A 101135-nucleotide genomic window follows, 5' to 3' on the forward strand; every position below is an offset into this window, starting at 1 on the left:
TCCTCTTTTGATACCTCTCTCCACCCACTTCCCAAAAGTACAACGTGAGGGTGGACTCTCTGCCTCTCTCTGGCGGGGGGTGCAGTACCGTGGAGAAATCCGCAGACTTTGCTTTAACAACAACGGTTCAAATCCGGACACCATTCTTTTTTATCGTGTGGCCTATTACAAGCGCGTTAATCTGGACCTCAAGTTTCCTTATCCGTAAATCGGAACAGGAATTCCTACTTCTTAGGATTGTCAGGTGCGTTACAAGAGATCAAGCTGCCCTGAGCTGCAGTGAGCGGCTGGCGGATAAACGGGGAGGTTCGGGGGTCTTTAGGCACCAGGCCCTGGGCATCACCAGTGGGCTCGAGTCCCTAATGAGCGGTTCCTAGGCGGCCTGGCCACGTGTGGGGCCCCGGCTCCAGCCGGTCACGGCCCTTCCCTAAGCCTTTCCTGCCCACGAATCAAATGAAGCCGGCCTCTCTCCGATTTCTGGTTGGTGGTGCCTTTAAGGTGGTAGCCCACACATCCATTCACCGACGCCGGGCCGTGGGGCAGCACCCCGGATCTCCACTCCCGGCTCGCACCCGGGATCAAGCTCCGTCTCCCTGAAGGTCTCCAGTCCGAGCCAGAGAAGTAAAGTTCTTAGACCACCGCAGCACCGCCCCCGACTAGAGGGAAGGAGCAGGAACTACAGCAAAGTGATAAAACTTCACCTCCTCGCCCCCCTCCAAGATGGAAGGTCCGTGGCTTCACGCTGCTCCCGATGTCCCCTCCCCATTGGCTACTTGGGAACTGGGTTTTCCAATAAGGCTTAAGCTTATTGGTTAAACTGGGACGGTTGCTAAAGCGATTGGCGCAGCCGGCATTGGAGGGCGGCTCGAAATGCTTTCAAACGCGAATTAAGTTTGAGGGAGAGAAGGAAAGCGGAGGAAAGGGAAAGTTTGAGGTGGAGGCGGGACCAAGGAAATGACAGCTCTCATTGGTTAATTAGAAGCTGAGGGGAGGCTCTTGAATTCTCCTTCCTCATGATTAGTCCCAATTCAGGAAAAGAGGGCGGGTACTTAGGAAAAGCGGCAGAAGCGCCTTCTTCGATTGGTCAAGCCTGGCTGGAGGTGGAGCGCTCGCGGCGGCTCATTGGTGCGGGTGGTGAGGGGGGCGGGGCTCTGAGCCGGAGGTTTTGTTGTGAGGGTCGGTTGTCAAGCAGCGGCCAATCAGGGCAGGGGATGGAGGCAAGTGGGGGTCGCGCCTGGAGAGGAGCCTCGGCCTCCGGAGCCTCAGCTGCAGGTGGAGTGGGCGAGGGGGCGAGGAGGAAAGGGGGCCTATGGGCCTTGGACCGGGCCACTCCAGGCCGGGCCGAGCCGCGCCGTGGCGGAGAGAGCTCCGGGCGGGGGGAAATTGGAGCCCGTGCCCCGCAAGCCGAGAGGAGTGGGAGGATTTGGCGAGGCCGTGGGACCAGCCCCAGCCTCGGGACGGGAGGGACTGGCGGGACGGGCTTGGGGGCCGGAGGAGAAAACCCGGGAGGCCGGAAGCGGAGCTGGGGGTCTGCAGGAGGATGGGCGGTGAATAGGGACACTGGAAGCAGGAGAGTGAATGAATGGGGGGATACTGATAGCAGAGTGGGGAGGGAAATAAAGGGGGTCTGGCGAGGCAGGGGTCAAGTTAGGGAGCCCAGGAGACAGGATATGCACGGATGGGGGACACAGGCAGCAAGGAGAAAGGGAACAAACGGCGGACTAGAGAGGCAGAACTGGGGAATCCAGGAGAGAGGGGACGGACAGGAGAGGGTTCATGGGAAAGAGGCTTGGAAGAAAAGGGTAGAAGGCTTCATGAGGTGGCCTTTTAGAGTTGAGGAGTCATACCGACTCATGCCCAGACTGGAGACCTAGTTCCCAGTCTGTCCTTGGGAATTGCCAGGGCCAGGAGTAGTTTCCTTGCCACGAACGGAGGGATTGGACCCTCGGGGCCCTCTTTGAGATTCTACCCAGAGAAGACTTAAATGCCTGTCTCTGGAGTGCCTCTCTTGGGCCCATAAGCTTAGCCTCTGACTCCACCCCCTTGCCATAGCGTCAGACACAGCAGTCATTCCCAGAGATCTGTCTGAACTGCGGACATGTGGTCTTCCCCGCCCCACTGCGGCTGCTGCACTTCAGGCGGCCAGCCTCCTGGAACAGAGCCTCCTCCCATCCCATCATCCCGGCATCTGGGAGGACCTTTTTTCCCTGGGTCCCAAGTCACCCTGCCTGAGGTGCCTCCTCCAGATTCTCAAACCCGATTGGCAGTGCAGCTCCTGGCTCTGGTGGCTTTGGTGGGTGTCTCTTTGTCAAGTGGCCTTGGTGATCCAGGGAGCTGCAGCTGTAGTTCTGCAAGCCCAGAGTTTGGCGAACTCATACCAAGTGTTTTCTAACAAGCCATCGTTTCTGTCTGTGTTCCAGCCCAGGGTTGAGCTGAGATGGCTCAAGCCTGACATTCCACAATCCAGGATCCTGGCGGGCACACACAGGCTGCTGCTGTGGCTGCTGTGAATGATTTAAAACCAGGAGCAATCCGGAGCTGAGAGTCGAGGCATTCCCTCTGCCTGGATGTGTGGGAACTCCTTGCCAACTTGATTGGCGGATCCTGGGGGGGATCCACCCCCACCCCTGGAGGAAAGCACAGTCTATTTTGTGGGCAGAGCTTCAGGTGCAGCCGGTTGAAGGATGGCCACCCCCGTGGTCACCAAGACGGCCTGGAAGTTGCGTGAGTGATTTTCTCTCTTTTTTTTCTTGCTCACCCCGTGTATTCTGTTAGCTGCTTGTTGCTGGAGAGCCAGAACCCCCAGCTTTGTCTCCTGTTCTTGGCACAGAGAGAGACTCCCAGCTTTGCAGTAAGATACACCAGGAGGCAAATCATGACTTTGGCCCTTCTTAGCTGGGTGACACTGGGCAGGTGACTTAACCTCTCTGAGGCTTAACTTCCTGTCTGTGTAGTGAGATGATCACACCTACATTCCAGAGTTGCTGTGAGACCCAAGCGAGGTGATGAACATAAAAGCAGCTCTCAGCGCAGTTAGGCTGACAGGCGGGATTAGAGAAACGCCAAGAGGTGTTCTTGGCATTTGCAGACATCTCACGAGTCGGGCTTCCCCCATGAGGTGGGGCATCTTGGAATGGGGGTGGGGGTGAGAGGGGAGGCTGAGGGATGCTGGCAAAAGGGTCTGGAATGTGACTGAGCAGCATCACCCATCTTCACGTTATTCTCCACTAGCAGTTCTAAACGTTTTGATCTTTGTACCTCTTTATACTCTTAAAAATTGTTGAAGACCCTGACGGCTTTTTGTTTATGGGAGTTATCCATATTTACACGTTAGGAATTAACACCCAGACATTTTAAAACACAAGCATATACAGTCAAACATGCCATTTGTGATGATGTCATCACATGTCTTCCCCCCCAAAATCCCATGTATGCTTGTGAGCAAACGAGAGGGTAAAAGTCACGTACATCTCGGTGTTATTCTGAAAATAGTTTTCTCTTGGACCCCTGGAAAGGATCTTGAGGATCCAAAGGTCCCTCTGACCTATAATAACTGGTTGGCATAGATTTGCTGTGCCCACACTGGTCACCTTTGGCTATGAGCTCTCCCTGAGCTGTTTTCGGAAGCTGTGCAAGGCTCCTCTGAGCTGTTTTCGGAAGCTTGCAAGGCTCCTCTGAGCTGTTTTCAGAACCTGGGCAAAGCTCTTTGCTGGATCTTAGTGTCCTCATGTGTAAAATGAGAAGTTTGGGCAGTTTCAAATTGTTCTTAGCCCTAGGGTTCTGGGAGAACCCTGTTATGGACTCCCAAGGAGAGTACAGTTTGGACAGAGTGGCTCTGTAATTTTGGGGCTTATATATTCCCTCATAGCTGGTCTTTCCTGAGCATAGAATCAGGCACTGAGGAGACAGTCCAGAGGGGGGGTGTGGCGTGCAAAATAGATGAGGTCCCTGTGCAACGGGGCTCAGAGCCTGAGGAGAGCAACAGGCAGGAATCAAATAACCACACCCCTCCATTTCTCCTTCTCTGATTCCAAGCTGAGACCTGTGCTTCAAGTCCATTAACTAGATAATGGTCAGGGTAGGGGAGTGCTGTAGGCTGCCTAAATAGCACGTACAAGGGCCCTGGGGCAGGAAGCTCGGTATGTTGGAAGGGCTCAAAGAAGGCTGCCGCACAGCAGTGGAGAGAGTGTGTCACATGAGGCTGTTGGGGCCTTTGGGGGCACTTGTCCACGGGACCCCAGCCCTTCCGAGGCCCTGGCTTTATCTTAAAGGCAAGATCAAGCCATCAAAGTGTTCAAACAAGAGGTAATATGATCAGGCATGTCGGTTCTGCTGACAAGTTCATGTGCATAGCAGCCGCCACGAGTATAAGCTGTCTGAAGACCCCAAAGCCAAATGATCCCTGCTCCTTGTGGCTTTAGAGTCCAGCAAAGATCAGAAGGTGCTAGGCCAGTTTGGGTCATTGAAACCCAATTCTCTGCACCTTCCATTTAGGATGCAAATCCTCAGCACCTCTGTCAGAATGCAGTGTCCCCGGCTCTAGCCGGGACGTGGGGCCCAGGTTGTGCCAACTGAGCTTGAGAAACTGGCACAGGCCTGGGCCAGAGGGTGGAGCAGCAGCCATCAGCCTGGCCTGCCAAGAGATGCTGTGAGGAATTTTATTTGTTTGCACTAAAATTCGGTACCCAGGCCTGGGCCATTGGTGGTTGCTGTCCTTCAGGCCAGAGGGAGAGTTCTTAGGCCAGTGCCCCGTGCCGAAGCCTCCTCTGCCTGGTGCCCATGGTGTACCTCCCTCTCCTGCTGGTCCCCGGCTCCTCCAGGGGCTCCCATCAGGCCAGAGACCCTGGTCAGGCTGCTTAGAGGGGAGTGAGCTGAGCCCCTCTAGAAAGACCCAACCTCCACATCCTTCTTACCCCAACATCTGTGGTTCTTCGAGAGGGATGCCATGTCCCAGGACCCATCTGATCAGGCTATAGCATAAACACAGGAACCTTCTCACTGTCGTTCCCCACATTCTCCCCAGTGCTGGGCCTGGAGCAGCCGCCCAGGAAACATTTATATATGAATTAAGGGGCAGTAGTCCTGAGGCCCAGAGAGGGGTGGCAGTGTGCCCAAGAAAGCCCGGTGAGGTGGAGCCCAGCCAGAGGTTTCCCTGGGAAGGGTGAGAGCCAAGGTAGACACCCAGGCCTTTAGGTAGGTCACAAGTGGAGGGCAGTGCATGCAGGGAGTGTTTTCAGAGAAGGGGAGAAGGCCCAAGGTTTGGGAACTGAGTGCTCAGGGAGAAGGTGGGTGCTCTCTTTCTGGGTTGGGAAGTCACTAGGTCCCAACAGAAGCTCTTGAACGGACAAGAGTCTGTGGCCAAAGCCCCAGAACACCCCAGGGATCTGTCCCTACAGTGTCTAGAGGACAGAACTGCCCGTAGTTGAGATGCAGATTAGGGAGGGACTCAGCTCCCTTGAGTCCAGTGATGGGGTTCCCGAGGCCTCCGCTGACACTTGGGCCTCTGCTGGGGCTGGACTCAGCCTGTGCAGGGCTTTGGCCGGGCGGGGCCCTGGGGTGGCACATCATCTGTGACAGTGAGCCTGGGGTCTGGTCCTCAGGGCAGTTTTGATGACATCCCCTCTGAGCCACACTTCCTGACAAGCAGCCTTCCTAGGCCCCATTTCCCACCCGCCCTGTGGTGCGAAGCCAGTGCCACAGAGACCCCCAGGCAGGGTGGAGGCCGGAGTGCAGGAGAGGCCCTCTATGCAACGACTGCAAGCCCTTTTCCTCAGCGTCACCCAAGCCGGCCTCCCGGTTGCCTCAGGGCGTCGGCATTTTGGGGTTTTCCCTATGCTGGTGTGGGGAGACCTGTCCTCTGTCTTCCTCATTCCCAGGAGGAAGTCACTTAGGGCCTGGCTTCGAGGCCTGGGCTGCCTCTTAGCTCCTTGCTCGTGTTTGTTCCCTTTGGAGCACTGATAAGACCCTCTGTGGTTTACGTTTGCTTCCCCCCTGCAGCTTCAGCAGTCCTGGCTAGGGGCCCTCATGGCTGCCCACCGGGGCCATACCTCCCACTCTGTCTGGTCAGCCCTCACTCCCACCCCTCACACCCGGGCCTCCCACCCTCAGGCAGCCCACCCGCCTATGGCTGCCGGGGCCCCCAGTGCCCACTCTCTGTGCCTTAGCCTTGCTAACAACCACTGAGCACGGCTTAACAGAATGTTCTCAGGGAATCCTCAGCAACTCAATGAACCAAGCACTGTTATTACCTCCATTTACCAGAGGAGGAACCCAGCCCTCAGAGAGGGTAAGTGACTACTCTAAGGCCACACAGCCTACAGTAGCAGAGCTCAGACCAGAACCTGGTCCATGATTCTGAAGCTGCGGGCTGAAGCCCTGGGTGAGCTCACTTGGAGATAGCTTGTCTAGAGTTGACCTGAATGGTCCAAGTATGTTCTCCAAAGTGGGTTTATGTGTATAGCAAGCAGCCCCAGAGAGATGCTTAGGTGGTATGTGGGTCAATATTTTTTCTTTTAATAATTGTTTTTGTTTTGTATTATAGATTAGGTATAATGAACATATCAATCTCGTGACTTTATGAATTTTACCGCTTAATTGTCTTTATTTAGAAAGAGCTAAATACAAAAGGCAAGTCATTTTTTTAAGTTGAGCATGGTAAACATAAAAATACTATCAGTTTATATGCAGAAAAAGGAGAAAACCGTCAGGCTGGAGTGTGGGACAGGAATGCCTAAGGTTGAGAAATAGTCACTTCTGCCTCAGGTGCAAGGCCTGTCCTAGCAGCCAGGCCTCGGCTCATGGCAGGGTGTCTCCAAAGGGGAGCTGTAGTGGGCAGAGCCCTCCGCCTGAGCTTCACGTGCCGGGACCAGGGGCCGCCTTCTCTGAATGCCTTTTCCTCCTGTCCTTTCTCGTGTAGAGGAGATTGTTGCCCACGCCAGCAATGTGTCCTCACTGGTACTGGGCAAAGCCTCCGGGCGGCTGCTGGCTACTGGTGGAGATGACTGCCGTGTCAACCTGTGGTCCATCAACAAACCCAACTGCATCATGGTGAGCCTCGCTAGCCTGCGGGAAACAGGACAAAAGCCCAGGGAGGGGACGGGCTTGGGGAGCAGGGTGGGGTCGGGCCTTGGGGAGCAGGTGGCTTTGCAGGCTCTGTCAGGTCTAGGGCACCCAGAGGCTAGGGGGACACAGCACGACATCAGTGCCCACCTCCCCGGCCCGCAGCCATCTGCTCAAGGGAGGCCCAGGACAACCCCGGATGGCTGGGACAGTAGCTAGCCCTCAGGAATGGGGAAGTCCCCTGCTGGTGGACAGAATTCCGGGGAGCCTATGTGAGAAAGCTAAAACAAGCCCATGGGCTCAAGATTGAGGTTTGCCCACTGGCCCATCTGCCCACCTGTCAGCTGCGCTTGGAGGTTACTTTGAATCATTCCCTGTCTCCTTCCACAAAAAAGATTTGAGGGCACCAGGTTGAAGCTGATTAGCGAGCTGGTTCTTTAATAACACTTTCTCCCTGTCACACAATGAATTCATTGCCCCAAACTGCCTCCAAAACAGGAAAACATAAAGGAGGAAAATACAAAAATGAATTACATCTATTTCCATCATCCAAAGACCACTACACTTGGTATTTTGGTCTATGCCCTTCTGGGTGCTGATACAGATACATATACAGGCATACACATACACACGTGCAAACGTGCACACATGCGCATCATGGCAATATATAACCATATATTTTTGGAGCACTATCTTATTCCTCTGCAGCCTGGAAAGATAACAGTCTTTATTGTTTGCGAGCATTTTCCGGTGTCAACAAATATCCTTCCACAGCGTGATTTTTTTTTTTTTTTAATTTTTTTTTTTTTAACGTTTATTTATTTTTGGGACAGAGAGAGACAGAGCATGAACTGGGGAGGGGCAGAGAGAGAGGGAGACACAGAATCGGAAGCAGGCTCCAGGCTCTGAGCCATCAGCCCAGAGCCTGACGTGGGGCTCGAACTCACAGACCATGAGATTGTGACCTGAGCTGAAGTCGGACGCTTAACCGACTGAGCCACCCAGGCGCCCCCACAGCGTGATTTTTAATGACTTCCTGGTATTCCATTGTAGGGATGAGCCGGAATTAGCTTAGCCATTGCCCTGTTCCCGGCCTAAAGGTTATTTCCAGTGCTGTGGCTCTGCTCAGCCACAGAGGGGAACATCCTCATCTACCTCAATCTTTGAACAGATCTGCGATGGTTGCATTATCTGAGGGTGTGCACTTTTTAAAAAGCTTTCGAAACATATTGCCAAATTGCCCTCCAGAAATCAATTTATATTCTTGCCAGAAGAATGGGGACATGCCCTCCCCACCCCACCCCCCCACGACCTTGCCAGCGCAGGGTATTAACATTCTTATGATTCTTGGCCACGTGAAGATAAAGATAAGGGATAGGAAGTGATTTTTTTTTTTTTTTTTTTTAGTAGAAACTTAATCACCTCAGTATTTCTGTGAGATGCAGCCAAGAACTGAGATCCAAGCTGAATCAGGGCCAGGGTAAAGAACAGAATTGAAATTGCTTTGTTTCGCTTCACTTTATTCTTGGGATTCAAGTGTATCCTACCCCCACCCCCAAAATGCCCAAGCAACACATACTGATTGAAAACGAATCAATAAAGACCAACCAAAATGAACGTGAGGTGACCCCATGCTCACGTCCCCTGCCAGACGGCGGGGAACCCCCTTCTTACGCTGGGGTCAGCCTGCAGGCCTCCCCCATGTCTCCCCTGCTTACACACTGCATGCCAGGCCTCTCAGCTCCTCACGCCCGCCACCTTCTTGCTCACCTTCGGATTCAGGCCCATGCTACGCCCCCTATAGACGGTCCACTTTTACCTGTTTGTGTGTTTCTGAGTATGTGTGAGCTTCGTATAGTTCAGTATCCAAATGATCCAGGGTAAGCAGTGAAAGGTCTTCTTTCCTCCCCCGATTCCCACTTTCTTCCCTACGGACCACCACAGCACAGTTTCTGATTAGTTTATATCCTTCCAGAATTTTTCCCCTTCTTGTTTTTGTTTTTGTTTTTGTTTTTGTTTTTTTAATATACAGACAGTATTCTGTATACACCGTTCACCTTTTCTCACCTGAAGTGTCATGAAGATGAGTCTTTATTATAATTCGGGCGGTTCCCTCATTCATTTTTATGGCCAAGTAATAAGTTTTCTGTTGCATGGAGGACCACAGCTTAGCTGACCAGTTTCCTCCGATGGGCACTTATATGGCTTCTAGTCTTTTGTGTAAAAGATTCCCTGCGGTGAACGACCTTGTGTCTATTTTGTTTGCCATGTGTTTGAGCGCGTGCAGAGGAGGCCCCCAGAGGTAGGGTTGTGGCATGCAGGGAATGTGCATTTCTAAGTGTGGACACATTTTGCCCACTGGCCCCCCAAGGAGTTTCTACTCATTTATACTCCTACTGGTGACGTCTGTGAGTCACACAGGCTGCTTGTGACTGTCTGGCCTTTGGGTAGTTCTGCTGGGGAGCAGTTTCCCCTGCCATCTCCACCCCTCCCTCGGAACATCGTCTTAGCAGACAATGATGGAGTCACCACTGTGCCTCGAGGTGGCCAGTGCTGGGCGGGGAGTGACAGATGCCATGGACTTCACATTCCAGCCTTCTCTCCAGAAAGCTGGAAATGCCAGCACCTCCCACCCCTCTAAGGGGCTGGGCTGGGACCTGGCTTAGCCCTGCCCCAGCCCTGCCCCAGCCCTGCCCCGCTTTGGCCTGCGCTGAGTTGGATGAGAGTTTTTAACAGTAGAGTCACTGCCAAGCTCTCTGGGTTCCACCAGCCCCTGCCTGGGAGTGTGGCCGGGTTTTCCGCCAGGGGCAACCCCCGGGGATCCAGGCATTCCAGAGGGGTGAGGTGTGTGCCATTGACCAGCCGGGCCTCGGTTCTGTCAGGGTTTCTCCTCCTGAGGAGCATGGCCGGGCAGGGTGGGAATGGAAGCAGAGCCCAGGTGGAAGCAGAGCTTAGTGGTTTGGACTCAGGGCTGGAGGGTCAGTGGCTCCCCTGTAAGGGGCCCAGGGCCATTTGGGCAAACGATGTCCTCATCTGGGGCACACCGGGCAGCGGGAGGGGTTTGGAGCGTGACCGGGCTCTGGCTCCCTTTGGGCCCTGGAGGCCGAGGCCCAGAGAAGTGGCTGCCCAGCCTGCGTGCGGGAGAGCCTCCCTGCTGAGCCACCTCTTGCTGATGTCCTTCCTGGGGAGCCAGACACTGGGGCAGCAGCGGGGGCTTCTCCACACAGTGCCCTGAAGCTGCTACCCTCTCTCCACAGAGCCTGACAGGTCACACGTCCCCAGTGGAGAGCGTCCGCCTCAACACCCCGGAGGAGCTCATTGTGGCCGGCTCCCAGTCGGGCTCCATCCGCGTCTGGGACCTAGAAGCTGCCAAAAGTAGGCATCTGCGCTTGCTTTCCCCACATGTACGCCTGCAGTCGTGTTGTCTCAGGCTCTGCTATGAGCTGCTTCCTCCGGGAAGCCTGTCCTGACTCTGTTGGGTGCTTCCCTCCTGGAAACCTGACCGTACCGGGTGGCGACTGCCCGCCCCCGTGAGCCCGGCAGCAGCGATGTCACTGCTGCCTCTGGGTGCTGACGCCCAGGAGGCGCCCAGGAGATGTCCTGGACACCTGTGGATGGGCGGGTGGGTGTCGGTGTGGATTCAGAACCTGGGAGAACATCAGGGGCTACGCGAGACACATGAACAAGTGTGGGGGCCCGTGGGGGGGCCCGGGGTGCGTGCGCCGTGACGTGGGGGCGCCGCCTCTCAGCTCTGGGCAACCGTTGCCTGCAGGAATGGGGCCTAGGGCGGGTAGGTCTTCTGTCTCCTTGTGCTCTGTTTGTATGGACTTGGTTTTCATCTTTATAGAAGTTGTACAGAGCTTAAAAAGCCAAATGCCGGCCATTCTCCAAATAATCATGACGGAAATGAGAAGCCTTCACCTCACTCCTTCCCATCCTCCAGGGGCCTCAACCTTCTGTCCTCCTGCCTCGTGTCTCGCTACCTCCGCTTTTCTGAGGAACATGGTATCGTGGCAACTCCCGTCCCTTCTGTGCGTCTCTTGCTGCCTTCCTCCCACGGAAGTCAAGGAGTTAGCTCTGTGACGGGAGCCTGGCTGCGCCAGAGTCCACATTTGCCATCTTCCTTGGTTTTCTGCCTCTTTTTGCTGGAGCACGTTCTTTCATAGCTCACGGAGAGAGTGTGCGTGACGGGTTCAGTTTTAGAGACCATCCACGGCTGAAAATGACTTTATTCTACCCTCATCCTTGTTTATTTATTTTTTAGAGTTTGTAGAACTCTAGATCGGAAATAGTTTTCCCTCAGAACTTTGAAGGTGCGGCGACATCGCATGTTAGGCTCCCGTTCCGTGGCTGTTGGGAGACGCGTGCCATTGCCTGGGTCCCGTATCTGCTCGCAGGCACTTTGTCCCGGTGTCCTGAGGTTTTGCAGTGGTGACCCTTGGTCCTATGCTAAATCCTTGCTGGGATCTTTCAGTGTGTAAACTTGCGCCTTTGCTTCCGGGCCACGTGGGGCGTCTTGCCTTCCCTCAAAGTGGGGGCTGCCACATGGCAGCCTGGGCCCAGTGTTGCCAGCTGTACAGACTTTTTATTTATTTTTTTTGCCTTTTTTTTTTTTTTTAACGTTTATTCATTTTTTTTTGAGACAGAGAGAGACAGAGCATGAATGGGGGAAGGTCAGAGAGAGAGGGAGACACAGAATCTGAAACAGGCCCCAGGCTCCGAGCTGTCAGCACAGAGCCCGACGCGGGGCTCGAACTCACGGACCGCGAGATGATGACCTGAGCCGAAGTCAGACGCTTAACCGACTGAGCCACCCAGGCACCCCGCCGTACAGACTTTTTAAAGAGAAGCTGGGAATCTGGAACTTTCAGTGGAATCCCCCCCCGTTTCTGACAGCTAGTTCAGTATTTTTGCAGAACACTATGGAGGCCAACAGTGAGAGGTCCAAGTAAAACCTGTTTGCTCGCTGCTTTTTGCCAGTATCCAGCCTGGACCTTCCAGCATGTTGGGCGGAGGCCCTCCGGTACCTGAAGGACAGGAGAGGAAACTGTGGCAGGGGTCTTGCTGAGGTTGCTTTTTCCAGAAGAGAGCCCCCTTGCCTGGTTGAGACCCAGAGGTCTTTCTGGGCCTGTCCTGCGGTGTGTGCTCGACCTCTGCTGTAGGACAGCAGCCATCAGCCACGCGTGCCCAGTGGCCAGGTTCTCTGTGCTCAAGAATAGCGGTCTTCTTACGTAGATGGTCCTCAAGAGAGATGTCGCCCCTGGGCCTTTTGGGTGATGCTTGCCCGCCCGGTGATGGGCTGCATGTGCAAGACAAAGCCCCTGAGATAACAAACCGGGGCTGCGAGCTTAGTGTCTCCACGTGCGTTCCCGCTGCCCGGCCACACGCGGGAGCCAGGCAGGGCATGCTGTGCTTGGGTGTTGCTGGACTCCGGGGCCCGGGGAGGAGCAAGCTCCGGCTGGCTGGGCTCCAGCTGAGAAAGCAGAACGGCTCGGGCAGAAGGCAGTGTGCCTGGGAAGTCTCTACCTGGATCGGAATCCCAGTGGACAGCACCGGCCATTCACCATCCACTGAGGAGCAAGGGACAACAGGGAGGAGCCAAGGGTGCCACGCTTTCTCAGCCGTGACTACTTCACACGTGAGGGAAATGTGAGGAGCTGGAGGCAGGCAAAGAATGAAGACCGACGACCCGTGGGATTCCCGGGCCCTGGGCTCTCAGTGTTTGCTACTCTACAGGGAGCTCATTACAAACACATGGCCCAGACCTCACTCCCAGAGAACCCGATTCAGTAGTGGCGTGGGCCCAAATCTGGCTCTCAGTACGCTTCCAGATGATTCTGACGCAGAGCCCCCTCATTTGACACATGGGTGAAGCAGGGCCCAAGGAGGGGTGGCTGGGGTGGCAGAACTCGGGACTCAAATCCTGGCATCAAGACTCCCGTCCTAGTGCCCTTCACCCTGCCACTCGGGGGGTTCGATGCTGGGACGGAAACCTGCCGTCAGCAGCCTTGGCGGGAAGAGCTAAGACCTCAGGCCGACCTCCACCCCTCCCATCACAGCTTAAGTGAAAACAACGGGCCAGTTGGCGTCCCAGGTGCACAGGGGCTTCTAAAAGGGCTGCCTGACTGTCACGTGGGTTGCCTCGAAAGGCAGCCCATCACTGGAGGGTTTAGGCAGAGGTCGAACGGCTACTCAGCTAGGATGCCTTGGAGGTCCTCACACCGGGCAGACGGATCCAGGACGCCCCTCCACTCCGCAACTCCGGGATCCTGTGACCGAGCCCTGCAGTAACAGGACTTCCAGGGGCCCTCCCGGGACAGAAGAGCAAGGGCAGAAGTCACGCCAGAAGAATGTGGTCCTGCCTGCTTTCCACAGCGCAGCCAGAGGGCAAGGGTGGGTCGGCCCAGCCATCCCACAGGAAGGTAGCCTGCGTTTTGCGAATCTGGCCCACACAGGGGTGGAACCGGCCACATTCTCTCGGGGCAGGGCTGGAGTTTGGAAGCCTTGCCGTGGGGTGCAAAGCAAGTGGGCTGGGAGGTGGGTGTGGCCTGGAGCAGGGGCCAGCACCCGTCTGTACCCTCCAGCCCCGGATTTGGCCAGCAAAACAGCCCCTGAGCCCCCCGTGGCATGTGACTGCTCCGGAGAGTGGGGAGAGGCGGCCGCTCAGGTTTCGGTGGTTGAATTAGATAGGCAACAGATGTGGTGGTTGAATTAGTCAACAGATGTGTGCCTCGTCACACTCTGGAGGAGCTAAAAATGGGTCGGTCCCAGCTTGGCGCCTGACAGGGCCTGCTGCAGAGTGGCAGCGAGTAGGATGGGTGGATGTGGTGGGCAGGGGGCGGAGGGCTGCACTTTGACCTCAAGGCGGATAAAGACCGGAGCAGCTCATTTGATCCTGCCCTTAGGTGCACCTGGCTCTGTGTTAGGAGCCATAGACGAATGAGCGCCCTTGACTCAGGTAAAGGGTCACGAGGTGAAGCATGCTTCTCAGGACACCGATGCCTGCTTTAAATTCTGGCTCTGCGCCCTGCTGACCGGCCTCAGGCAGGCTGCTTCACCCTCTGAGCCTTAGGTCCTCACCCACCTCCTGTTGGTGTTTGGGGGCAGTGCTAATGTGCTGATGTCATTCAGGCTGTTCTCCACACACCAGAAGTGCTCAGCAGATGTCCTGGGGACGAGGGAAGCGCCCAAATGGTCATGGGCACTGAGGAGTCATCACTGGCGTCAGAAGACAGAGAACCAGGATATGTGCTCTGAGGCCGGAGGATGGGCGAAGGTTCCATTGGGGGGACAGAGGAAGCAGCTTTCGTGCAGAAAGGAATTACAAGAATAACTGTAGCTGGCATCATCGAGCACTTACTGCGTGCAGGCCCGTGCTAAGCACCTTATGTCTACTTTCTTAACTCTGATCATGACCATTACGAGGCTCAGATGGGGGTAAGGGATTGCCCAGGGTCACGTAGCAAGCAAGGAGCAGAGCCAGGCTGCTCCCTTTTCTGTCTGGCTCCAGAGTCCTGCACCTGGACCTTGAGGGAAGGAGGCAATCATACACTAGAGTTTCTTTAATTGACCTAGTACTTGGAGCTCAACTCTCTTGTCCCTAAAGCATTATGTTTGGAGTCTGCTTGAACACCTCCAATGGAGAACTCATTACCTCACAAGGCAACCTTTTCACCTTGGCTCAACCTAAGGATGGCTGGATTCCACACCCCTTGGCCCCTACACTTATGGGATGATCAGTTTCATTCAGGTGGTGAAATGATAAATCTTTTAACAAGCAAGACACTTGAGGCCAGAGACAAGAAGCAAATCTGAGTCGTGCCCGAAATACTCTGAGATAGAAGCACAAGGTTTGCCTGAGGGTCGAGCTGGGCCTGGCCACCGAGCTGCCTGCAAATGCTTGACGGATGGGAGCCGTTCCCCATGGCAGCAGTCATGTGCGTTCCCCATGGCAGCAGTCATGTCCTCCTTGTGTTCTCAGTTCACGTGGCACCCGTCCCATCCTCACAGCCACCCTCCAGCCGGTGTAAGGACCACAGCCACTCCAGGCATGCCCTCCAACTGCCCTCGTTGGGGCCTTTGCCCCCCTTTTCCCTCTGCCTGATATCCTCCCTCATCCTCCACCCACTAATGTCCTATTCAAATACCACCTCCTCCAAAAAGCCTTCCTGGATTTCTCTTTTCAACCAAGCAGCTTTTCCCCCAGCATGGACCTCTCCTGCACCCCTCTTCTGCCTCAGCTGTGGCGGGAAGGGCCCAGGAGAGCGTAAGTGAACCGAGTGCAATAGTTGTCTGGCTCTGCTGACTCTAGGGCAGCGTCCTTGTGAGCACACACTGGGACGAGCCCAGGGGCGTGAGCTACAGGGAGCGTGCACTACATTTCCTGGGGGCTTAGGTAATGACAGAAGTGGCTTCATCTATCAGGGGGAAAATAGGAAAATCAGTCGGCATGGTAGGACTCTGGTTGATCTGTCTCCTATTTTTAAAATCGCTGTTTGGGTTTGCTGTGTGGTTACCATGGAGGCACACACACAAGTGAACGTGGCAGCCCTTCCCCCACTGGGTGTCTCGTTCGCCTCATGCCCCATCTCTGCTCTCTTCCTTGACAGTTCTTCGCACACTTATGGGACACAAAGCCAACATCTGCAGCCTGGATTTCCACCCGTATGGCGAGTTTGTAGCCTCAGGTTCCCAGGACACGAACATCAAGGTGCGACACTGTTCTGTGCCCTGTGTCTCCCGCTGGGCCAGCAGTGGGCCCTGGGCTGTGTGTCATACCTGAGGACGACACAGGTAGCTTTTGGCTCTGTGGGGGGTGCGTCTTCCCTCTGGTAGTGTCTGCAACTTCCAAGGAAGAGGGATGTGGAAACATGTGCCAGACATTCTCAGAATGCCCAGCTTTGGGGCACCTGGGTGGCTTGGGCAGCTGAGCATCCGACTTTGGCTCAGGTCATGATCTCATGGTTCGTGGGTCTGAGCCCCACGTTGGGCTCACTGATGTCAGCATAGAGCCTGCTTCGGATCCTCTGTCCCCTCTATCCCCATGCCCCTCCTACTAGCGCTCTCTCTCTCTCTCTCTCTCAAAAAGAAATAAAAATTAAAATGTAAGATTTTCAGCAAAAAAAAAAAAAAAAACAAAACCTCACCTTTAGTGAACAGTTTCCAGAACCCTGTCATTTTGGGGTATAATGACCTGGGGGTGCCTAGAACCCCTCTCTGCTCATGGCCGCACACCGTCCTCTGAGCTGGGCACCAGGACTGAGCTTGGCCCCTCGAGGCCAAGCCCACCTTGGTAATGACCTGTCCTGACTCTGCCCCTCTGCTCGTCTCCCCACAGCTCTGGGACATCAGGAGGAAAGGTTGTGTCTTCCGATACAGGGTAAGGGGGGCGCCCTTTGTCAGTCATTCCGCGAGCACCATGCAGGCGTGGAGCATGGGGTAGTGCCCAGACCCTGGCACGGGGGGTGGGGTGGGGGCGGAATTCTGTCCCATATGGGTGACGATGTGGGAAATGAGGGTCCAAGTGAGAAACGTGAATCTAGAGCGGAGCAGGAGTGCTGTGGGCGGTCCATCTGGGTCCCCCGCTTTCCATGACTCCTCCCAGAGCCATATTTACCAAACTGCTCCGTACTCTGGCTTTGTAGGCAGATGACAGGTGTCATTAGGTGAAAAGCATTCCTGTTCATATGGGTTTGGAAGCACCGAGTTTAGTAAGTAATTTTGGACGTTTTTAGACCCTTGACATTAAGAGGGGACACGTACCTCTGCAAAAAGAGGCATGAGATATGTTGCTTTCCAAACTAATATGAATGACCGATAAATCTGGATTTCCTGGAGCATCCTGCAGGACCGGAAGTCATGAGTGCATGAGAAGTGTCCCTCTGTGACACCCTCCGTGACCCCTCCCTCACAGGCCTGCTCGTCAAGGGCGAGGTGGAGCGGGATGGTGAGGAGGGAGGCCCGCTGGGCCTAGGCCCCTACGGTGAGCTCAGCGCTCTGTCCTCTCCTCAGGGACACAGCCAGGCTGTGCGGTGTCTGCGGTTCAGCCCCGACGGGAAGTGGTTGGCATCGGCCGCAGATGACCACACAGTGAAGGTAGCTCCTGGCCTGACCTGGGCCTGGGGCGGGCTGAGGTCTGCTGATCACTCTTGGCCTGGGTCCTCCGCCATCCCCCCCACCCCCAGTCGGGCTCGAATATCCCAAGCCTGTCCAGAGCGGAAGGCGGCTCATGGATAAAGAGCCGGGGTGGGAATAGAGGGAGAGCGGGCAGACGAGGTCCCAGGCCGGGTCCTGACCTCCCTCCTGCCCTGCCCCAGCTCTGGGATCTGACTGCTGGCAAGATGATGTCCGAGTTTCCTGGTCACACGGGACCTGTCAACGTGGTGGAGTTTCACCCCAATGAGTACCTCCTGGCTTCTGGCAGCTCTGACAGGTGAGGAGGAGCAAGGCCTGTGACCCATGACTGCCACCTCTCATCTCTGTCCTCTGTGTGTGTTTCTCTGTCCCAGTCCATCTTTGTCCCGAGGTGTCCTATGCCGGTGATGCTCTGTAGACCGAACTGACTTCTGGCCGTGCCAGGGTGGGGTCCTGGTCCCATCTCACCCCCAGCCCTGGTTCCCGGGCCCCAGTGTCCTGGGCCGTCATGGCATGTCCAGATCTAAAGCCCATGCTCACCTCCCACCTACCAAGGCCCCTCGCCTGCCTGTGTAGGGTCAACCCCTGGCCCTAGGCCTTGCTCTTGGTGGCCACAACCCAGAGGGATGGGCGTTTGCAGAGAACCGGGCTTTCCAGGCCCCGGGCCCGTATGCAGGCTGGCACGGGGCCGCCGGCTCCCCGGCACAGCCTGGCTGCCTTTGCAGGACCATCCGGTTCTGGGATCTGGAGAAGTTCCAGGTGGTGAGCTGCATCGAAGGAGAGCCAGGGCCTGTCAGGTGCGCAGGCAGCTGGGTGGCGGGTCTGGGCCCTCCTCCGGGGCCATGGGATGTGGGTATGGGTGGGCCTTTCCCGTCCCCGCTTCTGCTCCCTCTGTCCGGGGCTCCCCACAGCCTTCCTGGACTTGTTGGGACCCACGGCCCACTCTCGCCTGGCCCAGGAGCGTCCTCTTCAACCCCGATGGCTGCTGCCTGTACAGTGGCTGCCAGGACTCTCTGCGCGTCTATGGCTGGGAGCCCGAGCGCTGTTTTGACGTGGTCCTGGTCAGCTGGGGCAAGGTGGCCGACCTGGCTGTCTGCAACGACCAGCTGGTGAGAGAGCCACCCACCGCCTCCCCCTCAGGCCCTCACGTCCCCCCCCAGCCCTGCTGGGGTCCTGCCCTCCCGTACCCCAGCTCTGCCACTTCCTGCAGATAGGTGTGGCCTTCTCCCAGAGCAACGTCTCCTCTTATGTGGTGGACCTGACGCGGGTCACCAGGACAGGCACCGTGGCCCAGGACCTTGTGCAGGACAGCCGGCCCCTGGCGCAACAGTCAACCCACCCTAGTGCCCCGCTTCGGCGCATCTATGAGCGGCCCAGCACGGCCTGCAGCAAGCCGCAGAGGTAGGGTGCTCAGTCCCCAGAGGGCTCAGGAGGCGGGCCGGCACTGAGAAGGCTTTGGGGGACCGGCCCCAGCTGGCCGGGCCGGCCTCCTATCGGCTCGGCCCCGCCCCACAGGGTGAAGCAGAACTCGGAGAGCGAGCGCCGTAGCCCTAGCAGCGAGGATGACCGGGACGAGCGGGAGTCTCGGGCCGAGATCCAGAACGCCGAGGAGTACAATGAGATCTTCCAGCCCAAGAACAGCATCAGTGAGGCCCGGCCCCCGGCCCCTGCCCAGCCCGGGGCCCCCATCTGTGCATGGAGGCCAACGGTGCTTTATGGGGGACGGTGTGGATGTCGCTGTGCTTCCGAGGCTTGATTCCCAGCTTACACCTGGAACCCAGGCTCTGTCCCAGGTCTTCAAGGCCCCAGCAGAGGCCCCGCGGTCACTCATTGCCCCAGCCCATCCCGAGCAAGGGAAGGCCCCATAGGGGCAAATAGATGGGAGGGCACAGGCCTGGGGTTTCCTGGGACCAGGAACGGGGTCACAGGTCTGCAGCTGTGTGTGCGCCTGGGGACCACCTTCTATCCCCTGGGTCCCAGGCCAGCCCGGCTCTGAGGGCTCAGGCAGGAGCCCCAGGCTGGCCATTATCAGTCCCCAGCCCTCCTTGCCTCTGCAGGTCGGACACCACCCCGAAGAAGTGAGCCCTTCCCAGCACCCCCGGAGGACGGTGAGTCGGGCGGCGGAGCTTGGCCTCCCAGGGTCACCAGCTCCCCAGGCCTCATCTGCCGTGGCACCATCTCCAGTTTTTCTGGGCTCACCCAAAAGCACCTGCTGTGTGCCGGCCCCCTGCTAGGCCCTGGTGATGGAGCATGAGCAAGGCGGGCAGGTGCTCCCCCCAAGAGCCCACACCCTAGGGAGGAGGACAGACGGCAGACAGCCACACTGCTAGGTCTGCGGATGGGACGTGCTGTGGAGGCAGGGGTGTGGTGTGCTGAGGGAGGGCCCCTGTGGGCCGGTGGAGAAGAGAGAGCCAGGAAAAGCAGCAGGTGGGAGGGAGGTGGGAGGGGGGCGGGTCTTGGGGTCTGGGAGCCGGAGGCCAGCCCCCACATTCCTCCCCTCCTCCACCTGGCTTCCTCTTCAAGGGGCCATTTCATCATTCGCCCTCAAGGTGGTATTTCCTGTGCTTCCCACTCACCATCTACTCACTGCATGTCCCCCCCCCCCCCCACTCCATTCCCAGTGAGGTGACAGGATGGCCACTCCTGGGAACTCCCTGGGTCCCATCCACACACCGTACCTGATGCCTGCTTTCTGCCAGACCTGTGGTGGAGTGGGTGGAAAGGGAGGGGACAGGTCTGACCCCAACCCTCAGGCCTTCCCAGGAGCCTCCCACACCTAACCCACCCCCCCACCCCCATCCCAACCCCTCACTGCTGATGTCTCCTTCCTCAGCTGCCCCACTGGTTCCTGCCCATCTCCCCCAGTTAACAGGCGCCACCCAGAGGTCCACCACAAGGCCTGCCTTCTTCCCGCCCGTCCCTCTGGCCTGACCTGACCCAGAGACCTTTCTCTTTTCCTCCAGACACGGCCACAGCCAAGGAGGTGGCAAAGCCCAGCCCACCCATGGACTCGCAGTTCCCGGTGCCAAATGTATGTCTAGGTGTAGAGGGTGCAGTGTGGGGCTGGGAGAGGGGCTGAGGTCCCCAGCGAAGGTCGGGGCCTCCCGTGCCGGGGTGGGCAGACAGGGAGGCCTCAGGCTGGCTACCCGCTGAGCTCTGGACCCTACCAGCTCGAGGTCCTGCCCCGGCCCCCGGTCGTCACTCCCACTCCCGCACCCAAGGCCGAGCCTGCCATCATCCCTGCCACCCGGAATGAGCCCATTGGGCTGAAGGCCTCTGACTTCCTGCCCGTGAGTGGGGGTCCAACCTGAGGGCGGGAAGGAGGCCCATGGGCAAGGGCGGAGCTTCACTGCCAGCACATGGGCACCCGTCCCACACAGGCCGTGAAGATCCCCCAGCAGGCGGAGCTGGTCGACGAGGACGCCATGTCGCAGATCCGCAAAGGCCACGACACCATGTGCGTGGTACTCACCAGCCGCCATAAGAACCTGGACACCGTGCGGGCCGTGTGGACCACGGGTGACATCAAGGCAAGCACCACCTTTCCCCCAGGCGTTGGGCTGGCCGAGAAGAAGGCTGCGCAAGGCGGGGCAGTGGGGCTGGGTGGCCCCTGTCACCACACTGGCTGACTTCATGTCCCATTCTGCCACCATCGTCATCACAAGCTGCCATTTGTCGAACACCTCTTGTGGGCCTCACGGTCATCACTTTAGGTGCAGTCTTGTTAACACCCCACGACAAAGTCCATCACACCACACCCAGGCAGGGGCCGCTGTGTCCCTGGTCCCCTCTGACAGGTGCTCTCTTTACACAGACGTCGGTGGACTCAGCCGTGGCTATCAATGACCTGTCGGTGGTCGTGGACCTCCTCAACATTGTCAACCAGAAAGCGTAAGTCGCTGTGGTGGACGGGGCTGGCGGAGGGGGCCGGGCCGGGTGCTAAGGGCCCACGTCCCCCGCCCTCTCCCCAGCTCCCTGTGGAAGCTGGACCTGTGCACCACGGTCTTGCCGCAGATCGAGAAGCTTCTGCAGAGCAAATATGAGAGGTAGGCGTGGGGAAGCCACAACTGCCTCACGGCATGGATGGGAGGGGCAAGAGGCTCCTTCGGGGACGACGGGAAGGACCCCAGGGCTGGTGCCTGTGTGAAGCGGCTTTGCAGCTCTACCGTCCCCGCCAAGTCGGGAGAGGCCACGCTGAGAACAAGCGTGTGCTGTCCCTGTTCCTCCGTCTACCCCTCTGTCTTTGTGGACCTTGCTCTCTGTTTATCTTTCTGTCTGTGGCTCCGTCATTCATCTGCCTCTGAAGCTATGTCCAGACTGGCTGCACCTCCCTGAAGCTGATCCTGCAGCGGTTTCTGCCCCTGATCACTGACATCCTGGCGGCCCCACCATCTGTGGGTGTGGACATCAGCCGGGAGGAGAGGTGAGGGGCCCAGCCGTGTGTCGGCATTGGGATGTCGGGGTCCACGGGCCTGGGGGCCCAGCCTGCTCAGCGACGGCCTTGCTATAGGCAGCCTATAGAGGAGGTTGTGCCTGGAACAGTGGCTCGGCCGTGTTACCCCCGTGGGATGGGGGTGGCTGCAGACCGGGCTCCGTGGCCTGCTCTGCCCTGAGCCCGGGCGTGGCCCGGATGAGTCCTGCGTCCTGGCCTGCCTCCAAGAGGAGGGCGGGAGTGGTCTGACAGGAGAGGCCCTGGCACTTCAAGCGCTACCTCTCTGCCCACAGGCTACACAAGTGCCGGCTCTGCTACAAGCAGCTGAAGAGCATCAGTGGCCTCGTCAAGAGCAAGTCGGCTCTGAGTGGCCGCCACGGCAGTGCCTTCCGCGAGCTGCACCTACTCATGGCCAGTTTGGACTGAGGAGCTCTTGGGTCTGGCCTCAGCCCCCACTCCTGTTCCCTGTGCACTCCTGGGCCCGTGAGCCTCTGCCTGGCCTCTGCTGCAGCCCTGCGGCCATCCTGGAGGTGGTGGCGCTGGCCCACTGGCCACCTGCACAGCCCTGAGCTCTCAGACAACTTCTCCCCAGCAGTGGTTGCCCAGCTTTGCCAACTCCCGCTTCTTGGGGCAGCAGAGAGCGCCCTGGGGCTGCTGCTGTAATTTATAAGGCGGATTTTATTAAATTTGTAACTATTCCCTGGTTGGTTTGCCTGGAGGGGCATTCTCTGGCCACGTGGCTCTCTCAGGCCCAGGGCTGCCTGCCCGGCCCCTCACGGAGGAGACAGCTCCCCCTCCTGGAGGCAGTGCACCAGGCAGAGTGGCCAGCAGGGGGCAGCAGAGTGCCAGGCCTGCAGGAAGGGGCAAGTTCAGACCTATGGTGGAGGGGGCAGCAGCTCCCCCCTTTCATGGCTCAGGGAAACAGGCAAGGGGTCGCCCCCACTGGCCCATCCCTTTGTCTCAGCCACACCCCCAGCTGTCCTGTGGGTGCCTCCAGGGCCAGCCGACAGCTGTAAACTTCAGGGTGCCAGGACCCCAGCCTCACAGGTTGGCTGCCACAGAGCCCACCTCCCTCCCCAAACCACTCCCCCTTCTCTGAGAGGCCTCCAGGGACAGGACTGGAAGGGCAGCTGCCCTGTCCTCCAATGAGGGCTCTGAACTGTGTTCACTCCCTGCAGGACCCCCCAGCACTGATCCCTTGTGCTCCTTGGCAGCAGCTGGTAGATTCACCCCAGTTGGAGAGGGGGCCCCACTGAGCCCCTGTGCAGTCCCCCTCGAGGCCAAGACCAGGTACAGGCTGACAACCCCCATGGCGGGGGGTGGGAGTGGGGAGTTACTGAGCTTGTGGTTGGGGTCCGGTAGCACTGGGAGGAGGGTGGCACCCACCTACAGCTAGTCCACTTAAGGGGCAAGGCCAGGACCGAGGGGAGCCAGGCTAGCCCAGCCCTACCGGCTGTGGCTCTCAAGCCTTTGAAGAGCCATGGTTTCCCATCTTCTAGGACGGAAGCGATAACATGTGTGGGTGGGCCAGTTGTGACAAGGGTGGCCAGGGGGCACTGGACCTACTCGGTCATGGCCTTCGGGAGAGGCCAGGAGGGCTGTGGGTGACCAGCTAGCAGCGTGGAGCCAAAGGCTCATCCCCATAATCTGACCAGGGCCTCACGAGACCAACTGAGACCACACTTGTGTAAAAAAGTTTTTATTTTAAGTAAAAATGGCTAAGCTTCCAAAAGTTCTTAAATAGGATTTCAAAGGGGGGAAGATGTCAAGAGGCCAGTGAGCAAGGAGAGAGCCTGGTACCAGGCAGATGAGGGGAGCAGCAGAATCCCCGCCCACTGGCCTCCTGCCAGCCATAAATACAGGCCGGCCCTCGGCGGGGAGGGCCGTGCCCCTATGTACACCTAGAACACTATGTACATGTCCAGCACAGGGCCCGCGTGTGGCCAGGGCTTCCCCAGGATGCCCACCAAACTGCCCGGGTGTCATGGTTCCTGTGCCCCCCCGGGGGCTCCTCAGCGCACCCACTAGAGACGGGCCCGGCAGGCGGGGGAGAGTCAGACCAGGCTGGGCGAGAGGACCACCTTCCCGCATACTCCTGCCCTCCCCGTGAGGGCCCCCTGATGGCCCGGGCCTGCCAGGCAGAGTGGTCCATCCCTACCCTTCCGGCCTGTGCCACTTGAACCCACAGCCACGGACGAGAGACACCGTTTCCTTCTGAGCATGTTTCTCATCTCTGAGTGGAGACGGGGTGGAAGAGGTGCCTCGACCCTGGCCTTTGCCTCCTAGGCTCCCAGTGCTACAGCAGGAGCGGGCCAGCAAGGCCTCACGACCCAGTCCCCGGTCTGGTAGGGTGGACACATCCATCACACAGGCACCGGCCTTGACTTCCCTGCAGGAGGGGGAGGAGGGGTTCGTCAGCCTCTGTGCATAAGGGCAGGAGGGAGCCGGGCAGAAGCGCACAAACAGCAGGCAGCAGGACAGACCCAGCCCTGAGCAGCCATCTCCCCGGCACAGCCCTGCAACCCAAGATGGCCAGGCAGGTGGGCAGGTAGGCCCGGGCCACTGGCCCCACACTCACCTGGAGACTCTGCAGCCCCAGCCGTCAGGCTGAAATCAAAGCAACAGGCGTCTCACTGGTGGGCTTGCCTTGGGCCAGGACTCCCCAGGATCCTGCTGCCCCTACCTCTTTGCACTGTAGCACCTGCCAGGCCCTTCTGTGAGTGGGGCCAGGCAGGGGGCTGGAGCTCTGCATTCCAGTCCTACAGCCGGGCTCACTCCTCACCCGGGACACGGGCTGGGCCCTGCCCCCCACCCTCCCTAGGAGCCAAGGCCCAGAACAGGGGGTTCCTGGCCTGCTTTGGAAGGTGTGTATTGCTGGAGCCCTGCCTGGGAGAACTGGGTCCTGGGCCTCGAGTCAGCAGCCCCGCTAGGAGCCCGAAGGGCTGCTTCCTCCTTACACTATTCCCTCTCCAGGGAGCCTGTGCTTTCCCATCTGTGAAATGGATCTAGCACGGTCTGCCCTGACTACTTCCCAGGGCTAGAAAAGGTGGTAAAACAGGTTCTGGATGAGTTTTATAAACTTAACCAAAAAGGAAGACAAAAAGTCCATTCAGGCAAGGGCAGTCCAGTGGCTATCCGCCTGTAGGGGAGGCTCACCCACCCACCCTGGCCCACTCCCTAAAGGCTCACCCGAGGGCTGCAGCTTCCTCCGGATGGAGCCTGGGCGGCTGGTGGTCCCGGAGCTGGGGGCTGAGTGTGCTCGTGCCGAGGGCTGTGGGGTCTGGCAAGCCGGCTCCCACTGTGGGCAGGGGTGAGCAGGTGGGCGGGGGCCGTGGTCCTGGCTCCCCGCCTCCACCGTGCTCAGTTAGTGCAAGAATTACATGAGATAATACATGCAAAGAAGAAAATGAGTTATAACTGAGCACCTGTGTGCCAACCTGCAACCGGCCCCCTGCCCCCCCGCCCCGGCAACCAGCTGGGGACCTCCCCAGGTTATCTCTGAGGTCAAGGCGAAATATTCAGACCAAGACTCCCAGGTTCAAGTTCTAGGTCCACCCCCTTCTGGCATCTTCCCCTCTCCCGCCGCTCTAGGCCGTCTCCCATCCCAGATCCTCCTTCCTGCCCCTGACCTGGCCATGCCAGCCCAAGATGGGCCCGTGGCAGTCCCCATACCTCCAAGTGCTCCTGGCTGGACCAGGACCCGAGCTCTGCCCTGCGGGACCCAGGGCCCAGCTCCACAGAGCGCACCCTCTCTGCAAACTTCAGGGAGTACAGCGTCTCGCTGGTGTTCTTCTCCACGGGGGACACCTAGGGGACACGAGAGCTCACTCTCCACCCAGGCCAACAGGCCTCCCTGACAGAACTGGAGGGGGCGGCATGCTCACTGACTGAAGCTGCAGAGGACAAGGGTGTCCCTTCCCTGCACAGCCTGATGTACGGGGGCCACAGGGGGAGGGGGTCCCTGGTCACGGTGCTGGCCAAGCCCGACACACGAAGGGCCACCCTGCCTGGCCAGCCGAGGCCCTCACCTGCACCACCATGAGGGTCTTGCTGTCTCCACTGAGCGAGTCCTGCAGCAGGTAGGTGAGTTTGGAGTTGCGGAAGGGCACGTGGCCCTGGCGGGAGCGCAGGGCGGCGATGACGTCCCCCAGGGCTGACAGCGACTTGTTGATGTGCTGCGCCTCCCGCAGGCGGCTGCCCTCAGCCCCTGACTTGCCCACACGCTCCGAGCCGGCCAGGTCCACCAGGTTCAGCTTCCCTGTGGGGAGGGTGCCGGGCAGGTCGAGGCCGCCCCAGTGGGGGCAGGTGCCCGGGGTCTTCGGCCAGGCCGCCCGGCGCCCTCACTCACCCGTGGTGCGGAGGCCCGTGCTGCAGTCCACCCCGCGCACCGTCACGATGAGCAGGGCGTGTGAGCGGGAGCTGTGCTCGTTCAGGTTGGTGAACTCGGTCGTGCGGTTGGTGTGGCCAAACTCAAACACCTGGCAGGGAGCAGGGAGGGCGGAGGCACAGGGTTTGGAGTGAGGTCTTCGCAATCACCCTGTCTCCGAGGAGGCTCACCCTACGCACTTTACAGAGGAGGAAACCTGCGGACAGGCTGCATATGTCCTGCTCCCGCCCGGCCCCACTTAACGCGTGGGGGCCTCCCCGGCACTTCCCCGCCTCCAGGTGCCCCGGCCTTGCACCTTGTTGATGTCCTCCACGCTCTGCACCCGGAACTCTGTCAGCCCCGGCACGTACAGCTGCCCGCTGCCGTCTGGGCACAGCCGGATCTCCAGCTTCTCCTGGGGCTCCTGCCCCAGCAAGTCCCTGCGGGGACAGACGACACGGTCACTCCCTTCTCCCGCTTCTGCCTCTGCTTGCACTGTACCCCGCTCCCCCATCACCTGGGATGTTCCCCCACCCCATCACACCCTGAGGAAGCCTTCCTTAACCATAGGGCTAAGCCCCTCTCTCCTCCAGCTCCTCCCCTGCACTCAGTCTGCTGAGGGGCAGAGGCCAAATGTTCCCCCCAGTCTTGTAGTGGCACTACTCCCGCCCCCACGATGCACGGAGCTCTTGTGGGCAGGGCCCCCCAAGTCCCTCACTCTCACTTATCACCACCTGGTGCAGCCTGCAGGGAGACTGGGTAGACTCGGCAGGAAAAGCAGCACCTGGGTCTGGTCTAGGGGTCCCGGGGGGACTGAGAGCAAGGCCTTCTCCCTGCCGCCTCCGGTGTGGGGCGGGGGCCGGGGACCACCCGATCCCTGGGCTGATCCGGACACGTAGCCCCGACTCCGACATTCGTCACACACAGCTCTGCATGGCCCCGCGGACCACAAAGCCACTGGGCGGGCCGTGCCCCGCGCCAGAACCGCCCACCTGAGGACCTCGTTGTAGATCTCGGCAGCGCTGACGGTGATGGTGTAGTCCCAGTCGGACGCCTTCTCCTGCACCTCGGAGAAGAGCAGCTGCAGGGCCCGCTGGTTGATGCCTGGGTTCTCAGGGGTCCCCTGGGGGCAGAAGCAGGGCCCCAGTGAGCCAGGCCTCTCCCCACCACAAGGGGGGGCCGTGCAGATGCCCATGTGGTGTCTATGGCGACCCCTCACGGGCCAGCCTCCCTGTCCGTGCCTAGTGGTCCGCCCCAAAACGCCCTCCACTAGCTGCAAGCAACTTCATCGCCTTGGGCCTCAGTTTCCCCACCTTTCCACGGCACTGCCCTGCCAGGACCAGCCTGAGACGTAAAGCAGAGGACTGAGTGAAGCACCCGGCGCGGCCCTGCACAAGGGGCCGCTGAACACCAGGTGCACACCTGGTCCTGGGGGACCACCTGGGAGGGGGCGCTGGGAACCTATGATCTCCGTGCCACCGCCTAGAGGGTGGCTCACATCAGGGAAGCCACGAGCTGGGCTCTGTGGGTGGCAGAAGGGGGGCACAAGCAGAGGCACGTGTGCCCTGAGGCCGGATGGGCTGGCCGGCCCTTCTAGAAAGAAATCTGGAGTCTTCACCTGAGCGGTCACCTCCCCTTAAGTAGCCCACCCACACCCCTTCCCGTCTGCTGCTCAGGCCTCCTTGCCAGGCCTCAGTACCCCTAGCATGCTCCAGCCTCGCGGCCTCAGCCCTGCTGTTCCTGGTCCCTGAATGCTCTTCCCCACACACCCCCATGGCTGGCTCCAATGCCGCCTCCTGGGGAGATGGCTTTATCTTCCCCACCAACACCTGATCTGATCCCTCCCTCACTGCTGATTCCTCATAGTCAGCTGTAAGTTTTCTCCCTGGCACCTGCCAGGACACAGCTCGATGTGCTGTGAGCACTGAAGCCTCCCCACTGGTGGGCTGGCTCCTGGGAACAGACACTCTGTGGCCAAACTGCCCAGCGCCCAGAACGGCACCTGATATACATGGGCCTTGGCAGGCACTGCTGGAGATGTTCCTGGGCGTCACCCCAACTCTGAGCACCCAAGATAGGGTTAGGAGCCTCCCCAAACCCCTCGCTCCCCCATCTTGCTTGGCCTGGCCCCCACTAACCAGTCTTCACGAATCCCAGAACGAGGGCAACAGTGGGGCCCAGACTGGAAGGAAAGAGCCATGATGACAGCCTGTCACCTAAAGGTGCCTGTCTAGCCTTCTCACCCCCCTCCTCAGACACTGGGACACCTGTCCTCACCCCTTCCCAGAGAACCACACAGCACCCTCTCAAGAGCCAGGCACATGCTAACAAACCAAAGAAACCCCCAAGGGCCGCCTTCCATTTTTACCTCTGGTTGAGATTCTTCCTCCCCTCAAAGCTCCCATCTCCCACTGCCCTTCCCGGAGGGGGCTTGGCCCCAGCAGCAGAGACTGCCCTCCTCCATCTCCATACCCCAGGGCCCAGCATAGGGCAGCCATACGGCAGGAGCCCAATAAATGCACATGGGTGAAACAAAGGTCCATCCGGGGAGATGCAGAGGTGGTCTGCCCTGGGCTCTAACCTCAGGCAGAGACCCCTCTGGTGCCAGAGCTTGTGGGCATTACACCTGCCCCTCCAGAACCACAGGGGTCCATCCCAAGTCCACCTGAGCAAGGTGCCCCTCTCTTCAGGCCTGGTGCCCCAGGCTAACACAGATAACCACCAGCTCTGCTCCTGTACCAAACAAAACCCGCAGACACAAGAGCAGCGACGGGGTGAGGTCCTCACCGAGCCCCTGCCCCGCGCAGCGGGTACCCACCTCCATCGTGTAGGTCTTGCCGGCACCCGTCTGGCCATAGGCAAAGATGCAGACGTTGAAGCCGTCAATACAGGAGGTGATCAGGGCTTGTACCTCCTGGAACACCTGGGGAGGTGACATGGGATGGAGATTGCAAGCCCCCCCTGGGTCACCCACCATTTCCAAGTCCAGCCACCTCCCCTGACCATTCTCTCCTTCAGTAACAGTACAACGCATATTGTTACTGGCGAGTGGCTCGCTGTGGAAGAATTTCTGACTAATAAGTCACTTACAATAGGCATCAGTCGAGCTGCCAAGACTGAAGGGAAGACAGGGCAGTGCCTGCTGCCCAGCCCTGGAGCTCAGGGGCCCCCACCTCTACTTCTCTGGTACCAAAGGAGTGCTCAGTGAGTTGAAGGCAGAGGGCAGCGTGTGCCCGGCACCCACAGCCTGCCTGTACACCAGCAGACAGGGCGGGGCAAAGGTAAAGCCCAGCACAGGGACAGAAGGGCACAGGCAAGACAGGCCTGGCTGGTCAGCTGGGGCAGAGATGAGAAAAGAAGGATGCTGAGACCACATGGCTCTCACAGGCCAAGGGTTCCACAGTGGGGCCCAGGAGCAGCGGGGTAGTCCCTAGGCAGACCAACATAAGTGCACCCGGCTGGAGAAGCAACGCCCGCCAGGGTCCTGTGGCTGGGCGGGGCCACGTAGGTGCCACAGGCTGTGCATGAATCTCCCTCCCTGCAGAGGCTTCAATCTTAGCTTCCCACCCTCTTCTCTCCTCCAGTGGAGGGAGCAAGGCATCCCAGCGCCCCACGCCTCCCCATCGTGTCCTCCCCACTCTTCTACTTCTTTCGGTCCATGCTCCCATCATCTCTCCCTGTATGTCCCCCCACCCTCCACTGCTCTGTCCCTTTCCCCACAGGGCCACACTCACGTCCTGCTGTGAGGCCCGCGGGGAGAAGACCTTGTCCAGCTCAAAGGACACAGGCTTTCCTTTGTGCAGTAGGTGGATGATGGAGTCATCGTCAGCATCGAAGGTCACAGCATTGGTCGCTTCGGGTCCTTCTCCGTCCTCTTTGGTGACTGGCCTGACACGAGCAATCACCCGGATATTCCCTGGTTTGTGTGGGGGAGGAGAGAAGGGTACAGGCTGGGTCAAGATCAGACTGCCTCTACACTGGCATCCTCTGGTGTCCTGAGCAACCCAGCGGCTCAGGAACCTGCTGCCTTCTAAGCAAGGCCCCCCCAAGGAAAGGTAGCCCACAAAGCTGTGATCACTCACACTATCATGAATTCAAGTATCAGTACCCTTTCTTCCTGGGCAAGCCAACTGAGAGTGGGAGCTTCACACTGGGGACAGGGAGGAAAGGTCAGTTGTGGGGCTCAAGCCCTGCGCCCAATCTGGGTGGGATACCAAATGGACGCTCTCTGTGTGTCTGGACTTCAGTTTCCTCTATACGATAGGGCTTGGGTTCCAGTAAGCCAAGAGACTTATTCTGTCATTCTAAAAGGACACCATGGATGCCAGGACAGGGCCTGGGAATCAGGCAGATAGAACCAGGCAACAAGGCAGCCCTGGGGTGTGTGGGCACATAGATCTGATCGCTTCAAGCCCTTCAGTGGGATCTCAGTGGAATGAAGAACAAACTCCCCACTACAGCCAGAATCTTCACCTTCACCTGTACACTCCACCTCACCATCCAGGTCCAAGGTCTGGCTGCACCTCCTCCGGGAAGCCCCCTGACACGCTCGACTGTCAGACACTAAGGGGCTCTGAGAGCCCCTCCCCAGCCCCGGTAACAGGGGCAGTGTTGAGGTTCTCTGGGTGATTAATGATCACTGCTGCCCCAGCTGAAGCGAGCACCGTGAGGCCAGCGACAGCATCTATGTGGGCTCGCAGCCATGTCTCAGTGTCTGGAACAGCACCTGGCACACAGCAAGCACTCCCTAGACCTTTGTGTAGCAAACAGGTACCCTCAAGCTTGGCCAGGCCGTTGGTCAGAACAAGCGGCATACCAGCCACCCCCACCCAGTGCCTCAACAGCCCACCTGGCCCCTCGGGGCCCAGGGGTCACCTGCCATGGGCACTGGGGTGAGGGCTTCAGAGTTGGACGGATCCAAGTCCAGATCCAGGGCAGACCGTTTACTAGCCATGCGGGTTTGAGCAAGCTCCCCGACTTCTCTGGGTTTCCAGATCTACAAAGACGGAGCTACAGCAGCCCCTCGGTGGCAGGGCACAGCTCCAAGGAGTGGTGCTGGGCTGGGGGGAAGGGCAGCATCACCTCCGAGCCAGCTTGGGACCCCTGTGCCAGGGCCCCCCAGCACCCCCGGCGGTCACCTTTCAGCCGCACGAGCTCATTGTGGCACTTCTTGCGCAGCTGCAGCTCCCGGCGGTACTTGCGCAGGAGCTCCTGGTTGTTGCTGTTGACCTCCTCGATGGCTTGGCCGATCTGGTGGGGGGTGCGCAGCGCTGTCACGGGCTGGCTCCACCGACCCGGCTTACCACGCTGCCTGCCACCTCCCCACCGCCACCCCAGCAGCTGCTCACTGCCTCCCGCCCTGGGCTGAGTACTTGATGTCTGCTGTCACAGGCCAACTCTTTCCAGTAGCCCCTGTGGGAATGTACTGCTGCCAGGCCCATTTTACAGAGGAATAAACTGAGTCCCAACAAGGCTTATTGCTCTGCTGATGAGCAAACAGCAGGACTCAGCCCTCACTTCACAGCACTAGCACTTGACTACAACAAGATTCAGCTGGACCCAAACTCCAGCTCCACCCTCAAGTAGCTGGGGGGACCTAAGGCAACCATCTCAGTCGTCGAGCCTCTTTTTTCTCCTCTGTAAACTGGGGAGAACACCATCTAATTCGCGGATCTGTAGGACTTGGTAGGTACGGACCTCCACGTTACACTTCACGAGGGAAAGGACCAAAATGCAGACCGCGCATGCAAATGTTGCCCTTCGTTGGGTAAAAAGGGAAGTGTGTACATGCACGCAAATACATCAACAGGCTTCATCGTGCTCAGAACGCTCGGGGGGTAAATTCTGACAGACATCTGCCTCTGGGGAGCAGGCCAGGGTGGCAGAGAGAGGCCCTTCCTTTCCTTCTGATGCTCTTCTGCATAGTTTGAACTTTCTACCACGTCCATGTATTATTGACATAATTTTTTTCACAGAAAGAGAACTATTTTCTATTCCCAAAATATATCAGTCTCTCTACCCTGCAGGACTGTTGTACAGATTCAAGGAGCTGACAGCTATAAAAGGCTTAGCACGTAGGAGGCACTTAAGAGACGCTGGCTATTCTCATACTGTACAAGTATAGCTTAAAAAAAATCAAAACTAACAGATGTAAGAATATGTGCAGCATGTTTGAGATATAAGAATACATGTAATATGTTTGGTTTAAAGCATCACAATAAGGCAAATACCCAAATACCTGCCCCTGACCAGTGTGTTTTTCAAACAGGGTCTGGGGGTGGCAGTGTGTGGGTGAGGCAGGGGGGCTACTGTCCGGGGGGCTTCACCGCATTTTGGAACGGAGCCCTGGGCTCCAGGGCCTCTCCCAGCCTCCCCCGTCCCCTCAGCCATGAGCTGCACTCACCTCGGCCTTGACGCTCTTGAGAGCCTCCTGCAGGAGCAAGGGGAAGCCACGCACCTGCCGCTTGAGCCCATTGTAGTCGTTGGTGAGGGTCCGCAGCGCTGGCTGCAGCGTCAGCAGGTTGGTCCGGACACCTATGGGGACACAGAGGTATAAGGTAGACAGGGGGAGGGACTACGGCACGGGGCAGGCCAGGGCCCGGCCAGCCGGCTCACCTGCCAGGTTCTCGTGCACAGCCTTCATCTCCACCTGGGCTCTGGCAAAGGCCTCCTCGATGGCCCGGTTCTTGTCCTCCTCCAGGGACTGCATCTCCTCCAGCATCTGCCCGTGTGCCCGCTCCAGCTCTGACTCGTACATGGCGATCTGATGGCCAAGACCAGAAGCTCAATGTGTGTTGAGGGGGGAGAAGCTCAGGGGGGGGGAGGGAGAGCCAGAAAGAAGCCCCTCACCTACCCCACAGCCCACGCGAGCAAACACTGACCCCTACATGTACACATAGACACACACACAGACACATACACAGACACACACACAGAAGGGTAGATGGCCATCTCGCTCCTCGAAAGGTCTGGGAGCTCCGTGCAGCTACTTCCTTGCATTACCCCCGGCACCAGCCTGGGTCCTGGCACATAACAGGTGCACAAGCTACAGGCCCCAGAAGGGCAGGGGAGAGCACTTGTTATACAGTAGTGACCAGGGTTCCTTTCTAAGAACGTGTGCGCTAGACCCTGTGTGAGGAACCTTTAATGATTATGTCCCTGAGCCCCACTGGGAGGGGAGTTCTGCGATCCCATCATTTTACAGATGAGGAAACAGACACAAACAAAACTTGGCCTTGGTCACGCAGCCAGCAGGGAGAGAAGGGACCGGAACCCAGGCGCGTCGGACCCCGGAGCGCTGACCCGCCATACTGTGTTGAAGGCCCGCCTCTAGCTTTCCAGCCGGGCGTGCGCATGCTCTCCCACAGCTACGAGCGCCCCCGCAGCCCACGCACCTGCGCCCGGAGCTGCGCGGTCAGCTGGTGCGAGCTCTGCAGCTGCTGCTCCATCTCCTTCAGCACCTGCCTCTGCATGGCCACCTGCTCCTGCAGGTGCTGGTTCCGGGCCTGGGACTCGCTGAGGGCCTGCTTGGTCTTGGACGACTCCACTTCCACGGTCTTGATGACATACTGTGAGGGGAAGGAGGGACGGGCGCGTGGCGGCGCGCAGGTGCCTCGACCTCACCCGGGGGCCCTGAGACGCAGCTGGCCTTGGGAAGGGACCTTCAGGGACATCCCGCCAAGAGCCCCCAGAAAAAACTAGAGAGGCCTCGAGGTACTGGCTTCCCAGGATGCTGCAAGGGCCTCCTGGAATGCTCTCATCTAATTAGCCCACCAAGAGCCTGGCTGTGGCCCCAGCCTGGGCACAGGACAGACAAGAAGGGCAAAGATGAAGGTAGAACCTCGCGGTGCGTCACATCCATGCCTGGCACGCACGGGCACCTCAAGCCTCAGTCGCCAGATGCCCGCTACGCGCCTGGCCCTGGACAGCAAGAAGAGGAAGGGGCAAGACTAAGGGCAGACCTGCAATGATTCCTTCAACCACCTGCCCCTCCTCATTCACCAAGACGCTTAAGCCCCTCCTCCGGGAGGCCCCGCCCTGGGCGCGGGATGGAGAGGGCGCTCCCAAGGCCCTGCACGTGGCCACGGCTCACCTTGATTGGCGGCGACTGGGCCCGCAGGCTGGCGATGGTCTCGTGGCTGTCCCGGAGGCGCCGGCTCAGCCGCTCCTCCTCCTGCGCCTTCTCGGCCAGGCAGTCCTTGAGCCGCAGCTCGACCTCCGCCAGCCGGTCGGTCTTCTGCTGCACCTCCAGGTTCAGCTCCGAAAGCATGCCCTTGTTCTCCACCACCTCCAGCTGCAGCTGTGACAGCTTGTCCCGGAGCTGGGCGCTCTCCTGCAGGCAGGCGGTGGCAAGCGACGCCGGGACCCAGGGAAGGACAGACGAGCGGGCAGGGGTCACTGTGAGGAACTGGGTCACCGTTGGGGACTGAGCCCTCTGGGACCCGGTGGGGCCGGGGCCAGCCCGCTCACCTGGCTGTGCTCGCAGCCCGTGCAGGGGGCCACCGGCTTGGCCCGCAGCTCCTGCAGCTCTGCCTCGAAGCGCCGCATCTCCTGCCTCAGCCGTTCATTCTCCACCATCAGCAGGTCCCGGTGCTTCTCCAAGTCCGTGCCTCCCTGTAGACGGCCGGAGCACAGGGGACGCATGTGAGGTGGAGAGGGTTACCAGGGCAGGGGAGAGAGGAGTCAGGTGGGGAGAAGGAGAGGGAAAGAGAAAGGCGGGAGAGGGAGGGAAGAGAGCAGGAGCTCCAGGGGGAAATGAGAAGACAGGAGGAAAGGGGAGCTGGAGGGACGGACTTCACCCCGCCCCGTTCATTCTATTTTCCTGAGTGTGAAAGTAACAAGAAAGTCGTATTTATACACAGAGATCACACTCCTATTTTACATCAGCAAACGAGAATTAACCTCCCACCCTTTGGGGGTCACATGACCTCTGAGGACCTAGTGAGTGGAGACAAGTATTCAGGGAGCGTCTCCCAGGCAGGATGGCAGTCTGATGGGCACACGGGCAGCCCCGGCTTGGGCTGGACGTGAGGGCCCTGGAGAGATGGGGTCGCACATCCCATCTGGAAGGGTCAGTCTGCATGAGACCCGGCCAACCCCCGCCTCCCCCGCCCACCTTAGGATGGCAGTGTTGAGCCTCACCAGCTCTGATCGAAGGCGGCTCACTTCCTGGGCTTGGCTAATGAGCTTCTCCTTCAGGTTTTCCACCTGCCAGCACAAAGCCACAGTCACGGTCACGGTGAGCCTTGTTCCTCACCTCCAGCCCACACCCAGGCCTGATCTCTCAGCCCCAGCCCTCCCTGTGTTCAAGCATCAGGCCACACCTGGGACTCCAGGTGACACACACCTGCCCCGTCCCAATAGCCTTCAGCACCCTCTCCCACTTCAAGACCCAGGTAGCCTGGGCTCTCAGGAAAGTCTGGGGAGCAAGCAAAGCAGAGGTGACCCGTGTACCACCAAGCCCACGCCAGAGGCAGCTCCCTGGGAGACTCAGAAGGCTGACCTCAGGACGCCTGCCTTGCATCGGCCCCTGCGTCTACTTAGGTATTTGTAATTATTTATATATATATATATATATATATATATATATATATATATATTCCTTAAAAAGGCTTCCAAATTGTATAAACTCTAGGCTCTACAAAACCTGGATCAGTCCTTGCCCAAGTCCTAAATTTTTCCACTTCAAGTGGTTCCTGGTGAATCTGCCTGTGGAGACAGGTCTGTCAGTGACCAGGGCACATCTCAGACCTGTGTCCACCCCAGCTCCCAGCCTGTCTTGCTGGAGAGCCATGGCCAGCAGAGGCTATTAGAAAGAGGAGGGGTGCACGCTCTGTGAGGAGGCAAGGGTGGCCTGGCTCAGCCAGAGCCCAGGGCGGGTGCAAGCACGATGCCAGTTCCGAGAGTGCACATCCCAGGATGGCGACCCTCCCCTAGAGCTGTCCCCCTGCTGGCCATGCTCCTCGCAGGCCCCAAACCCTGGTTCTCTATCAGCCCACCTGCAGGAACCTCTCGGGAGATAACCGCAAATGCAGCCAATGACTTTGGCACCAGCATTCATTAGAGCATGTTTGGCGGTTTTCTTGCAGAACATTCTATGAGGACCATACCCTACCATACCTCACCTTGAGAAGGCACAGTGAGAGTCAGACTCACTCGGTGGGGGCTTAGGAGAGGTGGGTTTTACACAAGCGGACCACGAAGCACTAGGTTCTTATTACTAAGCGACAGGTGACAAAGTCCCCTGCCTGCAGGGGCCAGCCAGGGCCAGGTAAGGCAGGTGAGGGGCAGTGCAGGATTGGACACCAGCTATCCACCCCTAGGAGGCAGCCACAATGCACTCCCTGCAGGCCGCGGCCAGAGACATGCAGGCCCATGTCTCCAAACGTCTGACCTTTCAAGACAGGCCAAATGTTGGGATTTGGGGGTATGTCAAATCTCCCCACTTTACATGGCTGAGATGTCATCAACAGTGTGTGAGTAGCATGGGCAGCATGCAGACCAGGCCTGTGCCACCTCCGATGCCCCCTTTTGCTGAGACCCTGGTGGAAGGAGCACTCAGATCCCCCGGCCTTAGAGGGGAGTGAGGGACACCTCACAGAAGGCAGCCTTTCATTCCTTGGTGGTGAAATCGGGACTAGCGTGAATCCCCAGCATTAAGGGAATGGTTACCCAAGTTATGGCGTATGTACACGCAGACTAGTGCGTAGTCGTCACGGTTAGGGTTAGCAGAAGTTTTAAGTGACTTGGAGAAAGGCTCCCGAACATAGTTAAGTCAAAAGTCCGAAAACAAAATTGCGATGTAACACCAAGAAGCAGAAGTCTCTGGACTGTAGAATTCTGCCAAATTCTTTATGCTTTTCAGTAACTTGTAAGCCTCAAAGAATACGTACTCCTCTCATACACACTCCCCCCATCCTGATATAGGTGGGTCTACCTCCTTTTGAAAGGTTGAGTCCCCCCACCCCCCCTTCCTTCCCTCAGAAAGCACCCCAGGAAGATCCACTTGCACTGAACAGGTGCCTCAGACAGGCTGCTTCCTCAGCACCGGGCTGGGTGTGCTGGGACCTCGCCACCAGCACTCAGCCCCAGATGCAGCGAGAATGGGGTTTTCCAAGTGCTTACTTGCGGGCTCAGGACGCCTGCCTGCCACCTGCCTGTAGCCCAGGCTCCTGCTCCTTTCTTGCATCACAATCAGAACTCTGGGCACTCCTAGGCTCTACCTGGAATTTCTGAGGGGTGCCCCAAAAGGAGGTGGCTACAAAATGGGGCAGGCTAGGGGTGAGGGTGAGGGGTTGAGGAAGAGGCTATAAAAGACTCCCTTTGTCAGAGATGTCAGACAGTCATCTCCTGGCTTGTCTCGGACAGCGGGGGACATGGCCCACCAACACAGCAGTGTGGCCTGTCAGGCACCAGTCACCGCCGTGGTGCATGGTGACCGTGCCCCGGCAGGCCAGCTGCATTTGGGGCTGAGAAGTCAGGATGTGTGCTGCTCAGGAGTGGGGCCACTGCCCTCTACCCAGAGGGGTCTATTTCAGGAGCGGTGAGAGCAGAGAGCGGGGTGCTGAGGGTGAACCGGACCAGCGAGGAAGGCCTTCCACAGGAGAGAGCCCCCAGAGGCATCCTGTCCACACCCGCCCGGGCTCTGAGTCAGCGATCGTGCTGGCATCTATCCGCAAAGAGGGGAGGGACCTTCTCTATTACTCATCACAAGCCCCGACCCCGGCAGGTGACCAGCACGCAGTAGACACCCAATGAACACTAGAAGTGACAGCAGACAAGCGGCATGCACACTCCTGAGGGCAAAGAGCCAGGCCGAAGGGGAAGGAGGTCCCCGGCAGGCTGCTGTGATGGTGCCCAGGAGGGTATGATGTCAACCCCAGGGCTGACCAAGGGACCAGGCTAGATTTGTGCAGCGTCCCTTCCCAGGCCCAGGCTCCTTGTCAGCCGGAGAAACTGGGTCATGGGCCTGGTGCACAGGGCCTCAGTGGGAGCGGGGAGCCGGGGCCCATCTGACACAAACCCACATTTCCATCTCTCAGCAGAAGTGGGTCCGGTAGAGGGTGGGGCTGCCCTGCGCAGGTCTGTGTTCTCAGCTGTCTGCTCCCATCAGTGGAGACAACCTGCTGATTACCTCCCCACCTCCCACCAAGCCTGGCTCTTGATCACCAGCTGTCTGTCCTCTGAGGAAAAGAGGGCTCTCCCAGTGGCGAGACCAAGGCGTTGCTGAGCTGAAAAGGCAATAGGTCCCGGGACCCAGAACACCCTGAGGAAACAGAGGCCAGAGGGGCGGCCCCCAGAAGCACCCCATCCCGTCACCAACACACTCCCCCTCTCAGGACATATGGCTACATGACTGACTGTGCCCATCTGGCCCCATCCACCCTGCCCTGCCCACTGCCAAGTTTTCACATTCAAGTCCTTCTGCGAGGGGCAGTCGGGCACAGGGGTTCTCAGGCCTGACTGCCCAGCTTTCTAATATAGACATCACCCTACTCGCCGGATAACCTTGGAAAAGTCTCAACTTCACCATGCCTCTTGCTTTCCTCATCAGGACAGTGAGGCTACCCCTACAAGGATGTCCTGGGCATTAAGTGAGATTAAATGAGATAACGTAAGTAAAGCGCTTAGGACAGACCCCAGCACACAGCGAGTTCTATTGTTAGAATAAAGGCCCGTGAGAGCAGAGATATCTGTCTGTCGTGTGGGTGCCGAATTCCCAGTGCCTAGGACAGTGCCTGACACATAGCAGGTGCTCTGTAAACACATGTAGGAAGAATGAGTGCACAAGGGGCTGGGTAGAGCAGGGTCTGTGAGTGAGGCTGTCAGGCAGGGTGGGGCCAGGAGGGGTGCTAGAGGCTGGGGCACCACTGGGCACCAGCAGGAGGACACTCACTTCTGCCAAAGGAAGGAGCTGCTACAAGGCTCCAGGCATGTGGGTGCCACGTGGGACTGTCGGGCCAGAGGTGCCACGTCTTCCAAAATATTCTGACAAAATAGGAATTCCAGATCTTTATGTGAACTTATCTAAGGTTTAAAAATAGGCAACTGGCTCTGGAAAACAGTGTGGAGGTTCCTCAAAAAATTAAAACTAGAATTACCCTACGACCCAGCAATAGCATTACTAGGAATTTATCCAAAGGATACAGGAGTGCTGATTCCTAGGGGCACATGTACTCCAATGTTTACAGCAGCACCATCAACAATAGCCAAAGTATGGGAAGGGCCCAAATGTCCATCAACCAATAAATAGATAAAAAAAGATGTGGTGTGTGTGTGTATACACACACAATGGAATACTACTTGGCAACAAGAAAGAATGAAATCCTGCCATTTGCAACAACGTGGATGGAACTAGAGGGTATATGCTGAGTGAAATAGTCAGAGAAAGATACATGTTTTCACTCATATGTGTAATTTGAGAAACTTTACAGAAGACCATGGGGGAAGGGAAGGGGAAAAAATAGTTTCAAACAGAGAGGTAGGCAACATAAGAGACTCTTAAATACAGAGAACAAACTGAGGGTTGATAGGGGGGTGGGGGGGATAATGGGTGATGGGCATTGAGGAGGACACTTGTTGAGATGAGCAATGAGTGTTGTATGTAAGCGATGAATTATGGGAATCTACTCCCAAAGCCAAGGGCATACTGTATACACTGCACGTTAGCTAACTTGACAATAAATTATATTTTAAAAAATTAAATAAATAAAATAAAAATAAAAATTGGCAACGAATCTGATCAATAAAAAAGGAGGCCAATTAGAACTAATAAACTCAGCAAAGTCACAGGATACAAAATCATTACGTAAAAATCTGTTGTGCTTCTACACAATATCAATGGACAATCCAAAAAAGGAAATTTAGAAAACAATTCCATTTACAATTGCATCAGAAAGAATAAAATACTTAGGAATAAACTTAATCAAGAAGGCAAAAGATCTGTACATTGAAAACTATAAAATATTGCTCAATAAATTAAAGAAGGCACTGATAAATGAAAAGACATCCCAGGTTATGGATTGACATATTGCTAAGATATCAATACTACCGAAGGCGTCCTCCAGATTTAATGCAATCCACATCAAAATTCCAATGGCATTTTTTGCAGAAATAGAAAAATCCACCCTAAAATTCATATGAAATCTCAAAGAACCCCAAATAGCCAAAACATACTTGCAAAAGAAGAGAAAGTGAGAGGTCGCACACTTCCTGATTTCAAAAGTTACTACAAAGCTACAGCAATGAAAACAATAAAGTACTGGCATAAAGATCATACAGATCAACGGACTAGAATAGAGAACCCAGAAACAAACCCTCACATGTGTGGTCAATTGATTTTTGACATGGGTGCCAAGACCATTCCAGGGGGAAAGGACAGTCTTTTCAACAAATAGTGCCAGGAAAACTGGACATCCACATGCAAAAGAATGAGATTGGACCCTTGCCTTACACCACAGACAAAATTAACTCAGAATAGATCAAAGACCTAAATGTGAAAACCAAAACTATAAACACAGGGGAAAACCTTCATGGCACTGGATTTGGCAGTGCTTTCTTAGATCGGACACCAACAGCACAGGCAACAAAAGACAAGATAGATAAATTGAGCTTCATCAAAATAAATAAAACCTTTTGTGTATCAAAAGATACCATCCACAGAGTAGAAAGGTGCTCTGTGGAATGGAAAAAAATATCTGTGAATTGTATACTGATAAGGGGTTAATATGCAGAATATAGAGAGAACCCCTACAACTCCATCCCAAAAACCCCAATTCAAGACAGGCAAAGGACTTGAATGGACATTTCTCCAAGGAAGATATACACATGGCCAATAAGCACATGAAAAGATGCTCAATATCACTAATCATTAGGGAAATGCAAATCAAAGCCACAGTAAGATACCACTTCAACCCATTATGATGGCTATTAGTTAAAAAAAAATAACCCTCAGAAAATAACAAATACTGATGAAAATCTGGAGAAATTAGAACCTTTGTCCCACTGCTGGTGGGAATGTCAAACAGTGTACCTGCTGTGGAAAACAGTCTGGTGGATTTCTCAAAAAATTTTAACTGGAACTACCATATGATCTAGCCATTCCACTTATGGGTATTTGCCCAAAAGGAATTAAAAGCAGGGTCTCAAAGAGATATTTGCACACCCATGTTCATAGCAGCATTATTCACAATAGGTACAATGTGGTAGCAAACCAAGTGTCCACTGATGAATGAAAGGATAAGCAAAGTGTGGTATATCCATACAATGGAATATTATTCTGCCTTAAAAACAGGAAATCCTGCCATTTGCAATAACATGGATGAACCTGGAAAGCATTATGCTAAGGGAAATGAGCCAGTCACCAAAAGACAAATACTGTGATCCACTTATATTAAGTACCAGGAAGAGCTACATTCATAGAGACAGGAAGTAGAATGGTGGGTGCCAGGGGCTGGAGGAGGGGGGAGGGGGAAGTTAGTATTTAATGGGAACAGTTTCAGGTTTGCAACATGAATAACAATGTGAATATACTTAATACCAGTGAACTATACACTTAAAAATGGTTAAGATGGGAGGGGGAGCCAAGATGGCGGAACAGCATGGAAGTTTTTTGTGTGTCTTGCATCCATGAAATACAGCCAGACCAACGCTACACCATCCTGCACACCTAAAAAAATGATCTGAGGATTAACACAACAATCTGCACAACCTAAACCACAAAATTCAGCAGGTACCTGGCACAGAGAGGTGAACTTGGGGAGAGAGAAGCCGTGGAGGGCAGGGAGCCGCTTTTGCACACAGAGAGAGGATGGAGGCGGGGGAGGAGAATATGGGAAAAGCACCCTCCAAAAGCAGCTAAAGAGAAAGTAGAAAAGTGGAAACAGCCACAGGGACTGAACTAAGAGAGAAAAGAGAAAGAAGAGGGTTTAAATTCCATTAAGACTATAACAGGGGGAGCGCGGAGTCTGAAACTCCGCAGCTCGATACCTGGTGGTGCTCTGGTGGGAAGGGCGAGTCCCCAGGAGCAGAGTGGGGTCCGGGAGGTTCTCGGGCCACACAGGGAAAAGCGGTTCCACTGCTGGAAGGACATTTGGTAGAGACTGTGAGGCCACCTGGTCCCAGCAGACCCCAGAGAACAACCACATCGCTGGTGCTGGAACAAGGTCATTATGGGTGAAGACTGGTGCCAGATGTGTGTTGTGATTTTCCATAATCCCTGAAACACTGCTGCTACACTATCTCGCAAACTTTTTCTGGGGAGGGCTGGCACCTGGCCACACTGTCTGGGCACCAGCAGCAGGCACGGTCCCGCAAACATTCCTGGGTGTGGCCGGCACCTGGCCATTGCTCGGTGAGACCTTCTGCAGAGGGAAGAAGCAGGTCAAAGCCACAGTCCCTCAGAAGAAAGAGGACGAGAAAAACAGCCACATCTGAGACAAAACTCAGGAGAGGGTGCTGCCTGGGGCTTGGTCACAGACTGTGAAAAAGCGGGATGGGGGGCGTGGAGGGAAGCTGAAGACAAAGTACAGGTGCACGATTGCTGATCTGGGAGAACAGAGTTCCGATACTAGAGAATGGGTAGCTGGCTGACGCCATTTTCACCGTTCCCGCGCATGAGCATACGCACCTACAAGCGCCACCACAATCCACCCCAGTAAACTAAGCAGAGCCATCTAGTGAAGAACAGAGCCATTACACTAAGCCCCGCCCAAATGGGCCAACCTCGCTCTTCAGGAACACAAGTCTCTCCACCTGCTTAGTTTACGAACTATAAAGTGCTTCATAGTTTGACCTCCAGATGAAAATGAAGTAATTGCAGTGGCATTTCAGTCTGTTACCGGTCCATCTATTCAATTTTCTTTCTTTTTCTTTTTTCTCTTTTCCCTTTCTTTTTCTTGAATACAGAAAGAGAAAAAAATCATTTTTATTTTCAATTTTTATTAAAAATATTTTTCTTTCATTTTTTTCTACTATATTTTTTACTTTTGTGTAAATTTTTTCAAATTCTATTTTACTTCCATCATTTCATTTTAGTCTACTTCAGTGTATTCAGTTTTTCAAATTTTCAAACAATTTCCTTTTTACCCCCTTTTTTCTCTAATCTATCAAGCCACTTTCAACACCCAGACCAAAACACACCTAGGAGCTAGCATCATTTATTTGATTTTGTGTGTGTGTGTTTAATTTTTTAATTTTAATATTTTTTTAATTTTAATTTTTTCTAACTCATTAATTCCTTTTCTCCCTTCAAAGTGACAAAATGAAGAAATTCACCCCAAAAGAAAGAGCAGGAAGAAACGACAGCCAAGGACTTAACCAACACAGATACAAACAAGATGTCTGAACCAGAATTTAGAATCACAATAATAAGAATACTAGCTAGAGTCAAAAATAGATTAGAATACCTTTCTGCGGAGAGAAAAGAAGTAAAAGCTAGTCAGGATGAAATAAAAAATGCTATAACTGAGCTGCAATCTTGAATGGAGGCCACTGAGGCAAGGATGGATGAGACACAACAGAGAAGTACCAATACAGAGGACAAAATTATAGAGAATAATGAAGTAGAAAAAAAGAGGGAGATTAAAGCACGATTTAAGAATTAGAGAAATCAGTGACTCATTAAAAAGGAACAACATCAGAATCATAGGGGTCCCAGAAGAGGAGGAGAGAGAAATAGGGGTTGAAGCGTTATGTGGATAAATCATAGCGGAAAACTTTCCTAACCCGGGGAAAGACACAGTCATCAAAATCCAGGAAGCACAGAGGACTCCCATTAGATTCAACAAAAGCCGACCATCAATCAACAAGGCATATCATAGTCAAATTCACAAAATACTCAAGCAAGGAAAGAATCATGAAAGCAGCAAGGGGAAAAAAGTCCTTAACCTACAACGGAAGACAGATCAGGTTTGCAGCAGACCTATCCACAGAAACTTGGCAGGCCAGAAAAGAGTGGCAGGATATATTCAATGTGCTGAATCAGAAAAATATGCAGCCAAGAATTCTTTACCCAGCAAGGCTGTCATTCAAAATAGAGGAGAGTGAAAAAGTTTTCCAGACAAACAAAAATTAAAGGAGTTTGTGACCACTAAACCAGCCATGCAGAAAATTTTAAGGGGGACTCTCTGAGGGGAGAAAAGATGAAAAAAACAACAACAAATAAATAAAGACCAAAAGCAACAAAGACTAGAAAGGACCAGAGAACACCACCAGAAACTCCAACTTGACAAGCAACATAATGACAATAAATTCATATCTTCCAGTACTCACTCTAAACATCAATGGACTAAATGCTCCAATCAAAAGACATAGGGTAACAGAATGGATAAGAAAACAAGATCCATCTATATGCTGTTTACAAGAGACCCACTTTAGACCTAAAGACACCTTCAGATTGAAAGTAAGGGGATGGAGAACCATCTATCATGCTAATGGTCACCAAAAGAAAGCCAGAGTAGCCATACTTATATCAGACAATCTAGACTTTAAAATAAAGACTGTACCAAGAGATGCAGAAGGGCATTATATCATAATCAAGGGGTCTATCCACCAAGAAGACCCAACAATTGTAAACATTTATGTTACAAATGTGGGATAGCCTAAATATATAAATCAATTAATCACAAACATAAAGAAACTCATTGATAGTAACACCATAATAGTAGGGGACTTCAACACCCCACTCACAGTAATGGACAGATCATCTAATCAAAAAATCAACAAGGAAACAATGGCTTTGAATGACACACTGGACCAGATGGACTTAACAGATATATTCAGAACATTTCATCCTAAAGCAGCAGAATATACATTCTTCTCCAGTGCCCATGGAACATTCTCCAGAATAGACCACATACTAGGAAACAAAACAGCCCTCAACAAGTACAAAAAGATCGAGATATTTTCAGACCACAGCGCTATGAAACTCGAAATCAACCACAGGAAAAAATTTGGAATGGTAACAAATACTTGGAGACTAAAGAACATCCTATTAAAGAATGAATGGGCTAACCAAGAAGTTAAAGAGGAAATTAACAAGTTCATGGAAGCCAATGAAAATGATTATACCACAACCCAAAACCTCTGGGACGCAGGAAAGGCAGTCATAAGAGGAAAGTATATAGCAATCCAGGCATTCCTAAAGAAGGAAGAAAGATCTCAGGTACACAACCTAACCTTACGCCTTAAAGAAGTGGAAAAAGAACAGCAAATAAAACCCTAAACCAGCAGAAGACAGGAAATAATAAAGATTAGAGCAGAAATTAATACTATCAAAACCAAAAAACAAATAGTAGAACAAATCAATGAAACCAGAAACTGGGTCTTTGAAAGAATTAACAAAATTGATAAACCACTAGCCAGTTTGATAAAAAAGAAAAAGGAAAGGACCCAAATAAATAAAATCAAGAATGAAAGAAGACAGATCACAACCAACAGAGCAGAAATAAAAACAATAATAAGAGAATATTATGAACAATTATACGCCAATAAAATGGGAAATCTGGAAGAAATGGACAAATTCCTAGAAACATATACACTACCAAAACTGAAACAGAAAGAAATAGAAAATTTGAACAGACCCATAACCAGTAAAGAAATCGAATTAGTAATCAACAATCTCCCAAAAAGCAAGAGTTCAGCGTCAGATGGCTTTCCAGGGGAATTCTACCAAACATTTAAGGAAGAGTTAACACCTATTCTCTTGAAACTGTTCCAAAAAATAGAAATGGAAGGAAAACTTCCAAATCTTTCTATGAATCCAGCATTACTTTGATTCCAAAACCAGACAGAGACCCCACTAAAAAGGAGAACTATAGACCAATTTCCCTGATGAACATGGATGCAAAAACTCTCAACAAGATATTAGCCAACCAGATCCAACAATACATTAAAAAAATTATTCACAATGACCGACCAAGTGGGATTTATACCTGGGATGCAGGGCTGGTTCACTATCTGCAAAACAATCAACATGATTCATCACATCAATAAAAGAAAGGACAAGAACCACATGATCCTCTCAACTGATGCAGAGAAAGCATTTAACAAAATACAGCATCCTTTCTTGATATAAACCCTCAAGAAAGTAGGGAAAGAAGGATGATACTTCGAGATAGTAAAAGCCATATATGAAAAACCCAATGCTAATATCCTCCTCAATGGGGAAAAACTGAGAGCTTTCCCCCTAAGCTCAGGAAGAAGACAGGGATGTCCACTCTCGCCACTGTTATTCAACATAGTACTGGAAGTCTTAGCCTCTGCAATCAAACAACACAAAGAAATAAAAGGCATCCAAATCGACCAGGAGGAAGTCAAACTTTCACTCTTCACAGATGACATGATACTCTACGTGGAAAACCCAAAAGATTCCACCAAAAAACTTCTAGAATCGATTCATGAATTCAGCAAAGTTGCAGGATATAAAATCAATGCACAGAAATCGGTTGCATTCCTACACACCAATAATGAAGCAACAGAAAGAGTAATCAAGGAATCAATCCCATTTACAATTGAACCAAAACCCATAAAATACCTAGGAATAAATCTAACCAAAAAGGTGAAAAATCTACACACTGAAAACTATAGGAAGCTTATGAAAGAAACTGAAGAAGACACAAAAAAATGGAAAAAGATTCCCTGCTTCTGGATAGGAAGAACAAATATTGTTAAAATGTCGATACTACCCAAAGCAATCTACATATTCAATGCAATCCCTATCAAAATGACACCGGCATTCTTCACAGAGCTAGAACAAACAATTCTAAAATTTGTATGGAACCAGAAAAGACCCCGAATAGCCAAAGCAATCTTGAAAAAGAAAACCAAAACAGGAGGCATCACCATCCCAGACTTCAAGCTATACTACAAAGCTGTAATCATCAAGACAGTATGGTACTGGCACAAGAACAGACACTCAGATCAATGGAACAGAATAGAGAACCCAGAAATGGACCCAGAAATGCATGGCCAACTAATCTTTGACAAAGCAGGAGAGAATATCCAATGCAATAAAGACAGTCTCTTCAGCAAGTGGTGCTGGGAAAACGGGACAACGACATGCAAAAAAATAAACCTGGGCCACTTTCTTATACCATACACAAAAATAAACTCAAAATGGATGAGAGACCTAAATGTAAGACAGGAAGCCTTCAAAATCTTCGAGGAGAAAGCAGGCAAAACCCTCTTTCATCTTGGCTGCAGCAACTTCTTACTCAACACATCTCCGGAGGCAAGAGAAACAAAAGCAAAAATGAACTACTGGGACCTCATCAAAATAAAAAGCTTCCGGACAGTGAAGGAAACAATCAGCAAAACTAAAAGGCAACTGACAGAATGGGAGAAGATATTTGCAAACGACATATCAGATAAAGGGTTAGTATCCAAAATCTATAACTTAATCAAACTCAACCCCCAAAAAACAAATAATCCAGTGAAGAAATGGGCAAAAGACATGAATAGACACTTCTCCAAAGCAGACATCCAGATGGCCAACTGACAAATGAAAAAATGCTCAATATCACTCATCTTCAGGGAAATACAAATGAAAACCACAATGAGATACCACCTCACGTATGTCAGAATGGCTAACATTAACAACTCAGGCAACAACAGATGTTGGCAAGGATGCAGAGAAAGAGGATGTGTTTTGCATTGCTGGTGGGAAGGCAACTTGGTGCAGCCACTCTGGAAAACAGTATAGAGGTTCCTCAAAAAATTAAAAATAGAACTACCCTATGACCCAGCAATTGTACTACTAGATATTTATCCAAGGGATACAGGTATGCTTTTCCAAAGGGACACATGCACCCCAATGTTTATATCAGCACTGTCAACAATAGCCAAAATATGTAAAGAACCCAAATGTCCATAGGCAATCAAAAAGAATGAAATCTTGCCATTTGCAACTACATGGATGGAACTAGAAGGTATTATGTTAATTGAAATTAGTCAGAGAAAGACAAATATCATATGACTTCACTCATGAGGACTTTAATACACAGAACAGATGAACACAAGTGAAGGGAAGCAAATATAATATAAAAACAGGGAGGGGGATAAAACATAAGAGACTCTTAAATGTGGAGAACAAACAGAGGGTTACTGGAGGGGGTGTGGGATGGGGGATGGGCTAAATGGGTAAGGAGCATTAAGGAATCTGCTCCTAAAGTCATTGTTGCACTATATGCTAACTAATTTGGACGTAAATTTAAAAAATAAAATTAAATAAATAAATAAATAAACAAATGGTTAAAGTGATAAACTTTCTGTTGTGCGTATTCTACCACAATTTTTTAATGGTTAAAAAGAAAAAAAAAGGTAAACAAATCAGACATACTTGAAGGCTAGATCTAGTCTACCAGCCTGTGGTCTCTGAGCAGTTTTTTAAGCTTCTGTCTGGAGGTTCAGGGGCAATAAGGTGGCGGGGGGGGGGGGGGTGGCCAGTCTGGGAAGTGTAACACTGGCAGGGCCTTGGGAGTGTGGAGGCCACTGCTCCAGGCACATCCACAAAAGGGGAGGGGAGCTATAGCATGTGGCCCAGGGGTATAGTTGCCAACATCAGGGAGGGTCATCCAGACCAGCCGCGGTCTCTCTCCTGTTGCCAGACCAAGACCAGTGGCCTCTGTGGCTTGGGTCCTCCTGAGCACCGAGGACCTGGGCCCGTGTGCTCCCCACAAGGAGCACGGTGGGCTCCTGGTAAATACAGCTATCGCCATCTGACACTTATCAGTGCATAAGCCTCAAAAGACTCCCACCGCCCCCACAAGCCCAGGTTCCAACAGTGATAATGGCAGCCCCATTTCCTGAGTCAGCTTTGCCAGCATGGCACAGGACTTCCTGAGATCACCACTTCGAATCCCCAATTCTATGAGGTAGACACTATTATCATCCCCACTTTATAGGAAGAGAAATTGAGATTCCAAGAGATTAAGCCTTAGTTAAGGTGGCTTTTTATATGCCCTTTTGGTGCCAAGATTATGGCCACAGGGATATCAGGGTCACCAAGGATAATTTGGAGGTTGCCAAGGACTTGGTTTAAAGTGTTTTCAAGTCTGACCAAGAACTCTGACATGGTTCAGAGTGGGGTGGGGTGAGGTGAAAGCCTTAGTTAAGCAGCTTGCTCAAGGTCACCTGACCACTAAGTGGTGGACCTAGGATTAAACTTGGGTCTGAGTGACCACCCCCACTACAGGGCCCTCCAACTCAACTACTAGGCTACCGTGCCTTTCAGGAAGAGCCACACCCAGAAGGCAAGTCTGGAAAAGGTTGGGAATAAGGCACCATGACAGTGAGGCAGAGTGTCCCCCACGGATGGGCTTTTCTTCTTAGAGGAGGAGGAAGGTCAATCTGTGTCAAACCACAGTGAGGCAGACAGAAGACCAGAGCACGCGGAAGTGATACCTCACGAGGCATTAGCACTTTACAGTGTATCACCCATTTTTCTGTCGTCTCACAATTGATCTGTCCAATAACCATGAAGCAACATGGATTAGTCCCAGTTTAGAGAATGGTAAACGAAGGCACGGAGAGGAAGTCACTTCCTACCGCCGCACAGCTAGCGAGTGGCACAGCCAGGACTAGAACCCTGTTTGTGTGGTTCCAAATCCAAAACTCTTCCCAGTAAAGATGGCGGCGCTGGCAGCAACAACCACAATACTGGATCATCTCATCAGGTGCTTTTATGTCCACTTGACAGATGAGGAAACTGAGGTGCAGAGTGGTAATTAACCAGCCCAAGGTCCCACAGCTGAAACTGAGTAGTGTCCAAAGTCAGGATTTGAACCCGGTTCCCGGCCCATGTGGTTGAACATAGCTCCACAGAATTGGACCTTCCGAAGAGTAGCTCAGGGACCTGGAATTTCAGGTGCACCCCCTGAAGTTTTCAGAAAAGAGCTGGCAGTCAGGAAGTTCAAGGATAAAGCCTGAGCAAAGACGGAGAACCATTCTGAATTCTCTCAATCATCCAGAGGGGCCGGGGATGGGAGAGGACAGGGGCTGGGGATATCTGCAGACCTGGGGGCACAAAGACAACCAAAAGGCCAAGATCCTTCACCTTCAACTTCCCCTCTAAAAACTAAGCCAACTTTGCTAATGAAAGGGAAAAAATGTTTTGTTTTTTTTTTAAATTCATTTAAAGTCACAAAAGGCCACACATGGTTATGATTTCATTTACATGAAATGTTCAGGAAAGGCAAGTCCACACAAACAGAAAGCAGATCTGCGGTTGCCAGGGATTGGGGGGGGAGGGGGAAAGGAGGGTGACTAGGCTTTTTTAGGGTGATGAAAATGTTCTGACATTGGATGATGGTGATGGTGGTATCACCATCTCAATATACTTAATATATTTAAATTGTACACCTTAAAGGGGTGAATTGTATGGTATGTGAGTTATATTTCAGTAAATCTCTTTAAAAAAAAAACAAACTTATTTCAAAAATTAACTGCCTGGACAGTCTATCTTGGAGAAGATCAGGGAAGGAAGAGCTACGGATAAGCTCTTGCCACGGGCCAGGCATGCCCTGTGGGGTGGGCCCTGGACGAGCCCCCAGTCCCACAGGGCTACCCAAGCTTTGGTTCTGCCACTATATCTTGCTCCTCCTGCCACAGTCCCTTTGCACAGACTAGACTATTCCCTTAGCTCAGAACCCACTTCCTCTGCTTTGTGCCAGACCTTGGCTCCAGCACCACTTTCTCAAGGAGGCTGTCCCTGACCTCCCCGCCAGGCCCTGATGTCCCTCACAAAGGCGTCTGGTACAAGCCCTCATGCCCTGTGTGTGTGCCTACCCACAGAGCCCTTGTCGCTCTTCTAACTTCACATGGGTACATGTAACAAATGTCTGTCCTCCCTTAGACCATAGCCTCCACAGGCCAGAGCACACCTGCCCACCTGGACATCCCCAGTGGTTAGCCTGGTGCCCAGGGCACACCGCGCACTCAGCAAACAGCTGAGGGAGAGAGGCAGGCGGGCACCGAAGGAAGCAACAGTGACACAAAGCTAGTGTATCACCCTGCCTAGAAGAGCCCCTGAGAGTGAGGCAGACAGGCCCAGAGGCAGCAAACAACGGGGTCAGTGTATGAAGGAGACACAGGGCACTAGGGATGCCCCAAGGAAGCCCACCTAACCCAGCAAGGAACAGGTGGTCAGAACAGATAGTTCTGGAGAAGAGGATACATCTGTAAGCTGGGGAAAAAATCCTACATTAAAAAATGCATAGGGGCGCCTGGGTGGCTCAGTGGGTTAGGCATCTGACTCTTGATTTCAACTCAGGTCATGATCTCATGGTTCATGAGATCGAGCCCTGCATCGGGCTCCACGCTGACAGCATAGAGCCTACTCAGGATTCTCTCTCACTCTCTCTCTGCCCCTCCCCTGCTCCCTCTTTCTCCCTCCCTCTTTAAAAAATTAAAATTGGGGCGCCTGGGTGGCGCAGTCGGTTAAGCGTCCGACTTCAGCCAGGTCACGATCTCGCGGTCCGTGAGTTCGAGCCCCGCGTCAGGCTCTGGGCTGATGGCTCGGAGCCTGGAGCCTGTTTCCGATTCTGTGTCTCCCTCTCTCTCTGCTCCTCCCCCGTTCATGCTCTGTCTCTCTCTGTCCCAAAAATAAATTAAAAAAAAAAAAAAAAAAAAGTTGAAAAAAAAATTTAAAAAAATAAATAAATAAAAAATTAAAATTAAAAATGCATAAAAAGAATCTGCTGCTCCCTGGAACTGAGAACAAGTCACAGTATTCTGTGATGTCTCCCCAAGCAAAAGGTCCACATGGTGGGTAACCACAGAGTAAGAACCTGGCTCCAGCTGAAGGCGGGCCCGTCAACAGAGTCCTGGGCCCACAGCTCAGGGCACAGATCCAAGGCAGAGATGATGTAGAGAGAGAGTGGGGGGACCTTGGGGAAGTGGGGAAGTTCAGACAGACACAAAAGACAGACACTGACCATGGGTGTGGGGAGCTGAACCTCTGGAAAGGGGCCTCGGGGTCCACGTGCAGGTGGGGAAGGAGGGCCCACGGTCAGTCCCACAGGGCATGCAGCCGAGGTCCCGAATGTCCTGACCAGCCGAGGAAGGAGACAGCACTCGCCAGCATAAATCTGAGGCCCTCTCTGGCTTCCAGAGTCTGAGTGCTTCTCCTCCCGCATGCACTCACACCAGCCTCTCCTTTCCTACCAGTTTTCCCTGGGGTGACCACTGCAGTGACTTTTGTCCACTTGGACTGCCCGGTCCAAGGCACCGAATAAGATGGGGTGGACTCGGCACCGGCCTGAGGGCTGGGAGCGACCCCGTACCTCCCTGCTTCCCTCACATCTACACACACAGCCTGTCACTCCTGGAGAGGCACGTCCTGGTCCCCCAGAACCACGAGGAATGGGGCACAAGGATGAGCAGGATGGGAGACCCAGGCCTCTGACTCTTGCCACCTTGCCCTCTCATGCATTCCTGAGCCGAGAGAGGAGACCCTATCTGTCCATCACGTCGGCCGCCCGGTGGGCTGGTTCCAGGCGGCCCACGCAGTGTCCTCTGATCTGCTCCACGGGGGGGAGTGGCCTCTGCCCATCCCATCCTCCCCAGGTACCTGATTCTGCAGCTGGGTGGATGTGGCTTGCTGGTCACTGTCTCGGAGGGCCAGCCTCTCCTGTAGGGCTGCCAGCTCCTCCTGTAGCCGGGCTTTCTCCTCCTGCAGCTGGGACATGGCCTCCACCATCCTATGCACCATGGGGGCTGCACCTGGCGGCCCCGCCAGGCTTGAGCACCTCCCGCTGCCAAAGAGCCGCCCACCTATGAGCAAAGTAGTGGCCGATCAGAAAGGACAGCAGAGGACCCACCCTGGATGAGGAGCGGGGGCCCATCACGGCAGGGCAGACCGTCAGGGATGGGGAGGGGATGCGAGCCAGCGGGGCGAGGGCTGGGGGCGGCAGCGGCGTGGGTTGGCCAGGGGCAGGCCCTGGAGGAAGCCGCTTCAGCGGGCAGCTTCTGGGAGACAGAATTGCCTGGATAAGGACTGAGGCAAGAGACTTTCGCCCTAGTCTCCCTTCAAAGTATGTGTCCGAGGTCTGATGGGCGATACCCTCCCTGTGGCCAGGCCGCAAGGAATCGCAGCTGAGAAAGACATGCCTTCTGGCAACAGCTGATTAAGAGTCCGGGGTTCTCCACCCAGAAAACACTATTCTTGGGGGGAAACGTGATTTCTTTAAACCCCAAACCCCCTCTAGAGTACAGAAGAGAGGCAGAGGCTCCCCAGCCTGTCCCCTGACCTCTGCAGGGAGGGGTCACCTGCACACAGAGAAGGGGCAAGGGGAGGGTGTGCGTGTGCAAGGGGCAGCCAGACCAGGACGCACAGAGACAGACACAGCATGTGAGCAGGAACACAGCCAGGCCCGCTCTGGGGCCGACACCTGCGCTGAGCACAGGGACTGCACAGGCACGACAAAGTGATAAATACCAGGGGGAGAGGGTGGTACCTCAGCCTGAATCCTCCTCCTCCCACGGCCTTCCACTGTACTGTCACCAGGAGCAGGAGAGAAACAGACAGACTGACGGAAGGACAAAGACAGAATCAAGGGCCACGATGTGACAATAGGGCTTGGGATGCCTGTCATAGCTTGCCTGGAGGATACCAAGAACGCTCATGGTCTCTGCAGGTGGGGAGCAGGCAAGGAGCAGGGGGTGTGCAGGAGTGGGGTAGAGGAGAGGCTCTGAAGGCAGGAGATCTGCCTCTCCCCTTGGGCAGCCTGAACTGGGACCCAACCAAAGCCCCAGGAGGCAGAAAGAAGGGTCCAAGGTGTGACAAGTGGCACCTGCTGTCTCCAAGCCTCCAGTCTGAGGGCAGCCAGGCTTCGGGGCTCCCCCACGCTACATCCCAGGAGCCAGAGCCCTATGGGGCAGGACTGGAGGGCTCCCAGACTCTGCACCTGAAGTCACGCACCCTGCTGGCAGCTTCAACCCACCGGGAGGCAGCAAGTGCGCTCACTGAGACTTCAGAGAAGCCACAATAGAGTTTCCGGGCTGGGTGGGATGTCACAGCCCTGCTCCCAGGAGGGTAGACCCTGAGGGATCTCGGGCCCCACTCTCAAGAGGGCAAGTAAAGCACACACGGGCTGGCTTTTCCCTTCCTCACAATCCCTTGGAATAGCTTCAACTCGAGACCCTCTGGAGAGCTGGAGCAGGCTCAGTTACCGGTTGGCCAGTGGCCCTGGCAGTGTGGCCTGCATGTGACACAGCATGCATATCATACACAGTTGGCCAAGCTTCTGCTATCTGTTCTAGAGAGAGTGAGGTCAGGTGGATGCTTCCAGGCCCGCACACGGGGCTGCCATGAGCAGCATGTGACCAGCGTGGCCCTCAGCCCTTTGCAGACTGCCATGGTGTGGTGGGGAACACACCAGGGCTCTAGGTCCTGAGAGCTCGCTCTGCCACCTGGGAGATGGGGGTGGGGGTGGGGGGCTTGGGGTCTTCCTTTGTGAAGTGGGGACAATGGTCCCAGTGAGGCAACCTTGGGAAAGAAGCCTGGGATCCATGAAGGATGCATAGGAGTGAGTGAGCGTCATCCCACAGACCATAGGGCTGGAACAAGACACAGAATAGTCCTTCTCGTCCAGGACACTCGTGAAGGTTCTGAGATGCCCTTGGAGCCCACACGGGGGTTCATCGTGACCCCAGCAGAGGGGCACAGCCAGGGGAGCTGAAACAGGGCCTAGAGAGCACTTGCTAGGGGAGAAAAGACCTTGAAGAAGCTAAGGGAAGGCCAGAGGAGGGAGGGAGAGGTGAGGTCAAAGAGGCACTTGGGGGCCAGGGAGTGAATGGGACTTGGCCCTGAGAAGGCCACATGCCTCTCAGCGGGTCGGATGTCAGTGCAAGTTTTAAAAGACAACATGCCTCAGAGACCCTGCCTGCTCACTGTGCCTAAGGCTCAGGAAGACATAAGTCTGGCCCCAGCCCCACTGACAGGCTCAGTCCTCCCCCTTGACAGAAACTGGTCTCTCTCTTCTCCACAAACTGGGAGAGCCGATCTGACTGGCTGGACAGCTCACCCCTTCCCAAGTCCTGTCTGCCCACACCTCAGCCAGACCCCAACACCTGTCCCTGAATGCCAGACAGGCGACTGCAGCTCTGGGACAACCCCAGAAAAGGGAGTGGCTCCTTCCACCACACAGCAAGTTCAGAAACACAGATCCACCCCTGGTGACGGGAGGAAGAGAACAGGGGAAAGACCAGCTGCTTTTTCTCCACACAGTCTTGGCCTTCCTTTTGGGCTCCTGAGGATGCTTTTTCCCCAATTACTGAGCTCAGGTTTCCCTGAGCTGGAGAAGCCCCACAAAGGGGGTCCATAGAATCTTCCAGAACCAGTCATCCTGGTCAGAGAAGAATGGAGCCACCGGCTCCTCGACCCTGGCCTTGAGGGAGCAGAGCAAAGCCCTGTCCTAGAGCCTCTGGGTCCCTGACGCATCCACAGATAAAGGGGATGGGGTCAGGCTTCTCTCCACAGGCCGTGGCGTCTTTGAAGCTGCCACCCTTGGCCTGCTTTTGACAAGCACTGGGGAAAAGACAAAAAGCAGGGAAACTCAACCCCAGCCCACACGGGCCAAAGCCTCTTATCACTGGTGGGGCCCTGCGGGCAGTGGGAGGAGGGTATCCCTGGAGTGGGATGGGCAGGCCGGGGTCTCTGAGTTCCACGTCAAGGTGGCCAGGAATTGGCTGGGCCACCTCCAGGTGAGGAGGACAGGGTGTGAGGACAGTCTAAATGCCACAGCAGCCTCCCTGCCAGTGCCAGCTTTAGCGAGGGCTATTCCAGGTTGGCGGGCAGACCTCCTTTACCTGTTTTCTCTACATTCATGGCGCCACCAGCTTCCTGGGCCTCCCGGTCCCGCCTGGGGCCCGGCGCCTGCCTCTTCAGGAGCTTCTCTTCTTTCGTCCCCTGACTCTTGTTCTCGCACCCCTTGTCCAGCAGGGCTTGCTGCCAAGACACAACCAGAATCCTCACGTGAAGGGGACTACAAGCGGGAGGGGACCCCCTTGAGCCTGAGGATGGTGTGCTCCTGGAGCTGGGAGCATCCCGGGCACAGGGACCCAGCCCTCGCTGTGTGAGTGGGTGAGGACAATGAGGCCGGGGTCTGGAAGGAAATGTGCCCAGATGCCACGACAGGACAGTGGCAGTGCATTCTCTTGGCCCCCATCTGGCAGCCAGCTATCTGCACCGGCAAAGAAGGTTCTGGGGCACTTAGAAGTTCTCAGGTGAAGCTCACTGGGCTGTCCCTGCAGGCTCTGTGGGGCGGGAGTCACCAGTGCAGCAGCCTACTTGCTGCGGGCCCACAGCCCCACCATTCGCAGGGCTGTCCAGCCCCACCAGGCACACGGCAATCTCAGGGCAACACCCCCCACGATGTCAGCTGCCCCCAGCTCGAGACTGCCAAGAGGGGGACACACAAATCCACACAAGCAGGGGAAGCCCATGCCCCCCATCTCCTGGTCAAGGAGAAACCGAGGCCGAGAAGGAGGAACAGACAGGTGGACAGGCAGGGAGAGAGAGAAGGGAGGGGCAGAAAGAGTCATCTGGAGACGATCACCTGCAGCTCACACAGAAAGACATCCAAAGCAAGCCGCAGAACCGCATGCAAAGTGCAATCCCATTTGAGGATAAGAGAAATAAAACAGGCCTTGAAAAAAATCTGGGGAACTGTATAAACAATGGTTGTCTCTGGCAGGTCAGGTGACGCAGCAACTAGGAGGAGAAACGTGCATCATTTAAACTCTTGGGGGAGTAAAAAGAAACTAAGAGAATGTGGGGGAAAAGGGCAAAGAGTCCTTACATTTCACTTTTTAGCCTTATAAGCATCTACAGTGTTCTGTTTTGGTTTTTTTAATGTCAACAGAAATTATCTGGGAAGGGGCATTACAGACACTTTTTTTTTCTTTTTTTTTTGAGTTTTATTTATTTAAGTCATCTACACCCAACAGGGAGCTTGAACCCACAACTCCAAAATCAAGAATTGCACGCTCATGTGACTGAGAGCCAGCCGGGTGCCCCTACAGACACGTTTTTGGTGTCTTTGTGCCCACTGTTTTGGAAACAAAAGACAAATGTTCTGTCTAAAAGAACGTTCTGAGTCCAGAGTCGGCAAGAGCTGGGTGTGAAACACGGCTGCGCCTCAGGTGAGCTGTGTGGCTCTGGGCAAGTTACTTACCTTCTCTGAAGCTTCATTTTCCCCATTCTTACAAGAGAAACAGTACTAGCCCCTGATGCAACTGGTATGAAGGGGAACTGCAGGAACCATGCAAAGTCCTCAAAGCCTCTGGCACACAGAAAGGGCTCGATATCAGGTAGCCACTAGCATTGGACTTTTTCCGCACTCTTCCTTCTTTTTTTTTTTTAACTTTTGTAACCCCAAATCCAATAAACAGAATGGAAAAGAGGAAAAGAGCAACATCAGCAGCCTCGTTCACCGACTCTGACGCCCTCTCTCTCGACCTCACCTTCTGCTTGAGAAGGGAGGGTGGTGAGCACAGTCTCTCATATGTAGGAAAATTCCCCCCCCCCGACTTTATTTTGTCCCCACCCTTTGACCAACTGCCACACCATCACGAGCAGGCTTGTCAGCGGTGGCGGCAATGGCAGCAGCTGGAAGTTTCCAATTGCCGACCAGAGCAAAGGTCACGCTATTTCTGGCCTGGTGGCCAAGCCACAGGAAGGGCAGCCGGGACGCCAGGGGGGTTGGGGATTTCTGCAGCACCTTCAGAGGAAGCATCTCAGGTTTTAACTACTTGAGAGGCTGGGGCAGGGGGGAGGTTCACTAAGCCTACCTGCTCATCCCACAGTGCCCGGGTCCCTCCTTCAGCCCCACATCCCTGTCCTGGAAGCAAACTATAAACACAATGGAGCTTCATGGGGGCCCAGAAGGACACCAACATGGAAACTGGTTGCTTACAGGAGCTTCTCACAGATTCTCAGCAGATCTGCTGACCCCAGGACTCAGCAGCAACCACAACCCAACACCCCATAATCAAAATTCAAGAACAGAGCCACCGCCCAACTCAAGGCAGCCGGTTTCTGACCACCTCCCGATTTAACTACCAATGGCTCAACTCAGAGGAAAAACAAATGGCTTCTCCAGTTTCTTTAACTGTTCCCACACCAGACCTGCTTTTCTTGCAGACCTTAACATAAAAGAAGGACTGTTTGGTTCGGTTGGCAGATGAACCACACAAGAAGGGCCAAGAAAAGCCTTGAAGCCCAAGACTGCTCCTGAAGCCACATCAAGCTTTGGGCCACATTCAGATCAGGACTCGGGGCCACACGCCGCCCAGGCCCAGGACTTTCATCTGCATGAGGGAGGATATGCCCTCAAAGGGCACCTGGGTTTCCCCTCCCTCCTGCCCCCCATGTGCCCATGTCTCTTCAAAGTGAGCCCTCTTGTGTGCAATCTTTCTTGGGCAGGGTGCTTTGCAACCCGCCCAAGTGACTCTGGTCATTCATCCTCCATCACTGTGTCAATGGTCCTTGTCCAGTTTGCATTCATACACTTGTGATCACTTGATTATTCTGTGGCACGCCTGCCAGGCTGTCAGGTCTATTTCTCCGCTGGGTTATGGGCCAGCACCTAGCGCAGAACCTGGCACAGAAGAGGCACTTCCTAAATATCTGTATTCCTTTAAAAAGTGCAGTGCCTGTGCCGTCCTTAAATTATTCAAAGCCACAGTTGTGAGAATGCATCGATATTTAAGTAGCTCATTGCAACCAGAAATAATACAGAGCACCAGTTAGATAACCTATGGTAAACCCTGAAGTAGAATATTATGAAGCAGTTCAAAAGAATGGGGTAGTTCTCTGTATACTGACATGCATGAAGAAATCACCAGATTTCCTGTCGAGGGAAAGAGCTAGTCACAGAATAATTTGTAAAAATAAATAATAAAATTGTATAAATATAATTAAGTGATTATATAGGAAAGATACATAAACACCAAACTCTTAATAGTGGATTTCTCAAAAGATGCAGGACTAGAAAAAACATTCAGCTTTGAGATGTTATATCCCTGTGTGAATTCTTTTATACCATACGTTATCGAGCACGTCATGCTTAGCTATTCAGATCCCCGCTTGCTGTGGGACCAGTAGCAAGTTACATAACCTCTCTGGGCCTCCATTACTTCATCCATACAACTCCAATAAAACAGGAGCTGTGTCTTGAGATTGTTACGAGGACCATGAGTACTAATGTGAGCTATATAATACATGGCACCGGTGCCTGGTTCAAAACCAGTGTTCCATAAATAGCAGCTATTATTACTATCATTATGTATGATCTCTACAACCAAATATGCAAACATATATAAAATTTGTCTTTTGAAAGTCAGTTGGTGATAACTGCGAGAGAAAAGAATCCAAGTTTTGGCAAAGTCCTCTGTCTGGCTTTGGATCCTCACGTTAAATAGGAAATACAAGTATTGCCCCACGGACAAACATGCTGAGTAGGAATTAACGGCTACCCCAAAACCTGCCTGTTTTCCTAAGAGCTTCTCAGCGAAGGCCCCGCAGTTCTCACTTTAACGCCTCAGCCAGGGTGTGGCTGAAAGCTTTCTGTCATCTGCTCTGTGATTTTTCCTGAGATAACCCAGTAAAGCAAACTGCTCCATCCGGGCTCTGCGTGCTGTGAGAAGCTTACCAAGGCAGGTCCCCGGCTCTCTCTCAGTGCTCGCTTCCCCAGAGGGCCTGCTGGGGACCCCGCTGCTGGGAGCTCAGAGGGCGAAGACACATCAGCCTGGCTTGGGCCCTCACCTTCCCGAAGGCCCCAGTGCTTACCTGCACGGTCAGGTAGAGCCTGTGGGGGCTCCCGGGGCCGGCCCAGTCCACACTGAGGGCCCGGCACTGAGCTAGGGCCGGGCGAGCTGCACTTCGGGCACTGGAGTCCTCGTCACCGCTGACTGGGGTATCTTTTCCACGCCCTGTTCCGGGACAGAGAGTATGGGTAAGATGCTAGGCCCCTGGCTGAAGACCGCTGGCCAGGGCCCTGGCTGAGTTCTGCTTCCCCTCACTCCGGGCCGGCCCAGGCGCGGCCAGCAGGGACTCACACGCCCTCACACGCCTGACCTACTCAGAGGGAAGGCCTGGCACCAGGCAGGGGCTGTGCTCCTTTCTTCCCAAAAGCCACCCCAAGCTTCTCCTCAGGAAGGCACCCAAGGCCTCCGGGGCAGGAGGGGTGCTCCCCGCCCTCCACAGTGGATTTTGGGGCTGGCGCTCGTTCATGAACACCCTCTACAGAGAGCAGCAAAGGGAAGCCGACACCAACCTGGCTGTGCCAACCTTCACAGGAGGTGCACCCCAGGGCTGTGGTTTTATTACCAAGGCTGCCTCTAGGTGGCAATTTCTCCCCTGCCTTCATAAAGACCAACCCCACACCGGGTGGCCTGGTCCCTGCAGCCTCCAAAAGCATCTTCGGGACCAGCTAAAGCACGTCCCCTTGAGCCTCTGACACACTGCCTCCCTCACTGGATGGGGGAAAGAGCTGAGTGGGGTATGGGTATCCCATGCACCCCACCTCAACCCCCCACCACAGCTCGTGAGGTGGGATGGGATGGGAAAGGGGGTGCACCTCACAGGGGCAAGCTGCAGAGCCACCGCGCTGGGGGGTAATGATACCCTGGGCCAAGCGCTTCCGAGACCTTAATGCCCTTCCCGATCCTCAGTTTCTTTGTCAAGAATATGGGGATAAGGAACCAAGCTCATAGTCCCGTGGCGAGGGTTAAACGGAATGACACATGTAAAACGCTCACTCTGTGCCAGGTACACAGAAAGTGGCCACAAATGCAGGCCGTCAGGACCACAACTGAGAAGGGTTAATAACATGCCCAGGGTCACGCTGACCCAGTATTCCAGTCCCATGTGTTGACCCACCACCCTCTGTTTGACTATCCCTCTGAAGGTAGTGATAAGAGTGGGGGTGGAGACAGAGGGGCTGGGGTGGGCAGGGGAGGGGGGGAATCAAGCTGGCTGGAACCCTACTCAGTGGCAGGCACTCTGCTTAGCATTTCACACACAGGATTTCGTTTGACCTTTGTCTTAAATTTTCAAAGTGGCTAAGTCTGTATCTTCATAATACTCATTTATATGCATGCATGCGCACATACACAAGATTGGAAGGAACTATATAAAATGTTCACTAACGATCTTGTAGGTAATTTTTATTTTCTTTTTTATACTTTTTCTGGGGTTTTCTGTGTTCTTGATTTTTCAAGGGTTTTTTTAGTGTTCTATAATGAACCTGTTTTCATCTTTTGCTTCTTGTTTTCTTTTTGCTCTTTTCTTTTTTTCTTTTTTTTTAACCAGAAAAGCAATACTCATTCATATTACATTTGTAATCCTTAGGACAACCTTGTGGAGTACATCTTCATCCCCTTCCAGACAATTGAGGCTATCTGACCCAAGAGCCCAAGCTTTTTCCAGAGACCCCCGGGGCCATCCCCAGCCTCACCGTCCCCTACAGAGAAACTCTGGAGAGTATCGCTCTGGCTGCCATCAGTGGCACAAATGTGGTGGGAGAGAGGGAACTGAACAGGAGTTTGCTGTGTGCCCTCTCTGGGCCTCAGTTTCCCCTTCTGTACATCAGAGGGTTTGGATCTGATGGCCCAGAGGGAATTTGCTAGTTCAGACAGGCTGGTAATCTACCCCCCTTCCTCTGGGGGTCAGAACAACAGACAGCAAGCCTCTGAAGACATCTTGACTGAAGACCCCTCTGTCCCTCCACACTTCCAGGATGATTTGCCCCAGCTCAGCTCAGGAGACAGTCATGGGGCAGTGCACCAGACCCGATGATCCAGTCCGCATTGGAAATCAGAGGTGCCGCTCACTTACTGGCGTGTGAGGCACCAGGGGACATGACCCAGAAAGAAGGACACTCCCCCAAGGGGCAGCAGGGGTCCAGACTCAAACTCCTTCACTGCCCACTTGCTGTCGGGGCCCCCACAGGATCCACCCCAGATGGCACCTGAAACCCAGCGCATGGCACCCAAACTCCGCGGGGCCACGCTCCGGCGCGGCTTCGGTCCGCTCCTCACGTCCCCCGCGGGCGGGCCGGCCGCGATCAGGTGTCAGTGCCGCGCCGGGCACCGGGCTGCCACTTCACCTACCTTGTTTACCAGCTGCGGGCAGAAACCGGAGCGAGACCGCAAGCGCTCGGCCAAGGACCAAGGACGGGCCGCCCGCGCAGCGCCCCGACCCGGCTGGCCGGAGATCGCGTGGTTTGGGCGGCGTTGTCCCCCGACTCCAGCGACCGCGTTGAAGTTTAACTCGGCGTCCAGGACCTCTCTTTACAGGCGGGCGCGGGGCAGGAGCGCCGGCGAGATTGACGCCCCGACTCCGACTCCGCGCCGGCCCGCGGGCTGCCGGGCACCCTGTAATTACCTGACAGCTCTGACTGAGCCTAGGAACTTGCGAGAAAGCCCGGCCTCATCGCTGCTATCTGGAGGAAGGAAGGGAAATAAAGAGGCATTTTAAAAATGCGGACTCACCAGTTCTCAACCTCCCCGGGCCGGTGTGTGGGAAAGGGCGGGCGGCCGGGCTGGCGGGGGCGGGGCGAGCCATCCCGGGCTCGGGCTCCCGGGCCCGGCCCACTCTCCACAGGCCGCGCAGCGAGGGCGTGGCTCCCAGGTTCCACGGCCGGCGAGACGGGACCATGGCCCGGGGCTCAGCGGCCTCGTCGGGGCGCCGGGCAGCCTGCGGACAGAACAGGGGAGGCGAGACTAAGCGGGCTGGCCGGCACCCCGGGTGGGGGGTGGGGGGGCAGATCGGAGCCCGCCATCCGCAACAGGGTCACCTGTTACCCAGAAGGGCAGCCCCGACTGCAATTCCACCCCCACCCCTCCCGCCATCCCACCCCAAAGATCCCCGGGGCTTGTGGGATAAAACAGACAGAACACGGCACCATTTCGGGTGTTTCTTTTTTTCCAAGTAGGAGGCTCAGAAGTGGGTGAGGAGCCCGTCAGGTGTGTCTGCGGCACACTGTGGAGACCTCACATCTCAGCCCCTCCACGGGAAGCCTGGCAGCCTCCGCGCCAGGTCACAGCCCCACAGGGAGGAAGCAAAAGTCAACAGCATCTCTATAAACGTAATCAGACCGGGCCTGACTGTGGCCAGTGACAAGCTAAGCTTATATATATCAAATTCTTTTACAGTCCACTCATTCATGTATTCAACTAGCCTTCACTCTGTGGCTACAACTTGGCAGGCAGTAAGAGGCAAAGATTCATTCCTTCTTCATTTAATAATTATTTATCTGGTGTCCGCTGTGTGTCAGACACCTACCAGGGGTCCTCTTTGATCTGGAGAGATGGGGCCTCAAAGCTCCCTGTCAGGAGGGTGGTAAGCACTTCAACAAACCTTCACAATCAGAACAGGAATGCAGGGAAGCACCAGGTGGTATGGGAGAATGGGGGGCAGGGGGTGGGGAGCACTGGGCTGGATAGAAAGCCCCAGAAGCCCCTCATGAACTGAGCAATAGACAGGACAGACTTTTAAGCATTCACTACACGAGTCTTTATGGAGCACCTATCGTGTGGCAAAGCAGCTGTGAGGGCATTTAAAGTACCAAGCTACAGTCCCAGACTCAGACAGTGATGCCGTTAACAGAAGAAGTCAAGTCAGCTCAGGGAGGTGATGTGGAATTTGCTTTTGGTTTTAAAATGGGAGTTTCAGGCACCCGGGGACTTCCTAATGGTGCCACTTGGGCCGCAGACTGCTTTCTACCAGACAGTAAAGATTATCTGGTTGATCGGTGTCCACTCCCCTGACCCTGGATGGCTCCCCAGGGTGGGGCCCACAGAACGATCATCTGTGCAGCCCCACACCACCCAGCCTGGAGCTGCAGCAACACCCACACTAAGCTCCGGGCAGTGGCTTGATGGGTGAATGCCCTGAAATAAATGCAGACAGAAGCTCGGGCTGCATCCTGGAAAAAAACAAGGAGACTCAGAGGTGAGAGGCTACCGGGCGTCCCAATGCTACAGGTGAGGATACAATCACTAAAGGTGATACTAGAGGTAACCAGAGCTCACTCTGGGTGGTAAGGAAAGCTGGAGAAGGAAGGTCAGAGGTGACAACGGCACCAGGCAGGTGCAGAGTCCTCAGACGTGACCGGATGGTGAGTGGGAAGGAGAGGATGGTCAGTTCCCAGCGAGTGACGCCACAGAGAGCTCAAACTGGAAGAAAGCGGCTGGGGCTCTTGAAGGGAGCATATCAGTGGAGCAGGGCAGAGGGCAGACCTGGGAAGGCCCAAGAGGTGGGCGGGGGGCTAAAGGAAGCCGCCACTTCCTTCTCTTTGGGGAAGTTTGGCTAGGATGAGGAGGAGAGGCTGAATTCAGAGAATGTGGTATTTAGGAGAGATCTGAGCATGCTGGGTCAACAGAGCCAGGAACAACCGGAGCACGGAGAGACAAAGAAGAGTTCAGGGCTGGGTGGCAGAAGATCTGGTGACCGAAGGTCACAGAGCTGAGCTCTGGAAGAATGCCAGGCTCCTGGACTGAGGAAGACAACTTGGAGGAAGCTCCTGGGTACAGTGTTACTGGACTATGGTCCACAGGACAGGGCAGACACTAATTCAAATATGTGCACCGGAACCCACTGAGGAAAATGGATGTGGACCAGTGTGGAGTGGAAGGAACCAGGGGGAACAGCCAGATGTCCTTTGCTCCAGATTGCTTGGCATGGAGCTGGGCACACGACCAATGCTGAGGACCAGCTGCAACGGGCAAGGAGGGAGAGAGGCTCCACCTACATGCCAAAGCCACCGGATAGGTGAGATGGGCATTGAAGGTCGATTCCACGGGTGAGGGAGAAGACTTTTAAGGAGATCCTCTAAGTCTGAGGGGTGGAGACAGGAGGAGACAATATTGCTGTGGCTTTCTGGAAGGGAAGTCAGAGGAGCAGCCAGGAAGATATCAGGAAGAAAGAGGAAGGGTGTGTGCAAGATCCTGAAGAGGAAAAAGCAGCTGAATTTAGCAGCCAGAAGTGGGAAGGTCAAAAGTATCCAGGACTCAAATAAGCCCAAGGCTGGGGCTTCTACCAACTTAGGACTCACGGGGTGGGGCAATGGGGACAAGTAGTGGAGTGGCTATGACCAAAAACTGGTTCAGACCCAGCTTGGCCACTTGGTAGATGTGTGACCTTGGGAGAATTACTTTGCCTCTCCATGTCTTACTATCTCCATCTGAAAATGGGGAGAACTCCACCTTATAGGGTTGGTATAAGAATTAGACAAAGCATATATAAAGTGTTCAGAACAATACTGGCATATACAAGGAACTGAAAATCTTTATTTTTCAGTGATCTCCCTCTCTCCAGGGATGAGTGAATGCAAGGGGGCTGGCTTGGAGAGAGGAACAGATTTGCCCCTCTTTGTTTAGGCTATGGCAGTAGAGTGCAGCCCCCGCTGCCCCAGACCAGGGATATTGCAATGATTGAGGGACAGATTTGACAACTGCCCAGATACTGCTGCTGGGGAGGGCTTAGTCTTTCTGGGGGAAAAGGTCAGGAAGGTTGGACAGAGGCTGGGCCCTCCCCTGCACATAGTCACACGTCCTGGGTTTTCCAGGACAACACAGACTTCAAAACCTCGGCTCCATAAGGACAGCAGAACTCATCACCCTATGTCCCTAAAGTCCAGTCACTGCAAATACAGGGCCCCATTCTGAGGCTGCATTCCTTGCAAATGACTCTCTCTGGCCAAGGAGACAGCTACTTTATCAAGGGCATGGGGAGTGTGCCTGGGCAAGGAGAGGTGCTCACTCAGCCTCAGGGCTGGGGAAGGTGAAAGGTCAGGGACAGCTGACCCACAACCTTGAGACAGATATGTTGGGGACTGGGGGAGTACTTGAGAATTTAAATACAGCTTCCTCTTTAAAATCTTCCAGGACCAGGCCCTTCACTGCGCCAGAGTTCTGCTCTAACTCACAACAGGGGGTTGAAGGAGGTGGCTTCTGGCTTGCTCTCCCTACTGGGATCCCCTAGGCTGCTGCTGTCAGTGGCTCAATTCCCTACTGCCCAGGACGGCACTGGCCCAGGCCCTCCTGCCAACCTCAGGCTGGCCTGCCCTCCCCCTGCCCTTCCAGGGGGAAAGCGAACTGCCCAGGGAACGTACATGGTGGGAGGGCTGGAAACTGCAGCCTTCAAGAGATCCTTGGGGGTACAGGAGGATCTCTGTAAAGGGAGGGGGGTGCGCGGACTGGACACGCGGTTCCCGCGGTAGGTTCCGGCTCTCCTGGGCCAAAGAGATTGGAAGGGGGGCGGGGGGGGGGAGGGTCCCGAGGCTGCTCGGACCCCAAGGGCCGTGCTTCCCCAGGCCGTGCTGTGGGCAAGGTCCTCGGCTCCGGCTGGACGGCGCGGGGGGCGGCTGGCGACTGCGCAGGGCTGGTTCTCCGGCACCCGGCCTTCCCCGCGCCCCGCAGCGGGTCCGGGCAGGGGAGGGGGTCCTGCGGACAAGGCGGGCCCGGACGCGGCGCCCGTAATAGCGGACCTGGCGGACCCCGAGAGCCCAGCCCGCCCCCCGCCCGCCAGGGTCCCCCACTCACCGGCCTGGCGGAGGCAGGATCCCGGCGTCGCCGCAGAGCCCGGGGCTCGGCCCGACCCGGCCCGCCGGCGGGAGGCAGCTCCACGCCGCCGCCTCCTCGGCCCGCCCCGCTCCCGCCCCTCCCGCACACTTTCCACAGGAAATGATTAACTCGGGCCGCGGCGCGTTCCCATGGCAACCGGCTCTTTCCCAGGCGGGGGTCGGCGGCGCGCGCGCGCGCTCCCGCTCACTCTCCCGCGCGTGCTCACATTCACACGCGCGGCCGCCCACTCGGCGGCTGCCTCTCCGCTCCGCCCGGATGTTCCCGCCCGGCGCCGGGGTCCCCCACGCCCGGCACACATTAGTGCACACGTGCGCGCACACCCACTGGTGCACACGGAGCGTCATACGTGCTTGTGCTTTCGTGTGTGGGCTCTCGTAAGCCAGAACACATCTCCCTCACACATGCCTTCACACATGCTCTAGTCCGCACACACGCACACATTCAGTTCTCACACACGTCCCCACGCTAGTCCTACATACGTGCTTTTGCAGGTAAACTTCCACTCCGACACGCGCACATCTGCTAACCCTCGTACGGAACTTTCGCACACACTCGTTACTACTCACACTTAGGCTTCTCCCGTGCTGCCCTTCACAAACTCCCATACGCGAGCACGTTTTCTTGACATTCTAACACACACGCTTTCACACATGCTCTCACACACTCTAGATGGTACATGTGTACACTTCCACGTTCTTATTCACTTTACACACCCACTCACGTTATGGTCTGGCGCTCAGACTCATGCCTTCCCACAAATGGTCTGCTTGCTCCTTAGTGCACATATCTCCTTCTTCCTGCTCACACACGTTCTCTAACACTGTAACATACACATCCTTTTAAACCTGAGTCCACGCTTTCATACACACTTCTCACACTCGGGTTAGCATGCATGGGTACACATGCGTGTCACACGTTACCACTCCTGTTTATGCACACATGCTCTCACTAGTTCTAGTAAGGATACACATGCCAGTTGCCTCCCCAGCCACAGCACCACCCCCAAATTAACGTCTTCCAGTGCTTAAGATTTTTCAAAGTAAAATATTCCTTTGAGCTCCAGTGAAAACTCGTCCAGAATGCAACCACTCAGGAGCAGGCAGCGGCTCCCAGGGTAGCCCAGAAGTCCCTCCTAATGTCTCAGAAGAAGCACAGGGGAGGCCAAGGAGCCGGCCAGCCAAGGAGAGACAGCTGACCCAGAGGAGCTATTCTGTTCTTTGTCTCCCAAACAGAGGCGGCATTTTACTCCAGAGTCTGCAGCAGTATTCTCCCTCCAGGGTACAGAAGGAGGAGAAAGAAGCTCAGAAACCAGCCCAGTGCAGGCTGATGGTTCTGCAGATAATCGGCAAAGGGTAGGCACTTGGCTCTTTCCTGCTTCTCAGGTCATGGCCCAAGAGGTGCAAGGAGGGATTGGAGTGGGGCATTCAGATCAAGGAGAGTTCTATCTCCTGCCGCTCCAGGCACTGGGCTGGCAGTCAAGAATCTCAGCCGGAAACATAGCCAAGGTCCTGGGCCTCAGATTGTTCTGGATGCCAGAATAGGACACTCACAATCCCACTACTGGAAGTGGGCTAATGTGTGTTTTATTTTCTGAGACACCCAAGTAAAGGCCCAGAAGGGGATAAATGTCACTCTCCTGGAATGGTTCCTTGGAGAGTTACAGATTTCCAACTAAGAACCCCAGATAACCTCCCAATAGGAGAGAAGGCTGTAATTTGAGAATTACCTTCTCTGAACCCCCTGCCTGCCCTCCAGACAAGAGTGGTCAGGGGGACTGCAGGGTTGGATGAGGGCAGCATTTCTCTAGAATCCTGACTAAGTATCTCCCTTTGCTACAGTCTCTATTATTCGACTGAACAAGGTTGTTTGTCTTTAAAGTCCTCATATGAAACTGGAGGCCTTGTCTTACTTGCAGGCTGGTACAGTGACATTAACTGCAGGTTCCTTCCGACAAAGCCAAAGGCAGATTTTTAAATTAATAATAACACTTATTGTTCGTTTTCTCTGATTGCAAAAGTAATAAATGTTCATTGTAACCATAATCCCACCCCCTGGAGATAAGTGCTGCCAACATTTTAGTAGTCTTTTTTTTTTTTTTTTGTATGCACATAATAGCTACCATTTATCCAAAGCTAACACTGTGCCAGGCACTGGGCTAAGCTCTTTATAAACAAGATCCCATTTAACCCTGACCACCCTAGGAGGTGGACACCATTATATCCCCAGTTTTCAGGAGAGGAAACTGAGCCTCCAATAGTTCATTCACAAACCCAGTGTGTGACAGAGCTCATAGGATAAATGTACCTTACACACATAGGTATGTGTGTATGTATAATACATAGTACACACAAATAATACGATGATATGTAATGAGTTTCAGATATCAGATGCAAGAGTTTATTAAGATCAAAGCACCAAAGAAAAAAAGAAAATTGAGGTATTAGATGGACACATTTTTGGAATTCTCACAAAACTCTGACTTGAAATGTAAAAGCAAATTGCTTTATGATTGTTGGAATTTAGTTTAAAATATAAAATGTCACCAAGGACTACATACCAATGACTTCAAGGTCATTTCTATGCCAGAAACTTCACTGATGCCTTGATATGGAGGCTGCTAACTCTCTCCTGGCCACAGGGAAGGTAGAGATTTGCCAGAAACCTGGCCATCCCAATGCTGAGGTCCTGAACCCAGGAGTGAGGACTTTTCGGTTCAGCCTTCGGCCTTGACCTCCTGCCCACCTTCTGGCAGAGATATAGAAACATAGGAAGGGCCACACAAGACACAGTAGGCAAAATACAGCAGATCCATATTCGTATCCACCCTGCCCTCCAGCCTGGGGACGGCCGCACCATCTCTGTGTTCAAAGAGCCTGAAACTCCTTCACTCTCAGGTCTGTGTCTGAGAGGTAGCCAGGAGCCCAAGACTTCTACACCCAGAGGGAAGTAAAGAGGGGGAATAACATGGATTGGGTTTGATCTGGTTCTCACAGTAAGCTAGAATAAAGCACACCTAAGATTTACATGATTTTCCAGTTTTAATGATTGACCTTGAGATTCAATCACCTCCAGGCCTTTGCAATGCTGTTCTCCCTGCCGGGAAGGCCTCTCTCCTTCCACCGACTCCCACCTGCCTCCACCCACCTGGCTGACTCCTGCTTGTTCAAGTCCTTCAAGCTTAGAGGTCACGCTCTTTGACCCTCCCAGGCAGTATATCTCCTGACTGCCCATCCCCCCACCACACCACTACACTGGATTATAATGGTCTCTTTTGTCTACACTGCTCTGGAAGGGCAGGGCCTTTTCCTGACTTGATCCAAGGAAAACCCCTACAGTGCCTGGTATCGCATAAATTTTCATTGACTACGTTAATAGATTACATATAATTCAGAGGGAAAGAACAGGTACTTTAAAGCATTTGCAGACTTTCGTCTTGTGTAAGTTAATGATAATTCTTATCAAAAGGAGATAAGAGATAAATCCTTAAACAATTATTTCAATGTGGTCAGTAAGGAGCACCCTGCAGTTATGAAAAGTATATATATATCCTTGCACGATTCTGGGTAACAGTTTCTTGAAGTTGAAGAGCAACATTCTAGAGTTAGGAGTCAAATATTTAAGCAGTCCTGACTCAATTAGCCACTGTTTTGAAGCCACATGTTCCAATGCCCCTGAAAGAGTTTGTTATGGACAGCGCAGAAAGAGCTGGGGAGGAATCCCATGGAGGATCCCGTGGGTTCTGAACCCAGCCCTGCAATCATGAGTTTGACTCCCAGCTGCAGGACTTGGCACCTTAACCTCTGAGCATATTGGGGGGTGGGGGGAAGGGAGGGCTTGGTTCTTGGCTCACACCTGCCAGCTTTCAGGAAGCCACGCTCCTCAGTGGACATGAAGGGGTGGGGGCTTGGACAACCCTTGGCTGGTCTGTAAGTTCCCGTCGTTCTCATCTGCTACACACTAAGCTCTAGGCACTAGGTGCTCAATAGACACTTGAACAATTGGTACCTTTCTCTCTCCTCTCCCTTCCAGCTCCCTCTGTGCACCGCCCCCTCCCCCATCCCTGCCCAAGGGTGCCTTCTTTCTAAAAGCTGTATTAACAGAGGAAACAGTTCTCCTATTTACAAAAGTCTCTGCAGGGAACCAAGCAACTCTTCCCTCAGTAAAACCACCTTGCCCTAGAATGTCTAGACAGTGACTACCTTTCTGCATTTGCCAGGGAGATTGGACCCAGCAGTGCTTCCTTGGGCTCTCAGGTGAGGGAAAACTGAAACCTCTTCCTGACCTGAGAAAAAATTTGGCAGATACCTCTCCTGGCACTCCAGCGTGATAAGCAAACAGAGGGTTTTTTTTTCCGTTATCATTTCCTGTAGTCAAAAAAATGAGAGGAATGCAAACACTGAGAAGATATGTACTCATGCACCAGGTAATAAAAAGATTTAGCAAGAATGGCCATGAGAGATCAGCCCTGCCCCTGCCCCTGCCCCTGCCCCTCCTCCCTGAGTCTGCACATCCTGCCTGCCTGCCATCCAGAAGCTGCCTGGTCTTCCTCACCCAAACGTTCCCCGCCACCCCCTCAACCCCTGACCCCGCTTCGCTTCTTGCTCCTAAATCATTCTAGCTCCTTGTTCGAAGCCAAGGCATACATTATTAACATCGTTCCCACTTTTTTTTCAGCTTCTCCATTCATTTTTACCCATCTGCTGCAAATTCTAGGTGGCTGGCATTTTTTTTAACTTCATTTTTTTTTCCAGCACAAATGTGGTAGAAATCAAGAGTGGAAGGAAAAAAAAAAAAAGAAAAAAAACAGATCCCACCACCCTTATCTTATTGTCATTGGCCCAGGTTTTATTTTCAGTATTTGACCTTGAGCAGACATTATTTCCCTATTAAGGAGAGACGTGTAGGAAAATGGTTGAACCTGGGTTTAGGGGTCAGGTAGTCCTGGGTTTGAACCCTGGCTCAATCACTTCCTCTGTGCCTCAGTTTCTTCCTGTGACAATGGAAGTAGCCCTGATACCTAACCCTGTGGATCGGTGTAAGAGGTAAACATGTGCCCGCATCTGGCACGTGTTCAGTAATCCACAAACACTAGCTCAGGTATAGGGGGAGGTAAAGCGTGAATGCAATTTTCTACTTTGCCTTTTCTCACTTAAAATCATATAATAAGCATTTTCCGAGTTATTTGTTTCTACTATGTCCTGCTCTTTTCTGAACTGCATGCCCAGACTGAAGATAAAGCCAGGTCCCGATCAACTTTGGGATCCCAGTATCTGGGGACACGCCCAGTGCTCAGTAAAAATGACTGGAAAGAATAATCACTTTCCTTTTCTTTCCTTCTTTCTTTTTTTAAAGTAATCTCTACACCCGATGTAGGGATCAAACTCACCACACCAAGATCAAGAGTCACATGCTCTACCGATTGAGCCAGCCAGACACCTGGAAAGAACAATCATTTTAAATGACTGCATAATATTCCCTGAATGGCTGTGCCCCAAGTGAGCTGATCGTTCTGTGAGGTCAGATATGTGAGTAGCTCCCAAATGTTCACTTGCATAAACAGCCTTGCTGTTGACATCTCCCCACGCGCAGCCTGTTCATTCCCAGGGGAAGGGGTGTTGTTAATTTCATAAATGCTTTCTGAATAAAGAATCTGAGCATTTTTTTACACATTCTAAACATGTTGCCAGATTGCCATCAGAAGGGGCCGTACCAAATTTACACTTTACGCTGTCGTTGGTAGCAATTTTGACGAGAACTATTCCTTACGCTAATTTACAGTTTTTCTCCTGGATCTGAGATTCCGGCCCCGGCTGGTTCCCCTGTGCAGCATGAGACATATAAAAAGATGTCTGAATGATGGCTGTCAAGCAGGGAGGAGTGTCTGCTTTGTTTGCCAGTGTTGCTGTCTGCTGGGCTGGGCCGGGTGGGGCTGGGAGCACTGAGTCAGTGCACCCTCTCCCTGCCTGCTTTTTGGCCCCCAGACACCTGCCCAGGTGGGTCTCGGGCCATCCCACAACCCTGGAAGATTCCTTTCAGGTGACCCTTAGTGTTACTAAGGTTATCCCTGCTCTGACACCAGCCGGGCACTTCTCTGTGGCTTCTTACAGTAAGTCAGTCCGTCACTCCTGGAAAGAGAATCCTTCAAGAGGCTCTGGGATCTGCAGTCAGCTTTCCATTCCTGGGGGTGGGGGGAGCGGGGGGGGGGGTACACAGAGCAGCCTCCAGGTAAGGGAAGCCGTGTGCTCTGCAGCCACAGCTCCAGACCACCCAGTCAGTCCCTTGGCACTGCCGGCAGGCATCGCTCACCCAGGTTCTGCGGCAGCCCCGAGGTCTCCACCCCCCCACCAACTGACTCTGGTCCTCGCCTCTGGGGGTGGCCCTTGTTTGCAAACAGCCACAGGAAGTTTTGACGCTGCTGATTAACCAGACTCCCACGGCTCTGCATTCTTAGTCATTGTGGCAAGTCTCAACCTTCTGCCTGCCCCACCGACATCACCAGCTTCAGGTGACAGTGACGGCGAAGAAATGACTAGGAGCTCGCTAGTTTCGGTGGCCTTCATCGTCATCTTAGGGATGGGGGGGTGGGGGAGGGGGGAGAGAGAACCTCCACGCATCCCAAACAACTGGAATGCACACAGGGCCTGGAATGCCACAGCGGGAATTTAATCTAAATTGATTCGGTCTGCCTGTGCTGAGAGACAGCTATGTGTTATGAAAATGAAAACCACAGGCCCAAAATGCAGTCACTTGTGTCAGAGGCCCTGTATCAGTACACCAAGACTTAAACTTGATCTGACTACAGTTTCCATTCCCTGACCCCCAAGAATGTAATCTGTAACCAGGCAATATAGGAATTTCCTGGTCATTTCCTGGTCAGCACCCCTTCCGGACACCTTAGAAAGGTGACCTTGCCTAACACTGCATTCTTTGCTAATAATTTCCTCTTTTCTCGTTCCCTCTCTGCCTTTAAAAACCTTTCTGGTCTGTAGCTCAACAGGGTTCGTTTCCATTTTCTAGTTGGGATGCTGCCTGATTCACCAATCATTAAATATTTGATCTTTAAATTTATTCAGATGAATCTTGTTTTTTATTTATATTTTTTAAAATATTTTTTAAAGTTTATTTATTTTGAGAGAGAGTGAGAGCAGGGGAGGGGCAGAGAGAGAGAGAGAGAGAGAGAGAGAATCCCAAGCAGGCTCCGCACTGTCAGCCCAGAGCCTGATGCGGGACTCAAACCCATGAACCTCAAGATCATGACCTGAGCCCAAGTCAGGTGCTTAACCGACCGAGACACCCAGTTGCCCCGAATTTTGTTTTTTAACAGTGCCATGCACTGGGCTGAACTCTTTACAGGAAGGATTGCCTTCGGTTTCATTTAATCCTCTCAACAACACAGGCAATGTTATCATCCCATTTTATAGTTGGAGAAACTGAGGTACTATGTTTTAAGAATGGCTAGGGGGAGGCCCATGCATGAGTAGGGGGCAGCTGTGGGGAGATGGCTTTGGGCGCTGCAAAAGGCAGGTACTCTGGGGCAGGAGCCCTTGTTCCCAACCACTGAGGGACCTTGCGCAGATTTCTTCCCCTGCTCTGGCTCTCATGTCACTCCCTGGATAAATGGGAAGGGTGGGCTAGTGACCTTTCCGGCACCAATGCCACGAGGCAGTGAGTGGGCAAGATGGAAGGGATGACTCCAAGATTCTACCCGCAGAAGCCCTGGGCCAAGGGAGGGGTCGTTCCAGCCTGGTTCCAGCTTCACTGTTTACCAGTCACTTCACAAGTAAGTGCCAGTAAGGAGTAAGGAGATTAGTGGTTAGGGGCGGGGGTGGGGATGGGGAGTGACTGCTAATGGGGTTCCTTTTGGGGGTGATGAAATGTTCTGTAATTAGATTACGGTGATGGTTGCACACCCCTGCGAATATGCAAAAACCATTGCATTGTACACTTTAAATGGGTGAACGTTATGGTATGTTAATTATATCCCAATAAAGCTGTTTAAGAGAGAAAGGAAAAAAGGAAAGTAGGAAGGAAGGAAAGGAAAGAGGAGGGCAGGAGGGAGGGAGGAAGGAGACCTGCATAGAGGTTGGGCCAGAGCTGTCTCTGGGATTTACCTCCTGGGAGTGGGACCCTCGGTACCCAGCCCTTCCCCGGTTCTCTCTCCTCCAAGCGCCCACGCTCCAGAGCCTAGGGAGGGTGTCTGTGAAGAAGACACCCAAGTGGCAGGAGATGGCTCCATGTTCTAACTGGAAGTGTCAGGAGCTCCTGCTGTCCTTGAAGGCCGAAGGACCCATGAATGAAAGAGCAGGCGCAGAGCTGGAGGAATAGGGGAAGCGGGGTGGGGATGCCAAGAAAATGGGTGAAAGCCAATGCAGAGGGAGGTGTCAAGGAAGAGGCCCTGAGCTGGGGCACAGTGTTGCTCCGACCTGGAGGGCCCAGACACAGACCCCGGCTGGGAAACGTGGGGCCGGCCAGGGGCTCTCTCTCGGTTGCTTGGAACCCTTGTGGCGCGCCAGCAAGCGAGCACAAGAGACACCTGCGGTCCCGGGCGCCACCTGCCCCCCGCCCCCTGCAAACCGGCACCGCTGTCTTCTGCTTGGCAGCAGTGGCCAACAGTCCGAGGCAGCTGTCCCAGAGGCAACGGCAGCCCAGACTTGACTCCGAGCCGGGGGCACAGGTGCAGGGGACCCAAAATGAGGGCAAAATTGGTCTGTAACAGGCCGGAGCCCAATCCACTCCTGCTGTTAGGGCAGCTTGCTGTTGAAAAAGGAGACGCTCAGAGGGTCTGGGAGCCACGGCCTCCCGGTGGAAATCTCCAAAGGCAGACGACCTTGCAGGCGCCTCTCCCAGACAGACCTCCCCCGGCTCACATCCTCTTTACGTGAGCCTCCTGGGGCAAATGGAACTGGACGGCCAGTGCCGTCTGGGCGGGGCACCCCTCACCCGGATGGGCTCAGTCCTCTGCAGTGGGCTTCATCACAGGGAGGAGACCTGAATGCTCCCTCGGCATAAAAGCCATGCTGGGCCTGGCCTTCAGGCCGAGGGGGAATGTACCCCAGCCCTGGGCTGAGGGCCCTTGCCTGCTTCTTCCTACTAAGGGGTGCATTGCTATCGGCCCCACTCTGTACCTTTGACCTCAGGCGGCTGGCTCCAGAGTCCAGGTCTTAAACCACTGCACCATACTGCCTCTCAAGGGTGCTGTCAGTGTGCTTTTGGTCACCTGTGTTAATTCTCAGCATGCGTTCAAGGCTCTTCATCATCCATTGCAGCTGACCTGCTCAGCCCTCTCTCTCATCGATCCCCCCAAGGCACCTCTCTCTGTTCCTCGAGTTTACCGTGTGTCTATGCCTTTCACCTTTGTACCTCCATGATGACAGCCCAGTGGAAATATCACCTCCATGGCGCTTTCCTGACACTACCCAGTCAGAATTCCCCCAGGACCACCGAATCTTCCCTTAACTCAGTGCGCTGGGTCGGAGCTTGTGGGGAACTTATCAGGATCCTCCTTTGGGCATGGAGCTCCTATGCTGTGTGACCTTAATAAGGCATCTGATGTCTCTGAGCCTCGTTGTCCTCCTAAATGGCAGCCGTAATAATAATAAATATTATGATTTCTTAAGCACTATTATGATCGGGGCATTATGTGCTAAGTACTTTATGTACATGATCTCATTTATTCCTTCCAGCACCCTAGGAAGAAGGTACTATTGCCTCATTTTACAGATGCAGAAACCATCACTGTTGTTAGGATTACCACCACGAACATTATTGCCATTCTTTGTCCCGAAGCCAAGCACGAAACAGATACTCAAATCCTGATCCTTAAGTTCAAATGTGGTGAAAACGGGAGGGGACTTGAATAGAAAAGAGTTCCAGAGGAAACAGTGCCCTCCAAGCGCTCCAGGGTGCTCAGCCCAGCCCTGTCCCGGCTGGGATGATTCCATCTTTGGAGGCTGACGCCAGCAGATGGTTGAGGCTGGGGACCTGGGGTGGGTGGCCTGTTTTCACCTCTGCCATCAACCCTGCCTTTACAGACAGAAACAGACCCTGCTCAAACCCGCCCTGCAGTCTTCGGAGCCCCTTGGTGAACGGGCCTCCCGGGTGGATGGTGACTGAGGCTCTGAGGGTCCTGGGAGGTTGATCGGGGGCAGAATTCTGCATACGTCTATAATTAAAATAGCTTCAGGGTTGGTTCTGCCAGCTCAAAGAATGCCCCGTGTCTTCGTGCTCCAAGCTCTGAACACCCCAGTGAATTCTAGGACCCCCACACCCCCCACCATTTCTCAGAAGCCCTAGGGGCTACTTTGCAAGGATCTTTGCCATTCACCCCCACCGGCTGAGCTGGGACCACATCAGTGGTCCTGGCCTGACTGTTCAACCTGAACATCTGAACCCCCTCACCAGGGAAGCTGGGGCCGCCCCCAAAGGGGTGCTGCTGCCTCTTGACATTGGAAACACCAGGTCCAAAAGCGAAGGTCTAAAAGCGAAGCACACTTCTGAGAAACACTCCATTCGTGGCAGGGAAGAGGGGAGAATGGTCTGCAGTCTCAACTATGCCTGGCCTGGTTTGTCCCACAGTAAGGCTGCCTGGGTTCATGGCGTCACAATGTTTTGGCTTCCCAGAAACACCCCCAAAACCCCCACGCTCCTTTCTTTGCCACTGCCCCACCCGGGCACACAGGCAGTGCTGGGCACCCAGACTAAGTCCATGTCCTGTGGTGAGCTCTGCCCCGGGGCCCCTGCGTCCATGTGATAGACTCAGCCGGGCTGCCCCTGCCCAGCAGACTGGCTTTTCATCCTTGAACTTCACCTGGGGTGGTCAGGACTCCTGTGCCTTTTTCTCCCTGAGGCTTCCTAGGCCCTGATGTAAATTATTGGACACAAGCAGGAAGGATGTGGTCAAACTCTGTCACCGGCCATTTGACCTGCTCCTAATAGTCATTCACAAATGTGCCTGGTGCCGTTGGGCAGAGGGGAGGGAGGGCGCCCGCCACTTCCAATAGCTCCTCATGTCCTCAAAACATCCCCATTTACAGCAAACAGAGGACCTAAAAGATAAAGTGGCCAGTTCAAAGAAAGTGCCAGAACCAAGCATCCAGGCCACTTCTCTCCCCTGCCCACTCTTACCTGAAACCCAAACCCAGACCCGGAGGCCATGACAGGTCCCCAGGGAAGGCGGGGCCCTCCCTCAGTTTCTTCAGAAGGAGGCCTCAGAAGACCCACCTCCGTTGCCGAACAGAAGCTGGGCAGGAGGCAAGGGTTCTGCCTACACAGGGGAAACTCTGGGCTCAGTGAGTCACAGCTGACATTCCTCGTCTACGCGTTACAAAACCACAACGGGCTGTGGAGTGACAGCCGGCTGCTCAGGCTGTCGGAGGAATGCTGTTGCCAGACAGGTTTATGAGGCATCTGCCGAGATGGGCTCCAGAAACCAGACCTGGGCTCTTGCCACACCAGGAGGCTCCCAGGAGGCCACGGCCACGGGGCAGCCACCACCCCTCCCCACAACAAGGGCTCATGGAGACCCACCCCCAAACCTCAGCATAACCCCTGAGATTCATGGGAGCCAGCCACCGTCCCCACAGGCAGCCACCCCATCCAGGCAAAGGCTTTCGGGGACCGTGGCCTGGACAACCACCCCACCCTCACCCCTATCAAGACTGGAGGGCAGAGGGGTGGCAGGACTCTCCCCCAACCAAGTCTGTAGCCATCACAGAACCCACCTTGAACCATTACTACAGAGATGATAAGAATGTTAACAATAATACGTGTCCCTATGCCCGGTACCGCACTGAACACTTTTTCTGGATTATCGCGTATATGGATTTCCGGTGGCTGCTGTAACAAATTACCACAACCTGGGTCTACGTGGTGTTCTCCTCTTTGTGTGTCTGTATTCTTTGTCGAAATTTCCCTTTTCTAATAAAAGACGTCAGTCAAATTGGATTAGGGCTCATTCTAATCTAGTATGAGCTCATCTTAACTTGATAACCTCTGCAGAAAGACCCTATTTGTAAATAAGGTCACATTCACAGGTTCCAAGTGGACACGAATTTGTAGGAGACACTATTCAACCCAGTACATCACCTGTGATTCTCCCAACAACCCCATCTTACAGGTAATAAAACTAAGGCTCAGAGAGGTTAAGCAACTTGCCCAAGGTCACACAGCCAAGAATGGAACGCAGTCTCTCTGATTCTACAACTCACGCTATATTGTGCCAGACATCCTCATCACCATCTCCTCACGGGGGCCTAGTGATTCAGTGGCCACAAAGCTTCTCCTGGCCATCGTCATGTTTTCCTCTCACCAGGTCTTGAGGGCCTGGCTTACAGCATATGGAAATGGAAGCTCCATTAGTTAACTTGACCAAGGTCACACAGCTAACGAGTAGCAGATTTTGGGACCCCAGGCCCAGCACTCCCTGTTACATAGGCTCCAAATGGGGGTCTCACGGGAACATTCCAAAGCTCTGCCACGCCAGTCAAGGCCATTTGCCTAGCGTGATCAATGCCCATTCTGTGTTTACTTCAGCTACACTTACCGAGCCCATAAAAGGTATTGTAAATCTGCGGCTTAAATTCACCTCCTCAGGTTTCACCCCTCGTCCCAGACTGCTGTCTGCCAGCAGCAAGGCCAGCTGTTCAAGCGGTTACCAAGCGGAGGCAAACCGGGTCAAGACCGCAGAAGGAGCTCACAGCCCACAGGTGAGCCGTGGAGCCCCGCCGCAGCAAGAGATACAGTGGGCACCGTCCCTCCAGTCGTGTCCAGACAGGAGGGGTCACGACACAGACACAGCCCACCGTTGGCCCGGCTCCAGGCACAGTGCAGCACTTTCCGCTAATCCTCACAAATGCCCCACAAGGTAGGCTCTGTTGGTTCCCCCACTTTCCCGGAGGAGGAGACTGAGGCTCCGAGGAAGCTCACTCTGCTGGCGAGTGGCCAAGCCAGGACTTGGTCCCAGGCCTCTGAGTCCAGAGCCCCAGTCTTGATCTCTGCAGAAAGTGCGCTCAGGGACGGTCCAGGGCTGCGAGCATGACCACTGATGGGGGAGCACCTTAGAACATGCAAGGGATGTGGGGGTGGGGGGCACTGGAGGAGGATTTGAAAGAGGGAAGGCAGACTGAGGACCAGCAGCCGCGGGAGCCAGTGCGCTCCGGGCCATGCAGGGCAAGGGGGTGGGGGGACACAAAGTGGTGCAGGCCGGAAGGCAGGACCCTGGAGGACCTCTCCTCTGATCCACCATGAAAGCCAGAGAGGTCCTAACATGAAAAGCTAGACCACATCACCTTCCACCTTTAATGCCCCAGTGGCTTCCCATGTTGCTCACAACAGAATCCAAACTCTTTCCTGTGGCTCTGCAGGGCTGGTTCCAATGACCTCCTTCAGCTCAACTCAGTTCTTGCTGTTTAGACTTCCTTCTTGTTCCCCAAGCATGCCACCAGGCCTTCGCATTTACTGTTCCCTCTGCCTAGAATGCCATTCCACCAACTTTGTGCATGCTAACTCCTCACCCTCAGAATCTCAGCTCTGCTGTGCCCTCCCCACGGTGCCTTCCCTGGCCACCAATCCAGTATCAATAGTCCCCAGTTATCATCTATCTAATCCCCGCCTCTCCGATTATCTTTCCTTCAGAGCACTTTCCCTAACCTGCAGTTGTCCTGTTTATTTATTGTCCGCTCCTTAATTGTCTTCCTTCAAGAAGGTAAAGACTTTGTCTTGTCCCCTGCTTCCCCCAGCACCTAGCACGGTGCCTCCCACAATAGCGGGTGCTCAGTAGGTATTTGTTGAATAAATAAATGCTTGAATTCAACAGAGATATAGAGTCACAGATGGATCACCCGAAGAAAGCCTGGGAAAAGACCAGGCCAGCAGCTGAGATGGCCCTTGAGGGCCCATGAGGCCAAGGCCTGAGTGGAAGCCACTGGGGAAATCGGGGAGAGGTGAGGAGTGTGTGAACCACGAGAGACTGCCTGGCCACAAACAAGGGCAGAAACAGGCAGAAAGGAGGCTGTTTTCTCAACAGCCGTGCAGACCAGACCTTGTGGCCAACCAGTGGGCAGATGAGACCACGAAGAGTCTGGTAAGAAAAGTTACTTGTTAGGGTGACAAACAAAAAGTAGGTCCCAACGCATCCTGCACGCTTTCACTCACTCATTCCTTCATTCATTCATGAGTATCGAACACCTGTCAGGTGCCACCAGTGAGGAGAGCTGCTCTGGGGGTGGGGGGCAGCGGCGTCAGGGATGGGGATGCCTGGGGCTGCCAGAGGGACTTCCTGGAGGAGAGTGACCAGACCCCCTGAGAGGATGCTCTGCCTCAGGCTGCAGCTCTGAGCAGAGGCAGAGGCAGGAAGGGGAGCCATGTGACCCTCTGCTGCTCCAGCTATAGCCACAGACACGGAGACCTGACCAGGGAGGGCCCCTTAGTCCACGTCCTCCTCCAGCCCATAACATAACTTGGATGAGGGGGCAGGGGTGTTTAGACTCAAAGGTGAACTTTCATCCCATAATCCTCTGCACTCATTTGCATGCAATCTCTCCAAGGCTCCTAAAGCTAATTGCCACCTTGCATCTTACAGGCCCGGGGAAGTACAAGGGTCATCCTTCTTATCTCCATAGGTGCTTGGGGGAGGGTTCCAGGTAGGGGATGGTTGGAGATCTTACAATAATTTGCTGACCTCATTGCTCCAGAAGTTAAACAAAAACAACATCTGCAAATAAAGACCAAGAAAATTCCCCCAGGGCACAGTGGCCCAGTGGTTAGGAAAATGGGCTCTGGGGTTAAAATCGGGGCCCACCTCTTGCTGGTTGAATGACCTCAGGAGAGCCCCCAAACCTCCTTGAGCCCGTTTCCTTGGTGCAAAATGGGGATATAACTGTTGTCTTTCAAAGGGCTGTTGAAGAGATAAATGACAACGATGTGTGTGAGAGCCCGGTATGGTAGCACTTACTAGGAGCGAATTATGGGCCAGGCATTGCTAGAGGAGCCTTCATTCTGTAAAGAAACTGGCCTAGCCTCCCCCAAAAGGTCAATGTCATGAAATACAAAGAAAAACTCAGGAACCGTTCTTTTTTTTTAATATTTTAAAAAATTTTTTCTTTCATTCTATTTTAAAGTTAATTTTTGAGAGAGAGAGAGAGAATGAAAGCACAAACAAGGGAGGGGCAGAGGGAAAGGGAGAGAGAGAATCTCAAGTGGGACTTGATCTCACGAACTGTGAGATGATGACCTGAGCAGAAGTCAAGAGGCAGACGCTTAACTGACTGAGCCACTCAGGGGCCCCAGGAACCATTCGAGTCAAAGGAGACTGAAGGGACATGGCAGCTATAGGCAAGACCCGAGCTTGATTTCCTTTTGCCATAAAGGGCATTATGGGGACAATTGACAATTGACAATTGACATTAGATAGTAGAATTATCTTCAGCAGTAATTGGCTGCTTGTGACCATCATACAGTGTTATAAAAGAGAATTTCTGGGTTTTAGGAAATATATACTGAAGTATCATGTCTGCAACTTATTCTTAAATTTCAGAGACAGAGAGGGCACCTGGCTGGCTAGTCGGGTAAGTGTCCGACTTCAGCTCAGGTCATGATCTCACAGTTCATGGGTTTGAGCCCTCATCGGGCCCTCAGTTGTCGGCACAGAGCCCCTTTCAGATCCTCTGTCCCCCTCCTTCTCTGTCTCTCCCCGGCTTCCGCTCTCTCTCTCTCAAAAATAAATAAACATAAAAAAAACTTTAATTTCAGAGAAAGGGAGAAAAGATATAGCAAATGTAAAATGTTAACACTCATGGGATCTAGGTGGAGGGTATCTCAGAATTGTTTGTATTTTTCTTGCAATTTTTCTGTAAAATGTCTACTTATGAAAGGGAAAGAAGAAGAAATGCATGGTCCTTGCCTTCGGAAGGATGCAAAGTTCTGGCATAGCCCCCTGCCAGAGGGGAGCATGTCTCTCTGGTGACAGCCTTCCGGGGAGGGTGATCCCCTGTCCGGGATGGCTCGGGACTGTCCTGGCTTTAGCCCTGAATGTCTTGCATCCTGGGAAATCCCTCAGTCCTGTGTGAACTGTGATGGGGGGGGGGGGGTCACCCTATTTCTGGGCCAACATGTGGGTGAATACTGCCAACGCAAGGTGAGCCTCTGTGGGTCCAGTGAGCCTCCCTGCAGAAGTGGGGGGCCCTGCGGGCATAGTTGCTGTGAGCGAACACAAGACAGGCCAGACATCTCATCTCACTCAGCAAGAGCCGGGCCCGAGACTTACAGGCAAATAAAGTTTTGCCTCACAACAGGATCTCAGAGTGGTCAAGCGGCCCTTTGCCTGGATCACAACTGAGGCCCCAAGAGTAAATTGGAGCCTATGGTGAGGCCAGCCCTGCCCCACTGACGCCTCCTGACCAGGCTCTCACTCAGCCTCAGGCAAATAGTTAACCTGCATCTGAAGCCTACTCAGCTGTCACTGTGACCAACTGGAACCCAACTTGTGAAGGATGGACGGATGTCCTTAGTCTGAGCTCTGGCTCCGTCAACAGGGCACTTCATGGCTGAGGAATGTGGCCTACAGCACCACTCACCCCGGCCCAGCCTGCCTGGCAGGTTGATGACTGCCTGGGGCCGGGCCCTTGGGCACGCAGGTGACCTCCGGGGGAAGTTCCCCCTGAGTGAGGTGGGGCAAGGCACCAGAGTCAGTCCTCAAGAGTCACTGCACAGTCCCCTCCTCCCTGTCCTTCCCCGACAGATACTGAGCGTCTGCATTGTGGCCTCCTAGCCTCGGAGGGCTCTGAGACAGGTGAATGGAGTTTGCACACCAGCTTTGAGCTCCATCCATGAAAGCCTAGATGCTGTGATCATGACAAGGATACGAGATTGCACGCAGCAGGCTGTTAAACACCGTGCAAGGGAGACGCCACTGCGGAGCCAGCTGTGAATCAAGCTTTGACCTCGGCCACCTTCTTAATTTAGAGAAGCAGCAGCTGCCCACCCAAATTAGCTGCCCCCTGTCCGGCCTCGGTTCCGCCATTCACATGCCTCTCTCCACTCAGGGTCTTTTGCAAGCCAAGTTGGCATGTTGCCCTGTGGGGCTGTTTTCTTGTTTGACTGCCTTAATGCCACACGAGTCCAAACAGTACAAATTCTGGTGAAAAGCAAGACTCCCCCTCACCCCTGACCTCTGTCCCCCGATCTGCCTCCTCTGAGACAATCATGGCAACCAGTGGCTGGCAGATCCTTGCCAGAGATAGACCCCATACATAAGCTCCCACAGATGTTAGCACAGCACACATATCACTCTGCGTGCAGGAAAAAAAGCACGCATACTTTGCTTTTCTTACTTAACCCTCTTGGAGAGCCCTTTACATCGCACAGAGACTTGTCCCCCAAAGGCTGTGTATCTTTCAAAGGGTGAATGGACCCAGTTGACTTAACCAGTCTCTGTTGATGGATAATTGAGCTATTTCTAATCTTTTAGATTACAATGCGTCCAAAAGGAATGTCCTCCTGGATGGATCTTTGCTCTCACAAGTAGTCGTAGGTATTCCTAAAAGTGGAACTGCTAGCGTTTTAAAATTTTCGGTAGGAACCCTCAACCCCTTGGAGAATCTAATGAAAAATAAGACACCTCTCTCCAGAAAAAAATCTATGCAATTTTTTTTTTTTTTTTGCATTGAATTTCTGGACGGAAGCTCACAGACTCCACATTAAGAAGTCTTGGTGTAGGGGAGGGGTGCCTGGGTGGCTCAATGGGTTGGTTGAGCATCCGACTCTTGATTTCTGCTCTGGTCATGATCTCGTGATTCGTGAGTTTGAGTCCCGCATCAGGCACTGAGCTGACAGCACAGAGCCTGCTTGGGATTTGGGATTCTCTCTCTCCCTCTCTCAAAAAAAATGAATAAAAGAAGAGGAGGAGGAGGAAGAGGAGGAGGAGGAGGAGGAGGAGGAGGGGAAGAAATCTTGGGTTAGGGAAAAGAATGCATGTAAGAAAATTGCATCTGACCACCACCTCTGTGTGTGTGTGTGCGTGTGCGTGTGTGCTTTGATTCGGTCATTAAACAGGAAGCAAGCAGTTTGTTCTGCTGACAGTCACAGAGACAGCTAGCACAATTCAGTTCAGATTCCAGAAGTCAGATTCTTTATCACGCTCCATCCACCACGGTACATACCTCTCACGGTTGTCGTTATGCTCCTTGACCTCAGATTTCTAGAATGTGGCTGTTGAGCAGGAGTGTTGGGCTGGGGCTGTTCCTCACAGCGGCCCACTGAGGCGCTGGGGCCCCGGGGCTTCCTGCTGACCCTGCCTGCAGCTGCCGCCTCAGGGCTGTGAAACCAGACCCTGCGTCTGGAAGGCTCGGGAGCTCACACGCTCAGTTAGGTATTAATATTTTATGGCGGCAGCCAATAAGGACTCAGGGTAACAAAAGTGTCTTCGGGAAAGCACTATACAGAGAGCACATTGTTTCTCATTCGGGGTCCACATCAGAAGAAAGGGAGTCCACGAGAGAAAATCTATAAGGAAGCAGAACCGAGAACAGCCTATGGCTGGTCGGTCTAATGTCAACAGGCTCAGGGTCTGATTTTGGTACCCTTGGGAGACAGGAGCTTCCCTAGGGCAGTGGCCACAGGCCACATCTTGGTGTCCAGCTGGCTCTAAGCCTGAGGACACTACCCACAGTGAAGACATAGCAAGTGCTAAAGCCAGAGAGCCAAGGACCCTGGCTGACGGTCTCCTGGGCCACTCACCTCTCATGGGGCCATATCCACAAATCTAGAGCAGAACCCAAGAGCCACCCAGTGCCTGACACGGAGGAGATACTCAAAACCTATTATCCCTTCCCCTCCTTCCCCCTTCGCTCAAAGTTCCTGGAGTTCACCATGGTTGGGTCCCCTATATTCCCTGAGCTACGAGCCTTCCTGTGGACACAGAACATGTCTCTCACACTTTAGAGAGGAAGAAACTGGAAACTCCCACTCCTGGAAAACTTCATGTAAGTTCTAGAAAGTTCCATCCTGAATGCTAAAGCCTTCAGGCCTTAGCTAAAAGGCTAAAGTGTCAGTGGCTTGTGTACCAAGAAAAAAAATACCTACCATCTACTGGGCACTCACTACATCCCAGGTAGCAATGTAAGCATCTTAGATGTGTTAACTCATTTATCCCTCCAAGGTAAACTCTAGGAATATCTCATTTTTCAGGTAAGGAAACTGAGGCACAAAAAGGTGAAGTACTTGCCCGATGTCACACTACTGGCAAGCAGTGGGGCCTACCGCTTTGCCCACGGACCCCTCAGGGGCTTTCCTGTGAGCAGTCTCTTAAGGAGAATGGAGGAGAAAGCAGCTTCCTGTCCCTGCCTTCTCCCCATTACTTTCATCCTCGTGATGGATTCCCCACATAAGCCTGTCACTGAGCAAGTGCTTTACCTGCATCATCTCATGTCACCTTCGCAATTGCCCTGTGACGTAGGAAGCGTGGCCATGTCCCTCTCCCTGGTGAGGAAGCTGACACGAAGCGACCTGCCCAGCAACTCCGTGCTAGAGCCAGGATCCGTCCCGGGGCTGCGCCATCTCGAAAGGCCAGCCCCTCGCTGGGCACTGCACAAGGCAGCCCACGTGCAGACGTGGCCGCGAGGAGATGGAGTGAGTGGGGCAATGGCCAAGGAGGCATCGTGGGCGGCAGGAGGGAGGTTTGTGGCAAAGCCTTCTCCGTGTCTCTGCCAAGAAGATGTGCTAGTCATTGTCTACCTGAGGGTGGCACCCTGAACAGACAGCCTCGGGTGGGGCCCGGTGCCTCTGGGCTGGGGTCCAAGCCTGGGTTCTTGTCCCAGCTCTGCCCGGACAGATCCAGCCTCTTCGTGGGTCTGGGTGGAGGGCAGCCTCTGCCGACCCTTCCGGCCCTAATACTTGGTGATGCAGGAGTGGGAAGCAGGGCGGATGGCATCAACCCTTACCCACAGTGACCTTTTAGCAAATGCCTGCGGAGCAGGCCCCTCCCCAGGGTAGTTACTCAGCACCCCTCCACAGCAAGCACCTCTGAGCACTAACCAGATGCCAGGTGTCATAAGGCAACCTCCACGCAAGCTCCTCGCTATGGATTAAAGCACTGTCGCTACACCCATTTTAGGGATGAGGAAACCGAGACTTAGGAAAGTCAAACGGCTTGCTCAAGGTCACCACAAACCTAGTAAGCCCAAGGCCGACTTATCCACTAGGAGCAGTGGGCACTATGCTCAGGGCCCGCGGTACTTTTAGGGGGCCCATGAAAATGTTTTAATTTCAGTGAAAAATCAGAAGGAAAAAATAAACTTTCAGGATAATGAAAATGTTTTCATATATAACATTAATATATTCATCTTTACGTCAATGTAGTAGCAGATATGTTTTTACATTTTTCTTTTTTTTTTAATGTTTTTTGAAATTTATTTTTGAGTGAGAGAGAGAGAGATAGAGCATGAGCAGGGGAGGGGCAGGGAGAGGGAGACACAGAATCCGAAGCAAGTTCCAGGCTCTGAGCTGTCAGCATAGACCCCAATGCAGGGCTCGAACCCACAAACCATGACATCATGACCTGAGCCAAAGTCAGACACCCAACCCACTGAGCCACCCAGGCGCCCCCAGATTTTTCTTTTTAGTGGAGTAAGGGAACCACAAAGGCAAAAGTGCCTGGGACTCACAAAAGTCGTCATGCCACTCTGAGTAAGCAGCACCTGAACCCAAATCTGTTCCCTTCCCAAGGCCAGAGCCCTCAAAGAAATGCCCCAGCCTCTCTCCCAGTGTCAAAGGAGCAGCACTCAGGGTGATCCTGGGAGCTGCGGTGTGCACCTGTCCCTGGGAGGGCCTCAGGCAGAATGGCTACTTGGCCACAGACGCTCACCCTGCTGGCCACTCTCCCTGGTGGGCAAACTTCCCCAGCTCAGCTCCTGGCAAGGACGGTAAGACCAGAGGTGTCACATCTCAGGGGCAGGTCATTCGGGAAGAGAAGGTGAAGAACAATATAAGTCCCTGGAAGTTCCTGCCTGGGAGAAGCAGGGGAAGAATGACAAAGATCATCCAGAAGAACATTCCAGCTTTTCTTCTTCACCCAACAGAAAATAGTAAACAGCCTGGACCAATGGTAGAAATTGTGTCTTTGAAAGTTCAGGTATAGCCCAGGTAGACAGAGAGCCCTAGTTTTGGATTCACACAGATCTGGGTTAGAGTCCCTACCCTACCACTTAGTTTGCTGTGTGACCTTGTGAAAATTACTTTACCTCTCTGACTCTGATTTCCCCTCTGGGAAATGGTAATAGTAACAATCCTGCATCCCCAGAGGGTTGCAGTGAGAACAGTCAGATGCTTCCTGTGTAGGAAATGCTTGCTGTATTAAAAAGTGGTTGCAACTAAAAGCCAGAGGAATATTTATTTTGGGGGGAGGAAAAAAAATTGATCCCAACATCCCTAGGGCTTTGGGTAATTGGAATGCTATGGGCTTTCCCGGGACATAGATACATTTAAAGAAGCCACCAAAGCTGCTATTACTGTGAGGTCAGCCTCATTTTCCCTCCAAGTCTTTGAGGGCACCGTTTAAACAGGAGATAGTCACCTTGCTAACAAAAGAAGAGGGTTGTGTCCAATTAAAGTGTCACCAGAGTCGGAAATTCACCAGCCCTGGTGACTTACGCCACACTTGAGCCTCGCAAGTCCAGGATTACACAATGTCAGGCTGAAACCATGAACTAGAACAGAGGCCTGAGTGATGAGCAGAGCTGAGGGTCCCTTTCGGATGAGCAGCAGGCGAGCCTGTCTCCCACCAGGCTTGGTGCTATGGTCAGAACCACATCTGCGCGCGCCAGGCAGGCTGAGCCCTGCTCACCCCACGTGGGCCTTCTCCAAGTGTCCCCTCAGGGCTTGGCTGTAGGCAGCCTCCTCAGGTGACAGCACCCCCCCCCCCCACCCCGAGTGGTGCTTCTCCAATTACACTTGAACCACCTGGGATGTTGTTAAAGTGCAGCTTAAGATTCAGTGGGGCTTGAGACTGTGCATCTCTGATAGGCTCCCGGGTGATGCTGATGCATGAGGGCAAGACCTTCCTCCGGGGCTGCCCTCCATGTGGTCGACCAGGGGACCCTGAGCCGTCTGCACTCCAGAGCCAGCTGCACTACTCTAGATCCTCATGATTTCCCCTTTTTTGCTGGGGGATGGGGTACAAGAGGAATTAAATAGAAACATTTGTGGCGGGATAATTTACTGAATGGCTCATTTTCGTCCTTCCAGAATGCCCACATCCCAACCCACACACCCGTTGCAGGTAGCAAGACCCTTTGGAGCTGTCTTGCCGCAGAGATGTTAATTTATTCTTTTATTTTGAAGATTTTTTTTTTACATTTATGTATTTTTGAGAGAAAGAGAGACAGAGCGTGCACGGGGGAGGGGCAGAGGGAGACAGAGACACAGCATTCGAAACAGGCTCCAGGCTCCAGCTGTCAGCACAGAGCCCAATGTGGGGCTCGAACTCATGACCCAGGAGATCATGACCTGAGTCAAAATCGGACGCTTAACTGACTGAGCCACCCAGGCGCCCCAATTTATTCTTTAATTTTGAGAGAGAGAGAGAGAGAGGGAGAGGGGCAGAGGGAGAGGGAGAAAGATAGAATCCCAAGCAGGCTCCGTGTTGACAGCGCAGAGCCTGATGCGGGGCTCGATTTCCTGAACCGTGAGATCACGACCTGAGCCGAGATCAAGAGTCAGACCCTCAACCAACAGCGCCATCCAGGCCGCCCACCACAGAGACTTTAAAACTACAATGAATTGCAGTAGTCAGATGCTTCTCTTTTAAAAAGAGAAGGCTCTGGGTAAAGACAAATCCTCTGCTATCACCCCTTCTCCTAAGCCTCTTCCTTAGGATTCCCCTTTTCATGCTTATGGAAAAGTATTTTTATTTAATTTTTTTTTTAGAAAGAGAGAGAGTGAGAGCACGTGCCCCCGCAAGCAGGGGAGAAAGGCAGAGGGAGAGAGAGGGAGAATCCTAAGCAGGCTCCACGCTCAGCACAGAGCAGCCCCAACGCAGGGCTCAATCCCACCACCCTGACATCATGACTTGAGCCAAAATCAAAAGTCAGACACTCAGCCGACTGAGTCACCCAAGTACCCCAGGGAAGGTATTTTTAAAGAGGGATTTTGGCAGAATCCTCTTGGGGTGGCTTTTCTCTTCTTTTTTTACAAAAACATAAGCCCAGGGGAGCATGGCTGGCTCAGTTGGTGGAACACGTGACTCTCGATCTCGGGGTTGTGGGTTCAAGCTCCACATTGGGTGTAGAGATTGCTTAAAAATAAGATCTTAGGGGCACCTGGGTGGTTCAGTCAGTTGAGCGTCCGACTCTTGGTTTCAGCTCAGGTGATGATCTCACAGCTTTGTGGGCTCGAGCCCTGTGTAGGGCTCTGTGCTGATAGCACAGAGCCTGCTTGGGATTCTATCTCTCCCACTCTATGTGCCCCTCACTCACTTGTGCTGTCTCTGTCTCTCTCAAAATAAATAAATAAACTTTAGAAAATAAAATAAAATCTTAAAAATATATGTATAAGCCCAGAGGCCCAGAATGGGGGAGGGTACCATGGCTCCCCTTCCCACCTGTGCGAGAGGGGGTGGCAACAGGTAGCAACGGTGCCACAGGGAAGTTTGGGGGCCTTTGGCCTCCCTATCAACTCCACCAGGACCCCTCCCTAATTCCTGAACATGGACAGCTTAGTCAGAGCACTCTGGGGATGCTGGGGCCACGCGCCCTAGGGGATTCCCTGAGCTGGGGAGGAAGACCGTGCACCTGCTAAGGCAACAACCAGGCAGAGCTGAACCTCAAGGAGAAACTTCCAGCCTCGTAACAGGCTCCCCACCCCAAGCCAGCTCCACCTGGAAGCAGCCCCCACGGATCCCCCTGGGGGACCCAAAGGCTGGAACAGTTACAATGCCAGCATCAGAAATGGTGACATAGAAGGCGCAGAGCCCCGACCCCTGGCTCTGGTGAGTTCCCCATTCTGGAGATACCCGGAAGGGGGAGGGGCTCCAAAATCATTGAGAAGGAATTTATGGCCACCCTTCTTCAAGGGAAATTGGGGACAGAGCTAGACACCTTCAATGACAATTTTAATTCCTTCTTTTAAGTGTTTTTTTTTTTTTAGTAATCTCTACGCCCGACGTGGGGCTCAAACTCACGACCCCGAGATCAAGAGTTCCATGCTCTTCTGACTGAGCCAGCCAGGTGCCCCTTTCAATACCAATTTTTAAAGTGTTTTCATACTCATGGCATATACTTAGTTTAACGATTAGGAAAGCAGTTACCATTTTACTTTCAAGTCATACGCGCACTGTGGCTTATAAACACGTTACTGAATATACTGTCTGATTAAAACAATCGCTAAAGGTTACCATCTGTTAAACTAATCTTTTAGCGTTGTTTCCCAGGGGAGCTCTCCTCGTTTCAGTTGTTCTATGCCCAGGAAATATCAGTTTATCATGTTAATTAATTTATTTTGAGGGGGGAGGGGCAGAGAGAGAGGGAGACAGGGAATCCCAAGCAGGTTTCTCTCTGTCAGTGCAGAACCCAATGCTGGGCTCCATCTTGCCAACCCTGAGATCATGACCTTAGCTGAAATCAAAAGTTGGACACTCGACCGATTGAGCCACCCAGGCGCCCCGGGAAACATCAGTTTAGTTTGTCCCTGAGCAAACTGCACTCCCTGACAGTTTAAACAATGTATGAATGAATGAATGAATGAATGAAGCAAAGGTTATACACATTATACAATTCATTCATTATTCAGTAAAACATTCACCTTGATCTCTTTTTTTTTTTTCAAGAGATAAAATTCTGGAATCTCTGTGAAATCAGAACACCGGGTGGTACCCGCGAACGGCTGTTACCTATTGGCATCTCTCGAAGCCACTAGACTCCGCAGAAGCAGCAGATAATTAGCAATATTCAGGCCTTCTGCTGCTACCAGGCCACCTGTTCTTCCCCAAGGAAGTCCATCTAGGAAAGAGTGGGAGATACCTGCCTGTGATAGCAAAGCTCAGGAGGATAAAAAAAGCAACAACAAAAAAAGTGTCCTCTTTCCTTTCCTCTTTGCCAAGACTGACTGGATCCCTGCAGGGCCCCTCCGCCCCATGAGTAAGAGAGAGGAAGATGCCCTCTTTTGTTCTAGCCACAGTCATGGGAGAATGCTGCGTTTTCCCTCAAGGCACTTCAGCACCAATATCTGAGTAGGTGATAGGCCATTGCGTCATCAGAAGGTTTTGGCAACAGAGGGAAAAAAAAATCTTCTTTTAAAAACAAAACAAGGGGTGCCTGGGTGGCTCAGTCAGTGAAGCGTCCAACTTCGACCCAGGTCATGATCTCACCGTTTGTGGGTTCGAGCCCCATGTCGGGCTCCGTGCTGACACCCCAGAGTCTGGAGCCTGCCTTGGATGCCGTGTCTCCCTCTCTCTCTGCTCCTCCCCCGCTCAGGCTCTCAAAAATAAATAAACATTTCAAAAAATTTAAAAAACAAAACAAAAACAAAAAACCCCACACAATTTAAAAATATCACAATCAAATAATAAACATTGAAAAAAATTTTAAAAACCAAACGAACACAAGAAAACTCACACAATTTAAAAATATCAAAGTCAAATCAACCCCTTTATCCACCGGGAGGGGGAAGACACGAAAGTGTGTTTTACTGCATCCCGGCTCGTCGTGAAAGAGGAAGCTGGAACGCGTTCCAAAAAGCAGCCAAAACACTGGTGTGGCAATTGGGAGCACGAATCTTGCAGCTAGCTATATGACAAGCTGACAGCACAATTTTCCTTTGTGGATCTTCTGAAATAACCAACATGACTATAATAAGAGCTATCATCTATTGGGTGCTTACTATGTGCCAGCGTTTTCTCTGGCCTTTCATGAAATTCTCAGAACAGCTCAATGAGGGGGCACTACTCAGCCCGTTTTGTACTAACCGAAGGAGTAAGTGACCTGCTCAGAGTATTGTGGCCAAGAAAACTCCATTCCAACCCAGGCCCTTGCTCCTCACGCAGGTGGCTCTGGACGCCAGAGCCTGGACGGGTGCACAGGTCAGTCTTGCGGGGGAGTGAGGGGGACACGAAAGCTGCAGACATTATCTTACCAGTCTTCATCAGAGTCCCCTGGTGGGGCTAAGAGCATTCTTTTTTTTTCTTGATAAAGAGCTAAGGCTCCCTCTCCAAAAGTTGAATTCATGCACGGTCGAAAAAGGAATTCATGGCAGAGTTTTCTGTTCTTGGGCTGAAAACTATATCTCATTGAACTACCCCAAACAGGCACAGAAAAATCACAAAAATGTGCCCTCTTGCTCCAAAAGCATTCTTCCAGCTTTCAGCTCAGTCCTTTAAAGACAACGTCATCTGCGTGTATTATGTGTATTTGTGAATGTGTGCATGTGTGGATGTGTGTGTAAGTGTGTGTTTGGAAAGGGTGACAGAGTTGGGGAAGCAGGCAGCAACTCAGGAATTCAATCAGCTCAATAGGAAAAAAAAATCACAACACTGAAAATGTAGCAGCAAACATGAGATTGCGTTGCCACGGCAACCATTTAATTGACATTTTCATTTTCCCCGCATTTGTTCCGGGCAGGTGTGGACAGATATGCGTCCTCAAGGAATGTGGGAGGATGAGGGTGTGCCCATTTGCCTCGGTCAGAGTTCACGATTGGGGGGCTGGTACTGCCCCCAGATAAGGTCCTTGGAATCGGGGTCTTGGACAGTCGGCACAGAGAACCCTGTGTCAACCATGACAGGCAGAGCATCATCACCGTGTAACAGAGGTGGAGACGATGGTACTCTTGACCTTCTTCATTGCCTGGATGGGATGCTGAGACTCTGGCAGACGGTCATACAGAGCGACTGAGGCAGAGCCTGGTTTCAGACCTGGGTGGCTATTCCATGTTGGCTTTGCTGAACTGTGGTCAATTAACAGGGGTTGGCGGTGGGGGGGGGAGGGGTGATGAGGCAAGGAGGCAGCATGGCACAGCCTAAACCCACCGAAAGAACAGGGCCATCTTTGATATACCCAAACAGCAATCATTTTCCCCACCAGACGACGCATCATCAGCAAATCTGCTGCCACGGAACAAAGAACAGAGAAACGGGAACATCCTCCAGCCCGGCGATTGGAGATGGAATTAAATGAGGATTTACCTGCAGGAGCAGCTGATGTTCTAACTACAAACCTCCTCCGAGCAGTCTGCGAGATTCGGAGTGCACGTGCCCCGCAAGCTGCATCCCAATCCCGGAGGCAGCCCTGGCTGGGCCCTCGAAGCCTCCACGCACACAGAATACTAAACACACCCCGGGAGTTCCCGACACGGCCACCTGGTTACAGCCCTGCCCGCACTTGTCTGCAGCAATTTCTCTCCAAGGCGAGGCTTCACGCATATCTGTTACCCAGCATCTGAACACACAGTGTTCGCAAAGCACAGCTCCGCGTGGGAAAACATGAGCCGTCAGCAAATCATTTCCGTGGGGGCAGGAACATCTTCAGGCGGGACTAGTGCTTGGATGACGTCCCCGTAAAGAAGGAAGGGGCTGAAACTGCTATGATGCTGCAGCTTCCATTTTCTAAAAAGCAACCTGCTTTCTAGAAGCCCATCTAGGTTAGCCAGTGTCATAGCTTGGCTTAATCCCTTTCTTCACAGGCTTGGGCGTTGTTATCTTTGCTCCTGAAACCACTCCTGAGCTTTATAGTTCCCGCAAAATCTCATCATAAAAAGATCTGCAGCGTCCGTGGTGTCGTTTGAACACCAAACAACAAAAAGGCAGCAGCACTGCAGGCAGGTGCATGAAGCTCTTGGGGCAAAGGGTGACTTGGGTTGAAATGGTCTCTGGGAAATGTGGGGGTGGCCTAAAAAGTTCAGTGGGCTTCCTCCAAAAAACCAAGAGCAGGGGACCTGGCTGGTTCAGTTGGTGGCAGAGCATGCGAATCTTGATCTCGGGGTCATGAGTTCAAGCCCCACATACAGGCTAGGGCTTACTTAAAAAAACAACTGAGGGGCCCCTGGGTGGCTGAGTTCATTGAGCATCTGCCTTTGGCTCAGGTCACGATCTCATGGTTCATGAGTTTGGGTCCCGCATCGGGCTCTCTGTTGTCAGCGCGGAGCCTGCCTCGGATCCTCTGTCCCCCACACCCCTGCCTCTCCCTTGCTTGTGCACTCTCTCTCAAAATAAAAACATTAAAAAAAAATAGTGAGAGCAGCATTCTGGGAAATAACCCTTATTCTGGGGTGGTGCCTACCTCCTAAAATATTAAAGGTTATTTGTAATTGTCTCTGTAAAGGAAAGGCCAAAAAAAAAAAAAAATCTATAAATAGGATACCTCCCACGTTGTCATTCCCTAACTTTATTTTAAATGCCTTTGAAGTTTATTTTAAAGTATTTCCCAAGGGGCGTCTGGATGTCTCAGTCGGTTAAGCGTCCGCCTTCGGCTCAGGTCATGATCTCACAGAATGTGGGTTGGAGCCCCGCGTTGGGCTCTGTGCTGACAGCTCAGAACCTGGAGCCTGCCTCCCATTCTGTGTCTCTCTCTCTCTGCCCCTCCCCCATTCATGCTCCCTCACTCATGGGTGCTCTCTCTCTCTCTCAAAAATAACTAAACATTAAAAAAATTGTTTTTAATTAAAAAAAATTTTTTTTAATTTTTTTTAATGTTTAGTTATTTTTGAGAGAGAGAGACAGAGCATGAGGGGGGAGGGGCAGAGAAAGAGGGAGACACAGAATCCGAGGCAGGCCTCCAGGCTCTGAGCTGTCAGCACAGAGCCCAATGTGGGGCTCAAAGTCACAAACTGCAAGATCATGACCTGAGCCGAAGTTGGACGCTCAACCGACTGAGCCACCCAGGCGCCCCAACATTAAAAAAATTTTTAAGCACTTCCTGTGACTTATAAATTTAGGCATTTTGGCTAAATTATTATTTGATGCTTGATACTCAAATGTAATCAAAGTGTCAAGCTTGTTTACCCAAACTTATTTCAATCTAGGTTTTGGATTTTTTTTTTTCCTGAACCTAAAATTGCATGATGCTTGTGCAACACGCATTTGTCCACCTGACATTTTCTCCATTGCTTTAAGTACTTTTTTTGCGTCAAAACCTTTTACCATGGACAACGCACTCTTAGCTATCTTACAGAGATCCCTTCAGCTGATTCCCCCGTCGAATTGTCCCCTCCCCCGTCCTCTTCTCCCCAGCCTTCTCAGTCTCAAGAAATGGCCACCGTCGCTCAAATCAAAATCCTGGAGCGAGAACTCATTACCCAAACCCACAACCCAGTTGTTAGCAAGTCCAGTGGGTCCTGCGTGCAGGATAATGTTAAACCAGACCACCCCTCACCATCCTCATCCCAGGGGGCTTTGGAAGTCGCCTCACTAGGCTCCCTGTGTCCCCCAGTCCTCCTCCCACGAGGCAGCCAGAGGGACCTTGTAAAAGCATAATCTACGGCTTGTCACTTTATTCAGGTTTCATCAAATATTTGCACACTTCCTCCGGGCCAGCACTGTTCTAGCAATTCCTTGACCTTGCTAGACGTTTCGTGCTTGTCAGGGAGGGGATGACCCCCGAAATTAAAGAGTAAAACGTAGACTGTGGTGGAGGATAAGAAGTGCTGTGGAGAAGAACGACACAGAGGAGAACCATGCAGCGTGGTGAGCAGCTGACCTCAGTCCAGGGCTTGAAATGGCGGGACTGCACCTTTAGGTAGGGTAGTCAGGGAAAGCGTCGCTGAAAGGGGCATTTGGGACCCGGAGAAGGTGGGAGAGCGGTCCAAACCATACCTGGGGGGAAGAGTTGCAACCCTCCGGTGGCTCCCTATCACGTGAAAATAAAATCCAAATTCCCTACAACCGCCCTTGAGGTCCCATAGGACGTGTCCAGTCCATCTCTCTAATGCGCTCTGCCCTTTGTTCTCCAGCCACACGGGCATCTCTCTGGGTTGTCACCCTGCCAGGTTCCTCCCCACCAGGGTCTTTGCTGTGGGTGCTCCCCCAGCTGGGCCACCTCATCCACCCCTCCATGTACGCATACCCATCCTTTATCCTTCTTTTCTCAAGGCCGGCTCCTGCCCATCCTCGGGTCTTAAAGATGTCACCTCCTGGGAGAGGCCTTCCCTGACCAGCCCAGCCTCCCTCAACCTGCTTGCTTTCTGTGTTTTATTTTCATCAGGGCTCTTATCACCATCTGAAATTGTTTCCTGCCTGCCTCAGCTACAGGGAATGCAAGTTCTCGGAGAGAATCGTGGTGGCCTATTCACGGCCTGGAACGGGGCCTGGTTCAGAGCAAACGTTCAATACATATTTACTGAGTGAAGCAATCAATCAGTCACGGAGAACTAGTTACCAAACTTGTAAATAATTAATGAGATCCCGGGCAGCAAATTGGGCGTCACTCAAAAACCAATCAACCCCTGTCTCAGGCTCTGCCATTTTATCAACAATAAGGCAACAACAGCAACTGAAATAAAAATTCAATAACTCCATCTCATAATTCAATTCAATAAAAGCAGTTTAAGAACACAAGTCACTTGGGCATTTATTCAAAGCCCTTGGCATTTGCTATCTCTTTTCATTGTGACAACCCAGTGAGATGGTCCGTCACTCCAATCTGAATAGGGTCCAGTCACTGAGGTTTCAGAAATGTTTTGTGACTTGCCCAGGGTCACACAGCCAGTATAGGGCAGAGCCAATGTCCTCATGCTGCGCCACACAATTGTATTCAAATTCCTCTAAATAAACATCATGGAGCACTCACTGTGTAGGAGAAACCCTGTGAGAAAGAGTGTCAAAGACAGATGATCTCGTAGGCAAATTGAGATGTTTCAGATAAAAGGATTTTCAATGAATTCTGAACTACCTGACAGAGATCCAACCGTAGTATAGTCAGAAGGTGAATATAAATCATTTACTGAGCGCTTCCTTTCCACCAGATCCTGCGCTACGCACTTCACATGTATTGCCTCATTACTGTGTGTTATTATCCCCACTTTACAAATGAGCAAACTGAGGCATGGAATGATTACGTAACTTGCTCAAGGTCCTAAGGCCAGGCAGTGACGGAGCTGGGTGCTCAACTCAGCCTTAGCTCAACAGATACTCACCACAGGAAAAACCTAGTACTCCGTGAAATCTCGTCAGTTGGCAGGAGTTTCTGTACAGAAGATACTAGATATACTTAAATCTGGCCACCTTGAGACGTGTTTGCAGGACTTGAAGGAAAACATCCATGCTCCTTTCTGGAGAAGGTTATTTCCTTTATCTAAAGACAATATAACCCCCTTGGCAACATCTGGTAGCCGTCCTTACCTGTAAACTGTGGCCCGTTGGCTCTGAGACCAGGATGCTTCCTAGGGAGGGGGCTTGAAGCTCGGCAAGAACAGCTCTGCTGGAGATGCAGGGTCCAGGCCAGTGCCAGCCGTGACAGCCAGGGGCCTCTTCCTGGCCTGCACTGGGGTCTCTCCCCGCCTCCCCTCTCGGCCCCCTCCACAGGACCCAGCTGTTCGAGCTCAGCCACACCAGGGCTGGAACCACAAACATGGCAGCCTGTGGCCCGGCTTGCTCTGTCAGGCTGTGGGAGAAGAAGCTCCCAAATTGGAGCCTGTAATAGCCTGTGCCCTGGAATTTTCTGCTTGGTTCACCAATTCCTCGCTGGACCAGACGTAGCTTTGGTGCTGAACAAGGCGGCCATTCAGTCTTTAGTGCGGCAATTAAAAGGCTTTGAGGGCAGGATCTCCTTCAGCCTCCAGGGACCGATTTGGGTCGCAAGCAAGGGTCCTGAAATGTTGTCTTCTGGGTTTTCTAGCCAATGTGTCTCCTTTGAGGTCCATTCAGTTTTGAGAAGGATTGGTATTGTGGCAGAACGGGGCGGGGCGGGGGGGTGGCAAGAATAAAGTTAATTAGGCTCCTGACATTCAAGTGGGAACGCAAGATGTCCACAAGTGAACCCTGATTCTCATCTCCCCCCAAATCCTGCTTCACCCCCAGCCTTCCCACTCCAGCTAATAGTAGCTGCCTCCCTCCCATGACTTGTGGACTCCTCCTTTCTTTCACACCACCACCTCCACAGCTCCCACCTTCCCTGCCTGACGCCTACAGTTGGCTCCAGGCCCTGACTCACTACTGTTACGTCTCGGCTCGGCAGCCAGACCGTCGTGCTTAAATCAGAGTCGAATCAACTCACTCCTGCTCAGAGCCTTTGATGGCTTCCATATCCCTTGGGAGTAAATGCCCGAGTCTCACAGGGGCCCTCGAGGCCTCTCTGCTCTGAACTTGCCACCGCTCTACGCTCCTCCACCCTGCTCTTGACATCCACCGGGCACCCTCAAGGCCTTTGCACTGACTGTTTCCTCTACCTGGATACCCTTTCCCCAGATATCCACATGGCTCAGATTCTTTTCTCAAGGAGATGGAGCCTGACGGCCTTACCATTCCTCACCCCCTTCTTCCATCTTTGCCCTCCCGTGTCCCCCACCTTGCCTTAGTTTTCCCTTCATAGCACTCAATACCCCTGGCATGCTAAATGATATACTTAGTGGTTGTACCTAATGTTCAGGTCTGTTCTTCTCTATGAGGGGGAGTAAGTCATACAGGGTGGGGATCTTTGCCTATTTTGTTTGCCGTTGTATCTCAGGCAGCCGTACAGAGCCTGGCACGTGGAGGGGGCTCGGTAAAGTTGTGACAGGAAGGGGAGGCCCTTCGAGACACAGAATTTCTGTCAAACCAAGATGAGATAGAGCACAGAGGAAATGTTTTGGATTGTCCAACTCTTCAGGGAGCTTAGAAGGGAAAGAGGGAGTGAGGGAAGGGCTGGAGACCAGGTAAACACCCTCTCCCCCCACACAGCGACTTGTAAGCCTGTGCCCACCCCCACTCCAACAGAGAAGGGAGGTCCTTGACCTCTAGGGGCCCTTAGCTAGGTGCAGGGAGAGCTCCACCCGTGTCCCTGGATGGGGCTGGGCAGTGGAGGACTCCCTCCACCCACTGGGTCCTCAGTTGGCAGGGCTCCTGGCTCCAAACCCATTATCAGGCTGAGAGAAGCAGACAGAGAGGTAGGGTACATCTTTCCCTACCTGTGGCCTCCCAGACGCCTCCAACCTGGACACCAGGCTTTCCAGGCAGTGAGCTTTTCTAAATAAACATGTTGATTGCTGAAGAAAGAGAACGGTACAGAGTGATCCTAGCAGAAGCGAGCTGTCTGCAGGTGCTGGAATATAGTGTCCTGCTGGGAAACGTAGCCTTCCAGGCCGGAGCGGCCCCGTCTCTTGCCCGACCCATCCTGGCCCCAACTCTTTAATGAATCTGGTCACAGACAGCCGGTCTCCCTCCTCTCTCTCCCTCTCCATCTGGGTGTTAAGGCGCAAAGCAGATTAGAAATGTCACTCGCGTGGCTGGCCCCAAGCTGCACCGTCGGTCCACACTCGTTCCGTTCCGACAGGTGTAATTTCCTTCCCCAAACAAACACTCAGGTGTTGGGTTCTGAAAATCTTCTCCTTATATGAATTTCATGAGCCCAACTATGACCTGGGGTAACTCTTTTATGAGCAGAACAAAGAAATGATCAATCAAAAGGAGTTTGTTTTCCTTTGCGACTCCGAATAGAGTCTGTACGTGCAGAACACAGATGGGACCCGCCCAGCCTTCTGTTGTAGGCGGGGCAGGTACATCCTGTAAGAGGGTCTGCCGAAGAGATGAGCGTGTAAGAGAATTTTAAAGCTTCTTTTCCTTCATCTTATTGTTCAAGAGTATATATTTCAGATTAAGGCCAGATGCCAGAAGATTCCTTCACAGAGCAATTTTGAAATACTCTGGGGGCACCTGGTTAGCTGAGCCAGTAGAGCATGAGCCTCTTGATCTCAGGGTTGTGAGTTTGAGCCCCACGTGGGGTGTAGAGATTACAAAAAAAAAAAATTAACTTGGGGCACCTGGGTGGCTCAGCCGGTTGAGTGTCCGACTTCAGCTCAGGTCATGATCGCACAGCTTGTGAGTTCAAGCCCTGCATTGGGCTCTGTGCTGACAGCTCAGAGCCCGGAGCCTGCTTCGGATTCTGTGCCTCCCTCTCTCTCTGCCCCTCCCCCGCTCATGCTCTGTCTCTCTCTCTCTCTCAAAAATAAATAAACATGAAAAAAAATTGACTTAAAAAAAGAATCTGAAAACTTATTGTTGTAGCATCTTTGTCTTTAAAAATAAATCAGAAACCAAAGTTTTAATATTAAGTCATTTTTTTATCCAATACCTCAAAATTGCCACACATTTGGGGGAGTCTACTAGAATTATTAGCTCATTTGTGTCCACTTGGGTGTTCATTTGTTATTTTGATGCCCTTGGGAAGTAAGAGGTGTCTGGGAGTCATTGTTTTCTTTAGTATAAAGCTGGGAGTGAACAAGATATGATTTATCTGATTGAAGAAGGACCACACAGAGAGATGAAATTCAGGACCCGTGTTAAGACGCCTAGTGAATCTCATTTTCTATTCTGTGTGCAGACCACCAAAGCATCTCTCTCACTAAACAGATACCCTAAGAATCACTACATAGTGTTTTTAACAAAAA

At 53.3% G+C, this 101135-nt stretch overlaps 2 protein-coding genes across 11 annotated transcripts; one reads left to right on the forward strand and one right to left on the reverse strand.

Annotated features, from left to right (window-relative positions):
- The first annotated feature begins 360 nt into the window (after nucleotides 1-360).
- On the forward strand, nucleotides 361-22331 carry KATNB1 (katanin regulatory subunit B1). Of its 5 annotated transcripts, none has more exons than XM_042918451.1 (20): nucleotides 361-727; nucleotides 2421-2724; nucleotides 6917-7047; nucleotides 10317-10434; nucleotides 15669-15769; nucleotides 16397-16438; nucleotides 17071-17154; nucleotides 17376-17491; nucleotides 17919-17990; nucleotides 18152-18302; nucleotides 18404-18594; nucleotides 18709-18839; nucleotides 19251-19301; nucleotides 20157-20224; nucleotides 20364-20483; nucleotides 20574-20723; nucleotides 21008-21084; nucleotides 21165-21239; nucleotides 21500-21616; nucleotides 21919-22331. In XM_042918451.1, the coding sequence occupies exons 2-20, from the start codon at nucleotides 2685-2687 to the stop codon at nucleotides 22049-22051; spliced, it is 1968 nt and encodes a 655-aa protein (XP_042774385.1). In that variant the 5' UTR covers nucleotides 361-727; nucleotides 2421-2684; the 3' UTR covers nucleotides 22052-22331. The 5 variants fall into 5 exon arrangements, with proteins under 5 accessions (XP_042774385.1, XP_042774387.1, XP_042774388.1 ...); XM_042918453.1 differs by lacking the exon at nucleotides 361-727 and adding an exon at nucleotides 864-1100; XM_042918454.1 differs by lacking the exon at nucleotides 361-727 and adding an exon at nucleotides 1160-1272 and having other exon boundaries at nucleotides 20415-20483.
- A 977-nt stretch (nucleotides 22332-23308) lies between these two features.
- KIFC3 (kinesin family member C3) lies at nucleotides 23309-66635 on the reverse strand. Of its 6 annotated transcripts, XM_042918444.1 has the most exons (22): nucleotides 66537-66611; nucleotides 62484-62688; nucleotides 59779-59921; nucleotides 55797-55935; nucleotides 52558-52760; nucleotides 35133-35198; nucleotides 34461-34604; nucleotides 34084-34323; nucleotides 33386-33559; nucleotides 32607-32754; nucleotides 32395-32525; nucleotides 31130-31241; nucleotides 29726-29907; nucleotides 28810-28914; nucleotides 26984-27114; nucleotides 26308-26431; nucleotides 25974-26103; nucleotides 25654-25883; nucleotides 25298-25432; nucleotides 24815-24923; nucleotides 24204-24232; nucleotides 23309-24014 (listed from the first exon to the last, which is right to left on the reverse strand). In XM_042918444.1, exons 2-21 carry the CDS (start codon nucleotides 62647-62649, stop codon nucleotides 24228-24230), a joined length of 2817 nt encoding a protein of 938 aa, XP_042774378.1. In that variant the 5' UTR covers nucleotides 62650-62688; nucleotides 66537-66611; the 3' UTR covers nucleotides 23309-24014; nucleotides 24204-24227. The 6 variants fall into 6 exon arrangements, with proteins under 6 accessions (XP_042774378.1, XP_042774380.1, XP_042774379.1 ...); XM_042918446.1 differs by lacking the exon at nucleotides 24204-24232 and having other exon boundaries at nucleotides 66537-66635; XM_042918445.1 differs by lacking the exons at nucleotides 24204-24232; nucleotides 62484-62688; nucleotides 66537-66611 and adding an exon at nucleotides 62103-62398.
- Nucleotides 66636-101135: the final 34500 nt, after the last annotated feature.

This window comes from Panthera leo, chromosome E2 (genome assembly GCF_018350215.1).
Source record: "Panthera leo isolate Ple1 chromosome E2, P.leo_Ple1_pat1.1, whole genome shotgun sequence".
In the NCBI taxonomy this organism is placed as follows: Eukaryota; Metazoa; Chordata; class Mammalia; order Carnivora; family Felidae; genus Panthera; species Panthera leo.

What these genes read in the sequence shown, in the direction of transcription:
- KIFC3 (XM_042918446.1), bottom strand. Translation starts at nt 62,649, where the DNA reads ATGGTCCCGTCTCGCCGGCCGTGGAACCTGGGAGCCACGCCCTCGCTG. An exon ending in GCCGCCTTCGATCAGAGCTG is followed by an intron (nt 34,605 to 35,132) that starts GTGAGGCTCAAC and finishes GGCCGTCTACAG; the next exon opens with GGAGGCACGGACTTGGAGAA. An exon ending in CGGGCTGCGAGCACAGCCAG is followed by an intron (nt 34,324 to 34,460) that starts GTGAGCGGGCTG and finishes GCCTGCCTGCAG; the next exon opens with GAGAGCGCCCAGCTCCGGGA.
- KATNB1 (XM_042918451.1), top strand. Translation starts at nt 2,685, where the DNA reads ATGGCCACCCCCGTGGTCACCAAGACGGCCTGGAAGTTGC. An exon ending in AGGCCTCTGACTTCCTGCCC is followed by an intron (nt 20,484 to 20,573) that starts GTGAGTGGGGGT and finishes CGTCCCACACAG; the next exon opens with GCCGTGAAGATCCCCCAGCA. An exon ending in CTGCAGAGCAAATATGAGAG is followed by an intron (nt 21,240 to 21,499) that starts GTAGGCGTGGGG and finishes CTGCCTCTGAAG; the next exon opens with CTATGTCCAGACTGGCTGCA.